Genomic DNA, 144179 nt, shown 5'->3' on the forward strand with positions numbered 1-144179 from the left:
TATTCTTTTAATATAAAGTGCAATCATCCTGCTAGCCTGTCAGAGGTTGATCTGACTTGGCAGAGTTTGGGAATGTCAGGGAACTCAAGCTACTTTGGGCTGCTCCCTCATTCACAAGGGGTCAGCACAGCAGTTGGCTCAGCATGTTTCATTTGGCAGGATTTTATGCTGCCAAATGAAACCCCACAGCGAATACGGGCAAAAATAAAAAAAACAAAAAAAACCTGTATTCAATAATTACATTCAGAGAGATGGAAATGAGACAGAAAGGGAGCCTGCTTGAGTCTTAGATCCTTCCTGAGTTGATTTGCATTATCTTTAAGGTATGTAGGGTCAAGTTTTCAAACTCTGTTTCCTTCTGACCTTCGATTTGGATAAGAAAGGACTATCTAGCCGGTAGTACAGAAGGGCAAGGAACTGACATTCAGAGTGAGTTTCTTGTTTACACCATGATTCAAAGATTTCTACAGCCAAATAGGGTTGTTAAAAAAAATCAATACTCAGTCATTTTTAGCATTGATTAGTGTCTATCAGACACTCATTTACAGCATTATCGATACCAACACTGCTGGCTATACTTCCTCCAGCAGAAGCACAACTTCCCTGGCCACACTACTCTCTAGCAGCTGAAAGTAACATTCACAACACTAAACAACACTTTATGAGAAATTTTGTAAAGTTCCTCTTTCAGCATCACTGAAGTATTTGTTTTCATTAAGGTGAGGCTGGCTGGCACACATGTTACTGTTAGCCATTTAACTGTTAGCAGATCTCCAATAACCACATTAGCCACCTGTTAAGTTGTCAGTAAGGTGGCGGCTAGTGATGTAGGAGTAAAACAGCCGGTAACAGCCCTGCCTTTTGGTACCATTATTAAATTAGGAAAGCATGTTTCTGCTAATTAAACATTTTTTGACAACCCAAGAGTCAAAATGTCAGTTTGGTATTTAGACATGTCAATTTAAAAATTACAAATTATTTCCAAATTCCAAGTTGTGTATCTTAAGAATTAGACTAAAAGCCATTACACACTGTGTGTCGTCGAAAAGCAACACAAAATTCAGAAATGTCCAGATCAGATCTTTCTGTCTAATGTAAACATAAACCAAATGCAACTCAAAAAAAAAAAACCCCACTGTGATAGAAATGAAGTCAACATCAGACCACGATGAGCTCATCCTGATTTATTTAAACAGGAAAAGCAAGAAACTGAGAATCTGGGTCCAATTCACAGGAGAAGGCCATTACTCATAAGTAGGTGCAAATTTGGAGTTACTTAGTCAGGAAGTTAAAATATTGAGATAAGACTCAGTTAAACCCGGTTTGCTTTTTTAAACTGCGTATACAAGCTTCCATAATAGGTGTTATTTTACCATGATAACACAATTATTACCCTATTTGACTTGCAATGACAGTTACACAGCATTACCTGTTTATTTTCTTAAAATCGTAAAATATCTTAACATATTTGTCACATATATAAAGGTGAACAAAATACAGGATTGTGTTTATTATCTAATAAACACAATCCTGTATTTTGTTCACCATATAAGGCAACATATGAAAACTGCAGTCATTGTTTGTGTTATTCTAGATTTTATAGAAGACTAGAACAATGCAGCCAATGTGTGGCATCACACATGGTATTGAGTATTTTCTTGGGTTATGCTATCAAGTTTGAAATGCTACTATAATGACAACCCTAGAGCCAAATATAATGTCACACAGCCCCCAGACGTCTTTTGGACATCTCTGTAGTTTAACTAACCCATGTGCGATCGGGTTAGATGGATAATTGATGCAGTTTTCACCTAAAGGAAGCATGTTTAACATAAAAAGAATCGGTCCCAACACAGAACCCTGTGGATGCCCATGATTAACTTTTGTTTAAGAGATGATTCTCTGCTAAACAATTGTATATAAATTGGAATCTATCAGCTAAATAAAAAGAATAGGAAACAAACAAAGCTGCCCATGTCATCATTTGCACATGCCTCAGTTTCTATCTGTCTAGAAAAGCTCAAACACAGATCTTGGCGTTTTCAAACAGGGTCAGCGGCGCTCACAAGCTTGCTTACAGTCCTGTAAAAACCCTTTTCCTCATGAGTGTAGGGCCTTTTTAAAGCGAATGAACCAAACAAGTCAATTCACACCTAATCAGATAGAACCTACGCTACAAGTAGATTTGCATGATGAATTTTAAGCTTTCGTGACAATACCTTGTAATTGTGAAACTGTGCCCCCTCAGAAAAACTGACTAAGAAACCCGGGGGGGGACTTAGACAAACAGGCAATAAGAAGCAGTTTTTCACTATAGCCAGTGCAAACCTCTGTCGGCACGATCAACTGTCTTTACAAGCAGATTACATACACTTCAGTATACTTAATCCAGCAGTCACAATTCATTCAGGTTTTTATTTGTTTGATAGGTCTGCAACAGCGATTTCTGCCTTCACCCGTTGTAATACTATAAATCTAAACAACCTTCCAGGCTAATAACACATTTCTGCTGATCTTTAGAGACACACGTGGATCGGCTCTAGCTACAACCACAAAATTATTATTCTTTTTATTGGATCCCTGCTTGCATTGACTTTGGCTAACACGGATGCATCTGAGGGCTCAGTTCATAAACAGTTGTTCTACTCTTGGCGTTTGGTTAGCTCAAACCAAACAAGCTATCTTCTCGGGAAAAATGTGGTTATGTAAACACACACACACCATACCCTCCTCGCTATATTCATCTTGAGCTGAAAACCCCAAAACATTTCAGTTTTAATGAGAGTGTACAGACAGCAGTCTCATAGAGAAGAATGAGAATCCTTTGCAACAGCAGCCGCTGCCATTTTAGCTGTTAATTGACAAAAAGCCTTGTTGTATTCAAGAGAGAGGAACCGAATCACCTTCACGACAGCCCTCGTTCATTCACAGAAGATGAACCACACAGAATCACTGCAGCAATTTTCAGATCTGACTGTGAAAAGACAACAATTTGTTCCTCTCCTTGCAGAAAAAAAAGTTCCACTATTCAAATGTGCCATTTTAAGTTGTTACAGTTGAAACAGGTGAGTCATAAAGCTGAACTGAGCCAGGAGTCCTACTCTGCAGACTGCAGGAAGCCTGTGATATGGTGGTGGGCGGCTGTCACAAAATAACTTATTAATGGGTAGATTTGCCTCACTGCAGCAAAGTTTCTTCGAGTGGTGGTGTGTTTCTCAGAGACTTTTTGCAGCATATGCAGCTACTGACATATTGAACAATGAGTTGAAGATGCATTTTATCTCATTGTCATCTTCTTTTTTTTAATACACTGTTGCAATAGGATGGAAATTATACCAGGAGGCTTCTTAGACATAAACTTGCTTTCCTAATGCACTTCAAACAACTGGTTACCGGGCGAAATTATTCATTTTATTTATGCATTTATCTGAGAGCTATTTTGGTGCATGGGGTAAAAAAATAAAAAATAGCATGACCTTTTGCATTCAGTGATGTATCATTGCTGGGCTGGACCAACTCACACTCACCGTGACTGTGGAGCCAGGAATACAGACATGGGATAAAAATAACAACACCAGTGCACCCAGGCAACTGCTGCAGAGCGTTCTGCTGCGGATCACGTTAAAACACCCACAGCCTAAATAAATAATAATAAAATATATCATTAGAGTCGTTTTAACGGTTTGTGTTGCTCCACAGACTTCTGTGTGTGCCTGAGTGGGCTGTGAGAACATGTAGCATTATTGTTTCATGCTTATTAAAGGAAACTGAGCAAGAAGTAAAATTTCCCTCCATGCTTGCAGGTTTCTCGTCACCTAAATGGCTCGCAAAGATGAAGCTGCAGTGGAAAATGTGAGTTAAAAGCTGTGTGTAAAAGAGAGTGTGGAATCACAAAGGTCATGTAAGACATAGCACATTTGACACTGTAGAGAGAGATTTATACGTTTTGTATTATTTCTGTTAAACAAACACAAAGGCAGTAGTTTAACTTACCGTTCCTGTCAGGTTCGGTCTCATTAGGTCACATTAGCTGTTATTGTTCATTAACTGCATTTAGTGAGGAATTTAACTCAAAAATCAACAAAAAATATTTATGGTAAGAATATTTTTTTCATCTTCTTTTTAATAATGCAGTTTATTGCCAATGTATATGAATTTGTTTAAAAAAGGAGAGCTATTACTTAAATCTCTTGGTTGCCTTCATTAGCTGGTGGACTGATTTCTATGCGACGGACATGGGTTGAATTTTATGCAAGGAATGTGACGCCTAGTGAACAATTCCAAGTGAGGTCCAACGAGCTCATGTTGAGGACGAGAAAATAAAAAACAATATGTATTTGGGTAGTTCTTCCCCCGTGATAAGTTTAGCATGCTAGGGTTAAACAAAAGTTCAGCTTTAGAAGGAAATGGGTGGCCAAAAACACAGGATGTTGATGTGATGATGGGGTGTGCGCATTGACAACAGGCTGGCAGAACTGGAAGATACAAACAGCCTTTATACAACAGGTGGGTGAGCAGGCGCTATCTCCTGAGGAAGCTGAGATGTTTAAAAATATGCAACAAAATGCTGGAGATTTTCTGTCAGGCAGGTGTGGAAAAGTTTTGAAATATTTTAATTTGTTATAGTTTTTTAAATTTAAATGTACACTTCCAGTACCGTGCAAAAGTCTGATTTCTTTGTGTTATATTAGGCAGTAGCTTCATTTTACAGCATGACAGTGAGCCCAAACACAGTGCCAGTAGAGTAAAAGCATACCTGGATAGAACATACAACGAAACACTATCAGTCGTGGATTGGCCAGCCCGCATCTCACCAGTACTGAAGCACTGTGGAGTCATTTTGACAGAAAACAGAACAAAAGGCAGACAAGATTCAGAGAAGAGCTTTGAATTAGCTTCAAGAAGCCTGGAGCACTTTTCCTGAAGACTACTTAAAGAAATGACAAGGAAGCTTAACTAAGAGGTTCAGGCTGTGTTGGAGAGTGAAGGAGGTCATACCAAATATGGACTTTCAAGCTCATTAGGATTATACAAACTCTGTTTTTGCCTTTTATAGTGCATTTCCATTGATGTTTGTACATTAAATTAAATAGCTAAACCTAGTTCTCATTTTCCTGGTGAAAATACAGTACTGTACATATACTGCTTAAGCCCTGTTCACATATACATCGATAATTTGGTAAATATTATTTGGTGACCAAAAATTATTCTTCTTAAAACTCCTTCGAGGGTGAAGATTATTAGAAACTTGATTTTGTGTGCACCTTTTTTGATTTATTATTATTTTGTTGTAGTGTGTGTCAGTATTATTTGTGGGCTTCTAATTGACCAACACTTCTATACAGTGTTGCTTTGGCATGTTCTTTACTGTGCTCAACATCATTTTTGAGTGTTTAATGTAATTAGCAATTAAACAAAAAAGGCAGAAAATCTGTTTAAAAAACACATGTATGCATTATTTAAGCTATATGGTGTAATGGTTAACATATTCGGCTAACTTGCAAAAATTCCCAATTTAAGACTGAGAGATATAAACTCTCCTGGTTTACTCCTAATGCTTGTCTTAAAGCCTGGACAAATGGGAGGACTGTGTCAGGAGGGGCTTCCTGTGTAAAATCAGATATGTGAATCCATCAGCTATGGTGACCCCTTGCTAATAAAGTACATTTGCTTTGTTGAATTGAATTTTTAACTCCTGTAACAAAGGAATTTCCGACTTTGATATAGCTAAGCCATCCAGCCTAAATATTATCTACTCAATTAGTGGTGAAACGCCTTCACGAAATGTAAAGAAGTCCAGTGCTTTCCAAGCTTCTTATTAGAGAGAACTACATTCTACATCAGCGAGGGTTTAATGGAGGGAGTGTTTAGTTTTCAGGATCAAATCCAACCTTGTTTTTCTTTAAGCTAATGTTAGCTAATGCTAGCCCACCTGTTAGCTTTCCTGCTGACGAACTGCCGGCTAGCTCAAATTTCTAAATACAGTTTTGAGTGGATAATGTTGGGTAATTAATCCAAAAGAATTGCTTTATGAACTATAATCTGAAACTTTAGTGTCTGAACTGAATATATATCGTGTCTGTAGTACGCATGTTATCGAGACTTTCTAGAGGGAACGCATCAATCCAAAAAAGAAAAGCGGTGTCACAAATTGTGATACGTAGACATTACCGCATTAAATGGTTTGTTATGCTTGAAAACCCACAAGCAATCACATAAAAACAGCAAACAATCAATTAAACCCTGAATATTGAACAGATGAAAACCTCCCAGCAGAGATGAATTGTTTATCAAACTTTTCCCTGTCAGCTCAGGAGAACTGTGGTGCTTTTTTAGGTTACTGTGGAGGAAATCATAAGTCACATATAACAAGGGCCAGTAAAACTCTTACTGGCCCCTTCGATGCTACAGCTACAGACTTAGAGTACATATCTGGAGAGACATGTACATATTTCAAACAGACATATGAACACTAACTGAAGGAAGGACACACCTGAAACCACTGATTCAAATCACATTTAACATTTTACTCACTCAAGTGCAGCAGCAGCATGCTTCCTGTTTTTACACAATGTTGTTTTAATTTTTGTACAGCAATGTCATTGTATTTGTGCTGCAGAAAAGGGGCCTTTAATGAAACCCTTTAATAGTTTTATAATAACAATATGAAATCAAAATCAGTCCTAAAAATAGATTTCTGCCCTGGAGTATTAGTATAGGACTATTTTCTTTATTATTTGTATTCGTCAGGAGATCAAGCACAAGAACTAACACTGAATACAAAATACAGATACATAAATATGTAAATATATAATATTTTTAGATGTTTTACATTATCGACACAAATAATTGAGACCCATCTGCAAAACAAATAAGAAAAATACTAAAAAAAATTTAAAAAATATATATATTTTTTAAATTTAAAATTTTAAGCATCTGTAACTGATAAAAAAATTGTACAGAGCATGCAATAACAAATAAAGCTTGCAGAAAACGAGTCACTATATATTTAAATTATACGTAGGAAAAGATTTTTCCAGATTTTCTATCTTTTTGAGGCTTGTGGAAAATATTTAATCAATTTTTTTATGGTTTAAATTACATAACAGGCTGAAACCCGATCTCCCACAGTTTCAAATCTGATTTAGGTTTCAGATGGAGATTCCCAGTCTAGGAATTAAACCCATATGAGGTAACAAAATCACTTGGTTTGTAACTGGGAACCCAAAGGCACCTGAATATCCACACTTTCACTGGTGTTTGTGGCTTTATATGTTAGTGGAGGAAGAAATCCCATAAAATAGGCCTTCTCGGTGAGTCATTTTGAACTGTATGCATTTCAGAGGCTGTTCGGCACCCGTGCAGACCACGGTTTATCCCTCTCCTTTGTTTACCGCCACGGACAGCGGTCCTGGTGCACGAAGTCCTCCCACCCCCCTGTTCACGTCCGTGCAGCTGGATCCGTGCACGGGGAAGCCCGGCCGGTAGTGGCGGAGGGGCACAACGTGACCTGACAACAAGGAACCTCCGGGAAAACCGTCAGTCCTGAGCTATGTGCAGAGGAGAGGCTGAGTGGGGGTCCGGCAGGGGGGTTGCAACAAGCGACGCGGAATGCGGCGCCTCACCTGCAGACGTTGAGGGAGCGAGCACAGGGAGGAAGAGGAGGAGGTGCGGCTCACTGAAGGGGCATCGACGAGGAGGCGTCGGGGCCTGCGCTAACGTGGCGGCCGTCGGGAGCCCCCCGCTGGCCTGGGAGGACACCCCTCGTAGCTGGGAGGCGGAGACGGGACCCCCGCTGACGTCAGTAGGCCTGTCTGTTTCCTGCAATAGAAAGTGAGAGAGAAGGTGAAGGGAGAAAAAACAGCGGATCCCCTTCTTACTCTAAAAGGTGTGCTGCGGCCCTGACACGAGCCAAACCCGCACCTGTGAGTATCACCGCGTCCCGCGCGCTCTCTTTGCTCCCCCGCGCGCGTTTGCGGCTGCTAAAGGTCGAGCTCGGCTGCTGCAGCCGGAGACAGTCCGACATGCTTTTATAGCTGTGTGTGTGTGTTGCCCGGTTTTAGCCCGTCGCTAACTTTGAGTGGGGGGAGAAGGAGGGGGAGGAGGAGCAGGAGGAAGGGGGGTCTGTTACTGAGAGAGGAGAGGTGTGAGTCTGTTTGTGCATTTATTTTATTATTTGTTTTTTGCGCAGTGTTGTTTTTGGACCCTGCAGCACAGAAAAAAAGAAAAAAAAACTTGCGCTTGCCGGGGTCGCCTCTCTGCGCAGTGCCCGCTGTTGCACTTGGAGGTAAGCCAAGCAGCTACACCTGCTGCTCCTCAGTGTGTTTGTGTGTCCGCTGTTGCCGTGACAAACGTGTGTATTTGTGTGTGTGGCTGAACTGGAATCTGACTGCATTTTGTTGGATAAAGGGAAGCGTCCCATTCGAGCGCTGTTGCAGCGACAAGCGAGGGGTTTTCCCTGGCTCCGCCCTCCCTCACAGGGCGTTCACGTGTTGCAACAGGCACAAAATACGCTATTCCCACGCATTGTTTTTGCTGACTTCATTGCGCACAGTTAAATGCCAGTAATGCCCTTTTTTCTTTTTAGCTCTGCTTCTAATGACTGCACTGCATGAACCCGGAGCACACATGCTCCTGCAGCCCGCTCTGCATCTAATGCTTAATATTTCTCAGTCTTGTGATTAACGCACTCAGAGCCAGTGGGGGCTCCTTTTGCATTTCGCCCCTCAGGTGTGAAATCATCACTCTTTGGTCACCTGAACGGGACGCAGCATTGTATGTTGTTCTCCCTCGCTCTCGTTCTCTCTCTCTCGTGTTAGTATCGGGGTGTTTCCTCGCATATCTGTGCGCGCACAAACACACAGGCAAGCAGTCAGGCTGGCTGGCAGACGGACTGACAGACAGACGAAACGTCTCTCTCCTCCTGCTCCCCTAGCTCGTCCGCGCCGTCGACCCCTGCGCTCAAACACCACCCGGCGAGGAGCCCCTCTTCATGCGTCTACTGAAGCCGAGCTTGCATGTGTTTTTGTGCGACCTGCTGCAGCGAGTGTGAGTACCGTGAGATGATGTCATTGCTCTAGCGCCACATGTACCAACTGTATGGAGACAAAATATCACCATCACCATCATCATCATCATCCAGTTGTAGTAAGTGTTATGTAACATTGGTGAGGAAGAGAGGAGGGGGGAAGAAACAAAAGACTTGATTCCTGAAGCACTGCTGCTCACTGCAACGTGCACGTCTCCTGCAGGGGTAAGGGGGGTGTTTTGGGGTGGAGATGATGCAAGGGCAAAGGAAGGCTAATGGTGCCATTAAATGAGAGGTTTTATTCATGATTTTTAGTGATTTCCTGTCTGCGCAGAGGGGGAGCGTTTGCTCTGCGGCTGCTTGTGCATGTCAGGTAGCACTGTGGGTTTGACATCTGGGTAACATTTAACTTGAACACCAACCTTTTTCTGTCAGCTGGAATTTGCATTGCAGCCATAATAAGCTTCTAATCTTCCATTTAGGGAAAGGTCATCGATTGATATCAGTGCGAAAACAATCGATGGAGGATGCAGACCTGCAAGACTGAACTTTGACAGAAAGATCTCTGACACTTCTTTGCCTGACGCTCAGAGGGGGGTTGTATAGTTTGCATGATTTGAGATCCACGCTGACGTTCGTTAAAGTGATGAGCAGTAACTCTATCATTTCTGTGTCAGCCTCGAGATCAGAGCGGCAGATAGCAGCCGCTGCAGGGTTATGTTGATATCGACAGAATGTCTTCACACCTCCTCCCCTCTGACGGCAGAGAGCAGGCCGAGCCTCACCGCGCAGCGCTGCACGTAGTTTCAAGGCGGCCCTGAAATGGGGGAAAAACTCCGACCCGGGCACCTGTTTGAGGAGCACGCTCAATCAGCCGCTCTGTCCTGGACTCCCAGACAGCTGCCAAGTGGGAGCAGGAGAGGCTGCACAGTGCCTCATTGATCTGTGGAGCTCATGTTTGGCCTCTGCAGACTTGATGTATTCACAGTATATGTGTGTGTTTGTTTATTCCCCTCTAGATGTGCCAAGACTGCTCAGGAGTCGACTCACCTCAAGGTTAACAGCCACTCCCCCCCCACCCCTCAAGATGCACCTGTGAACTGAGGCAGAAAGATGCCGCGCACCAAGCAGAACAACCCCAAGAATTTAAAAGGTGAGTTAGCGACCGTCCTGCTTCGAGGTTTCCTGAGATACTTTCGGCTATAAGACGCGTTGGTTTGGATGGAATTTTTAAGGGGACGTGCTCTGTTGACTCGCCACCTGGTTGTAGTTCTTCCTTCAAGATGTGTGATTCGATTGAAAATAGCGTCTTTATTTCCTGAAATGTCAGGCGTAGAAGAAGAAGAAGATGAAGAGAGGAGCAAGGCATGAGCTGAATAAGAGGAAGTACAGCCTTGCTGGTTGTTGCTGTGATAACATTATTTATGCTTATCTGAGAACTGAGTGTAGTGTTGGAATAGCTCTCCAGTGTTTGGGTTAAGTTGTGCTGTTTCTCCTTGAACTCCTCCAGGATTTTTTTTTTTTTTTTTCATGAGATGGTGAAGTAGTTTTGGTTCCTCCATTTGCTGTTATCGTCTTCATGCTGCGTACAGACGTCAGTGCGCTTTGTTGCTGTTTTTCGGGCTAATGCGGTCGCCTTGTGAGAGTATAATTTACAGTCTTTGTGCTCATTTGCAGCCTAAAATTTGAGATTTTCTGCAAAGTTGGCCTGCTGACAGCTCATGTACCGGAAAAGTAACCCTGATGCTGGTTTTGTGCTCTGTGTTTCTAGACAAACAAAATAACCTGTGTAATTTACCAGTGCACAAGTGGTACATATACCTGCACTCACAGCGTGCACAGGTCAGCAGTTTGCCTTTACACCGATCTCCTGATTTTCTTAGTAATGTTGCTCTGCAACCATCAGTGCAGCTGAACAATTGCGTTGCTTTGATCTCAACATTGCAACTTGGCATTGGACGCGAGGGGACGTTAAACCCTTTAGAGCTCTTCTGAAGACGAGGCTTTGGTGGATAAAAGGCTCAAAAGCAGAACTTCCTCCCGCGTGAGACTGGGCATTGTGTCCCGTGTGAAACCAAAAGCAAATATTAAATAATAAATAATGCCGTCAGTAAAATTCATCTTTAATTTTAATTTTGTGCATTTTTGTAAATCACATTAAAAGTAAAAAAGAAAAGGGACTAATCTAACAATAAATATAATAGAATTTTAAAATATTGTATGGTTATCTTTATGTTCCAGTGACATGATGATTGTGTTTCTGACTATCCCGGTTACCCTTCATATTACGGATCGAGTTTAAGGTAGATGATACACGACTTTTCAGTAGTGGCTGCTTTATTGGAGTGCCCTCCCTCTGGTCACTGCAGCGAGACAAACAGAGAGGCTTATTTTATCGCCGGTCGGTTATCGGTTCACCTGAGACATCCTGGTGCTCCCTGCCACCAAACGCTTCGTGTAAAACTTGTATCCCCATTTTCATTTTTTTTATTTTAAGTTGTGATGTGATGCATTTTTGCTTTCACATCTTTGTGTCCCGAGTTCATTAATGTAAACAGAGAATTGTGGCTTTTGTTTGCCTTTCAAAGCGCAGTATTAACATAAAGCAAGCAGTGTTTTGCTTTTAATCTCCCTCAGTGGCACTCATGTCCTCCAGGGCCTGCCACCTCACACAACGGTGTGTTACAGGCGGTTTTTGGCGCTTGTGAATGTGCAGATATTTACTTGAATACATACATTTAACAAAGTTGAAGATTAAAGGCCTGATGGAGGCATGCTTAAGTCAAAGCATCCTCCCGCGGAGCACCAATTGGCTTGAAGGATTCCTTGTTATGTCGAGAATTGACAGATTTGTGTGTCAACAGACGTTTGCAGTTCACAGATCGACAAATGTGCAGCGTTACATGCTGGGTGTGAAAATGTGCATCACTGCCATTCCCCAGCAGTCAATCCTCACAGATTTGTCCACGAGCAGCCAGCCAGAGTTCCTCTGTTTATCTTATAAACACTTCCTCTGTGTGTGTGTGTTTTGTCTTTTTGCTCCTCGTGAAGCCTCTTTGGACAAACCACATAAATAATTGAGCTTTACAACAGTTCATTACTTTGCCCGACAGAGGACGATAGAAATGGCGGTCGAACGATGCTCGAGTCTGTTTAAATGGTGTTGGTGCAGACGGCGGTGCTGCAGCTGCTGCAGTGTTTGTGGAATTTGAATTTCAGAGTTTCAGAGGATGATTAGCAGAAATTTGATGAGCGCAGCTGATCGTTGTTTCAGGGGTGTGTTTAGAAGATCTTGAACGGCCAGAATTGTTTTTTTTTTTAATTTTAAGGAGTAAAAATGTGCAAAGAATGAAATTCTTGTCTTCATAGTTGTGTTTTGGCTTCTTGAAGTTGTCCTTGAAGCAGAAAGTGACCTGAACCTGATGTTTTTTGCACACGTATGACTCAGATCTGTTCTATCATGACTATTTGAACACCACAAACCACACCGAATCTGATATTTTTCACTTCTGATTAGGGTCGCTTTCATATGTGCTTCTTATATTAGTTGTATACAGAACACGTGACCTTTCCATCGCTCACCTGAGTGTTTTGCCACGAGTCTTGTGGCGGAGATGCTGACATGTGTAGGTAAAAGTGACCTTTCACTTCATGAAATTTTGGTTTCAGTAAAGCCATTTGTGTCAGAGTGAAACCGCTCCCGGCTCCAGCTCCTCATCCACACGCAGCTCTATATGGGAGAAGCTCGTAAGTTTAAGTTGACTCTGTTTATCCTCTTTAATCTGAATCAGCTTACAAATGAAACCGTGAACGCTGGTTTTGCCTGTAATGCTCTATTATTGTGTCAGCTCAGGAATGTTTTTAAAAACAAAGGAGAGAAAACCAGACCGGAGCAGCAGTGTGAGGGTAGCCTGCACATTTATTCTGTTTGTCTGGGTGATGTCTCCCTCAAGCCATTTTCTGTGTTTGAACTTTTTTTTTCTTGCCTTGTTAAAGTTGATTTGTGGTTCTTTGTGTGAAAGATGAACTGATTGTGGAAATCTGAGCCGATACAGGTGCTTTTAAAGAAGCTGGCTCACAGCTGATGCTGATATTGATGTTTTTAATTGATTTGTGTCTGTGTGTTTTATCAGCTCTTCATTTTTCAGCATTTATCCAGTACAAATGCTGATGTTGGTTTTATCATTACTGCCCAGCTTTGTGGGCATATTTTTTATATTTTCTTTTAGGTTTTCTGATCATCTTGACTCTTTGTGGGTTTGTTTGATGTATTCAGCCCACTTTAGTTGATTCCCAAAGTTCAATTTGCTTTTTTTTTTTTTTTGTGTACAGCAAATGTATGAAATGTGAAGTTGTGTTGGCTGTGATATTACAGAGATAACATTTGGCAGTGGTGCAGCTTTTCATTGTTTGCTAGTAACCTAGGAGGAGTTTCCACAGATTTGGATTGTCCTTATAGCAGATAGTTGTTGGTGTTTTTGTGTATGTGTTGTAAGAAACACAAGTTTTCCTCTGCAAATATTTCAGTCTGAGCCCCAACTGCACAGTCTTGAGCTGCAGGTGGAGACAGGAGTCCCTGTTCTGCTCTGCAGCTTTGGTTAGCTCGGCGTAGCAGCGCTCTGAACCAGCCTCTCCACCTGCTGTAGGTTGTGGTCAGAGAGGCCTTCAAGCTCATAAGTTAATCACATACGGTGCTGGTCTGAGCCTGCCTAGGTGAAGTCTATGTGTAATTTCTGAATGAAAACTATAGCCCGAGACATTGTTTTATGGCAGTCTGCTCTAATAAACTGTACATTAGAAAAGGCTAAAAGGTTTTTACTTAAATGGAAATGTTAGTTGTTCGGTGGGTTTCTGTGGCTGCTCGGCTTATTGTTGTTCAGTAGGAGGAGAATTAACTGTTTTGACATTTTAATGTGGACGCAAGTGTAGAGACAACTGCACTGTGGGAGGATTTTTACATAAAAGTGTGTTCAAAATTTACGATTTGGCTCTTTATTTTTGGTCAGATGTTCTGTTGTGGTGGTAAAATCAAACCTTACAGTTTAAATGCAACTCTTTACTCAGTTTAAAGTAAAGGTCTCTCTGTGTTTCTCATCTTTTAAATGCAGTACAGTGTCAGCTAAGTGCTGACTTATTTCCATCCTCCATTCTTGTGACATTTCTGAACATCTTGTGGGGAGTACCCACTTCACTTCCTCATCGCTCGATGACTTGTTGGCGTCTCCTCGTGCCTTTTGACCCAGTTCATCACCTCTCCTCAGGGCTCTGCTCTCAAGGGGTTGTCTTTATCAGACAGGAAGTGCTAATTGCATGGCGTGCAATCACATGCTTAAACACTGCTGTGGAGAATTTCTTTTTCTGGAGACTCAAAGAAGCCTCTTCAGACTGCCCTGAAGCTGTCACATGATGATGCTCAACGCCTGCCTTTAACACAGAATTTCCTTTGCATATTAACACTGCAGTAATTCATCAAGCAAGGAGGTGCTGTTTAATTCTTTTCTCAGGTCCTCTCTGCCTTACAGGCTTGGCAGCATCTGCCTGGGATATAAAAAGAAGCACAGTAAAAAATTTTCCCTCCAGTCAACTAAAATCTGACTTGACAAACATTATACTGTTAGGAAACGAAGAACGAATGTTTTCAGAGTCTTGGTTACATTATTTCTGTTTTCTTAAAGTTAGTTTTTATTGTTTTAAGCCATATTTTACAGAAGTGTGAGCCCCGTGGTGAAGCTTTTAGTGGAAAAAGAAAAGCGAAGATGAGTTTTAAGCTTCATTAATTTATATACTTCAGAGAGGAGGAGTTTTTTGTTTTTGTTTTTTTAAGGCTAAGGCTCAGGTGGTACAACGTGCTTGCGACTAACCTCAGTTTAATGGTGGTTTTGTCCCCGCCTCTTCCACATGTCAAAACGTCCTTGTGCAAAACCCCAAACTGACTCCCAGGTCTGCTCTGTGTGTGAGAATAACTGAGAAATGTAAACTACTTTAAGCACCACAGAGGTAGAAGTGTTCTAAAAGTGGAAACCATTAATCATATCTGTTGCATTCATTTGCGTGTTATCTTAAGGTTAAAATCTAAAAAGACCAAAGCATGAGGATTTATTTGAAAAAGAAACAAGCACACCTGAGAACAGCATTCCTCCTCCAAGGCTGAAAATGTGCCCCCAGCTGTGCATGAATCCAGATTAGTTTGTGCCAATTTGTTGAAGTTATGATGGCAAATGTCCAATATAGCCTTTTCTCACAGTGGAGATGAGTCCACATCAAGATCCTGGTAGACTGGCCCAACTTAAAAGTGATTAACTTCAATCTCTGGTTAAATCCATCCATAACTTTTTGAGTAATCCAGCCAAGCAAGCAACCCACCCACACACACAACCTTCTTGGCGGAGGTAGTTATAGCCATGTATCAGTGATGTTTTTCTGTGAGTGAGACTTACCCGCCAGTCGAAAAAAGATGATGTTTTTTCATTTTAAATTGTCTGTCAACTCATCTTTTCAACCCACAAATGTCCAAATCTTCAAAGTCGCAGTTCCTCTAGTGGCCACTTGAGGCTTGCTACAAAAATGAGCTTTTTCCCACTGACTTCTGTTTTAAAATGTCAAATTTGTTCAGAGCAAACGTACAAAAAACAACCTGGTATTAACACGTAACGCCCTCTTAGAGTTTTTCATGCCCTCAACTCTCTGCTTATTGGAGTCACAGAGCTGGACTTTTTGACTGTGTTTGTGCCTTTTGTAGTGCTTTCAGTGAAAATATCTGACTAATAATACGGCTCGCTGTGTGGTACAGACATCCAAGAAGTCCGTGCTTTAGCGTTTGGCGATTGAAAGTTAAATATTTTATTGGTTTGTTACTTGGCGTGAATCAGCAGGTATCTATGTCTGTGCCGTGCCCATGCATAGATGTTCAAGCTAGCGAGCAATAACTCAGAGACAGTATGGGTGCAACTACCATGATGTCATCCGCTGGTTTCTGAATTTCTGTTATGACCCCTTTGAGTTGAAGGTTTCTGCTGTGGCCATCTTGATTATAAGAAACGGGACGTGACAATGAGGGGTGGGTCTGGGTTGGAAACTGCTTGCTCTTTGGCTGACAACTTGTGACTGACAAGTCGTCAGCCAATGAGCGAGTGGAAAATTTAACGGCTAATGCTCCTTAAAAAATAAAACTGAATAAAATGGGTTATTCAGTATGACCCCAAATCAGTGACTAAGCCTGCAAACTCAGCAGCAAAGTGTTTCCAGAGTTCAAGAAAGAGACATTTTATTTTTTTCAGAGGCCTTTTATAGGACCTGAAGTCTTTTTGCAACCACAGCTATTGCTGGTGCCTTTCAGACAGAATGCAGGTTTAAGGGATTTCCACATTGGCTTAATTTTTCCGAGCAGGAAGCAACAACCATCTAACTTAGTGGTCTACCCTCTTGTGTGACATGACCACATGACCGCTCAAAAAAAACCCCAGCATGCTAACTTTCGGTCCAGACACCAATGAGTGATGCCACAGTGGCTACGTCCTACTTTTATATGCAGTCTCTGGCTACCACAATCTATTTTAAACTTTAAACGACATAAAATGTCAGTTAATCATGATTTCTATTGGCTCATTGTTACTAGGATTTTTTTTGTTGTTGCTGTTGCCAGGAGTTCAACTCTGGTGTCAGACTGGACTTTCAGCATTAAACTGGATAAAGAATAACAACCAACTGATGTTCAAAGCAGGATCACTGATGCTTAATTTCTATAAAAGAAAGAAAGAGAAAAATCTTTCAACACTATAAGGAGAGGGTGTTCAGTTTAAGATGAATAAATACTTCCAGAAGCACTTGGAGGACCTGGAGTGACTGATAAACTGGTCTCTTGGTGTTTAACTGTGGGACTGAATAAGAAACGCGCAGATCCAAACAAACGGCCGAGAGGAAGGAACTGTGAGTTTGTTTTGTTTCTGTTGAATCTGTGGGCTGCTCTGGGAGAGCGTTCGCTGGCTGTATTTTTGTCTCAGTCATAACAAACCATCGCACACAGAGCATTTTTCCTCCTGTGAGACACAAAGAAGGAAAACCCTGGTCCCAGGTGAGCAGTGAATCATTTACCCTCATGGGAAGGCTTTAAGATTGATTAAAGAAGCTGAACTTCCAAACTAAATTAACTTTTTAATTTTCTTTACTGCCAGGGTTGCATCAGGCTCCCTTCAGTATATAGATCATGTGTTTGTGTGCACAGTCAGGAATGATCTCGTGACGCAGGTTGTGGGTAACAGTGCAGGAAGTTAGGAACTCCTGTCCTCCCTCCTCTGAGTCTTTGTTTACTTTTGTCAAACAGCTGCTCTCTTAGCTCTGCTGCAGTGGTTTCCCCTTCAGAGGAACACACACGCACACACAGAAATGCAAGCAGCAATACAAATAACAGTTGGTGTGCTTAGTTTTGTTAACGTAAACAGTACAAGTGCATCAACCTCAATTTATCCACTGTGAATTTATCCTCAACGATTAAAAGTGACTTGCATACTGGATTCATGCCCTAAAGCTAACAAACTAAATGGAAGTAATGCCCGTGCACTTCTGCTGGGAGCTTTACTCACTTTTTTGTATCATGTGCACAATTTTCACATTCAAATTGGTCTGTGGTTCGCAGCTTAAATAGATGTTTTCAAACTGTGATACTTTCTGTTACATATCAGCTGTCACAGTGGGAATACTCATATTAAACATGGCCAAAACTTCAGCTAATCAAGTCGTGTATAAGTAATCACTGTTAGTCATTAGCTCAGGCTTTAAATGACGCTAAAGACTCAAGTTTTCTTCTCTCTTGACTCCGTGTGATGTAGGTGAAAGCAGATGTCCCCAGTATGGTTAACTTGGGCAGCTCTGGGTGTGAGCACAGAAGCCCCATGTTTAGGCTTTTTTTTCTGTGGGGCAGCTAATCAGGAGACAGATCTAAAGAGAGAGCAGATAAAGCAGCTTGTTTCAGACAAATATTACCTCAGAGGCTCCAGCAAGGCCTGATGTAAGAAAAATAAGGATTACTTTGAACTTTGAGTCATGCAAAGCTAGTCCAAACGAGAAATGAGCATGTATCATCTTTAAGCTTGTGTTTACAGTTGAGCGATGGCTGGTGAGGAGAAATATTAAAATTCAGAATATCCTTTGAGCCAAAAGAGTTCACACGTCTATAATAAAGCATGTAATACTAAAATGTTTAACATCAACCTACACTGACTGGCCTATCAGAGCTTATAGGATTGAATAGGACAAGCTTGGTAGCATCCAGTGTAAGGTTTCTGGTGCTTCAGACAAAAACAAATAAAAACAACAAAAATGTCGTAACTGTAAGATACAGCTCGTCTCGCACTACGTTAAGGCGTCGGCCGCTTCACCCTTGGTGGTCTGTTTTGTTTAGTTTTTTTCCTTTTCCAGACCTGGTGAAGAATCACAGCCACAAATGTCCTTTTGATCCTCTACATTAGCAAGGAGGGAGGTCGACAACCTCAACAGCGTCACAGCGATGAGGAAAATCCTGCACCATCTTCATGATATTTTTGCACTCATGTAAACAGGCGGGGGCAGCGAGGCTTAAACGAGCAGATCTACGACTCCAACCTCAGACCTTCAGTTAAATCTGGACACTTTAGTTTAATTGTGCACCTATGAGCCTTCACTTTAATAATATTCAGATTTAGAAGCACAATAAAATTCTTAGTTGGTCATTAAGTTATTGCATTCGACATTCCATCGTATGTTTCAAGACAACTGCCTTTTATTTTTAAAAGTTATAACTTTTAAGCACAAACAACTTTATCAGTTAGATTCAGGTCATAAAATGATCAATGACATTTAAAATACTAATTAATTAAATGTGATAGAGGTTTTGTTTTATAAATTTATACAATACAGTTGCCTTCAAACCCTTTATAATGTTGTTTCACACTGTACAGAGTGGGAACCAGGAAATGTGAATAGACAGAAATAGTTTGTGAATTTTAGCAGTTCAATTACAAAGTTAGGTCTCTGACTAAAATGTGATCTATACATAGCATCCCTTTCTCTAAAAGACGTGCTATATGAAAGTGTAGCACAAAAAAACAAAAGTGTAGAGAAATAACAAAAAACATAATACAAAAATGTTTGTTTGCTTTGGCGTTTGTTGTCAGCACAGTGTACCTAAACTTGATATTTAAAGTTCAAGGAGGTGGGTGAGATATCCTGTGCTCTATACTGGGAACTAGGGTGACCGTCTACATGTGAAAGTACTGTTTTAAATGGTGGTAAAATAAACACCTTCACCTGAGCGACAGCTGTGAATGTCAGCTGTGTTGTGCGTCTAAAATAGGATGTTTGACCTAGTTGCAGTGGAAAGTGTGGCCTTGAATTCAACTTGATTGAGAATTATTATTATTATTATTTTTTTTAAATCTTTCTGACAGTGTGCACCGAGCTGCGTTCACTGTCTGTCTTTAAAGTATTTATGGGCCATTTTTAAAAAGTCTGAAAATATCTTAAATTCACAGTTACTAACAGAAACACCTCAGATTTTCTTACATTGCATTTGGAGTTATAAATGTTCTTAGTCACGTCACAATGCTGAAGGTCTTGCCCGGGTTGATTTTAGGCTCAGTGGGCTGATGCGCTTTCAGTTCACTGGTGGAAACCCTGAAGATGAGTTCAGCGACACATGGCTCAATAAAAATTCAAATCAAATTTTCAAATTTTTTTATTTGTCACACACACGCAACCATACACAGTATGACATGGGGGTGAAATGCTTGTAGCTGTACAATGCCTGACCATTAAATGACAGAAAAAAAGTTTTACAATATTTACAATTTACAGGTTACTACAAAATTTACAAATTAACTTAGGAATTTACAGTAAAGAATGTGCAAATAGCAGAAGAGATTATAAAGGTTATGAATTATAGGATTATAGGAAATGTGTGGTAATACTCTTTGTATTTAATTTGCACTGTGTGTGCATACTATGAAATATTTTCAATTTTAATTTTTTACTGAAATTCTCATGTTTCACTTTTTTTTTTTTTTTTTTTTTTTTTTTTTTTTCTCCCCAATTGCTGGTTTCAGTTCAAGTGGTTATAAATGTTTATGAAGTGCAGTATAGGAAGGGTTTGCTCTTTTCCCGATTTCTTGGGATATTTGTCACTCTTACACGTTTCGGATGTAGTCAGATTTAAATCACATTGAGATTATGAGGCTTATTTTTGTCTAACATATTTTTTTTTCAACCTTGGAAACAGTTGAGTGGGAGAAATTTGCAAAGAAAAAAAAAAGAAATCAAGAAGAGGCCAAAATGTGGGGTACCTAACTGTAAAAGGAAGCTGAAGTTTTCATTCTGCGATAGTCTTCTTAGACAAAAGCTGCTGTTTTGTCTGATGATCATTTGTGTTTCCGTGGGGATGCCCTCATAATCGTCTTTGTTGGGCACAAGTTTCTGTCGCATTCAAATAAATGACAGAAACAGGAAAAACCTTCTGAGAGTAACTTTCCATCGGTTTCACCCAGTCACCAGAAGTTTCCCAGTCTGTATTTGTAGCTGTACATCCTTTTTGTTTGTGGTATTTTTCAGCGTAGTCCACAAACGTCTGTGTGGTGGTTTGTGGTGTCTTCTAATTTCCCCTCTCGGGGGAAGCACATGTAGAACCAGACAGTGAGGTGTTGACCTGCAGGAGACCCTTTTTTATTTTTTTATTTTTTGCAACCATTTAATAAAAGGCAGACTTTAGAAGTGTGCTCATCTTACAGTGTTGGTGTTTGAAAACTAGAGCCAATCAAAACGTGTCTCAATATGAGGGAGAGGGGATTAAAAATGCTGTGTAGTCCCAAATAAAGAAGCACACCTGGTACCTGTAAGACCATCTTCCAGATGCTACCTTCCATGTGGTGTTTATTATCCGTCTGTGTGGTTTCTTGGGTTTTCACTCCCGTTCCTGGACAAGTCTGCCCCTGAAAATGCCCAGACTTCAGTGTTTATTGAACTGACTCTGCATTCCTCGTCTTATACAAAAAAAAAAAAGATCCTTACACCGAAGCCCTACAGGTCTGGTTTTAGCTTTAGCGGGCATCACACTGTGTGATTAATGGTAAACAACCGCAGTGAATGCGGGTACATTTAACAAGGTGGAAAATGTTTACCCTGTGAAGCTGATGCAGGGAAAGGGAGACAGTGTTTCCCATCCCTCGGTGTGCTGACACAGATATAAATAAAGCTTCTGCATCTTATTACTTTAACCTGTTGGCTGATTAATGTGTAATGTGTGAGGATGGGGACTTAATTTTGCATCTGCTTAAAGAGTAATAATCTTTACAAGCCAAATTCTGGATTTGATTTGTCTTTAAGCTTGTGTTGTTTTTTTGTTGTTGTTTTTTTTCTCTTTTCACTGCTGCAGTAATTTGCAACAAACTGCCATCAGTTTCCTGTTAATGATCAACCACTTCTCTGACCTCAGCACTGACTGTGGTTAAACATCCACGTCCAGAATCGGCTACAGCAGCTACTTCCCTTAATCACAGTGGGCACGCTAACCAACCCAAGGCCGACACTGAACACAGGAACAGAGTTGTTTGTTGCTTGAAAGCTGCAACAAAAGTCGAGCTTCTCTGGTCTCGCCGCCTTTGTTTTTTAGCAGAACTGACCTTCTTCTAACCCTCGGGAGTGTTTTGCGATGCCTCTTTGTCAGCTTTCTGCACTGGCCTTGTGCTTTGGGAAGGAAATGCATAGCAGGTCAAAGCCAATCTCCCTTAATCACAGAGTCACACTAAGGTCAGGGTTTCTTGAAGATTTTCAACTGAATGTAAATCATTAGGCTTATCTAGTAGTTTCATTTTGCATTTAGACTCAAATTAAAAATAAATCTGATGTAAAATCTTAAAAAATGGTGTCTTGTATACCAATAGGAGGAAAAATAAGTTGGTATTAAATTATATTTTAATGTGAAATTGTGATAAAGAGCTTCATTTGCAGCTCAGATCATTATAGTAAAATTTCTCTCACACTTTCATAGATTTGCTTCATTTTAAAGGTTTAAAAAAACACCCCTACAGACCACCTGCTCAGCACCACACAGCCTTAAGACACAATGAGCTGTTGAACAGAGTGAAGCTGGAGGCAATCTCTGCCAACCATTCCACTTCCTGCTAATCAAAAATACAGAAATTTGGTTGCACAACAGGGAGCGCTCCTAAAATCGTATTCCTTAAATACGAGAGAATGGAGGAGTTGCTAAAATAATTATATAAACCTGCTTCTAGAGAAACAAGATGTTATTTCAGTTTTCAAAAATAAATTGTCAGTATGTCCAAGTAATTCAGATTTTGTCCTTTAATTTTTTTCCAGCTACATTTTAACCATAAAATATTATTCTCATAATACATATGGCAGCAGTACTGAACCACCTACACAATACAGCTGCAGGAGCTGCTTGTCCATGACACGAAGCTCCTGGCATACAGTTTTCTGTCCTGATGTTAATAACAGAGGAGGTCTGGAGTTGCTGTGGTTCCAAACACTTTGCAATAACACCAGTAATTGATGGTGGAACATCTAGGAGAGAAGAAACTGAATTATTGCTCTTAACTCATTCTGTGAAGCACTTTGTGATACCTGTGGTTTTTTAAATGTGCTATATAAATAAAATTGTATTGTATTGTACTTGTTTGTAACAGAAAGCTCTTCTGTGAAAGAATGAGGTTCTAATTTTTGTAAAGGCAGTCTGCACGGCTGGTTGTTTGTCTGTGGCACCTGTTTGTAGACAATAACTAGACTTTAGAAGCGTAGTTAAACTACAACAGAAACTTTGATTTCATGCCTGAAATCAAATTGGCAGATCCCGTAGAGTAGCCTACGGTGCTGTGGTGGCCTTTCTACTCAAAATTAAAATGTGAATTATCCAATGTTGTAACAGCTTTTATCAAAAATATTTTCAAAAATGAGGTTGACTTCACTCTGCACGAATGAATGTTCCCTATGAAACTGGAAATCCAAAGAGTGGAAAATTCTAAACTTAGAAGTTCTTTAGTGAAGTGTTTAGATACTAAAAGGTCACACATTTGACCCAGGAGTGGGCAGAAACCCCAAACAGAGTTAAGAGAAGAACAAACACAACTGCAGAAGAATGACGATATTGGTGTGTGTTTGCTGGATGTGTATAATAATAATAAGGTGGGTTGTTGAATTTAGAGTGTTGGCCCTTCTTTATCTCGACTGATCGATGTTGGGCCTTAAAGCAAACTGTGATTACTCTGCTGTTGAATCCTGGGCTCTGAATATCACTGCAGCAATATCAGGAGAAAGATGCATGAAGGGTAGGTTAAATGTTTGGCATGTAGAGGGGTTTTTTTTTTTTTTTTTTTTTGGTCACTACGCTTGTCTACTGAGTGTAGGGGATTTGTGAGCATGCACTTGGGTGCTTCAGACTGCAGGAGAGGATACTGGGACAGAGCCATGATTTAGGGCAAATACAGCAATGAGTGTGCAGGTGACTCAATATGAACACAGACTGATGTCTTGTGGGAACGTTTGAAGTTGCTAGCCCGACTAGCTTCTGTTTTCTTTGCAGAAAACAGAATCTGGCTTCATCTTTGCAACCAATCAGGGCATTTATTGAGAAGTTCCTATCTAGAAAGCAAAACACAAACACTTAAAGTTTAAAAAGCATGTTTTTTCTTACTTCTACTACAAATGTGCTCACAATGAGCTTATCATAGCATAGATCATTCTCTTTTCTGACACATAATGACCAAAAATGTAAAAAATGAAGATGATATTTTATTTGGTAGGACTTGAAATGAGGGCTTGAACCCTAAAACTCATCAGAGAAGTGTTTACAGAGGTTAAGTGTGAGGGTTGTTTTTCCTTAGACTTCCTAGTGCCAGAAGTCGTTGTGCAACCACTGGTATCCCCTCCTTCCCCTCCCATTAAGAGTGTAGATTTTAAGCACTTCCGCATTGGCTTCACTTTTTAGACATGGAAGCTATTTCCATCTGTTATACTGTCTATGGTAGATATGCCTGGCATCACATGTCTGAAATGGTCGTCAGCATCAGAGCAAAACAAAAATTAAAAGTGTCCTATTTAGACTCTTGGCTGGCTGGGGTGGCAGGGGGTGAGTCAAGCGCCATCTTTGCTGTTATGAAACTCTCACGTTTTCATTCAGGGTTCGTGTCTCTCTTATGTCTTTAAATGGCACAGTGGCCTCTTCCAGCTGTGTGTCTCAGTGACACCTTAAGTTTCATAGTGTTCATACTAAGTGGTATTGTGGTGGTGGTGGTGGGAAACATTCTGATTGCACATTTGAGGGAAATACCAGATATATTAGAGGTTTTCTTTTCACTTCGCCTTATTTTCAGTTACTTAATAGAGCGGGTTTGCTCATTTCAGTTTAGGTTTATTAGTGTCAGGGTTATAGTTTTTTGTAAAAATACAAGGTGGGCAGAAGTTAAAAGTAGATGCTGCCAGATAAACATCACCGTGTGGTAAAGGGCACGACCTCCTGCCGCGTAAGGGTCGTGAACCTGGTGCAGTGCTGCAGGGAAAGGGTTAACATCCCGGCCTGAGAAAATGGATTTTTACGTGTTGTGTCACGCTTAGGCAGCCAAACCAGTGTTTCCGTACAGTCCCTTCAAATTACAGTGTGCGAGTGCAGCGAGCTTCACACAAAGGGAACTTCTCTCCCAGAGGCAGGAATAAACCGGGGTTTTAGCAACAGTAACTACAACAGACAGGCTGCGACTAGTTCAGGGATGCCTGTTTAACTCTGTGGCAACCTTGGAGAAGGTTTCACTTTGACACTGGCAGAGCTGGGCCGGGGAGGAATTTTTATGGCCATATATTGTGTGAAATTGAATATGGTGAGAAGAGGAAGGCAGCTGCTCCCTTTGCCATCCCGAAATGTGGGTTAATGTCTATTCCTTGTTTTTAACAAAGGAATAAAGGCTTATATTTTAGCCTCTCCTCACAGTGAGCGAGCTTTAATGGCAGACACACAGGCTCAGAGTTCAGATGCTGTGCAAAATGAATTTTGATGATGGAAAGTGATGACTATTGGAGACCAGAGACTTTTGCCCTTTCTTCATTTGCTATGAACTCTTAATGTGAGATGAATCTCGCAGATGGCACGGTGGTTTTAATCACCAGGGGCTAAGTGGAGGGCGGTTTCTCCCTCGGGGTAATTACTCTGTGGCAAACCTCCTCAACACCTGGTAACATCTGTTTTTTGAGGTAGCCAATTTGTCAGTTAAGTTGTTAGGACTTGTTTATGTAATTTGTTGTTTTATAATTAGTTTTGCATGTTTTTCAGGGGTTTATGTCAACACAGTAATTCAGAAGAAAAACAAATTTACAAGTTAGTCAGTAAATGAAGACATATTTTATTTAATAGATAGACTCAAATCACTATCTTCTAACCTGTTACGCCTTTATTGTCCTGGTCTGATCATGTTTAACACCCAAAAGGCTAATGTGATTTGGCATAAAAGCCTTTGCTGGGAAATTTAAGGATGCCCTCTTATGGTCTGCCTTATTTTCTGTCATAAATATGCTGCTGCAATGGTGTAAGCTCATATTTTACATGGCCAGAGTTTCAGATGAGGTCATCTAATGGAGAAATAATCCATGAGAGGCAAAAGCTCAGCTTCAGACAGTTGTTTCTACTTTAGCCTGTATGATTTCAGCAAGGGGGATATGGCCAAGGGGGTCATGAGGGGCAACCAATGAGAAGTATTTTGCCTTAAAGGAGGAGGAGCTTAAACAGAGGGGCTGTTTAAGCTCCAAGGCCCCGAATAGACAAATAAGGATCATTTTGCACTGTGAATCCTGAAAAGCTGCTCTTGTAGAGAAAATATGGAGCTTAATAGAACCACAATCATAGATTTATCGTCATTTATTTAAGTATTTTCATCATTGTTTTACTGGAAATGACTGACATTTGCACATTGTATTTTGTGTGGATTAAATGCTATAAATGAGAGCTGTGATTAATTATCACTTTTGATCTAACAGTTTCATGCCTGACTTCATATTAGATTAAATGTCTTTGTTTTTCAGACCGTGAAATATGGAGTTTTAATAAAATTTGTGCCCATAGTTTGATCTTTTGTGGATCAGTTATTAGTCATCTGTTATTTGAGGAAATAATCAGGATTTATCAGCTACCACGTAATTATTTTTCAATTTTTTCTGACATGTCACAGTGCCCAAAGTCACTTTTATGCCCTGTAGATCTCTTGTTATGAGCTGATATTCACCTCCTTGATAACACCTCCTTGTTAGAACAGCAGACATAATATGGAAGAAATCTGTGAATCGTAATAGAGCTGATTAATTATTTAATTTACAATCACAGCTAGTTAAGCCCAGTCAATCCTGTTTTCAATATCGATTTGCCTGCTGAATATTTTTTTCTATAAAATGTATGTAAAATGCCACAGGTGATGCAGTCTAAACTCAAAATTGTTCAGTTTTCAATCATATAAGTGTAAAGAAATGTGCAAATTTGATAAGAAGAGCTGGATGGTGGTGTAACTCCTCATTGTGAGCTTTAACTTGCAGGTCTGTTTCTGAAGGGTGCTGTTACAGTTTCGTGGTTGTGCTTTGGTATGCTGATTTTTTTTTTTTCTGCTTCTCAGTCCTACTTCAGCTTTTCTTCCTCCCACCTCAGCTAAACCCATTCGCCGTCTGCACACTCTCAGTTTGAATGTCTGTCAAACTCCTGCCTGTTTACCAAACGTTGGTGACTAATACTGTAGCTAACACTGCCCGCCTCCCTGTGCAGAAAAGGTCTCGCATGTGTGTTTCTTCATTTGTTAAGTCGTGCACCTTTTTCATCTGCGCTGCGAGTGTTACTCTGCGGAGGCACACGTGTATTCTTCTCCCATGAGACAAAATGATCAAAGCGTCATTTATTAGCTGCCTGTCAAAGTCTTTTCTTTTACCTGTTGCAGCTAAGATCCTCAGATCTGCCACCACCCACTTTGGCATTTACGTAGGGGCCCCCTGAGGACGGCTGACCTGTGTGTGTGTGTGTGTGTGTGTGCGTGTGTGTGTGCGTGTGTGTGTGCGTGTGTGTGCGTGTGTGTGTGCGTGTGTGTGTAATGGGCTCCATTTTGGGTGTGTATCAGGAACTTCTGTCCAATCAGTCAAATTATTTGGCTTAAACTTTTCAAAGTGAAGCATTAGTGAAGGGCTCAGTTAAATTGGAGCTAACGAATGCTGACCTTCTCGGACTTGCTTGGTGCATGAGTGCACCCCCCTCCCCCCCGCCCCCTACATGCACCCTCCCACCTCCACAGGTAAGCTCTTGCAGCCTGCTGAGCGACTTCCTGGAAACTTGGTTGAGCAGCATTGATGTTGGCAACCCAGAAAGGTGAGCGTTGGCGTCGGAGCGGGAATGATGAGGGGAAAAAACAGGGTGGGAGCCGGCGGGATTTGCCTCTGCTCACGTCAGCACAGGGGCCCAGAATAGTGGAAGAAATCCTCCCTGCGGTGGCGAAAAAGGACCGGTGCCGGGGCTGCGTGTCACATTATTTTGGAGATATGCTCATGACACAGAGAGGAGGCGGAGAGCTCCTATAGACTCTGAGGATGTATGTCATCTGCAGAGAAATGCCCCAACAAAACCTGCCTCTGTTAGACGGGGGCTGCTGCCTCCCAGGGGGTCCGTTTTTATGATGTGTGGGGAAAATGTGACGCAGGTCAGGCTGCTGGAGTTGAAGTAAAAAGAAAAAAAAATAATAATAAAAGCTTTGGAAAAACTGCTCAAATTAAAAAAAGAAGTCTGCCAGCCGGAAAACCCTTAAAAGGGTGGCTGTGTGGGGGCGCTCTTCAGTGTGTGCGTGTGTGCAGCTGTGTGTGTGTATGCAGAGCTGGCATTGCTTAATGGTTTGCACAAGCAAAGCCCAATGTAGGGGTTGCCAGGGAAACAGAGCAGCATGAGTCTCGCTCTGCAGGTGCTGTTCTTGTGTCCGACTGCTGGAACCTCCTACGAATGAGGAGGGGAGGGGAAGGGGTCAGGGAAAACTGCTAAAAAACACGTCAAATTGTAAAAAACAGGGTAAGTAAACAATATTAGGACTGTAACGTGTGACGAGAGCAGGATAAAACGAGAGTCTGAAGCGAAAATAACACCTCCTTATAGCTGTTTTCACACATAAACTTCAGACAGTTCTGGGAGAAACATTTGCCAAAGTTGTCCTTACTCAGATTTAGCACAGCAGGAAATAGTCAGATTCAGACATGTTTGCACTGGGAATGCAACATTTATGGTAAATTGAGTGGAAGGGAAGAAATTGGAGAGAATGATCAAAAAAAGTAAAAATGCAACACAATGTTTGAGGTTTAATATCATCGTTTAAATGCATTTTTCTATAATCAGAGCTGGTTTAATGTGGCACTTTGCAGCACATAACACCGCGCGCACACAATGTTGGATTATTTTGGAGACTGACTCACATTACAACTGTAAGCTTTTTTTTTTTTTTTTTTTTTTTTAACATAGACTGTAAATAAGGATGCACATTACCACTGTGATATCACCCACTGGTTTGTGAAGGCTCGCTACAAACATCCTCATTCCCAGAAATGTGATTGAACAGCCAATGCCCTGTCTATTCCAACACATCAATAAATATGACCTGAAACCAGTGACTGAGCCTCTAAAGTCATCACGAAAGTGTTTGCTGCGTGTGTAAACGTTAATTTGCTAAATACTAATAATACTACACTATTTATCTTAGTTTGTAGCTTGCTGGTTTTATAAAGAGGAGTGCTGCCCTGCGCCAACGCTGCAGTCGTAGCTAGAGGGAAATGACCCCATAACTTCTTGGAAAATATGAGTTCAGCAGACTAGTATTTCTGGTCTTAACCAGCAAAATTTGAATATTTATTTGGTTATTAAAAAAAATGTATAACAAAAATAATAACTAGCAATTGCTTACCTCACTTGCAACTGGCTCCAGGATAGCTTGCTAGCTCAGAAATTTAGACATTTAAATAGAAACTTCCATCCCCGAGCTTTTTTTTTTTTTTACGCTACTTAACATCTAAGGGATGACATTCGCTAGTCAGACATAATGAGGATCTCATGTGTCTCAATCTTAGCTCAGCTCAGCAAAAAAGGAGGTGGAGGAGAGATTCACCAGGAAGGAGGTATCCTTTGCAAGTTAATTTATCCCATCCCTCCTGTGTTTGAACCGTAATGGTTACATAAATCCAGCCTGTTGAAGGGCGTTACTCTGAGGACTGTGGCCATTTTGCAGAAACCAAAGTCAGCCATGTGTCGTCGAGGGAGGTTGGAGGGGAAAAGAAGAAACGGCTCTTATAGGAAAGAGTTTCCTGCCTGAGAGTGAAGTGGTGAGATTCTGCAGAGAAACGGGTAGAGTTCGTTTAGATGCACAACAATGGCTGATTCTGTGGGGAAAAGGCGCCGTTTCCCCTTCTGCCCTGACGGTGACAGGCACGCAGGTCCATTCAGATTCGTAGCTCAAAAACAAGCTCCTCACCTTGTCATCATTTTTCCAGGCAGGCTGCTATCAGATCATGCATTGATTCATGAGGCTGCTTGGAGAGCTGCTGACTCTCATTTGCCTTTTATATGTTTATGAACACTGCTAGACTGCTATTAGTATTAATGGAAGCAGTTTGCTGCAGCACTATAATACCTCACCGCGTAATTAATTCAATTCCAGTGTCTTTACATCCATCTGGGACATTCATTTTCCTCCCTGATTACACACATGCTGAATTTGCGCTCCATCGTTGTATTTAAGTTTGTCCTTGACTAGAAATGACAGGCCCTCTGCTGCTGTGCGAAGCAGATGTTGTGGTGGAGGAAGCGACAGGTGGGCAGATGGGTGAGAAGGCAGAGGTTGAGTGTGCGGTTTCCTTAAGGTCAGGCCGTGGGCTGTATTTATCAACACTGACACTTGCTGTTTCTCTGCTGCGTGGGTCGTCTGCCATCATCAGCATCGCTGCGGCACATCAGCCAATCAGAGCGCAGCTGTGGGCTTCTGCTTCTCGGGAGTCACATGCATCGGGCAGGGGAATGACTAACAAACAGGCCTCGTGGGAGCACAAGCCGTTGCTTTTCTTGCAGGCGACAAACTCTGAGGTGACCCCCCCCCCACACTCGCTTTACACAGCACGTTAAAACTTGTCACCTGACATGTCCGTACGCTTTCTGAAAAGCCTCCACGCGGCACGTCTCTGCTCTATTACAGATTATCCACCCCCTCGCCTCACTCGGCCTGCTTTCTGTCATCCAAGCCTGAACACTTTTGATCTGTGGAGAGTGAAGACGCCCATAAGAAGGCTGCATCACAACAAGCAATTCGAAATGATTAGAGAAAATTGCAGCAAGCTCTTTGTGACGTGCAGTGAAGGATTTTTCCACTGTTTGTTTGTTTGTTGATGCAGCACTGCAGAGACAATAGCGGCTTAATGGAACTGAAACTGGGTCTGCTTTTACTTAAAACCAATACATTTTGAGTAAATGGTCACAAAACAAAGAAACAAAAGCAAACATGATAATTTTACAAAATTAGAAACTTAAAAATGAGAAAATCAACATATTCAAGAAGCACTTGAATATGATGTGCTGACCAGTTTTGTAGGACCTTCTGAAAAATTCTTTTCTGTTGGTTAATTGCTTGATTTGTTACCTGTTGTATGGACATATGTCTATTTAAGAGCTCATTTTTGATTGTGTGACTTTTTGCCCAATGATGTCACGTTAGTTTTCTGCACATGGCTAATGTTATCAGTGCAAGCAGCCTGCTTTCCTTGCAGGTTAACGTTCAGCTGTGCAGGGTGAGATTTGCTGCTGGGGATGCACGGGATCCCCCCCCAACCCCCTCTGGTCTATATGTCCCTGCCTCTGCTAAATACATTTTCTTGCACGGTTGCGATAAAACTTTATTCCACACTCAGATTTTTATTGCTGCATCTTGAAACAATCTACAGCACAAATGTCAGCTTTGACTTTCAGCGCTCTTGATGCCATTACGGTGGAGATGACGGTGCGTAATGATCTGGATCGGTTCCGCTCCAACGTTTCAATAAGCCAGAAAGCATCAGTGTCTCAAAGTGAAGACTACGCAGACAAAATAAGAGCATGAAACGGATTCAGAGTGTCCGGAAACTCAAAACAAATTCTAGAGATACTGTGTGTCAATCACTTGCCTGATTTCTGACATCAGAATTCCCTACAAAGGCGAGTTGCAGCTGTTTTTTTTCTTTTTTTTCTTTTCTTTTTTTCTTTTTTTCTTCTCCAACTTGTTGAACTGTGTACCGTGCACACCGTGCACCGTACCGTACCACATAATGGAACACTTTGTCCAATAGTCAGAGGTGGAAGCATACACTGGATATCTTTCTGAGGACATTCATTGACAAGTCTGTGTCCTGAACCTTAACTTGGACAAAAGTTTAACTCTAAGCCTAAAACAAGTTAATGCTCACCCTGGTCTTTGAAGCAGGGTAGAAAAGGCTGACTAAAATGTCTTAACTTTTACAAAATCTCATCACTTTAAACGGCCAAATACACCCTTCACTGTTGCCCCCCGAACCGCTCCACATGCTAAACATGGCGTGACACATACTTAAATCACCATTTCAGCGGGTCGTGCATCTCTCAATAGTAGTGCACGATTGTGTTGGATTTAAACATTCCAACAATATCACTGCAGAAGCTCAAAGATTTCCAGATTACACAGATGCCTGAAAAGATGCAACTTTCTGGAGACATTTCTCTTCTTCCAGTTTTGACTTCTGCTCTTATTCCAGCGCCGATGTGTAGGATTTTAAGTAGTGACACCTATTGTTCAGGCAAATACTGCACTGAGTACCCATTCCCCTCAGTGAATAGTGACGTCATTGTTTGCATGCAATGAGACAACTGTAATGGGACCTTTCACTGAGGATGTGGTATATGTTCAGTGTCCTGTTCAAGGTAGTTGTAGAGGAAAGAGCAGAACAGGTTTCAACACTTCCACCAGGATGTCTGTGTTGACTTTATATCTTTTACTTGTACCTGAAGAGCATTAATAGACCTGTAGATCTGTTATGGAGGTCAAATGTCAGATAAGCTACCTACAAGTTAAGCAACTGTTTAAGAACTGTTTCACCAGATGTGTCAGCTTGGATGGAAAATTGTTTTCCAAAAGTGTTTTCCTCCTGTGGTCTCCATACAAAATTAAACAAATGTTATGTAATTCAGTTAATTATTAGCAATGGAATTCCACATCTGCTGCCACCCTTCATCAGATATTTGCATGTTGGTGTTGTTCATAAGGGTCAAAATAGCTACTGAACCTTTCTTCTGTAACAAATTTCAGGAGTTTTCTTTATTAATTTACATGATATAATAAATATATTATGAAGTTAGGTTTCCTGTTAGCCAAATTTAGGTTACTCGTGGTGGTTCGCATTAGCTAACTTCTACCAGAAGATCTACTGCAGTGATGTCATTGGTCCGTTGCTATGTTGATCTTGGGCTAGCACTGTTTTGATGATGCAGGAGGAACACCAACACAGTGATATCAGTGCAGTATCATGCAGGCAGTCAGTGTGGGGCAATGTCAAAGCGCAGGGCGTGCTGCGTTCACTGCAAACAAACTCAAACTGATCTTCAGAAAGCTAGCTGGACATGTTGCATTTCATTTAGTTTTGCCTTTGGTTTCCTGTGACAAGTGACATCACTCACTCACTCACTGTTTCGAGCCATTTTCAAGAAAGCTGCACTCCATAATGAGCACACTTTGCATGCAGCAGGAATACTCTCTCACACACACACACACACACACACACACACACACACACACACACACACACACACACACACACACACACACACACATTCAGTGAGTGTGACCCTTTTCAAAACAGTGACTTAATGATTGCCCGCCTTTGACATGTTTACCTGTTTTATGCTCTCCCAGAACAACCTCGGCACTAATTTATCAAAATAGTCGCCATTGCTCGACACTAGCAGGCATAGAAAAACTCCCTAACCCTGCTCCGGTTCACCACTGAGCCACACTGCAGGTCTAAAAGTTACTCATGAATCCTTGTGACTGTTACTTTAGAAACGCGCACAGGCCTCAGCAGACAGTCAGCAGAAAGCAGGATGCTGAATAATGGAGCTGAAAGCTGTACAACTCCAGACTGTGGGCGTTTTATACGAATCGCTGGACCCTTCGCATGTCAGCAAACAAGTTCCCTCCGTAGGGCCTCTTAAAAAAAAAAAAACAGGAGCCCTGCCTCATATCACGGAGCGCTGCTTGTTCATTCATAAACTCTGCTCTTTGTTTTGATTGTTTCCGTGCTGCTTGTGCAGGCCACTTGCCATCAGCAGGAAATATGTTGTTTCATCTGTGTGGTTTGTGTTTGTTCAACATCGACGGAGCCAGGAGGCGGAGGAGGCGTGGGAGGAAGTGAGTGCTGTGTGCCCTAAAGGGTCTGTCAGTATCAGGGGAGCAGGATAAGTGAAGGAGGAGGTCTGTCCTTGGGTGTCCGGACCCAGTGGACTGCAGCGGGTCGATGGTGAAAGATTGAAACCCCCTAAACAGTCACAAGGGTCAGCAAGGTCGGGTCGATATTTTAATGACATGCGTGCAGATATTTGACCGTTACTGTGTACGCATACACGCTTTCAGAGAGGGGGCGGAGCTTACCATGCATGATCGGTACAAGAGAAAGGGTGTGAGAACTTATCTGTAGGTATTTACACACACTGAGCAACTTTGAAAGGCCCAAACTTCAAACAGCTTGTAAAACTGTTTTTGTTTTCACCATTATCCTGTAGTTTGTTCTCCTTTCTTTTAGATTCATACATAGAATTGTTCTTAACAACACAGATGAACTAGCTGGCTTTTTAAAAGTAGCCCAGATTCAGAGCTACGGGGATTATGGCTTTGATTTTTTAGCTTGATACAAAGATTGTCAGTAAACTGCTGTTTATATACACATGCAGCCGTTATCGAGCAGTTCTAAAATATATTTGGACTCTGTTCCTCACCAACCTTTTGCTTTGTTTTTGTTGTGTGCCAACTCCTGAGTGAAATATTCGGCTGAATACTCAACATTTTAGTTGTTTAATGCTCCATTATGGTTACCAGGTAGTTGTGTCAGAAAGCCAGGAACTTACAGGAAATTACAACCTGACCGGACCTGCTGAGCTACCTGATGAGCCGCTCTCCTGGGCTTGGCTCATGGGTGGAGCCCTGGTAACCCTTTGCCGGACAATGTCACAGGGTCCAAAGATATTACAGCATTCAATGCCTTGAAATCATCAGTGCTGATAACACATGCTCTTCCTATTGTTTGAAAATTGTTTTGTGGACCTTTCTTTTTGCACGTAGACAGCAACATTTGAGGAAGAGAGTAGAGAGTTTGCACACCTTTGGGCAGTTGTGTGTAATGCACTCCATTTTTAATAGAGAAATTTAGTTTGCAGACATATCTTGTTAAAATCATCATTATTATTTTACTGCAGAAAATCATTTTAGGCCTAGTTCATTTCTGATGTTACTCATATGCTTTTAATATCATGCATGCACAAACCACGATGCAGACGTACACCACAAAGATGAAATATAAAAAGTTTAGATTTTAACATCATATTTTATTTACTTACTTTTTAAATGGTGGTTTACTGGTAAAATATCTGTCTATGTGGGAACAATAACTTTAGAGAAACTGTTCTGCAAAAAAAGGATCTGCTAGGAAAATAGTTATTTAATATAACTCTATTTCTATGAGTGTGTGTGTAACTGTCCAATGGAATTTACTACTTCCTCCACCCCCGCTTCACATAAGTACACTTTTGAATTTGTGACAATAATCAAGTGGAACGATGAACCATAACGGCAAAGTTTTAAGCAGTGAAAAGTGTGCCATGAAGCTGTGAACAACCACGCTTCTGTGGTTGTGGTTTGGAGAAGTCCTCAGCGAAGATCACCAAAGAAGACATCCTCCAGAAGCAGCAGTGACTGAGCATTTAGAATATCTTGAAGATTGTTGTGGTTATGCAACTGATAGGCTTGTAGTGACCAGTGGCCCATGAGCTTAACTGTGTGTACTGGGATCCCTTTGTATGAAGTGGAACTAGCTGCTCAGATATGGAAGAATGGCTGGAGAAAAGATCAGGAGAAATTCTGGACAATGAGAGAACTTGGTGATTCTGGTACCGACACGGCCGGACTCGGTGATGACAGAGAGTCTGAAGGTGAAGTGTGCTGGGCTTAAGGTAATGGGCTAATGGCTTGTAAGGGCTCCGGGGTGAGTACGTCTTAAACAGAACATGGATGGGGGGGTGCTGCCTAGTTGGTAAATGAGAACAAGCACCCTGTAGTGTGAGAAGGCATAGTCAGATATGTAGTCAGAATTGGTAGGGGAGTACTGGGGTGTGATCTACCTTCTAAGATAAATGATCTCCAATTAATACGTTATTATAACAATGTTAAAGTCTTAAACTAATTGCTGGCTGTAACTACTGCCAACTACTTTCTAACTCTGGGTGTCAATTTTAGCAAAAACTTCACACCATCTTCTATTTTCTGCCTCTGGTGTACTTTTGGTTTCAGGGATTATTGGTGTACATAACGAGGCACTGAAAAAGTGTTATGCAATAACAGATCAGTCTTGTCTCTGCTTGTTTTCCATGCCATTGTTATATTCTAGTCAGTGTGACACACAAACATGTATTAAAGTTAATTGTGTGTGGGTTTTAAAAAAGGTCTTTAGCTTATCGTGGTGAACCCTGCAGAAACTTGGGTCAAGCGGTCACGCTGAGCCTCTGAGCAATTGTCGTACGAGCTATCAGGTCATTTGACTGTAGCACCAGCTTATTTTTTTTTAAATCGAAAGCCGCTCAGGCGTGGAGCACCAGCAGCGGCGTTTCTGCAGCTTTGGACGAAGATGAATGCCACCCACAGGGGAGTGAAAGGGAGAAAGAAAAGGGGGCAAAGCAGCGGTTGATAATAGGGAAGGGAACGGCGTGGATGGCAGCGTGCCAGAGTTCAGTGTGTGAAAGTGCGAGGGAGAAAGATGTCTGGTTAGGAGAGCAATGGGGATAAATGTAAAAACGGTTAATAAGGAGGCTGTGAAAATATGTGTAGGAGGGTGAGGAGGAGGAGGAAGGGATTCTGCCTACTGGAAAAGCTTCTTCCTCTTGCGTAACACGGGCCATCTCTTCCTTTAGCTGCTGTTGCCATGGGGAGAGATGTTGGCAGTGGAGGGGAGATTTCGGAGCTCCCGATGCCTCTCGGGTTCAAGAGTCTCTCGGGAATTCTAAACCACGATGATCCCCGACTTCCCTCCTCCTCGTTAGGGCGCTCACTGAGGAAAAGCTGGAGGAAAAGCTTGATTGGTTGTATTTTTAGACCTTGCTTTCAGGATGATTTAAGCAAATCTGCTCCCACCCCCAAACCCCTTTTTAGCTGGTGCCATGTGAAACTCTGTGAGAGGGATGAGAAGTTGTGTGCGGTGCTGGAGGGCCTCGATGTGTGACTCAGGCTTTAGTTCAGGTGTGCCTCGTGAAATGAAATGCAGGTATTGTTTATTACTGTACCAAGGCTTTATTTTCCATGTGCACAGAATGACTAACTATGAGTCTCAGGCAGCGAGTACAGGTGTTCAGAGGAGAGAAGCTTATTCCCGGGGGTGAGTGATGAAAGAAAGCTTCTGTGGTGCTGAAATGATTAGTTAAAAAAATCCTTCCAAAACATTAACCCTCAATTTGGTTCATAGCTGCTTCTAATCTAACTTTTTGTAGAAGTTGCAGTACCATTGACTTCAATCACTGCATTTTCTACTGCTCCTCTAGATATCCTATGTGGGTTTTTTGTTAAACTTGACTGAAACGAGACATGAGACTTAATTTGTCCAGCGTGTTCTGGGTCTACCCAGCCTCCAGGAGGCTACTTAGTCAAATACCAAAAATATTATATGGCTTGTTTCTACTGTTAGCCACATCTAAGGTGGTTTGGTACGCTAAGCTAACATATCAACTGCCACATGAACTACAAAGCACCTGCCCCTTATCTAATCTGTTCTAATGATAGAGAGTGGAAATCTCGAGCAGTCTTTGTATGTAGAGACATGACAAGTGGGGTTAACTGCTAGCTAGTCTCTTTTAAAGTTTATAAAAAGATTTATATCCTTGTAATTGTAGAACACGAAACTTTGTGGAGTCTCCATGTGAATGGTCCTCTCTGTGTTATCCCTGCAATAAACTGGTGGCTCCAGTTTAGGCGGGTACCCCACCTCTCGCCCTGTGAGAGCTGGAGGCTCCAGTCCCTCCAGCGACCCTGGAGGAGGTAGGATGGATGGATGATCAAAAAAGTAACACTCAGAAAACACATTTTAATGGCAGAGGTTAAAGTCAGTCTATAGGAGTATTGCATATATGTTTTTAGTATTTGAAACTGACTACTTTGGATTTTTAGATGCCTTTGAAATGTGTGAAAAGTGGATGTGTTCTGTGGTTTCTGGCCATTGGCATTGGATCGGTCAGGTCTGGAGACGCAGTGGCTCGCTCCCAATCATGTTGGGACGTATTGGTTTTGGTGGCCAGTTTAATGACTCGGGCTCTTTAGAATATTCTTCAAGCTTTTTTTAGAGCAGTTTGCGCATTTTTCTTCCTTTGGGGACCGTTGCCAAGTCCACGGAGGGTGTGCTCTGTCGGAAACGATGTTTAGATGGGCATGCGTGTTTCAACGTAACAACCACAGAGATGCCAGGCATTGTAATGAAAGCTCAGTGTTGTTCACGTGTCTGCAATTTTGATGTTGTAACTGATCGATGCATTTCACAAAATTCTATCCCTCTGAAAAGACATCTCGCAATGTTTACATGGTGGCAGAGCTGCGCACGGTTCAGACTGAAAATAATAAATAATAATAAACTTTATTTATAAAGCACACTTAAAAACCAAGGGTATGCCAAGGTGCTTAACAAGTAAAATAGAGTATAGGAGGAGGATAATAGAAATAGGACCAAAGCAAGTACTAAATATGCAAGCAGATAACTGTCACTAATACATAGGAAAGCAACAGGTACAGAGCAAACAAGAATTTAAATGAGCATAAAAGTGCATGATATAAAATCATAAAAGAAATATTAACTAGAGGGAAAGGCAAGATTGAATAAGTGGGTTTTTAATCGTGATTTGAACAGTGCAATGGAATCAGATGCGCGGAGGTCGAGAGGAAGGGTATTCCACAGTACCGGGGCAGCCAGAGCAAACGCACGGTCACCCCGGGACTTCAGTCGAGATCTGGGTTGGGTCAGAAGTAGTTGAGTGGCAGATCTGAGTGTTCTAGCAGGAGTATGTGGTTTGAGAAGTTCACTAAGATAACTTGGCGCTAATTTATTAATAGTTTTGAAAGTAAGGAGTAATATTTTAAATTGAATACGGTACTTTATGGGCAGCCAATGCAGGCTAGCTAGGACAGGGGTAATATGGCAAAATTTCCTGGTACCAGTCAAAAGGCGGGCTGCTGCATTTTGGATCACACATCCCGCAGACATTTGTGTTTCAGCGTCTTCATTAGTCCCTACAGTCGTCTGCACAGATCAGATCAATGCACAGAGCAGATAGACGGGTATTTATAGCCTCTACGGGGGTGTGGGAGGTTGAATGCCCAATGTAGGTTAGCGGATAATCTGATGTGGACTGTGTGTGTATATGTGAGCCTAGGGGAATTAGGGACCTGTGGTGTTTATAGAGCTCCCATCCTGCTTTGTTTTTTTGTTTGTTTTGGGGGGGTTTTTCTTGCAGGAAGAGAGCACTGATACACAGCTCGGGGAAGTCAGTTCTCAGGCAGTGAGGGCTTTCCCAGATTTAGAGTAGGGATTAGAAAAAAAAAAGAAAGGAAGGAGAGCGAAGAGGGAGGAGAGGATAGGGGGGAGGAACACGAAGCCAGGCAGGGAGGAGAAAGAAGCGTGGTTGCTACACTGACAGTAGAGAAACCAGGCAGAAGTGAGAAGTGAAAGCACAGAGACACAGCTGTGCGTTAGTGTGTGAGGACAGACGGCAGCCAGACGCTCGGCTTTCCGCTCTGCAGTGCCGATTCAGTCTTGTGCTTTTCTTTTCTCTTCTTCTCTCTGGGAGACGGAGAGAGCACAGAGGAATGTCAGCGGGTTTTGGTTGGGAAAGTGTCTGCCGTCTGGGTCGGAAATGTCAGGTGTTTCCCCGTAAGCGTGTCTGACTCCAGGAGGGAAAACCAAGCGGGAGCAGCCAGCTGCTCTCTGAGAAAGTCTCGACTTTCTTTGGTACTCTTCTTCCCTCCTATCAGGTATTGTGCAGCCGCTGCAAGAGCTTGTCTTTGTGCTGATCAGTTTGTATTTTATTCCTCGCTGCAGGCTTTTGTTTCAGTGTGGGCTGCTTCATTGTCTGCTTGTTTCTGTCTGTACCTTCCTACTCATTTGCTCATCTAACCACAGGTTTTTGTAGAAGTTTGTAATTATTCCTTAGTTTGTCTCCGTCTCCCTTTTGTTCTAGCATTGTTTCATCCTGATGTGTTGGGAAAACGAGTTTAACATTTATTAAGATTCACCTGTTTTCTTGTGTTTTCAAAAATTCTGCCAGTAGCTCATAATCTGCTCATTATTTTCTTGACATAATGCCAGAAAATAGCAGAAGATATTCTCCATAACCTCCCCAGAGCTCAAGATTAGCTGTTGCCTTCACAAGTGCAACAAGTGCTGCATGGAAATGATGCATAAAAATGCTGAATTAAATCAGAAAGTCATCACATTTGAGGAGCTCAAATTTTCAAATGCTCTGAAGCGGCAAATAATTTCAGCTCTCTCTCTCTCTGTCTTTTTTTCCTTCGATGGTTAAATTAAAAGAAACTGAGTGTCTGATAGTTTCAAAACTTTATCAGCATTGACTGAAATATGATCTAAGTTACGACGACTTCGGTTAAGGGGTTTAACTCACTAAAATCCCCACCAGCAACCCAGCTCAGACACTCCAGCGCTTGTCTGGGGCAACGAGTTCGGCCTCGGTGGCCGGACAGCAGCAGCTGACGCACAACATGAGCTAGAGGAGAGCGTAAGCTTGTGAGCTGCAGTCGGAGATGAGCTTGGAGGCGTTACGCAACAGCTCGTCCAGAGATAGAGTGAAGCTGAACTTAGACACTTTTGGCTTCTTCTTCTTCTTCTTCTTCTTCTTCTTCCACACAGTATGACATCATCACAGAGCTCCTCTCCTTCCCCCGCTGAGCAGCTTCATGCAAGAATAGAAATACCTGTTATGCTACCAGAGTGTTTAAGAGTTACTTGGAGATCTGTTTATTTGCAAGGTTTCCCCCCTTTTGCCTTTTTCTGCAGTAATTTTATTACGTGCATCATCTCGTTAGCTCTCCCTGAAGCACACGGGTCAATACTCCGGTGCCGGACGGTTTCCTGTTTACCACACTCGCTCGCTATGTGTGTCCGCCAATATGGAAATAATCAAAATAAATGATGATTTACTTGACGCTGTGTCTTAAAGGTCCACTTAGTACATTAGGTTTGTTTCACCTGTGGTGTTTTGAAGCTACCATCTTGTTGCGTGATCTTTTTCTTCGGTGGTTTGATGGCAAAGACTGTTTTACAGCAGTGGATATTAGGGCTGAACGATTATGGAAAATAATCTAATTGCGATTTTTTTTGCCCCAATATTGCGATTGCGATGCGATATGCGATTATTTTTTAAGGTCTTTGTCTTCTGTATTATTAAACAAAGACAAGCAATACATCATATAGTATGGCCAATACTATATTACATTAATTTTAAACTGTTCTTTCCTGGAAGACAGACCTCTGTTATGATGACATGAGGTGATGCATGAATTGATGACTGACATTTTTATTTAACTTCTTCAATCACAACAGTATATTTGAACATACACAATAGTTTATTTTTTAGCTTACAAACATCTGAGCATAAAGTGCTGACAAGGAACCCTGGTGTAAACATTAAAATGAAAGTCAGTACAATGTGCAGATTGCAGAAATATACATTAAAAAAAAAATCAGTGGCTTTACCACACTCAGTTTTTCGACATCTGTGAACTACTAGACAGTCATTCAATTAAAAAATAATATTAAATAAATAAAACTAATAAATAAAAAATACACACATCTTACTGATCTCTGCAGTCAGTAACATTACACATAAAGTGCAAACATAATAGCAATTGTATAAACACACACACAAACACGCCTTTAAAATTTAAAGGCGTGAAATTGGACGGTCTAGCCTTCTGATTAGCGTCACCGCTGTCTCGGTGGAGTTTAATAAACTCGGCCGTCTGCTTCTTGCTATCTAAAATATAACCAGACACTGGTGTAAATTCTCGACTGTCTCATACTTCTGTTTAATAAGTTTTCTGTTTGACGTTTAGTCAGCTGTGTGAAAACCAAGGAGGAACCCACCCGGGGGATTAATAAAGTTTTATTTTATCTAATCTAATAACTTTAATCTCAGCCAAACCGATTTACTCACGAACAAACAAAACACTGAAAAAAGCCCAACAATAACATTTTTAGGTTGTCTAAGTGACTTATATATTACGTTTAACCCGAGCAGCGAAACTCCGCGGTGATCTGAAAATGATGTGCCGGGAGTTGTGCCGTTCTCGGCCGCATCAGTAACCCTCGAGCTCCCGGCTAGCTGTCAAGCTGGTGGGTAGCAGACGCCTCTGAAAACGTCGAAGCACTTTTGCAAATATGGGATATCTTGATAAACCGAGCAGATATTTGATGTTTACACAACTACTTTCTCGCCTGAAAATATGTTAAAAGTTTATTTTGTGACCCAGAAAGATTAGTATGAGTAATTTTAAAACTTAGTAGCGGCCGCCATTGCTGGAAACTGGAGTTTGGCTGGGCCGCGCTATGAATTCTGGGATATGGTAGTAATTTGGACAGCCTTCGGCGCGTCGCTGTGACGTAATCGGTCTACAAATGCGGCCTCAGGAGGATGCAGCCCATGAATTTGGACATGTCCAGAGTATAATCGCAGCCTTTGCGGTTAGAAAATTGCACTTGATCATGTCGCGATATTATCGCAAATGCGATATATCGTTCAGCCCTAGTGGATATAAACTGGCATAAACTTTTCTTGTGTATTTGATTTGATTTTTTTGCTTCACGCTCAATGGATGCTTGGAGAAATACAATGCTGATAGTTGGCTCACCTTTTGAAATTAATTGAATATTATCATCAATGTTGTCAATAAAACCTAATTATTGGTTGTATACCACACATATATGCAAAGAAATCATTCTTATTTAGCTACTATTATACAACAATATCATAAATAAACAGAAAGTAACCTAGGTCATGTAGACAACCTGGAAATACCAGGTAGGTCTTATGACCGAGATGTTATGACCTTTAATTTGAGTACACGCTCAAACCTCAAATCAAAACTACTGATCATTCTTTCGCTTGAGTCAAATGACTTCCTATTCATGTATAAAGTGAAAAGCAAAAAATACAAATAAAGAAATGAAAATGAACAAAAAGGAAGTGGATACACATCGGGGACTCCAAGCCCAAAACGTGAAAAAAAGCACTACTCTTTCTAGAAATAAAGAAAGAGTAGTGCCACTACAGGAGCTGCAGGATCAAACATAAACTCGTGCTCCCTGGTTGGACACAAAACAGGAGAAAAAAAGCTTAGAAATGTATGGCAGATAATTCCTGCTGAGCTCCCACTGCCTTTTTCTGTGGGGATTTAAACAACACGAGAGAACAGGAGCTAAGTTTACACATTTGCAACAAGTTACTTTCACAAACACACAATTTGAGTTCAGCCACATAAACCTAAACCCAATAACCACCAAGGAGGAGCTTTTCTAGTGAACAGATGCTGCAGAGCTGTGGCATTTGGGCAAATGTGAAAGACAGAGTAGGGGCAGCGCTCTTCTAGCAAGAGGCCAAAAGGTCAGTGTGCGAAGTCTGTTGGCTGAAATTTACTGGATTCAGGCTACTGGCTGCTGGAGTCTACTTACTGGGGATGTCTATGTGAGTATGGGAGTGATGACCACTGATAAAAGGCTGTTAAATGTCCATTAATGCTGGAAATAAGAGGTTTACTGATATTATTGGTCACAATAACTCTGAACTTTTCTGAAGATTAGCTGTTGGAGGTGTGTGTGTGTGTGTGTGTGTGTGTGTGTGTGTGTGTGTGTGTGTGTGTGTGTGTGTGTGTGTGTGTGTGTGTGTGTGTGTGTGTGTGTGTGTGTGTGTGTGTGTGTGTGTGATTGTCAGCTGTATGGCAGCTAACAGTCTGGTGAAATTAACCTTCTTGAGCAGCACCATCGCCTACACCAAGCAGAGTTGGTTTAGGCTGAAGCAAACTGCATCCTAACTCGGTTTTTACGGCACTATCTGGACTTTTTTTTTTTTTTTTTTTTTTTTGAAGACTTCTTTAGTGAGAAACTCGCTTGCTGCCAATCATATTTGGACTCAATCTCAATAAAGAAACTCTCCAGAAGCTTCTTTACTTTATGAATTAAACTTCTATTGCAAACCCAAATTGAGGTATAGCTGACTGGATTGGTTCATTAATCAATTCGACGACTGAACTGTGATTTCGAGCTGTTCTGGTAATTGCTGATGGTTCCTAAATGTGAGAATTTGCTGCTTTTTCTTACTTGCCTTACATCGGAGCAAAGTGGATGTGTTGTAGGTTGGAATTGTAGGTTCAGGAGTTTTTCTGCAGCTTTCTCACAAATATCATTCAATTTACTTGGATTGATTGTGAAAGAATTATTATATTTGAAGTCGATGGCAATAAAAGACAGAGGAGTGGGCAAGAAGCGGAGAAGATGATGCCGGTGGTGGTAGTGATACAAACAGGGAGGAGGATGGGAGGACAAGGTGGTAAATTTGAGGACTGAGAATGAGACGAGGAGGAGGAAGATAAAAAGACAGTGAGGGAACGCCATGTCTCTTTCGCTTGGATTATGTAACATTACCTCCTGCCTACTGCCAATGGCAGAGGAAACGCTCAGAAAACAGTGAAAGGGGCGGAGGTGGAGGTGGGCAGCGATATCAACATCAGAGAGGGAGAAGCAGCAGCAGTGGTGTCAGTCAGACAACTACAGCTTACCTAAAATAATGCTGGCGATCATTCAGTTAGCTGATTAACAGACATTGTCCTAGTTTAATGTGCCTTAATGTGGCATTTTTATCTCTGAAAATCTTTCAGACTTGTTTGACAAATCATTGAAAATATCTTATGGAGCCCTGTTTTTGCTTGTTTGTTTGTTTTTAAAACATATATATCAACATGTTGAGCAAAAACTACCAACTGATTGAAGATTTGATGATACCAAGATGATATCATCTCACACAGACGTTTTTGGGCCTTTCAGACCTTCATTTAGTTTCTGTGAAAAAATCACCAGCCACATTGTGAGGTACACTTGCTCAAATGCTTGTTAAAGCAAACATCTAATCGCATGGACGCGACCCAATGCATTTATGCACGTAGATGTGGTTGAGACAACCTGCTGAAGTTGAAACCAAGCATTATGTATGCAGGAGATATGTATTGTATTGTACATATACAATATATTGTACATATACAATATATTGTATATGTACAATATTCTTGGCACACCTTGGGCCCTCTGTCGGAGTATTGTTGTTGACCATGTCACACCCCTTGTCATGAAGCTCAAACTGGTTTCTTGAACATGACAATGAGCTCACTGTACTCAAATGTCCTCCACAGTCACCAGATCTTAATCCAGTACAGCACCTTTGGAGTGTGGTGCAATGGCAGATTGACATCATGTGCAGCCATCCAATCTGCCGCATCTGTGCGATGCTATTGTGTCAATATGGCCTCAAATCTCTGAGCATTGTTTCCAGCACCTTGCTGAATCGGTGCCGTGAGGAAATACGACAGTTCTGAAAGTACAGTGAACTCATTGTCATGTTCAAGAAAACTGGTTTGAGCCGACTCGATAAAGTGTCCGGCGAGTGTTTGTTCGTTAGTTTTTTTTAGATTTTTAAATGGTTAAATAGTTTTGATTTGATTTGTTTCGCTGGTTGACATACACAGGGCTGTTTGTTGTGGCCTCTGTTGAGACATGTCCCTCTGTGTTTACATTCAGCACCAACCCCGTATATGCAAGAACGTGTATGTGCTAAATGAGCTATAAAAGCAGATGGTTGTCTGGCGGCATCTGCAGATAGAGAAACCAGAGAGAGCCGCAGAGCAGCTGCAGGAAAGCCCTGTGGGAGTCTACAGCGCCGGCCACCGGTCTCTCCGAGCGAGCCGATGGCACTCTGTAAGGAACAAGCACACTTCTCGGTATGTAAAAAGACTGCAGCTGTGGTGTCGTCACTGAATATGTTTTCAAAAAGCTTTGGCTCGAGAAAGCCTTCGTAGTCTTTATCAAGTGGCTTCTTGTTAAATGGTTTTGTGCTGCTTTCTCTAGAAGTCGCGAGTCAGTCAAAGATCACAGAAACTTGCTGTGACATGTTGGTTTCATGTACGATTATGAAACGTGTGCCATAAACTGAGAGTAAGGCGTTTGAAATGGGTTATGGGAAAGCTCAGCTTCTTCAGCCTCTGGTTTTTCAAAATTATTTTCTTGCAGTGGATTTATTTTGAATAATGAAAATATCTCAAACCACCATGTTTATGCCAAAAATCTGAATGAACATATTTATGTATAAATGTTTGCTCCACATGGCTTTCCTGCATTTCTTTCAAATTTAAAACTATCAAAATATTAGAAAAAAGTCCTGAAAGGACCTCAGAAGAATTGATTTATTGTAAATATGCAGATATTTACATATGATATATGCAGCATTTTAGACTTGAAGATTTGTTGGTTTCAGGAGGATTAAGCAACATAATCCACCAAATAATTTGTGTACACAGCAGCAAATATAAAAAATTAGTTGGGCTACAACTAATATTTAACCTGACAGTTGTTATCACTTCATAAAATGTCAAAATAATAATAGTAACAAAGTGAAAGTTCCCACAGCTCTACACGATGTCTGTAAATCTCCAAACGCCAATAATGTAAAAGAGAAAACGACAAGCAAAGTAAATGTCTGGCATTTCCACTCAGCCTAAACAATCACAGATCGACTAATTGATTAAACCTTTCAGCCGCACACCGGGTTCAAACTGAAACAACAGCAGCCTTCATCCTACAGTCGAGAGGAGATTTGTTTAAATTAAATCATAATGGATTTTCATGCCATTAACATGCCCCGTGTTTCCACATCACAACAGCCCTCATTAACATCTCAGCTCCTCCCCTGAGGGCAGCAGTGGGAGGCAGCGGGTGGAGGAGGGTGTGATGGTTGAGAGACGAGGCTTGTTTTTCAGTATGCGCAGCAGGAAGGAGGGGGGGAGACAAAAAGAGGCGAATAGGTGAGAAGAAGCCTGGATTCAGAAGCCGAGCCTGAGCAGGATCCTGCTGCTGTTCTGTAACATGATCAATGACCTTGCATACTGTCAGATCCCGGTTTCCTGCACGCGCTCGCTGGCTTTTGTTGCTCTCTCTGCCTCTCACTGTACTCAGCCCCATAAGCTCCAGATCTAATTAAGACTTGTCTCTTTTCCTAGAAGGCTTGGCGGCTGTAATAGTCTCTCCTCCTGTAGCGAAGATGGCACTGTGATTAGATTCAGAGATACGAGAGCAACAGCTGCCAGCTGGATGAAACTTATTGGCCTGAATCGCGTTAGATTCCTCTGATTGGGACCGCGATTGCGTCAAAGCCTCTGAGTTATAAATGTGTGTTCAGAAGTTTTTCTACATTTCCTCAAAGATCAGCCTCAGCAGAGGGGTGGAAGATGTACTCAATCAGCCGAATCATGTTTTTGTAGTATTTTCAGCAAATATACTTAGTTTCAAAGCAGTCAAATTAATCGTTGCAAAGCCAAGAGGATCTATTATGGGCATTTCCACCCTCTGCATTTATAGTCTTGGATGCTACTAGAGCAGCTTTGCATGATGTGCAGTTCAGTTTTTCCTCATGCAGTCCCTTACTTTATCTACTGTATGAAAAATAACTATTTGTAAAACAGAAGGTTTGAATAGCAAGTGGGCGGGGCCAAAAGCCTCATTATTTTGGCTATATGAACGTCCTCCAGAGTCCTTGATCAGTCAGTTTCAGGAATGTTTTCAAATCTTTTACGAGGTTTGTTAGCACGTGTCTGTGTTGCTCATTTCTGTAACTTCCGGAAACCACTTAGGTCTCTAGTTTTAAATTTATTCCTTGACGTTTTTGGCATTTTTCCGAACACATTGTAACACAGCTTCATACACTATACACTAATACGGTCATCTCAGGCACACAGGACTGACTGTGAGCACAGAGGCCACACCCACCTGCAGTTCAAACCCCCTTGTTTACGAGGGGCAGCCAATCGTGAGAAAGTAGACTTGTTTCAGACAGTGGATGAACTGAGCAGTAGGTGTAATGGAGGTCGCTGTTTTGGATTTTACATTTTACTGTTTACTCTGAAATATCTGAAAATATGAATCATGAAAAAGAAAAGACAAATATCCGTTTAGTGGAAATAAAAACCACTAATCTGACATCTCAACCAAGATAAGTTCACTGGTATTGGTAGTATAATCTTAATGTTATCTATGTTTTTCTTTGAGAGCAAAACACAATATTTGGCTGCATAGTGTGGTGTGGTGAAATGAAAGTAGCATAAAATATAAGTATATACAGTGGATTTTGACCCTTTTGCCAAAAATCTGCTCGTTTCCGATGACAGTGTGTGAACGTGGTTTTTGTGCTCGGCTGAAAAGATTTCTGATCGCGATGGTATGCATTTAAAATTCGAAGATGAAGCCAAGAGAAGAAATTTTCAACGTGAACTCCCCAAACAGAAAAAGCCAGAGAGAAGAAAAGCCTCCCAGCTCTGTGACTGCCCTGCTCACGTGGTTTTTGATTGGTTTCAGTTTGGTATTTGGAGTATGAAGGGTCAGCGTGGGCGACTGCTTGTATGCAGCATGGATTGGAGACTTTTTGGCAGTTGAATTCGTGGCTGTATTGAGCTGAATGGCTGTGGTAACCCTGATTGTGCGAGTGTTTGTAGATATCTTAAAGCTAATGGACAGCCAGCACACACACACACAGGGACAGTATTAGAGGTTAGTAGCTGGATTACTTCATTCAGGCTGTGCTGCATTATCACCAGCTCGGCTGTCATTAACTCAGATGTTCCCACAGAGATGAGGCGCAGTGTCCTCCACTGCTCCACTCACACACAAAAACACACAGTGATCCCTCTTTAGGTCAGTTTTAAAGACAGAGGAGTTTGGGCGCTTGGCCGTCAAAAGTGAGTCACTGCTTATTTTTGCTTTTAACATGCCAACACCAACTTTTTATGCTGCAGCTTTGGCCGGCCTAATTACAGTGTGCCGTGTTGATCCTGGAGTTTTTGCCTGTGAACTATTTATCTTCTTTACCCCGGCAATGACACTGCAAAAAGTGCTTGGTCACGCTGCATGTTGTCCCTGGCCTGGATAAATATTTATCTGATTTTCTGAACTTCTTTTGCGGCCAAACTGTAAAACCCTGAGAATTCCCCATAATGACTAATACAAAAATAAAGCAGAGGGAGCTTCCTCTTTTTTCCCAACCAGACCACAGTACAGTGAGGTTAAATGTGCAGGCTGGCGTCACTTAGGGAGACACTTTTGTCATTTAACTGCCCGGCTCATCGCGTTTATGTAACGCAGGAGGCCAAGCACTTGTTGGAAGTCTGCCTGCTGTGAGCGGGGTGAATCCCCTCCTTTTAACTATTGACTCTGGTCACTTTAAAAGCTCGGAGTGAGCCCTCCCACAGCGACCTGCAGGCTGTTTCTCACTGCGACCTTGCAGCTTTATCTCACCCCCTCAGTGTCCGTCAAGTCAGCTTTGCTCCGCCTTTGGGGAGCTTCAACTGAGCAACACAATTTGTTGTTGACTTAAAAAATCCTCACAAGATTCTGCAGTTTTCACGGCCATTTCCAGAATCTTGTTTTTTGTTTTTCGCCCAAACTCAGCCTTGAATGTCTCTTTTTTTAAAATTTTGGAGTTGAAAAGAAAAACAAAATTGCCGCTGGGTGCCTCTGAGAGCGGCAGCGGTTTGCTGTTGTTTAAGGCAAAGTAGAGGAGGCTGTATTTATAGCTGGGACACTTCAGGCAAATGAAAGAAAATCGCATTTGACTCTGCTCTCCAAAGAGGGAAACTGACCATCAATCATTTCAAAATCACATTAGGAAAAAAAAGTCTAACCCATATCCCTTCAAAAACCATCACTTGACTTCAATAACTCATGATGGCAGAAGAAGGAAAGTTTCTCTGTGCTCATACGTGAACATACCAGCATGAATTTCAGAGGCCAGTCGACTATTTGAGCTGATTAGTTTAGATTTAGTTTCGTATTTACAAAATTGGTGTATCTGTCATAACATTTGAGAAGCTGAAACCAGAAGTTGCTTAAAAATGCACACATTGTTGATTCATTTCCTTTTAATTCGATTGTTTACTTTGGCTTATCCTGGAAACCTTGAAACAATATAAAGTCCTGTATCCAAAACACAAAAATATTGGCATATGTAATGTTAAAAACACACATTAGACAGCTTGTTTTTTTCTTTATGTCTGAAGAGAATAATGTATTAGGATCTTTGTTAAATATCATCAAATGCATACACACTAAGTATTTCCTGAATAACGTGTGCGTAAAAGCAGAAGCAGTCTCTGCACAAAAAATCAAAACCATGGTGTCCTCAGATGGGAAAAAAGCTCAATTTAAGACTCATGTAATACTGCTTCAAATGAAATTTAGGATTAAACACTTCAAAAGTTTCCCTCAGTGTGTTGATGTCGGTATGAAAATGAACAGTGGTGTGTGAATGATATGCTTTTTAATGTGAAAAGGAAAAAAAAAACACCTCAGACTAACGTGCAGCCTCATTGTCAAAAAGGAACTGAAAGACTAAGGCTGTGATGTTTAAAAAAACAAAAAAAGGGGGGGGGGGGATAAAAGCAAAGTCCTCTGGTAAACACCTCAGTCTTCTTTAGCCCGTGAGTGAGCTGTTAGGCAACCAGCAGTTGGCAGGACGCTTTAAATTCCTCCGAGACAAACAGAGAGAGGGAGGGAGGCCGAGAGAAGGATCCCCTGGAGGGTGCCAAAGCCGGTTTTAGTGACGTCAGCCGGCCTGCACTGTTGCTCTGTTTGGCCGGGCCCTCCCTTCCTCCTCCCCCCCTCTCCCTGGGCCTTACAGGAATTCCCCTCCTCGTCACATTATTCTGAGGAAACCGCAGGCAACGCCCCGTGCTGCTGCGCAGCCACAGCTGATAGGGCGGAAACGCAGGCTTGTGACTGCTTGTGTTGACACAGACTTAAGTATGCACTTGTTGTTCTCTGCAGAGTCTCCTTCTGTCTCCTGAACAAAAGGAGTTCACATCAGCAGCGTCCAGCAAAGAAGTGAGTTTTTGTCCCGTGAAAGAACCCACTCGTCACGCTCTCGGGGATTCTCGGCAGCGTTTCCTGTTTACCCTCTGAGGTCAGAGGTGTGAAGTTTAGCTTTTGTGGGGGGGGGGGTCGGCGAAGGCTTGTGGGACACCTTTTCCTCAAGTCTGAGTCGTCAAAGCGAACGGCATAGACAGGAAGCAGTCAGTGAGCTGTCACTCATTCACGGCGCCTCAGTAATCAGCCAAAGTTGGGCATCGGGGCAGTCGAGCCTGAGGGATCCAGAGTGTGTTTGAAAGTTGTTTTTATCTTTGGATGTTGCTGTGACGGGAAGCAGCGCTGCCATCTGGTTTGATGTGCCACACTCTGTGCAGGATTGCAGGAAACACAGCAACAGATTGATGTGTAAGTCTGTGATGAAGTTTCACTTTTTCTTAACTTTGAAATGTAAATATGTCATTTCTAATCTGCGCTTAACTGTTTTGCATTTATGCCGAATGAAACCAAGTATTTATCTGACACGTTTGCTATTATTTTGGCTTTTCTCCCCCTCCTCATCATTGTTTTGCCTTTAGTCAAAAAATAGTGAAAACCCTGCACCACAGATTCTGCAAACTGGAGGTGACGTCTTTTTAAAGTGGTTAAAAAATATTCTGTGGATTTCTTGTCATCTGTTAAGTAAATGTTGACCGCACACTGTGATGGCTATAACGTGCTTGCACCTTTGTGCATTTAGTTTGGTTATTCATAAGCCTCATTTAGCTTCCTGTTGCCGCTTGGAGGTATAGTTGGCGAATATGCTTATTTACTTTATTTCTGACAGGTGTGCGTGCGTAGTAAGCATATACACCTCGAACCGGCAGATGCTTGGCTTAGCATAAAGAGCGAAAACAGAAGGAAACGAAGTGAATCCGCATTATCGCACCACATTATCACACATTATCCACCGTAAAAACAAGCCATCGCAAAACAAAGAAAAACAGACTGCTGCTCATTCTTCCTCTGCAGGACCAGTAACGTCCTAGAGCCTCTGCTGGCTGCAAATACAATATAGCTTTAGTGAGGATAAGAGGCGGTTCAACCCCAGTACACTGGTAATGTTTGTGTTTGTAAGAATGGCTGAATTGTAGTTAAAAAGTGCTCAGTGAGAGTAGAAAAGCACTTTATAAGTACCAGTCCATTTATTATTTACTGCTGACTGTACCAGCATGATTTGGAGAGGACGATACTGGTCCTGTGTGGAACTAACAATTATTTCCAGCTTGTTTTTCCCACTATAATTAGAATTAACCTCATACTAAGATAACTACCTGCTCACTTCAGCTTCAGATTTACTGTCCAGATGTGTGAGAGGTATTCATTTTCTTACTGTCACAACATCATCAAAATATTCTTTCATTTTATTCCTCCTGTTGATGAAATGCTCCCCTGCTCTGAACATTTGCCTGCTAATATTTTGTCCAAAAGTAAATACATATATAATGCTCGGCATTAGTTATACTAAGTGAGTGTTTATGTCAAATATAAGTCCATAAACAGATGGGAAATCTGCAGTAATAATGACAAAGTAGCTCAAGAACAGCTGCCAAACTAACTAATATTCAGTTTTAATTCATTTCAAGACAAATTTAAGGAAGGATCATATTTGAAAAGCTTAAATTTGAGGTAGCGTGGTCTGCTCTGAGCAAAAAAAATCATAATGAGAATTGAATTAGGTGGGTTGATTGCATTAATCTGAATATTAAATGCCTTAAAGGTCTTTCAAAACCTCAAATTCTTATGGTCCCCCCTGCCTCCTACCTCCTCTCCTCCTCCTTGTTGCTTGTGTGACGCACCGAGCTCACCGTACGTGTGCAAAATTTATTTTCACGCTGAAGTGACTGAAATGTGCTTCCTGTCCCACACGGCCCATCGAGGTGTCGCTTGACGCCACATCGGCCGTCCGTCGCCAAGCTCAGTAAAGCGGAACCGCCGCAGCGTTGTTTCTTCTGTGTCACAGCCCCTCAGCAGCCAGGGGGAACTCGAGACGCTGACTGGATGCAGTTTGACATGCAGCTTGTTTTTACTTCCAGTTTCTTCTTTTTTTAGACTCCTCAAAGAAAGAAGTGGGTGTTTGTGTACAGTTGAGAGCTCGCTGCTAAATTTCAGTGACTGTTTCACGTCTTATGTGAAACTGTCGGGCTCAAACGGTGACATCAAATCCAAACTGAAAAGTTGCTCACAGTTCAGTTAAGGGTTTTTAAGGGTTTTTTTCCTCACAGAACAGGAAATGTGTGCTAGAGCTGAAACAATCAGGAATTGACTGATAACAGTTTGATTTGATTTTAGTGGTTTGAATGATTGAATAAGCATTTTAATATCTTTTCAAATGAATAGTTCAAACTTTACTTCCATATTTAAGAGTTTACATGGTGTCGAACCTGAGAAGAGTTGTGTTGTTAGTTGGGGTTTGAGTGCTCTTATTGTGGTAGATCACCGTAGCTGCAGGGGGAAGCTGTTCCAGCTGAGAGAGCTCGGTCGGCGGCGAGAGCCAGACGGGAACTGGGAATACTAAAAGCTTCTGGTCGATGGATCGATGGATAAATAACCCGGGGCGAGCCCGTGCATGTGTTTTTATGTGACGAATAATATTTTAATACTAATTTAATGCTGATTAACCAAATCTCTGATGGTCCTAACGCTTTCTACGGCTGATTAAATATTTCTTGATTTCAGCTTCTCACATGTTAAATGTTTCCCTCGGTGTATTAAATCACTGTAAGCACGGTGTAAAGTATTAAGCTCTGGATGGCTCTAATGGAAATTTCTCACTAGTTTCCGATGCTTTCAACCCAACAATTAAGTGACGGATTTAAAACCCAAATGAATCTTTAATAGAAACAAAATGAAATAATTAGTCGCAGTCGTGTGTAAAGTAGTTGTTTCATTGAAATTAAATAGTGGTGTTATATTGAGAGTATGTTATATATAAACAGATTCAGCATATGAACAACAAAGTGGAATTTGAAGGCATAAGACGTGATTTTTGGTACTGGAAGTCTTCTGAATAGGACCGACCAATCAGCTTTGACTGAATGCAGGTGAATAATTTCTACAAACAGACATTGGCTGAAATAATGTCTTTAATCATTGGGCTTATTCTGATGTTGATTTATCTTTTTCAATTTTATCTGCTTTCATGGTTGGACTGCAAACGGTAACAGGAAGTCTTGACCAGAAACTTCAGCTGTTACACCCAAACCTGATTCCACTTTTACTTTAGTGCTAGTACGTCTACGGCTCTGCTGGTTTTTTTTGTTTGTTTTAAAACTCTGTAAGTTGAATATATTTTGTTTTTTGGTCTGGTTTTGTTTTAGTTCTGACACCTGGTTAAATTTGTGTTTCAATGCAATTTTGACTTCGCATTTTGGTTCAAGGGTTAAGGAACAACTTTTCAAGCTTTGACCAACAGTGAAACAAATCTGCAGAGATCCAGAGAAATCACAACTCTGCACGACTCAAATTTTTTTTTTAAGATTATTTTTGAGCTTTTTATCTTTTTTGACAGTTTGGCAGCAAAGAGGGAGCGAGTGCATGGTAAGAAATGCAGCAAAGGGCTGCAGGCCGGATTCGACCCCTGGCTGCTGCCCCACAGCCATAAGTCATACAGGCATCTGCTCAACCAGTGAGCTAAACTGGTGCCTGTATCTGTCAATTCTTTCTATTCGTTTTAAGGAAAACCATAAACCGTAGAAACTACCTTGATTTTTTTTTTCTAAAGTAAAGATTAGAGGAAATTATTGGAATAAATTAGAAACAAATAATAAATCTGGGATATTAACTGCAGCAGCATCTTAATTTTCTTGGGTAGCTTGTTAATAATTTTTCTACAAAACGAACTTGACACCTTCCGTGATTTGCAGCTGCGGGATGGAACGCATCATTTATCGTGTCTTGGCTTTGCGTTTGGAAGTCTGGTTCTCTCTCGTCTATTTTGGTGCATACAGCTTTTTGGGGGAGAAGGTTTTTAATGCGTGCGTGGACCGAAAAAGATAGAAGAGGATAATATTCACGTTCACGTTCATCTCCGCCCGCACCATTAAAAACCCCTACACATGAACACAAACACGCACTCTTCTACCCACCCGGTAGGTTTCTCGTTATATCAATTTTTCACAAGGGTGCCCACGCGGTCCCAATAATCAGTGGCCTCCAGTCTGCTGCTTCTTCCACCTACAGTTTCCTGCGGAGGCAGCAGTACTGTACCGATAGCGCACCAAACCTCTGTCTTTGTCTGTGTGCAGGAGGGAGGGTGTGATCTATTTTTCATTTGTTGACTGGGTGTTTGCAGCTTCATCACTGTGAGGATGCAGTAGCTTTAGCTCTTATTAGCATTATTTTTAGAGGTAACTAAGACAAGTGCATCTCTGTCACTGCATTGTTCAGCTTGTGTGTGTGTTTGCTGCCCTGTGTATAAGATCCTCATCTCTCCTCTCTTGATGGTGATACATTATTAAAAGCTGCCCGCCTGAAGCTCCAGTTGATGCCGGGGTTTTTAAAATATTTTTTTTAACTCTTACCTGCCCTGCTGCTGTCACTTCCACTCAACACGCTGCTCATAAACAACACGGTAAACAGCTCTACTCCTGCCTCCCTTCATCCACATCCCTTCCACCTTGTCGCCCCCGCTTCGTGGGATGTTTAGCAGACAGCAGCTGATCTCCAGGCTGCGGGGGGGGCAGGATAGGATGAGGATCAGCAACCCTGAACCACTTTTCCAAAAAACTGATGGCGCACTGCGTAAAATGTAAACATGAAGAGAAAATAATGATTTTAAAATATTTATTTTTAGGTTAAAAAAACGTATTTGTTCAGATATAAATGGGGTTTGCAGAAGTAAAAACTGGGAAGGAGTCTCTGCTTTGACTCTTGAGGGCAAACAGTCCCAGCAATTAAAACATAGCATTTCTCTAAGTAATATGCAAATAACAGCCACGTATCTGTGGTACGCAATATAACTGAAGGAGTCAGAAAATCAGAAGGAATCTCTGTAAGGGACAAGTCTGTGCAAGCACTGGGACGGCTTTACGTTTGTAACCTGATTCTGCGGCTCACTCAAAAACCAGTAACACAGTCTGTTTCTGGATCTTTTCCTTGTTATTCGTTTTATTTGCATAGTAAACTTTTACTTTGCATGTGTGGATGCAGCAGCACAGTTGACCTCCCTGTGCCCCGGTGCAGCCACCGTTAATGCTAAAGGGTTCTCTGCTATTCAGATGAGGTTTGGTTTGGGTTTTTTTTTCCATAAAATGACTTACTTATTACAGCAAGACATTTTACATACATCACAGCATCTGTATTAAGAGTTTATGTCCAGCCCGTAGCCCAGACCCACTGAAAACATTTATTAGGGAAAAAAAAATAGATCAAAGGAGGCAGTGAGATATTAAATAGTCAACATTTTGCATCTAGATGACTAAAAGCATTTACCTTTATGAACTACATTCATCTCGTCAACTTCTAAATGCGTACAGAGACTGCTTTTAAAGAAAACAATCGAGTCCAGTCTTTACAATTTTGTAAAATTCGTTTGTTATGAAATATTTCTACTTCATCATAAAAATAGGCTTATTTTATGTTAGTGTTCACCTGAGGCAGATCATTTTTAAAATGTATATACATAAATAAAATTATATACATTTACATAATATATATGTAAATTTATAATACATTTATAACACATGCATTCAGTACATTACTTTCTTTTAAATTTCCTAATTTAAAAAAAAGCTATATATCTCGTAGCCTTGCACTCAACGATCCTAGTGGTCTATCACACTTGGGGCTTGCTACCCAATCTCAGGTGGGAGTGATGATATCTCCCCCCTGACCTGTCGTCCTGGCTCCCCCTTGCCATAGCATGTGTGTGCAGTAGGCTCGCATGGGGGGGGTCTAGCCTTAGGACCCTTACTGGATACAGATGCCCCAGGCGGGAATCAATTTTGTGACGCTCTAGAGGCGTGTAGTCTTACCACTATGCTATCTATCTATCTATATATATATATAGTCCAATGATTAAAGACTGAAATTTGCTTAAATTTTTGGAAACCTCAAATATTTAACTGGTGTATCAATATTAACGTGCCAATAACCATAATTAAAATAATCAGTCCTAAAAAGAATGAAACGTGTTGCACACGCAGTATCACGCTATGCAGTTGAAAGGTTTATTTTCAAAGACCTGACTTAACGGCAACAGAGGAAACTGAACCTTCTTCAAGTATAAACTAAGAATCCGTCCAGAAATTTGATCTCAGAAATCAAGCAGAAAAACACTTTAAAGAAATTTTAACCCGCATTAGATTTTAGATTCGATTTTTGTCCCGAGTCTTTATGCTCTCTCCCTCTTCATCGGTGTTAGGTGTTCCCATCATTCTCTCTGTGTCTGTGCTTTTGTGTTGATTAGATTTGATAAAGTGAGAGGGAGCTAATGCGAGGAAGGGAGCGGGAGTGGCAGTCGCCTCGCGCTGAGCTGACTGGTGATGATGATTGACTGCAGGGTAATGGGACACTCAGTGCGATTGGGGATTCCTCTGCGCTTCCTCATCTTTTGTTCGGTCACTCAGGAAGCACAAGCTGTACTTCCTTCGAGTCGTTTCAGTCTCAGTTCTGCATTCAGATTGGCTCACCCTGCTCGAGACCGCCGGCAGGCTGTTTTCACGGGTGTGTCCGCGATGATAAAGAATGTGTCACGCACTGATGACAACCCTTATGGACACTTATTGCACCGGTCAGCTGCTGAGGACAGCAAAAACTCAGTTTCTCCTCTGGAGGAGACAAAGATGAGATCGACAGACTGCCTTTAAAGGTGACGGCGAGTTCTGCACAGCTCATGCATCTGCCAGCTGTTGTTATGAGTATTGTACGAGGGGATGCCCATGTTTAATAATAGCGTCATTGTCAAATGAAGCCATTCAGGGAGCGATCAGGATTCTGTAGAAGAGAAAATATTGTTGCCTGTACATCTGTCATTTAAACTATAATTACATAAAAGAACAAACCGGGCGTTTATCAGAGTTGAAATGGTTCCCTATTTGGCTGCAGACGGCTTTATTTCCTACAGCTGGTGCAACTGGCATGATTTCAGCCTTTCTGTCTATTAATCCTGCTCTAATCAGAGGGAACCAAATTAAAAGACTGTAAGGAGAAGCTACGTACAGCACAGCTGAAATACTAATTTCATTAATCTGCTAAGTACTTTGTTGATTAATCTTTTTTTGCAAGTAAAGTAATAGTAATTAAAAAAGATGTTTATGTTGCCAATTTTTCCTTAAAAACAGTTCAGGAACCCATATTGTTGGAATTGGTATCAAATGAGACACAACTGAGAGCAGATTTCTAAATATTTTATGAGGAAATAAAGTAAATTGTGGATTTTGTCTGTTATCTAATCAATCAAAGGACAGATAAGCTTTGATTTCTACCGTATATGCCTGTTTTATCTCTCACTTAATGCTGACAATCCTTTCTTAATAATTTTTGCCAATAAATTGATTTCTTGGCCCCCTGAGCCAAATGTGAAACTGCCAGATTTCTTTTAAAAGCTGCACAAGACAAACAAAAGCAGGAACATTATCTAAACAGCAAATGTCTTACCCACAGTTACCTGAATAGGTTCAATGCTTTAGTGCTGTTTCGAAGCAGGACTGCAATAAATTGTTTTTAATCTCAGTCAATCTACTGTTTCTTTTAAATTGTTATTAATTCATGAATTCATTTACCTTTTTTAATATTATTTAGTTAATGATCTGTAAACAAAGCAGAGAAAACCAGCTGGAGGAAGGGAATGTGGAGTACCATATATTCCTTAATAAATGACTTAATTATGCATAAATGATCAGTGTGCTTTATTTGCTAATTAGCGTATGGTTGCTCAACTAATTATCACCATCGATTGCCCATTTTTACGGAGTTGGAAAATGTCCTCGTCTGTGAGTGAGCGCATGCATCAGTTAGTGTGAGGGTGTCTTTGATGGGTGTTTGATGGTAGCGTGTGAGTGAGTGTTTGCACAGAGCCGGGTGGGTACAGCAGGCTGGTGGAGGTGCTCGAGTTACATAATCCCAAACTCCCTCCCGCGCAGTGACAGCGAAGAGGGGGGCAGCTGCCGAATCCCATCTTGTCATCTCCGCTCTCCTTCTCCTCTTCCTCTCCTCTTTCCCGTTTGATCCAGCAATAAGCGCCCGCTGTCCTCCTGCTTCCTGCTATCATCCACACATCAGCTTCAGGCACTTCAGTCCACCTATCTGGATCGAACTATCACGGACACGACACCAACCTTTTCCACAGAATTTGTTTTAATTTAGTACCTCAGACGTGATTAAAAAGACGGCTCAAACTATGGTCCAGCAGCAGTTTTCGGGCTTCTCGTTGGTGTGCTGGTGTAGTGTCGCGCATACTGATGACACCTCAAACCCCTCGCAGATGCTGTTTTTGTGAAAAACAATTATCCCCCTCCCCACACGCACACATCTTTGATGCTATAACAGGGGAAGCTGAAGCCAAACTGTTGGGGCCATCTGAAACACGTGAATTTTGTGCATATGGCTGCCATGAAACGCTGCCACAGTGCTGTCGATGGCCGCCATTTGGCTCGGCGAGGCCCAGCAGGGAAGGCTGTTGAGTAAAATATGAATTTTTACAAGCTGGCAGTGACGGGAGGAGGGTGTATGAGCCTGGTGGTTATTTGTTGGCCAACAGGCAGAGGGACTCTCAGCGGGGATCCAGTGCCAGGGAGATGCAGTTGTGATGCTGCTCGATGTAGGGTGAAATGTAATATTATTATTATCCATTAGGAGGGTGGGGATCTAGTTTGACATAGGTTGTTTTTTTTTAGAAGTTTAGATCATGTTTAGATCTGCAGCTCATCTGTTTGGATGGGCTTCCCCTCCTACCCAACACTCCTCCCCCCCCCCACCATAAGTGCAAGGTTGTAAACTCACATCAGGTGGGCGCTGGTATCGAAAGGTGTGAACGTTTTCTTTGCCGTTACGTCATCTTTGCCCTGGGGGTAACGGTAATCATATTTCCTAGTCATCGTAGACAGCACAGAGAGAGGAGTGGGCTGGAAGATGTCGAGCGGGGGGGGGGCATTAAAGATTCGTGGTTGTCATGACAGCAACCAGAGAGGAGACTGACTCCCTCGCCCACTAACCTCAGCCTAATTGACATGCACCCGCCCACTCGGGCCTCTCCCAGCCTGATCATATCCTGAGATATCACGTTTTATAGATCAAAGATCAGGAGTCGGCACCCTCGAGACTGAGGGCGAACTTCCATCTGCGTTTCGCTGCTGTCCTGTTGTTTCATTTGTAGGAGAACAGAACAACCTGTACATCTCTTTACAGTCATCGGCTGCACATCAGACTCCTTTGTGATTTAAGTAAGACAAAGTACCACTGCATGTTTAAGTTGCATATCGATCCATGGTCCACTAAATTATTAAAGCCTCTTGCTTACAGTACAGTCTACTTAAGCGCACCAAACTCCCAGGGCAGCAGCCAAATGTGCTTTGTAAGGGCGATGATCTTTTTTTTTGTGTTTAATGGTTAGAAGGAGCCAAAAGAATTGGAGTATGTACAGCACAGTGTTTTTAAAAAGCAGTTCAAGGATCCTACAAATAGTTTTTCTTCCCTTCTATGCTCTGTTTAAAACCACACTTGTAAGCAGTTGCCCTATAAGTGGCTCTGTCTGACTTTAATGTCCTCAAACTGTGTTGTTTTTTTGTTTTTCTCGCTTCCTTCAAATTTTGTGGTCATGTTACACAATGCAGCGCTCTGCTTTTCATCACCACTAACATTTTGTATGGATTCCTTTGTGCTGTTTTTGCTGAGGTTATGGTACAATTACACCAATTTTTTCTTTTAGATGGCACTGGGATGGTCGCAAAGCCCACATGTAGCCCTCACCCACACTACCTCAGCAACCCCAGCAGCCATAATGAGGCAAATATGAGCAACCCCATAATAATTCCCTGCTTGTTTAATAATTCGGGCGCTCTGAGTAGAATATTTTTCTCGTCCTTATTGAGGGTAGTGCTGCCTCGCCCCTTTCCATTCACCCACGCTGGGGTTTCCTGATCTTTTCCATGCTCCAGAGCTCGACTTCATGGGTGTCATTCAGCGCGAGGGGGTCGTGTTTGCAGCTTGTTATGTAAGAAGAAGAATATGCTCTATGATAGCTTACACTGCGCTCTCCTAACATACACAACCACTAATAAGATTTTTGGTGGGCAGTAATCACTTACGCCCTTGTTTGCCAGCGCGCTCTAATATGAGACATATGTATATCACGCTGTGTAGACTATGAAGCATATGCTCTCTGAAGTCTACCTCGGAACCTCCCGACCACTAAAATAAGCATTTATTATCTCAAATTGGTTTGCAGCAGCACAGATATTTACACAAGGAAGCCGTGAGGGTGAGCCGTGGTAGCCATGACTCTGAGGGAAGCTTCGGGATCCTCTCTGTTTGGAGAAATACCGTGCCGCCTTTGGATGCCAAGGGCGTTCACGTGGTCATTTATATGTAAACAAATGCGTACCTCTGTCTTTGCTCTCTTTCTATCTACCATTTTGTTAAAGATGTGCAGATAAACAAACGCTCTACCCTCTCCTCGTGTGCCTCGGTTGCTGTGTTTCTGCTGGCAGGGTGCCTTTGTTTTGCTCTACAGCAGCGCAGGGGTGGGGACGCATTATGTAATTCGCGGCGTGTGCCTGGGATATAGAGAGGGAGAGAGACTGAGAAGGGTGTGACTATAGTAACACAAACACACAGAGATGATGACAGAATCCCTGACCTCCTCTGTGGCCTGCTTGTGTCCTCCCCTCTGAGTATTCCCGGCATTGGACTGTAAATTTGGGAACCACAGAGGAACATCCTCTTTCACTCTCCATTAACATTTGTGCAAAATTACTCCCACCGGTCCTCAAGGACTCCGCTTGCACTCTAATGTCAGAAGCAGGGCATAGAAGTCTTTGTGGGTTTGTTTTTCCATCCAGTTTCCATGGATGGTTTGGGAAGGCACGGACATGCTACAGTAGTGGCCAGGCTCTGGTATTGTGTGTTGCATGCAGAATTTTACATTTTGCTTATAGAAGCCTGCAAAAAAAAAGTCAAATTACTGCAGTATCCAGGAAACAAAGCTGTCAAAACAGCTCAGAATATGTTTTGCATAATAGAAAGTGAGGAAAAGAAGAAAGAGCTGCTAATGGTCCATCAGATTTCCTGAAAGTAATGAGTTTGCACTTTCATTTTTCATATGAATTTTTTTATTGTTATGGTTTTAATGAATAAATATGTCTGCCTGTTGCTTGAACTTGGAGAAGAAGTCAGAGTTTTGAACATAAATTAGAAATAATGAGTGCTGGACACGTACTTTCATATTCTGTATCCTTCCTCACTCCCACAGCCAGTGGCAGTGACCCTGCAGGAGCAGGAAACCAGAGGATTTAACTCATCTCTTTGCCTCTATTCCACTGTGTATAACCCACTCACGCCACAACGAGCCAGTCTATATAATTAATATTGATTACAGTACTGCGTCACCTCCCACACATCCATATGGGTCATACAAAAACAGGTTCTTAACCTGCTGGATGTGGGTGATATGCTGTGACATATACAGTGGGGCAAAAAAGTATTTAGTCAGCCACCGATTGTGCAAGTTCCCCCACTTAAAATGATGACAGAGGTCAGTAATTTGCACCAGAGGTACACTTCAACTGTGAGAGACAGAATGTGAAAAAAAAATCCACGAATTCACATGGTAGGATTTGTAAAGAATTTATTCGTAAATCAGGGTGGAAAATAAGTATTTGGTCACCTCAAACAAGGAAAATCTCTGGCTCTCACAGACCTGTAACGTCCTCTGTAAGAAGCTTTTCTGTCCCCCACTCGTTACCTGTATGAATGGCACCTGTTTGAACTCATCATCTGTATAAAAGACACCTGTCCACAGCCTCAAACAGTCAGACTCCAAACTCCGCCATGGCCAAGACCAAAGAGCTTTCGAAGGACACCAGGAAAAGTATTGTAGACCTGCACCAGACTGGGAAGAGTGAATCTACAATAGGCAAGCAGCTTGGTGTGAAAAAATCAACTGTGGGAGCAATCATCAGAAAATGGAAGACATACAAGACCACTGATAATCTCCCTCGATCTGGGGCTCCACGCAAGATCTCATCCCGTGGGGTCAAAATGATCATGAGAACGGTGAGCAAAGATCCCAGAACCACACGGGGGGACCTGGTGAATGACCTGCAGAGAGCTGGGACCAAAGTAACAAAGGTCACCATCAGTAACACACTACAACGGCAGGGAATCAAATCCCGCAGTGCCAGACGTGTTCCGCTGCTGAAGCCAGTGCATGTCCAGGCCCGTCTGAAGTTTGCCAGAGAGCACATGGATGATACAGCAGAGGATTGGGAGAATGTCATGTGGTCAGATGAAGCCAAAGTAGAACTTTTTGGTATAAACTCAACTCGTCGTGTTTGGAGGAAGAAGAATACTGAGTTGCATCCCAAGAACACCATACCTACTGTGAAGCATGGGGGTGGAAACATCATGCTATGGGGCTGTTTCTCTGCCAAGGGGACAGGACGACTGATCCGTGTTAAGGACAGAATGAATGGGGCCATGTATCGTGAGATTTTGAGCCAAAACCTCCTTCCATCAGTGAGAACTTTGAAGATGAAACGAGGCTGGGTCTTCCAACATGACAATGATCCAAAACACACCGCCCGGGCAACAAAGGAATGGCTCCGTAAGAAGCATTTGAAAGTCCTGGAGTGGCCTAGCCAGTCTCCAGACCTCAACCTCATAGAAAATCTGTGGCGGGAGTTGAAAGTCCGTGTTGCTCGGCGACAGCCCCAAAACATCACTGCTCTCGAGAAGATCTGCATGGAGGAATGGGCCAAAATACCAGCTACTGTGTGTGCAAACCTGGTAAAGACCTATAGTAAACGTTTGACCTCTGTTATTGCCAACAAAGGTTATGTTACAAAGTATTGAGTTGTATTTTTGTTATTGACCAAATACTTATTTTCCACCCTGATTTATGAATAAATTCTTTACAAATCCTACCATGTGGATTCATGGATTTTTTTTTCTTCACATTCTGTCTCTCACAGTTGAAGTGTACCTCTGGTGCAAATTACTGACCTCTGTCATCATTTTAGGTGGGGGAACTTGCACAATCGGTGGCTGACTAAATACTTTTTTGCCCCACTGTAGAAGAGCTGAATTGAATACTCTTGTGCCCCCCGAGGGGCGTAAACTGCAGTTAAATATGCAAATTGATCTGTGGGTTAGAGCGCACACTGTGATAATGACAACGAACCCACCTTATAGACTTGTTTGCAAACTTAATCTGTGTATCAAACACCCTCGTACTGCTCTTTTCTGTAAGTGGGTGTGCCTGCGTGATTGTGTTTTTGTGTGCGCCCCCCTTCATATGATTACAGTAGTTTCCATAATGGAATAGTGCACTCTCTCTGCTATGGAAGAATGTCTGTTTTTCATTTGAAAGACCTTCATCCTGCTGCAGCCGTGTGGGAAGCATCCCCAGAATCATTAGTTCATTCTGCACTGCCTCGACTGTCGAGCGCGCTGCTCTGTGCTGAAAATGGTTTCTGTTCTTGTGTTGCAGATAAAATCGAGGAGGCACAGAAAGAGCTTAAAGACCCCAAAGGCTCACAGAAAGGTAAGAGATCTCTTATCAAAACTTGCAATTTCCAGAGAACTGCGAGGAAAGCTCTCTCTTTCATTTTTAATGTAGAATATCTTCTCTTTCACCACCTCAGGGTTTAAAGTGAATTAAATAAGTAATTTAACCTAAAATAAAGCACAAGCAAAAAGCGCAAAATAAATGCAAAATCACTGATGTGGAAAGGAAAGATTATTACATCGGTCACATCAGTGAGGCACGGCAAGCACATTTCACCCAGAGGAAACCCAAAGTGCTTCAGGGTACGCGGGCAAAAACACTGAAAAAAATTATAATAAAAAAGTAAAAACAACAGTGATTTACTGTTATTAATATGAATAAATCCTGCATTTAAACAGGCAGACTCATTAAGGTTTTTATGGTAATAAAGTGCTTGAACTCGTGTTTATTGTAAGAGGTACAGCTAATGTTAGAAAGGCTTGCAAACCTGATATAAGTACTGTATTTAAAGGTAAAAAGAGAGCAGAGGTAACTGCCCTTATAAACATCATGTGTGGGGTTTTTTTTATTTTTATTTTAGTGAAGACTGATGCATTTATCATGTCTTCTGAGCATGAAAGCAGATATTAGTGGCAGATGTTTATGTGGTTGCACAAAAATGTCCCATTTAAATTTTAAGGTTTTCTTTAAAAGCAATTAGATATTTAACTACCAAGTACTGTAGAGCTGTTGATGCTTCCAGGTTGGTGTGAACTTGTAATTTCTACCTGGTCTCCAGTGAAATGTGTGATTTATACTTCTGCAGTGAATCTATGTAGAGCCTACGACATAGCCTTTCACAGGTGTGTGACGCTGTTGCCAAATTCAGCCCCTAAACCACGATGGGCTGCCAGCAATCTGGTGGATGGAGTTTATTTATTTTTTTGTTCACGATCCATTCATAATCATGTGATAATGCTGCAGTTAAATTGAAATAAAAAAAAAAAAAAAATTATTATTATCCGTCTCTTCTAAAGATGAACCCGGCAATTAAATTGGAGAATTGCGTCATCTACTAATCAGAAGATCAGGGTTTGATCCACAGCTCCTGTAGCCCTCTGTGTTGATTTTCTTTGGGCAAGATGGTGTTAGAGCGTGTACGTAAAGGGTAAAAAGGGCTCAACGGCAAAGAAGAGTGCGCTGTGTGCGCTTAAGAGGACTTTAAGTGCTCAGTAAGAGTAGAAAAGTGCTATATAAGGACCAGTGTATTTACCATAAAATGTTTCCTTTGTTTTGATCTGTGTGCATAAATTCTCAGTAATCTTTCCATTGTGCCCCGACTGAACACACGAACAGTTTCTTTGATAAGTGGACTGTTGTGTAACTACATTGAAATAGAAAAGCCAGTTTGACTAAGCTGTGCCTGAGAATCAGCCTGCTGTGCATTTTCCTTTTAATGACACTCAACCTTTGATTGAATCATCCACTGTAAATGGGATTGGGTGGTGATTCTAAACAGGGTATAAATATCTCAGTCCACCTCTTAAAGTACAGCAGGTAGTTTTATCACTGCCAGTAAGTCAACGGGTAATCTCTTTGGCAACCTGCCTTATGAAGAAGTATGTCAATTGCCCTTGGTCTAGATAACTAAAGGATCGCCTTTATTTTACATTAAATATATTATTTTAATGCAGTTACAGGAACATAAGAGTGTTTAGAAATGAGGAGAAGGTTAACAAAAAGGGCTTCTTTTATCTCAGTGACTGTTAATGATGGAAAACTTGTGGTGAAGTCACGTCCCTTTTTTGAGAACTGGTTTGTGTAGTTTGGATGAATAAATATTGCCTTTCCCATGTCTTTTAGCTACAGTTTGTACAAAGATTGTTTTTAAGCATCAATTAGAAAAGGTTATTTTAAAAAACAGGGTTTGTTCAGAAGACCTTGTTATATTGATTGCATGGCAGTTTTAAAGCCTCTCTAGTTGCATGGAGAATGGATTTACTTATGTAAAGGGAAGCCCTTGAAAGAACCCTGAAGTCATCTTGGGAAATACCTACACAGGCCAGGAAACTGACAGGCTGTGACACTGCTACTCTTGTGCAACATGCCCATGAAAACACTTGCCTCAGTCATTATTATGGGACACCATTGCATGGGTGTGCCCTTTTTAAAACAGTGCACCTATTATTATAAGAATGCAGCTCAGTAAGCACGCAGATGTACTTTGTTATACGCTAGTTATTTGCACCATTTTCTGATCAGCCGAGCCTTCATAGGTCAACATTTCTTATCAACAAGGGCAAGAAGTGACTGTTACTTGCATAATAAAGCGTGGGTCTCTGTGGTATTAGTCACACAGCTAACGAGTGCGAGGGCGAAGTATCTTCACTGTAGTATACGTCTATCATTATCTAAATAAAACAAATTATCGATAAGCTGATGGAAAACAAAGTAGGCTGCAGAGAAAGCTTTTACAACTGGAATGTTGAAGCTCTCAAAAAGCTGTTTAAGACATATTTTTATATATAACAACCACAAATGTTATGTATTCGTTTTACAGTTGGATTAAAATGATAACACATGTACATGTAAATGTGCAGTATGATCCAGAATAGTGTCACTATTTGTCACTGGAGATAACACAGCTTATATAGTACAGAATTAATAGTAAAAGTAGTTAATTTATTTAAATAGTGGGAAATAAAGCAAAAACAGAACAGTCAGTAATTTTAATAGACTGCAGTCTACTTGTTTTATTGTTTCCAGTTGGAAGATGGTGCTGGTATTGAGATTAAAGTGTGTTTCAAACATTCTTCATGCGCTATAAAGGGGTAAAACAGAAGCACTGTAGTGTGTGAGCTGTTGATCTTTTTCTTTTCCTGTGTGCATTTTTGTTTTAGTTTCATGGAACAAGAAGAGTTAGTTATACGAAAAATATGATTTTCAAAATGGCATTAGAGTTATTTCCTGTGTCCAATAGAGATTACATTTAAACTCATTTTATAAGCCAAGGTTGTCAGCAGTAGAAGTTAATTTTTTCAATAATGTCATTTGTGCTAACTCTTTGTGGTAGCACTGGAAGAGAGGAGATGAAGGAAATGGTTATTATACCACCTTAATTATTGTCTCTGTCTCCACAGGGCTATCTGACAGCAGTCGAAGAAATGCGGACAGCATAAAGGGTCTTAAGAGGAAGAAGGTTGTTGCAGAGAATCAGCTAAAGAAAATTCCAAAATCTCCAGTGAAGAAGCCCCTGCAGTCAAAAACATCTGCTGAATCTGCTCTCCGAGGATCTTCGTCCAAGGAAACTCCGCATTCTTGCTCCTCCTCCTCCAACAGTCCTTCCCACAATCTTTCAACATCGCCCAGTGGAGAAAGTGACCAAAAGTATGCTCAACCAGTTGCAGCGTCCCCTGACAAGGGGTCATTTTCTGCTGAGGCTGAAAGGCTGAAGCAGGAAAAATCATCTTCTAGGCCACCATCGCTTGAGCTCACAGCTGGTGAGGAGGACACTCTGATTACTGCTAAAGGAACTCTAAAGCCTAAAGAAAGCAAAAGCCAAGACTCCAGCTTTGACGGAGATCCTTACGCCAACAGCGCTCCACTTGATGTTCTACTTAAGGCCATGGAGCCTGATTTTAGCACACTGGCTGAGAGGAAAGCCTCGATGCAGGTCACAGCCATCGGTAAAGCCAGTGGTGAAATCACAGCAATGCCAGGTGTCAATGTTGGTCTCCAGACCCAACCTTCCCATATGCAGACCTATTATATTGACAAACAGGGCAATGTCATTGGCATTGCAGCGCCAATACAGGGAAATCTACAAACAGGTCCACAGGGTACCGCTCCCCTTGCTACACCGCATTTTATGCCCGTTGCTTCCAATCCAGAAAATCCTAGCTTGCACATAAACTTTAATGCAGGACCATCTACTATAACTCATGCTCCTGTTCCCTCTGGCTCAAGTGCTTTGCCACAAAGCCAACCACCAGTTGTGCACACATGCCAGTCCCTCTCAGCCAGTGTTCCCAGCAGTATTCAGGTCCCAGTTACACCAGGCAGCAACCAAGTTCAGATGACCACTGTTATGACCTTTGGTGCTGAACAGGTTTCCAAAGACCAAAAGCCTAAAAAACCAGGAAAGTACGTTTGTGAATACTGCAACCGGGCATGTGCAAAACCCAGTGTGCTGCTCAAACACATCAGGTCTCACACAGGAGAAAGGCCATATCCCTGTGTTACTTGTGGCTTCTCATTCAAAACCAAGAGCAACTTGTACAAACACAAGAAATCACATGCTCATGCCATAAAACTGGGTCTCATTGCACGCTCCGAATCAGGAGGTGGATCGCTATCTCAAGAGTCTGACAAAACCACAGGAACACATTCAGAGGCAGAGGAGAGTGGAGACAGCGATGAGGAAGGTAGCACTGCCGACTTAGACCCCGACTCGTCACAAAGCAGCGTGGCTGCTTTGTCTGAAAACAGTTTACTGAGTGCAGGTGGAACACAAGCCAACCATGGGGAAGTGGACTTATCCGGTGTTTCTGACTCAGTCAAATCATCCCCAGCTCAGAGAGCTCACGAGCCTAAAGTAACAGCTGCACTCCCAAAAGTTGTTGTGTACCCAGTTAATGTCTCCCCTCTGAGGGCGGATAGTCCGAGAGTTACAGGAGCAGCACCTGAGCAAGCTGCTGCACAACGACAACGAGACTTCCAGACTGCCAGTCTGAGATCAAATATCACAGTCTTGTCATCTCTGAAAGGGGTGGATGGTGCAAATCCCTTACTAGAAACCGTCAGTGAAGATGAAGACCAACACTGCAAGTCTCCACTGTTAAGTGGGCACGCTCAGCTTCAGCGGCAACAAGCAACAGACTTTTCTCAGCAGCAACAGCCTAAGTGTCTACTTAGTCCACGTAGTTTGGGAAGCACTGATTCAGGTTACTTCTCACGTTCTGAAAGTGCTGATCAGGCCATGAGTCCACCCAGTCCATTTGTAAAGATAACTCCACCAGTAGATGTTGATATTGCCAAGAACACTCTTCCTAATGTCCCTCCTGTGGTTGCCTCAGTCATGCATGTAGCACATGAGCAGAGACCAAGGGCGATAGACGGACAAATGCGTCCACGATTAGAAGCCAGTGCACGCTCTTTAGAAGAACGAATTACAAAGTTGATATCTGATAATGAGATAGTAGTTGACAACAAGCAGCTGGACAGTGTAAAGCCAAGGAGGACCTCTCTTTCAAGGAGAGGTAGCATAGACTCCCCGAAGTCATACATATTTAAAGACTCTTTTCAGTTTGATCTTAAACCAATGGGAAGAAGGTCAAGTTCCAGCTCAGACATCCCCAAATCTCCATTCACTCCCACAGATAAATCAAAGCCAGTATTTCTTCTTTCTGTACCCCCCCAATACCCACCGATGGATTGTTTGCCAATAACAAGGAGCAACTCTATGCCTACTACACCAGGACACACTGCTCTTCCCCTTAATGTTGCTGCTGTCCCCCATCCTTTGCGCAGCAGCCAGTCATGTGATGACAAAATTAGTGCACTAAATGACGATGTATTTTCATCAGCTCCATCAACCCCAAATCCTGCAATGCATTCTCGTACCTTGGTCAGACAAATAGCAGTAGAGGACTTTTCCCACAATGAGAGACATGGTCTCCCCTCTGTTCGCTCCATGGATGAGGGCTATATCGGACAAAGCAATTCTGCAGAGCACATGCAAAGAAGCAGGTCTTTTGAACACAGTCAGGAAAGAAACAGAAAACCTCAGCAGACTAAAGGCACGATGTATGAGTGTGAAACGTGTCGTAACCGGTACAGAAAGTTAGAGAACTTTGAAACTCACAAGAAATTCTACTGCTCTGAACTTCATGGTCCAAAAAACAAACCAATGGCTGCCAAAGAAACTGACCAAGATGTTTTTCATGTTAATTTACAGCAGCCCATAGCAGGAGCAACCACAACTGGGCCAGGGGTACTTGATCAACAGACATCATTCAGGAAGAGGAGGAAAATGAAAAGTGTTGGTGATGAGGATGATCAGTCTCCAACTGATACTAGTGCACCTTGCTCTGTTAGTTTTGAGCTACCAGCAGTTCTGGCAAACAGGAATTTTCCTCACCATGCTGTAATAGTAGATATACAACCCAAAATCAACCAGCCAAAGCTACCTCAGATACAGCTTGTAGCAAGAGGCATTAATTCTCCAGATTCCAGACTTTCGCCAATACGAGAGACCCAGATCAGTACCCCTGCTAAAGGAGACTTGCAAAGGCAAGGCAGCGGCACTTCAGTCATCAGACACACCAACTCTCTCAGCAGACCCAATTCCTTTGAGACAGAGTCTATTGACAGGATCTCTCCTGTTGATAGCATGGAGAAGGATCCCCTGAACAAACCCAAATCAGATGTGGCATCTGGTGTCTTAACTGATGGTTACCATGAAACCATATCAAAACCTAAGAGCACAGATTATGGAAAACAAAGAAAGGAGCAGTGCACTGATAGGACAGTGGCACCAGTTGGTGAACACTCTACTCCTATCCATCAGTCTCGCCTTGTTCGTCAAAATAACATTCAAGTTCCTGAGATTTTAGTCACAGTGGAACCGGACAGAGAACATGAAACACAGACTGCTGAACCAGCAGATAAACCTGCAGATCAGTTCAGCTGGCCTCAGAGAAGTGAGAGTTTGTCAAAGCTCCCAGCAGAGAAACTTCCCCCTAAGAAGAAGAGAATTCGTCTGGCTCAAATGGATCATTCATCGGGCGAATCCAGTTTTGAATCGAGCCTCTCACGAAGCCTCAGCAGGGACAGCAGTCTTTCTCGTGGCTCCAGCATCTCAGCCTCTTTTGACAGAGATGAGCCATCTAGATCGGAGAGTCCTTCTCGAGGAGAGTGCGTTGGTAAAATTCCAGAGACTCAGTGTTTGCCAACAGCTTTCAACACCCTTGGTGTGCCTGGAATGATGAGGCGTGCCGCATCTGAACAGATCACATGTACTCAACCCTCTGTGGAGATTTCATGTGACTACCGCAGCAAATCCTTTGACTCTGGCAATGTATCTCCAAGTAGATCTCTGTCACCTGCTGGACAGCCAAAAAGTGGACAACTCTCCCAACTTTCCCAGGTGCCACTAATTGAAAGGAGACGGGGGCCATTAGTTCGGCAGATGTCTTTAAAAATTGGACCTGAAAGTCAGCAACCTGTTAGGAAAGCTGCCGCTCCTTTAGATAAACCTCTCATTGGAAATGTTAGCTCTTTCACTCAGAACAGACCCCAGCAGATTCACATTACTAGCAGGCGCGCAGTGCCTCAGCCCTTTGTCCTGCACACAGAAGAACCACCACTGCAAAAGAATGAGCAAATGGTGCAGAGCATTAATTTGGGTAGCCCAACTCAGCAGCCTCAAGTCCATGGCCTTCCACATCCTTGGCACCAAACATCAAGGGTTCAAATTTGCCAAAAGATACAACAACCACTAAACCAGATCTTGGTTTGTCGAGAGAACATCCAAAACAAACCAGCTGACACAGAAGAAAAAAAACATTTTGTGCCCAAATACCAACTACAGTGTCCAGCTCTGAGAACAGGCCAAACCTTTTCCTTCTCTGGCACACAGGGAGCTCAGATAGCCCTGCCAGTTTTAACAATACCAATTGCCAATCCGATTTTGAGCATTTCAAAATCATCTGATGTAATCCAAAATTTGTATGTAGCTCAACCCAGTCAACAGGCTGCAGACAGTAAAACACAGACGGTTGTTTTGTCGGGTGAACAGCGAAGAGAATCATTTGATCAAACCCAAGGAAGTGCTGTACCACTGCCACAGATCTTGATAACTCACGAGCAGATCCACCCTGCTCACTCTGTGCCCAATAAAAATAGTCTGTCGTCGACTCCCAGTGTGGAAAGTGATTTTCGTGTTGTAACAACTGCAAAGAAAGATAGGACTCAAGCTCAGACAGGAGGCCCTCATAACCGCACTGTAGAACAAACTCCTCTTGGGTCTTTACATTGCACGCAGAAACTGGCATCAGTAACACTATGCCCGCAGCAGGAACCCACTGCATCAAGCAAACGAATGTTGTCACCTGCAAACAGCTTGGACATCTACATGGAAAAGCACCAAAAACGAGCTAAAGATGAGCATGGTGTGGCCTGCCTCACCGATGGACGATCAGTCAATTATCTTAATTCCAAGATGTCGGAGGTGACCCGACAACGGAAGCTGACACTCGTTAGGCAGGTGTGCACAACTGAACCAGTGGACAGTCCCATTGAGACGGAGGCCCCACCTCTGCCCCAGGTTAAGTCAGATGGGGAGAAGGACTCAGAGGCTACTGATGATGTTAAACCTATGTCACCTGATGGTGCTGGGATAGAAAAAGATACAATAACTGTTATTCATGAAGAGACAGGCCCTATCCTGAATACTACACTTGGTAGCCAGGGAACCTCCATGCCAGCCAACAACAATCTGAAGCCTCAAGAAAAAGCTGAGGAACAGAGGTGGACTCCAGCCAAATCCCCAATTAGGCCCTCCAGTTTCCACGGTGGTCAAGTGAAATTGACCACATCTGTGTCTGTGGTTAACACAAAAGACAGCCACCGCCTGTCTTTCCCCAGCCTGAAGACCACCACCACTTTCACATGGTGTTTTTTGATGAAAAGGAAACCTCTCCATGTTCAACAGACCGACCTGAAGACTTCAGCATACGCTACCTGGACAGCCAAACCCAACAACCCTAACCCACTGGGGTTGCCTACCAAGGTGGTCATGTCTTTGTTTGACTCCAAGCAGAGCTCCAAGAAAATACACTACACATCAGCCATAAAAACAAGTGGGAAATCGGACATCTTGTCTTACTCAGGCAAGCTGAAGGATGTCATGCCCAGGGTAAGACTAACTTTCTGCAAAGTCTGAAATATCATAATGTTGTAATGATGACTTGTTTCTTGAGTCACATCCAAAAATATCATCTTTTTCCTGCAGTTGCCAGTAACCCAAAAGTCTGTATCAGTTGAAACCAAAAGTAAAGTGCAGCCAGAGACTCAAGCCAGCAACGATTCAGACAAGGACTTGGTCACTACAACAGAACCGAGGCGAATCAAAATATTTGATGGCGGGTATGAAACGGAACAATCTGATTATATTCAAAATGTTAGCAACATTATGTTAGATTTTGTGCTCATGGTTACATTTCAAACCCACAGGTACAAATCTAACGAGGAGTATGTTTATGTACGTGGCCGTGGGCGAGGTAAATACATCTGTGAGGAATGTGGGATTCGCTGCAAGAAGCCGAGCATGCTGCGCAAACACATCCGTACTCACTCTGATGTCCGGCCGTACCATTGTGTCCACTGCAATTTCTCCTTTAAGACGAAAGGTGAGTGTTAAAGCCATGTGATTATAGTTCGTACAATGCAGCTGTATAAGTCCCTTTTAAATGCAGTACATGCATGTATGATTTTTCATTTGCCTTGTCTTTTGATAATTAGTGCAGCCTCGTATAAACAGGAACAAATGTAGTTCTGTTAATGTCTTTAAAAGTTATAGCTCTTTCTCACGCCTGATTTTGCAATATCAAACTCTGTATCTGTAACACACAGGAACTGAAAGAATTTACTCTTTCCTTTTACAAGCTGTGAAATTAAAAATGTTATTCCACCATTTCTTAAACCAAGACAGTATGATTCACCATTCTTTATCGAACTTGCCTACCCACGCGACACTGCAGAACAGTACTTGGTGTCAGCAACCCACGTTCATTTAAAAATGTCTTTATCAGTTACTCACCCTTTACATAGAGCTTTCCCAAAGACCGCATACTCTTACATAAACTCCTTCTGTGCTATTGTTCAAGCTCTACCCACCCGTAAGACCTCATTGCCTCCCTTTTTGTTATAGGCAATCTGACCAAGCACATGAAATCCAAGGCCCACAGTAAGAAGTGCATGGAGATGGGGGTGCCTGACGGTCTAATTGACGATCAGGATGCTGAGGACTCTGGTACGGTGCTTTGCTCCTCGGGGTTTTCCTTGAGGGAATTGCACAAAAGCCATAACTTCTATAAGATGAACAGTTTGTCTGTAAAATATGAGTTTTGTATTACTACAGTTGCATATATAATATTGACTTAATTCAGATTTACTTATACAGTCAGCTTTGATTTCTAACAGCAGGATTGCCCTTCTTTTAATAGTTTAATGGCATGAAATATAAAACATGGAGTGTCCCTGCTTGTGCTCTGTTGCTATGTCGATCAATGGCTTTGCCACGGTCTAATTAGAAATTCTAAATGCAGCTTCTTCCTCTTAACTCAAAGCGCATGTGGGCGACATGCACAGCGTTTAGAAAGAGGAAATTGCTGCATCTAATTTTAGAAAAAAAGAGAGGGAGAGAGAGGCTGCCTGAAAACATTCTGTGGTCCAAGTCTCTAACAGCTTATTTGTTTTTCCTCCTCTGCCTGTGATGGAGCTCAGGGGCGTATGGTGGTGTAGGGTGTGAAACACTGCAGCAGCAGTACAAAACATCCACGAGTAGCGGGATTTTCAGTGCTGTTTTTTCTCACTTTAAGAAAGAAATCTTGGATGATAATCAAAGTTATTTAGTGAATGAGTTTTTTTTCTAGCTGTGATGACGTGTAAGTACAGCAGATTTCAGAGACAAGAATTCAATTTTTCTTCTCACGTATTTCCTCGGCAGGAGACCGCAGTCAGGTGAGCAGTGCTGACCGCCAAGATTCAGATGGAGATGACTCCGATGGTCCTGATGATGAGGAGAATGATGACAACGAGGAGGAAGAGGAGGACAGCCAGGCAGAGTCGGGACTCTCTACCAATCCTTCTGTGTCTGCAAGCCCGCAGCACATCTCTTCCAAAGAGGCTGACGTCCCTCCTAGCGCACTCCTAGCCCAGATGTCGATCAGCTCCATCTCCCTCCCTCTGTCCCAGCCTCCAGTTCCCGAATCCCACACAACATACTCCGAATCTGTCCCCATGATGAGCCCCGTGTTCCTGAGCAAGCATTCGGGGTCCTGCTGCAGTCAAATGGCTTTCCTTCACTCTCCTCCACCTGTTGCCACCACATCAGAGTCCTACACCTCAGACACAGAGTCGGTGCACATGATGAGCCCAGTGTCACCCTGCAGGCAGATGTCCATCGACTACCCAGACTTTGATGTGCCCCCTAGTCCCCCAGTGCAAGGCAAGGGCTCCAAAATAGGCCAGGTGAGACCCTTATTTTCTCACTGTGTCCCCCCCCCCATCCCTCCCTGTCTGCTTCCCTTCTTTCCTATCCATACCCTTACTTTGACTCCTGCATGCAAGGCACTTCCACAAAACTCCTCTGAATTCTCTGAGCAAAGGTGAATAATCCTATAGGTCTACTGGACTCATCCAGATATCTTCTAAACTTGGGTTTTGCCAAAATAATGTCAAGAAGTGACGATATTTTTTTTCCTTTCACAGGACACCTCTGCGTCTCCTGCTGTGGCAACCAGTGAGTCAAGTATACCAGTGGACCGGGGCACACAGACTTCCTCCTTTGGTTCTCAAGTTCCTTCACACTTCCCCCTACAGGGTGTATCACAAACACCGAGAGCAGAGACCCAGACTCACCTGTTCAGTCACCTGCCCCTGCACTCTCAGCAGCCATCTCGCTCCTCTTACAGTATGGTTCCAGTTGGGGGGATCCAGCTGGTCCCTGCTGGCCTGGCGGCTTATTCTACCTTTGTGCCAATCCAGGCGGGCCCCGTCCAGCTCACCATCCCAGCTTTGAGCGTCATTCATCGAAACACGAGCCCGTTGCCAGCTCCCAACACTCCACCCCAAACGGAGAGCTTGCCAACTCAGCCACTTGTGGTCCAGGAACCAATCAGCAGTGTTGTACCCTGCTTCCCTCTAGGGCAGGTTACTGGCCTGCAGGCTCAAACGATCCAGCCAGTGGGTCTGGAAACACTTAACCTCATGGGACTGACCAATACAGGCCTGGCATCCACACAGCTGCTGCCCCAGCAAGGCCTCACCCTCAATGCTGCCCTCGGAGTGCAGGTTTTAGCTGCCAACCCCACCTCCCAAAGCGGCACTGGGCCGCAGACACACGTCCCAGGCCTGCAAATAGTAAATATTGCCCTGCCTGCCATCATTCCTTCACTCAGCCCTCTGTCCACCCTCAGTCCCCTCCCCGGGTCCTCTGAGAGGCAGGGAAGCCCTGAAGCTTTGGGAACACAGCCACCTCATGGTGAACACAGGCTTGGTTCACCACCCACCCCTTTTAAGGTCAGCTCCTCTCCAGAACTGACCTCAGGCAGCAGGGCTAGCCCCGGAGGTAACAGTGGAGCAGAGCTCACACAGACTGTGGCGAGGGATGAACGAGAAAAATCCCTCCAGCAGAATCCATCACCAGCTCCTGAGAGTCAAGCAAGAAGCCGCAAACAGCCTGCAGCTGAAGGAGCTGGTGATCCTGCACCTCTACGACCGCCACCAGTGACCAGCTGGCAGAAGGTAGTTGAAGACTATAATGAGGCCTCCAGTGACGATGAAGACCGACTGGTCATTGCCACCTGAAACCCTCAAGTGGAAACACTTCTTCTCCTTTTGTAATTCTTGTCACTTTGTAAGACTGAAAACACTTTTCAGGGGTTTGTTTCTCAGCAAATCACCTTTCAAAGCACAGATGCTGACATTCATATTGTACGTGCGATGATGATGATGATGATGATGACCAATCATTTAATTTTTTTTCCAAATTGTCAGCTCCAGACAGTTTTTTTTCTTTTTTTTTTGTACATGTTGTATAGACAATTGTGCCTTTATGGAGTTTCTTGTTTAGGAATCTGTACATAATTCCTTATAAATTCAGTCAATGCTTGTGTTTAATTCAAAAAAATAAAAAAGAACCATAATACTGGATGATATCAATTTTATTCTGGAGGATTCGTCATTCGTAAATTTATGGAATTATAAATGTTGTACTTGTATATGTACATTTCTATGGATTATCGGGCAATGTTTCTGTGTACAGATGTTGTGTTCAACTATTTATTATAATCCATCTAGTGCCCATTATGACCCATAAGTCCATAGGTATGTGCATTATGGTAGCTTTACATTGCTGTATCAATATTCTTAACTGTATCAGTAAAAAAAATTGTTTATAAACCTTTAAACTGTCTTATACTTGATTGATTAAACACTTACTGCATTAAAAAGGAGGCTATTCGTCCCTCTGATCACCTGCAAACCTCACTCATTTCCAACAGTAAACATCAGTTTACAGGCTGTGCTTTTATATACTGGAAATTGATGGAAATGAGCCAGAAAAACACACTCCTGTCATTAAATGTAGACTTTAGTTTGCTTCTTTAATAAAAGCTACTTTCATCACAGCAGGTAGCTCCACATGTTTGATTTGGCAGATTTATTTATTTATTTAACACCTGATCCCACCCCAGAGGAATTTGGAGCCTTCACGTGTTAGGCAAATGTGTAAACCACTACACTATGGATGTATAGTTAATGAAGCCACATCAGAAATGCTCCAGTTAGTGAAAAATGGATCTTAACGTACACTTTACACTTCATGTTACCCTCATCTTACGGGTGACTCAGTTACATGAATTATTATTGGTCTTCTCAGACTTGTAGCCATTACTAGAGCAAGATTGTCATTAGACAATTTTTGTGTCAGACTTGTGAATCGGTTACAGGTGACAGGTGGAGTGTTTCAGTCTAACAATAAATAAATCAATTACATTTCCTGGAAATACTTTAAAGCTTATGTTTTAAAACAGAACTGGATTTGCAATGATAAGCTTGGTTTTTAGGGTTTTTTGACTTTATTTTAAAACTCGGAAAGTTTTGCAGACCAAACAGGAAAAGATCTGAAAGATGAATTAATGAGCGGCAAACTGTTTGTTACAACTGCAAATAAAATAACCCACTTGCCCAAAGGGATTTCATTACGAAATGAACACATTAAATGCGTGTCATTAATATCTGGTGCCCCAAAGCAATTACATCAAACTGCCATGTGAAGCACACATATTAATCTTAATAGTTTAAACCATGAAAATATGCTCTGCAGAGCCAAAAATGGAGCTTCTTAAATTACAAGTAGGTGGTTATGTTTGTTTTCAGTGTTCAGACTTTAGTTTCTTACCTCTCAGAAAGATGATGTTGCACACGTTTGCTTCAGCACTGTTCTGTGTTCTAACCTTTGCATAGACCTGAGCAGAATGAAAATCAGCATGCTCACTGGGCTGTGTTAAATGATGAAAAAATACTGCAACAATCTTGAACCATAGTTCAATCTTTTTTTTCTTTCTTTTTTTTTTTTTTAAATGTATCACTTACTACCACTCTTTAATGATAAACATTCCCTAAATATTGCAATTTGTTGATTTTAACGAGTAGAATTCGATCTAAACTTCGAATTGATTTATTTTATACAAATAAAAAAGTGACAATATGGAGAGCTCAAACATGGCAATCTGGCCTCAGTGAGGAAAACTTCCCTGTCGTCTTAAGAGGTTTTCAGTGATAACCTTGTTCTTCACCATTCAGAAAGGTGACTCATCCATCCACACTGAAGACTAATCCTCCCACCCCTCCTCCCTCAGGGCTGGCTGCTGTGGGTGAAGCTATAGCAAAGCAAACAGAGACCCCTAGAGGTCAAGATCTGCAACACTGATGAAGCGAAGAGCCAAAACAGAAGAAAACCTGGGCTGTTTCTAAAGGCTTAAGCACACCATGCATGATTTAAACTTGAGTGCCAAAATTTTTAATCCAAACCTTACAAATCTGCTCGTGGTGCAGCTCCCCTGCTTTGTTTCTTTCCTGGACAAACTTGTTTTCCCAGCCAGTGGAAACTCTCGAGGCCAGTTTCTGAGTAGGGGCATCAGAGCACGACAGGATACTTTACCTAAGACTTTTCCACTATGGGCATGCACACACATGCAAACAAGACCAATTTTCCACTGCTGCCCACAGCAAAGTGTGTCTGAAAATGAAGTACCCCTCGGTTTCCACGGTTTATTACAACTGGTGATGGAGGGAAACCATCAGATTAAGTAGTCTGCTCCAACTTGTGATCGCAAGGGGTGACGCAAGACAACAGACAATCACAAAATACCCTACACGCTACAAACATGTCATATGTGGAATTCGACTACAATTAATCTGTAAATAGGACACTCCATTTGGGCCATACTTATCAGCTGAGATGTTTAATCTCCGGCAAAAATCATGACCAAAGGGACCCCAGAAAAAGCTGTTTGCTTCGGTTATGTAATGTATTGTTTCAGGCAAACAATGCTGTGAAGAACAGAGAGAATGACTCACATTAAACTCACTTCTTTTTTCCAGCTCATGAACAAGCAGACCAACATTTTGATCTGCAGCCGTGCAGATTATACAGAGAGTGGACGACACGAGTCCCAATACGAACACATGCTGGCTTCTTAAGAAAATGCTGGAATATCTTATTAGAAGCTGTGATTAAGTGGATGCAGCGGACAATACTTTGTACTGTTTCACAGTCTTAGATATTGATATGTGTATTAAAGTAGGAAATGAAGGAAGAAACAAATTGCATTGTGCTGTAGAGGTCTAATCGGGTTCATACTCCATTTAAGCTTGCTTTGAGTTTATTTTCCCGTCATGAAACAATACGTGAGAAAGTTTTTCCACTAAAAATGATCATGCTGCTCTCTGTTTTTCACAGGTTTAGTCAGTGAGTGGGTGTATTCATGGTTAGAGTTTTACAATGAGTGTATATATTCACTCATTGTAAGGTCATTTTAAAAAAGGTACACTTACATTTTTAGACTAATTTTTACACTAATAAAAATAAAGTCAAATTTTTTGGGTCTTTTCTTGCGCTTTGATTTTGGGTTTTTTCCCCCCAATGTGTAGATCACAGGTCAGATTTAAGACACTACAATTCTAAAGAAAAGTTGAGATCATTATCTAAGTTAAGGGGAGGTGCAGTAAAAAGAGTGCTGGAGACTAAACCAACTGCTTTAAAGCCTTTGTGCCAGTATGGATGGCACTGCTTTTTTCAAATTGTGTCTTTAAGCTGTTATGCTGCTGTAGTTTGAAAGAATTATTTCACTTGACTGCAGACACAATACGGTGCATTCGTTATCAATAGAATGTAAAATTATTATGCCTGTTATACTTTTACTTGACAGCGTTTTTGCCAGCTGTTATTTTTAAAGCTCCAAAACCATATAGTTTCTCTCCATCACCTGAATCTCTGATCCTGCTGAAGGCACATACCTTACATACCTACACGTACCTTTCATGATGGTTTCTAATTAGTCTCTACCTCCCTTTGGGTCATGGGTACTCTGCAGGTACCTGTTGTCTGCTTCACACAAGAAAATGAACCACTCCTTTTCCCCTTCACAAAGTTTGCCTCCTAGTCACCATCAGTTGCGACCGTTGTTGCCTACAAATAAGATAAAGCTAAAGAAAATTAATTCATCCTCTCATTAAAAAAGGGCATAAGGCACTTTTAAATTCCACTCATCACTTTTTGTGCAGATAATGCACAAAATGGTATATTTAGTACTAAATACCAAGTCACGTGTATGGGAACCAAGGCCTTACTTATTGTTGTTTATCAAAACTTCCATTATGTATTTAATTGTTGAGAATATTAAGCCTGGCTGTTAACATGTTTTTATTATAATCCTGGGGACATTTTTTAATTTTTCAGAAAAGGCTAAGGCATCTTTATTGAGGTTTATTTTTTTTATGCAGGAAAAACTGAGTAATTTTCAGAAAGAACTCATGCTGATACACTTTAAGTGAAGCATCAACATTTTTTGTAGTTCTGTGTGCTTCAGCTATATTTCTGCTAAATAGCCCCAAGTCCCCTCTGACGCTGATGTATTAAACGTCTACAGTGAATTTGAATTTGCAAAAGCAGAAATGCTGTCACTAGACTGCCACCTGCTGTCTAATCAGAGCACCACTAGATGAGTACGGCTCAGGTCGCATTTACTCGTCTGGAGTCTCCCCCCACACTCCCCACACCCCCAAACTTGGAACCAAAGCATCTCAAACTCCTCAACTTGGCCTGCACGGCCCCTTATCAGGGACCGACTGCTAACAAACATTATTGTCTGGGTACAAGCCAAAGGACAAAACTGTACAGCGCTGCAGGGGGAGGAGGGGAGGTGGGAAGCACTTGTACTATAAAGTCAAAGGGCTGCACATGTGGGCCCACACTGACAACAGAGACTGTAGACCGACTCTTCTGCGCTCCTGCGCGAATCTCCGAGGACTCTCGCTGAAACGCTCTGAGGGATACACGCTCGTTTTCTCACCTCTGAGGGATTATTCATTTTCTTCAGCACTACTTTACTGCAAACTATGGATATATACGTTTGGATTTCCGTGTTATCAGTGATGTACTCCTGGATTTCCTCCACAGGTAACTTTTGCGAGATTTTTTCCAACCACTTATAAACTTAATTTTACGTAAATGTATATAAACACCGAGCAAACCACTCACCATGCTGAGTGAAAGCAAATCAAATCAAAAACATCCCCAGCCTGCAGTTATGCAGATTAGTCTCAACTTCTCTTTAGTTTAATAGCTTGTAGATTGTGTTTTGATAACGACGCTGTAATTACAGTCCTGTCGGCCCCCGCCGGAGACGCGCTCACTGCCTCCACCGTCAAAGAGGGGCGCCATGTGCGGACCAAACGCTGTTCCTGCGCATCGTTCCAGGACAAGGAGTGCGTCTATTTCTGCCACCTGGACATCATATGGGTCAACACACCTGAGTAAGTATTTTTAAGTGTGGTTAGTGGTCTCCAGCAGCGTGTAAACATGTGTAAAGAGAAAGTAAATCGCTTAGATTGATGTTTGACGAAGTTTTGCGATAAATTATGCGTTTTTACTCTCTTTAAGCAATCTCCGATTATTTGTATTTTTGCACGTGAAAGCGAAACAACAAAATTGAATCGCATTCAACAGTCTTCTGATATGTTTTTAAGCATGTTTAGTTTTCAGTTTTTGACTCTTTTAGTTTTATGATTCTAACTGTGTCTCTGTCGCATCCAGGCGCGTGGTCTCGTACGGACTCGGCAACGCTCCGCGGACGCGGCGCGCGCTCGCGGACTCCAGCGCACCCAGGAGCGTACCTCGCTGCCAGTGTGTCCGGGAAAACGACAACACCTGCCTGAACTTCTGCCGGCCTGAAAACCGCCTCAGGTGCGCTTCACACAGCCAAAGCATATTTACTGACAGTAACACCAAAAGACGCTCCCAGTCTGTCGTTCTGCATTGTCTCCATCACATGTGGCGACAGGTTTTGTGTAGAAAATGAATAACTGAAATGTGATCTTGTTCTCATCGCGTGTTTCTGCTCCCGCTCTCAGGTATGAGACAACGGCCGACGTGGTGATTCGCTCCCCCGGGGGCGACGACGGTGCTGGGGCGCAGCGCAAACACAAGCTGGCAGCAGACACGGACAGGATTAAGAGGTAAAACAACACGCTTGCACTAAAGAGGGATAAACACCGCAGTATTTGCAAAATAAAGTGGCAATTACAACCAGGCACATTAAAAGGATTTTTTTTAAAATAGGGAGGGACTGGAAGGACAAAGAACAAGAAGAAAGAAATCAAAATATTTGATTTGAAATCTATAGAGGGCATTGTTCTCATGCTCCCATGTGGCCCTGTGCAATAACACAGGACAAAGTGGCACAGTGGAAACAAGCATTTGATCTCTTTACTTAAGAAAAAGTCACAATCTTACTTAACATTCTCAAGGTTTTAGCATCAAAATATACTCAAAGTAAAGTACTTCCTACACAGAATCATATATATGATACTGTGGGTAATAATTCTTGTTTGTTACTTTCATCCTGCAGCTGGTGATGATTTTAAATAATTTAAATACTTCTGGGTATATTAATTTATAATAACAGCAACATTTCTTAGTTGATTCATATTTAAAAATCACCATTAGTTAAATTAAAGCTTTGAAAAAAATGACTAAATAGAGTAAATAGTACTATATTTGTATTAAAATGTAGTGGAGTAGAAGTAAAAAGCTGTAGATACATAATTAAAAGTGCTTTAACACTCTTGTCCAATTCTAGTCCAATAGCACTTTTGATGCTGGTGGGGCAGCAGGGGGCCGTGCACCACCCCATGGCCACCCTCTATACTCGCCCCTGTACAACCTCACAGCAACACGAGGCCCCTTTGTAGCGTGAAATATGTCAGCTCTTGTGAGCGTAACACCCGTGAGCCTGCAGGATAAAAACAGCCAGCACATGTTCAGAAGCAGAAATTTAGAGATTAACCCCCAAGCGAGGAATTCCTTGAAACTTATGATGACTGAGCTGCGTTATAAATTCCATAAAACTCCTAGGATCGTGTGGAATTCACCTCGAGTAAGCTCTGCCACTTTACGTCGCTTAACTGTGGGAGCCGTGTGGGTAAAGGAGCCGCGTTCATGTGCTGTCATGTCTCAAAGTTTGCGGCGCCACATGTCTGTACTTTCTCACTTATTAATAACTGGAATCATAAAACTCCAAACATCCATCTTCTCGAACCACTCAGGAGTAACAACTTTGTTTTGAATGTGTTTGACTGACTGCTCCAATTCACACACCTGCTTTTTTCATAATCTGCAAAGTCACCGGTTTGCATGTCTAATGGCTTTATGCCTTTATCTACAGGTTGAAGAACAACAGTGATAAACGGGCACCGCCTCCAGCGCTCAGGGCTGCGCTGAAAACCCGCCTGTTCCTGGAGAAGTGGAGGGTGAGACAGCACCACAGGGCGAGAGCATGGGAGGGCGAGAGCGTGGCCTCCTAAAGAAGACTGCTTTCCTCTGCACTGTCATACAGAGGCAGGAAGGGGCTTTAAACCTTCTCTAAAGCCAGCGGGGACTTCTGTGCAGCAGCGCCCCTCAGGAAGGAAGCGGGTAGCCCGCATAAGGCCGGCTATAACCGACTCCATGTCGGTTTCACGAGTGCAGCAGAGCAGAGAGCACAGACAGCTCGACCGGGCTGCACTTCTTCAGACGCCAGAATGACGTTAGAGACATTACAAGGAGTTCGGGTGAAAGGAGACAAGCTGAAAAAGAGAACTTGGCCACAATCTGCAAAAATCAAGGACACTCATTGATCTTTTCAGATGTCACGGTCAGAGACTCACGGTTATTGACTTTACAAACAAACAAACAAACAAAGCAAAAAAAAAACAGACACCAAATAACATTTCATGAACCTGATATTACAGAGAGGAATGTACTCAAATCTTTCTAACAGAATAAAAAAAAAATCTCTGCTGTATATTCTGAAAATGCCATAGTTTCTTTTTCCTAGCACACAACTGCAATAACAGATCATCTGTCAGTAAAAGGGATTATGTGCCTTGTATCATGGCTTTGCTCGAGACATGTTTTCACTGACTGAAACTGTATTTACCTAACAGGGTGTCTCCTGTGTGTCAGCTGCTGGGAGCCTTTTTTTTGTATTCCAGATGTTATCACTGATTTCTTGCCATTCACTCATCATAATTTATGTTTTCAGTAACTTTGTTGCTTACATGTGCTGCTCTCTATTTATTTATCATTTTTACACATTGTAATTAGATGGCCATATTGGTCGATCCTTTGTTTGTTTGGTTTGTCATTTCTGCGAAATGATTGGTCGCCAACGTGCCGAATTCTGGGCAAACTTTAATAAATTTGATACGTTTATTTAAAAGCGACGGATCGGCTCCTTCATTTTTTGTCACGTCAAAGGTTCATTTTCCGCTGAAGAAAGAATGAATGTGGGATTAAAGTTTCTGAACTGGGACGAAAGCTGCATGTGTTCAGTATGCAGGGTTTTAAGTTGGTAAATAAAAAAAGGGAAAGTCAGAAAGCAAAGTGTGAGCAACAAGATAAAGACAGACAAACTGAGAGGTAAGAAAGTGCAGGCAAAGAGCAGTCAAACGCAGCTAAACATGGCCTTTCATCTCGGCAACAAACCTGTGTGTACAGTGCAATTTCTAAACGAGCTGAAAGTGGACGTCGGGTTTCTTCCAGCAGCTCGCACATCCAGCACGCGGTTTATGTTCAACCCTGTAAGATGTGTCTTTTATGTATCCACCTCAAAGTTTCCACATTTTACCACCAAGTGACTCAGCAAAGTACAGCGCGTGTCACTCTTATGTAGTTCTCATTCCAACCTGCCACGACCTCCCGGCTCACCTTTAATGATCATTACACATACAGGTCATTACGTACGCTTGCTGTCTCCTCGTCGACCTTTACCACTCCTCCTCCTCCAGGGGCAGCTGTTCTCCTCTCAGGAGCTTCCGTGCATATCTTTTAATTTAATCTTGGCTCGCGAGTCAACTTCGTTTTATTTCAGTAAATCATTCATCCAGCTATTATCACTGCTGCAAAAAGAAACCCTAGAGCCATGGAAATGTCAGCTTTGAAGGAATTAAGAGAAATTAGTGTATGAACTTCTGGGCTAGTACTGATACTGACATGAGACTGATATTTGACATTTTAAAGTTTCAGAGTTCTTCAGCTCTTCGTTACAGTATTTTTAAACATTTAGCATGACCAAAATTGACTTGACACAAATAATAAGTATCGGCCACTGAGAGTGGGGATGCAGATATTCAGCAATGTGCTGGTGCATCGTTTAAAATTAAAATCGGTCTCAAATGCTTAGAAGACAGATGTGGACTGTGGACTGTAACCTTCATCATCAGCTGGGATTCTCCCACAGACAAGCAGGTTGGAAGAGCACAAGCCAACTGCAGCTGCATGGTTCAACTAAGTGTTTAAATAGAGGTCATAAAGAAAGCTGACTGAAAACCAAAGTGTTGAAAATATGTTACTCTAGGATCCATCCATTTTCTTAAGTGCTTATCCAATTTAGCATTGGATGGGCACTGGGCTCTCTCCCAGCTGTCATAGGGTAAAAAGAAGGGTACACCCCTGCGCAGGTTGCTAGTCTATAGCAGGGCTAACACAGGAATGAACCCAACATCCATGTCTTCAGACTGTGGCAGGAAAAATTCAACTGAAAAAGACCTGTTACCACAGATTTTTAAGCCCAGCTCCTGTATAATTTGGAATACTTTAGCTGTTTATCCCCATTTCCTTTCATCAAAAATGGGTTCATGACAGCCACCTTTACCCCTCAGTGAACATCTGAAGGGCCGGACACATCGCTCAGGTCCTCTGCCTGGTCTTTTCGCGATTTGCATGATTTGATCTTTATTTGATGTAAATAGTTTTTTTTAGGTCTGTCCTGTTTTCGATCTCTACTAATCCAGTTTCCTCAAATTTTTTAAAGACACACTACACACCATGCAGATATATGCATATAAGTGTTTGAAATCACGTTTTTGGTACAAAACAACAGGTTGCTAGTAAACAAAGCACTTAAAGATACAGTTTAAAATTGGTTCTTTCTTTGTTGTCTGTTACGTTTAGACACAACGCTGCTTCACCCCTTGACTTAGGTCTGCAGACTCCTTGGAAGGAAAGTATAAAGAAATGATGGCGAGCTCAAGACTTTTGAACAGCATTGTATAAAGTCATTCGGGCTAAAAACATCCAGGAAAATTAATGCTAATTGACAAAAAGCAACATTTCAGCCCATCTTTACTCACTTTCACGACATGTCAAAGTGACATGATGATAAAATGTAGCTTCATTAACATCCTAAACTTATAGTTTAAAAAAACGTACCTGATTTTTTTCCACATTTTGTCGATTACCTCTGGAATGACCCTGTAACCTGACGCCACATATGCATATGCATGCATTAAACTCAGTAACGAAGCAAAGTGGTGTAACGAAGCAAAACTTTGCTTCGTTACACCATAAGCTTCACAGTAATACTGGACAGGACTCACAAAAACAGCTAAAGCTACAGTTATATCATACATTAAAGATCTCCAAGCACTTATTCTTGCAAAGCAGAGATTAAAACGGCGTGAATCTGCTGGATTAATCTGTCAGACACGTCCCTGCTCTTTAATGAACGTGATACAAGTTGTTCTTGGTTCGGCTCAAACACTGGCATGCCCAGATTGTTCCGCCATCACTCATCGGAGAGCTGCTTGAACTAGCAGCTAAAAAACAATCCAATGCAAATTGGGTGAAAAGTCTTATCTATCCAGCCCATTTAGCAAACAAATCCGCGGTGGTTTCTGTGCCTCGGGCGTGCTGTAAGAAACACTGCTGTGTCCTCCCGCGCTCTGAGTCCAATCATAACAATGCTGAAGTCACATTTTCCACACAGACCTACTGTTTGTTTGCAAAACAATTTGGAGGCATGTCTGCTGCAGGAGACAGTCAGGACCAAAGATTCAGACAATAATGAGAAAGTTTAGATGACACGCAAAAAAGCTGGACTTAATCCCAGGTGCAGTGGTCAGCGCAGCCAAACAAAAATCCTGTTAATGGAAGCAGAAGCATGGATATGTCTCTGTGAAATGGGAGTCTAGAATTTATTCACTCATTTACAAACATAGCGGTAAAATTTGGGTATTTTCTTGGATACTTTCTTTCTGAAAGGGAGATCTGAGACGATAGATACACCAAAAGACCCAAATTGTTATGACAATTGCTGCCAATTTTCCCTACAATATTTTTTTTTTTATTGTAACGTATTCGGTAGAGCTGCTCTGAGGGGCCCAGTGGTGTATGTTCATTCACTCTGTACTAATGTGCAGACAAAATAGGCTTACATCTCTGACGCTACAGGCCCTGGTTAGCAGGAAGCAACAATATATGCAAAAAAACAACAAATGAAAGAGCACAGCAGCACAGCTTAGGTTTAAAAAGCTCAATTTGAACAAACCACAAGACTTCTGGAACAATGTTTTAGACAGACGAGACAAAAGCCAAGATCTTTGGCCATAATGCAGTGCAGCATCACAGTTGGAGAAAACCAAACACAGCAAATCAGCAAGCACAACATAAATTAAGCACGGTGGTGGAGGTGTGATGATTTGGGCTCATTTTGCAGCCACGAAGAACTCGTCTGTATACCAAAGCACTCTCAAGTCCCAGCAACAAATCTACAACAAAATGTTTGAAAAAGAAGGTGTTGCAATCGCCCTGCCAAAGTCCAGACATCGCCTCGACTGAAATACTGTGGGAGGACCTGACGAGAGCTGTGGATATGTGATTACCTGAAACAAAGATAACAATGTAAAGAAGACTGGGCCAAAATTCCTCCACAATAATGTGACAAACTGATAAAGTCATAAAGAAAACAATTTGTTCAAGTCATTGCTGCTAAAAGTGGTTCCACTAGCTACTGAATCCTGGGGTGTACTTAGTTTTTCACACACCGCATTCTTGCTTAGCTTTGGGTAAATAAATACTGACACACTGTCATATTTCCTGTATTGTTGTTCATCTGAGGCAGTATTTACCTAATCTTAAGACCTGCTAAGGACTAGATCATTTTTACCTACCTTTGAGCTAAAAATTAATTTTGAAAGACAGACGTGGCCAAACCAGCAGCTGTACAAACTCTCAGCATATTAAAAATGGAACAAATACAATGAAACTCAGCATATATGCAGACAGCTACAACAAAAAACACACGCTGTAACAACCGCAGGCCTCTTTTACCACAGTCTTTAAATTCAACAATAAGCGTGTTTAACTTTAGATTAAGTTAAGATCTCATGCGGTGAGGTGAGCAATATCTGAATGCTTCTTCCACAGGTGAAAATGAACAATAACAGCAATCCATTAAGGCATTCTTCTACATGCTCAGTCAGGTTAACGAATGTAATCCATGACATAAAGGTGATGCACAACATCAGTGTTGGGTGGTGGCAGAAGGATTTGGATTTTGTAGTTGTGTAAAAGTGGCTACATCATAGCTCAGAAGGAAATTAACTGGAATTAAAATGTATTTAATCGTCTTTAAGTATTGGTATGTATGTGGCCGTCGTTAAAACATAAACTTAAATTCTTATTACATTAATGCTGCGGTTGGTAAAAATGGAGTAAGGTAAAGTAGTAAAGTAGTAAGCTCACCGTATGTTTTGATGGTAAGATAACGCTATGGAAAAATCAAGTGCTAAAGTATTGACAATATAAATATTAACAGACTTCTGCTGAAAAAAATGTTATATCACTTTGGCTCTTTTACAACAGTGACTGTACAGTTTGTTGTCAGATTACTTTTATCAGCGTGATTGTTGCATGTTTACTTTTATGACTCTGTTCTTATCTCCTCAGCCTTTAAATGCCCTCGATTTTACACCATGAGTCAGGTGTAGCTTTATTAAGTTTTCAGGTCTGCAGGATAATTGCTAAAAGGAGATGCCTCACTGTACCTGCACACTGATCAGGTTAACAGCATGCCAACGGACAGGGGGGTCTGAACACAATGGCACTGAGTCTGTGCTACGCAGCTCTGTGCAGAGAACTCCCCTGAGACATTAGCTTTTGGCATAACTCATTAGTCTATTCAATAGAGCGAGCACAACATAATAGCCCATTACACGTGAAGGAATCTCCTCGACTCGACAGGAATTCTCGAGCGCGGGAGCCGAACAATAGGAACCTGTGCGAGGAACGTCTGGGCAGGGCATGGTGGCCTCTGCTTCTGACGTGTGCCCAACGCTTGGCTCTCCCTCCACACGCCCTGTTTTTCCAACCAACACTCCCAGGTGTGCGAAAGCATCACGAAACTCGGCTGCGGCCCCACCAGAGCGGATTAATTACCCTGGCTGCATGAGCCAAACTCAGTGTTTGGCTGAGAAGGTTATCAGGAGTGGGCTGCTGGATGATGGAGCAAATGAAACCAGTGTGGGAGGTTGAGGCTGAGGATTCAGGGTTGGGTTTGTAGTGGAAGATGTTGGCCTGTGAGGGTGAGACTGGAAACTGGCACGCTGAAGTGAGTCTCGATTTGTCATCACATCTTGGCGAGGAGGCCTGAAACACTTGGGCTGATTATTGGTATCTCTCAGCACTCCTGTAATCCCACTCTTAGTCCTGCCTGACCCTCCCTGCCTGGCAGGAGCACGACAAACACTGAGGAGCATTTTCAGAATATCCCTGAGACATTCTGAAAATGCTCTGCTGCTGACAAGTATGTTTGTGGGGATGAGATGAGTCTGCACTTATACCTCTGCGTTTCCATCACGGCTTTATTTAACCGTGCTGCGCCTGTCTCACAGTGTCACACACATTTGAGGAGGAATGCTCAGAACGCAAAGAATTATACACAAACTTTCAGAAACCAGCCTCGGTGTGAACTCCAGTGTATAAAATTAAATCAGTCAAAGTCAGCAGGCGGTGAAAAACAGATTCGCCATCAAAGTCTAAATATATACAGATGACATAACATGTACGCCCATCCGCCACAACATTAAAACCAGTCACAGCTGTTGGGGTAAAGCAGGAGAGCTGAGACAGCGATGAAGAGCCAGGTGAATATTTTTGTGATAAAACGATGAAGCAAACTAAAAACATTGCTGATCACAGGAGTTGTGGGAATCTTACCTATAGTAATACTACACATACTACTACTACAGAGTCCAGGTATAATCGGACACCAAACCCTCTCCCAACCCACTTTCACTGTGTTTGTCTCACTTGTTGTGGACCGAGTACGACACATCTAATATTTAATCTGTGCCAATGGGAGCTTTTGATGTCTCGGCCACGGGAAGCACCAGCACGACGCTGGAGATGCACTGTTTGCTTGCCAACACACAAGGCTTTATTGTATTATTGTACACAGTTTGACTGATCACTGTTGTACTGGACAGCTCCAGCACTCATTGTGACTGTTGGGGTTTCGTTTCTTTACTCTGCAGTAGAAAAGGCTTTAAAGTGACTGTTGCTATATTAAAAATAATGTAATTCAACTGAATTAATAACAAAACCATTAAAGAGTGACTTCACACATGAGCTACACTCATGTGAAGAGGGAGGGTGTAACAGCTGGACTGAATCAAGGCCAAATGTAATAAACCCAGTTAGTTATTTAAAATCATTAAATAATTATCTAATCATTCAAATATTTTCTATTGGCGCAACCAAACCTGTAAAACTGATCGGTGCCAACGGAAAAAATATGATCGATCAATAAAATAGTTCTTTCACCCTTACAGGAAGTCTCCCTGTGAGTAATGACAACGACCTTTAACCCATTAGATAAAGTGAATAACATTAATCATCTTCTTATAATTCAGTGTTCTGCTAAATGGCTTTGAGCCTGAAGCTAAACTTGACAGATTTTTTTAAATAGATGTTTTCATTTGAATGTGCTTTTAAATGTTTGTTTTTTAGTTCATTTTTGCCTGTTTCGGTTTAGTTTCAGTATGAAGCTTTATTGTTATGGATTATAGATGGATGTGTTTGTCAGAAGGGTGAATTTTTAAATCTCTGTTGGGTTTTTTGCCATTTTTATAAAATACTGTTTAACGTTGTCTTCACTTTTCTACTCTGTCCACAACAGTTTCAGTTAACTAAAATGTTTTTCATAAGCAGTTTCAGTTTCAGGGAAACAACACAAAACCTGCTCAGGAACGGCTCGAGCAAAACAAAGAAAACTTCTCAGTGCCCAATCTGAGCCCCACCCGTTGACCAACGGGCCCAAACGATACGGCGCAAAACACTACAAAACATCCTCAGCAGAGCAGTTTCCACGCAGAGGTGCTTCTAATGCTGCATCTGATTGTATGCATGAAGCGACCAAAGTTAAAAACATCATGAAACTTCATGCATACAAAGTTAAAAACATAATAAAATATTTATTTATGTGGGAGTTGAAGTAACTGTTTGCATTTTTCTGTTTGCGTGGCTAACAGCTGTTAGTCTGAGAGCATTCCTGATCCAGTAATTCACCCACCCAACATTCATCATCCTGGCTGACAAGACTCCGCCTGAGGGCGAGCTACTGTAGAAGAATGGCTTAACGTCAATTAAAGCTTAAATACAGAAACATTTTCAGTTATTTTTAGTTTAGCAGCACCATCGCTTTAGGCATGGCAGTGTCAGTCGCTAAGACCACCACTTTCATGACTCAGGCATGTCGACAACAACAAGACAGATTGGCATGAATGTTTTTACTTCACTACCCAATAGGACAAATTCCAGTGACTGCTGTGTTCCTCTCGAGTTTTCCGAGTCAAGGTTTTTACCTTTATCTTCTCAATGAAATGTTGGTGCATTCATGGTATCCAGAAGATACATCCCACCGATCTCTTGGGTTTACATCAGCACCACCAGATAACAGACTCTGTTTAGAACTCTTAAAGATGTTGAAGAAGCAAGCTCCTTTAAGCAAGTACTTTGGTGTTCCTCCACTTCCAAAGAAATGTCAGAAGGAGTCCGAACCACAAAAGAAGCGCGCATTCTCGGGAAAGTGGTTGCAGGAGGTGAGCTGGCATTTGTTTGAAGCCAGCGTTAAGAGTTCTAAACAAATGTCTGTCCTCCTCCAGGAAATCTTATGTACGCAAACGCGCGTTGCAACTTCTTATCTGGTCCGCGTCTTTTATTTTGACAGCGCATGCGCACCTGCGGACCACTTATGTGCACCCCTGGCTATGATAACACGAAACCATGGGAAGTCTATGGGAGAGTTTGACCGTGATGGAAGCTTTTAAAACCTTTATTTTGGGGAAAAGTCATTACACTGTTATTATCATACTTGAGTGGTGAGTCTAAAACAAGCACTTTTATGTCCGTGTGACATCTGAAATTAAAGTTAATCTGGATAATGCGTCTAAATAACTGCCCAAACAAGTTTCTGAAGGTGTTTTCAAGAGCCTTTGCTTCTAGAAGGGCTTGGATTGAATATCGAGTTTATCACTGGACTAATGACACTCTCCTCAGCCTTACTTGCACTTTACTTTCTGCCAAATGTTAGCATGCTATACTAATAGACAGTGTTAAGGATGGACTGATGTCGGATTCCTTTAGTCATCATCAGTCTGAGGTGTGTTTAAAAACACAGAATGTAACATATTCGCCAACAGAGGCTGGTCAGTGCTCTACGTATGGCTTGATTGGCTACTCATAAATACACAACAGTGGCATCTCAATAGTTTTACAGTGTTACTAATGTTTATGTGTACTGCCGTGATCAGAGATAGTTATGTGGGGGGTTTATGGCTGTTCCAACCTTCAAAGAGAGTTGCAGTTGAAAATTCTCACTGGGAACTCAGTAATTTCAGCTCCACCACACCATAACATTATCCACTGGCTAGTGAGGTCCTGTTAAAAAGCTTCAGGATGAGCATGTTTGTCACTGGGATCTGGGTGTTTTGAATCAAGATGTGAAGAGGGAGTAATACTGCATGCTCATTGGCTAACTCGCTAATTGACAAGTCGATAGCCACTGAGCATGCCCTAGCAAATCTACCTTTTTTGACTCGAATAAAGATAATTTATAAGATTAATTTCATTTCTTTTTCAGTACTGCTGAATAAGTAGTGTTGGAGTCCATTTTACCCCTACTGGTTTAAAACTATGCACATTTCTACACTGCTTTCACTTGTCACACAGCTGGAGCATCTATTGCATAAATTAAGTATTTTTCCTGCAAAACATCAGCAGCTCTTAGTCAAACAAGCTGATGTAAAAATATCCTTTTCATTCATTGCATTTAGAATTAAACTGATTCAGGTTTATCTTATACTACAAAAAAAAAAAAAAAAGTGCCGCTGACTGACTCGAGAATTTTAACCCATATTCCTCTCACTGCTATAAATGCCAGCAGAAAAGTGCTGACACACTGGCCCCTGGATAAACCTCACATTATCAGCAAAAAACACTCCCCTGAGCTGACTCTGCAAACAGACAGATTAAGATTTGATTTCAGTTACGAGGGATAACCTGAAAGAGAAACGCATGAAGAAACGAGGACATTCACTTACAGTATCAGTCCTGGTAACATGTTATTAATAGCATCTGCTGTTTGTTTTGCTCTCTTTTGTCGGCGTGTTTGCTTACATTGCTAGGCAGGTGGAGATGAAACTCTTATTGTGCCTCGTGAAGGACGCACAAGGTAAACGTTGATAGATGGGAACGGTGTGTACAAAGCAGCGAAGACTAGGCTTTTGTGTGTAAACCACCTTGAGAGAGACATTTCATCAACAATTAATGCCATTACCTCTGTTTTCATTTGTTAATACATTTAAAGTATCAAAGCCTTCAACATACTTCAGAATAAAAGCCTTTAAAACACAAACTGCCTTTTTTCATGTAAAAAGATTTTCATTTGGATTTACTGCATGAACACTTTACTAACACATTATGACAGCAATCAAACATTACCGTAAATTCTGCAAAGCTCCGTGCAGAAAATACCTGCAGAATAAAACACATCCGGGGCTAAAACTTGAGCAGAAATGCAATCGAAACAAGTAGCTTCTAGTTGTGAGTATGTGCTATAAATAGCTTTTTTTCAGCCATTATTAACGCCCTGGGACTGGTGTTTGAACTTGGCTTTGGCTATACATTTAAAGTCTACATCGAGCATGGCCTCTGCATAAAACCTTTCCAGTACTTCAAAATGCCAGTAACTTGGTTTGATGTTTAAATGCCTTAAAAGCACAACAGCAGGTGAAAGCGAAACTGAAAGGACAACTTTAGAAATACTTTAGAAGCTGCACATCATGTTTTGTTATTTGGACTATTCTCTGGACAATAATACAGGTTATATCGGGAACCTTAAGGAGTGTAGGGGGGCTGGGGGTCGAGGTGCTGCACGAGCCATATGTGTGAATGTAATGATCGAGTGATCAAATTGTTAATTGCATAAAAATGACACAAAATGAAGTCAGTGTGTGAAGAAGTAATTCCTTTGAACCAAAAGCTCACGATTCAGACTGCTATTAAAGTTGTTTCAAGTAGTGTTTTTCTGACTCTTTGCCCCAAGTGAGGATATCCCACAGTGTGTAAACACAGAAGCTCCACCCACCCGCTGATCAAACCCTCTGTTTGTGAGAAGCAGCCAGTCAGAAAACAGCTGGTTTTAAACAAGTGTTAAAGGTAGAAGAATTAATACTGCTTGTTTCAGAAGGTGGAGCTACTAAGGGTTTGCACCAGGGGCCAGTTTAAAGATTATTTTGACCTGTGCATCATGCAAAGCTACTCTAGTAGGGTCCAGCAATATATATGGAGTTGGAAATAAGGATGGTCCCATTTAAAAGCACTGCAAAGCTAAAGCTTGGCGACAGTGAACTGAGGGTGGCATCTTGAAACCACAACTTTTTGTTTTCACACTCTGAATGCAACAGATCAGACACAATGTGTTAATTAGTGAGCTTCAGAGATGCTGGTAGGCGAGTGCTGTTACCACTGGACAGGAGCAGACTAGATGTTTCCCTCCGTTTACATTCTCCAGCCCAAGAAAAAGTCAGCGTTTCCTGGCTTCAGCATGCATTTCTAGTAGGAGTTCTAAAATAATAATAATACATCCTAATTTTAGCTTCACGTGTAAAGCATAGACACAACATTGATAATTATCTTTTCATCTCAGCTTAGGTAAATAAGTAAACGGCTCAAAATATTCTGCTTTCGCCCCCACCTTTTTTTAACTTTAAACAGAGCCAGACCACCTTTTTTCCTTTTGTTTACAGTCTCCATGCAAAACGTGGACCAACGAGTCCTGACCATAAACACTCCAAGCCCACTCATTTGAGGTGAGTGACCTGAGCGAGGGCTGAGCGCCTCGCTGCCATCCAGCTGCCAGCGTCGGCTAACCTGCGCTGGGACGAGAGCACCAAGAGTCTGGGTTGCTGTTTTGGCAGGATGGGTGCCAAGTAATAAACATCTGGGTTGGACTCATTGTGTCCGGTCTTTTTATATACTCCATCATCATCCTCCTTAGCTTAGCTTTTCATTGTATAAGTGATGCCAAGATGATTGTTCATGTTGGAACTTGTCAACAAAAAAGTTTGTGGCTGAATCTGACAGAAATCTCAGCCATAACAATAACACATGCTGCTGCCCATTATCTTTCAACTCTGCACTTGAATTAGTAATATCTAGGCATGCAGATTTACAACCTCATAAATTATGATGAATATCTGTGCAATGCATTGGCTCCTAAAATTATTTTAAAAAGCAAGCAATCACAATCTAATCGTGTGCCAGGGAGTGACAGGTAATTTCAAGCCAATCAGATTAGATAACAAGCTCGTGATTTCGCTTTTGTTATTCCATCCGAAGTTTGCTGCAATGTTTGAAGTGGAATTAATAAAACAAATCAGCAGATTGCTGCGCCCTTCATCAGAAACCTGTCTCTCTGATGCGTTGGATCGATACAGTTCAGCTGAAGTTCAGAGATTTAATCCCATCGTGAGGCGGCAAATAAGGGACTTACAACAATACGGGAAGAGCCCCAGAATGCGCTTTCTAAATACGGGATCTTGCAGGAATGAGGAGACTACTGACATGTGTGCACTGGTACAACATGGATGCAACCCAGGACGTAAACATCCAAGTTCTTTGAAGTGAACAGGCCAACAGGTCGGTGCAAAGTGCATTCACAAGTGTCGGTCGAGGCAGCCAGCGGTGATGAGGGAACTGCTGTCTTTCACCGTTTTGAATCTGATTGCGCTCAGTGCAATCAGCAAGATATCGTCAATCCTACGATGAGCAAAACATATGATATGAGAATTCATCCACTTAAATGTAAGTATTGTCACAAAAAGATCTCTCCCCATGAAGCGTTCTGCTCCTGATAAAATACAACAGGAACCGCGAGCTAATTTAGAAGAGGATGTTTGACGATACATAGTAAAAGTTTATCATGTCAACCTTTTTTTAGGTAAAACAGTCGAAACATCAACACTTACATGTCCCGAAAAATAACTGGCAGATACTAATCACATCAATTTGCAGGCAAAAAAAATATTTTGTAGCATATTAAATTGGATTTGTGTTGACTGTATTTTGTATTCACTTTCACAAAACCTTCCCACAAAACAGTTCAGTTCAGATATTTAATTCAAAATGTTTGATTTTCTCTATTCTTTAATATAAGTCCATTTTCTTCAGGTTCGTGGAAGGCTGTGGCTTATCACAGCTGGAAGATGGTGCAGGGTGGGGTAGTCAGGATATCAGTTTATCGCAGAGCTAGCACAGAGAGGCAGACAACCTTTCGCACTCACATTCACGCCTACGGTCAATTTACAATCTCCAGTTCATCTCACACCATGCCTGTCTTTGTACTGTGGGAAGGAGCTGGAGTATACAGAGAAAACCTACGCAGAAACGAGAACATGCAAACTCAACATAGAGCGGGCTCAGCGAGCTCTTCTTGCTGTGAGGTGACTGTGCTGCTTTGTTGCTCTGGGGCGGCAACTTCCCAACTTGTGTAAATCTACAGTTCTCCTTAGATCTTCACTGAGTTCCTGGGACTTTTCCTTTGGTCAATCCAATGAGTCCCAGGAACTCAAATCCTCTTTTTGCTGCCATGATCACTAATGAGAAGTTAACAGTCGAGTGAAAGGATGTTGTGGAACCTTCAAATCCACTTATTAAACGATTCAAGTCAGTACGTATATATAGATATTTAACCTCCTAGGACCTGCCGTCCACATATGTGGACATCACATTTGGGCCGTCTAGACCAAAATGCTTAATTTTTCTCCACAAAGACCTGATATCCACTTACGAGGACATTGTACTGACACTGTTCTATCAAAATTTGAAATGAATGTCCTTATATGTGGATCTCATTTTTCTCAAAAACAAAAATTAGGTAAAAAAAAACCAAATAATCTGGTAATTCTTTGTTTTTACATTCTTTAGGTCCCAATCAACCCAAATAGCAAAGAAAAATTAAAAATGCATGCCATGAAAGAGCTCTTAGGAGGATAAATATAAATCAAGAAACAGTAAAGCTCAGAATTACCATGACATTCATGCCCCTGATGAGTGCATGCAAAAGTCTGACCACAACTGTAGCTGGCTAACTTAAGTTGCTGAGCCTTGCTCACTGGTAAAATCATTTATTTAACTGGTATGTACACAATCTCCCCTCTGCAATCCAAAATGAATTACTGATCTTAAAGGCTGCACATAATGTAATTATGGATGCTTAGTTAATATTAAAGGAAATTATCTGCTGGGCTCTGGTGTTCTAAACAACATCAAGATTACTGTAACCTTTAACCATCCTTTTGGCTCGGTTATGAAAGTGTGTCCTGTCTTTTTTTTCTCTCCACTACATTCCAGACATATTTTCTCTAAGACTTTGTCCCATTTCCCAAACGGCCGTCAGTCTGCAGCGAGGCCCTGCATGTCCCCACTCAACGCTGAATACCACAATCACAGCGCTGCAGCTGCACTAGAGTCTGAAGTCTGAAGATCCAGAAGTCCCGTGACGTGAAAAGGTGCGACATGAAGTGAGGCCAAAGTAGATAGTCGAGCAAACACAGGAAAGCAAAATGTATGAAAACCAATTTCAAGCTGCAAACACTTTGGTGATGTGAAATAAGAGAATTGCTGCAGACCGTGTGTAATTCAAAGCTTACTGAAAGCTGACAGAGTTCTTTAAAGGGCATGTTTTAGATTTGCAGAGATAGATTTTAATAGGTGAAAAGCCCTGGACAAACAAAGGGCTCATTTTGTGCTATAGTGCAAAAGCCTGCACCTTTTACAGCTTCAGGTCTGAAGTGCTGAGCTGGTTTTCTGTTACTCAACTATGAATAGGCTAAATTTCTATAAACATCCATTATAGTCAGATAATTTGACAATGTGACTGTCTGTCTGCAGTGGTCCATGTTTCCAAAGTGTTGCCATAATCCAGCAGATTGCCTAAAAAAAACCCTGCTTTTTAGGGCATTTACTCGTTTCTATGTCTGAGCATGTGCCTGTTAGGGTGAAAACTGCCCAATAAAGACGACTCACAGCTACTGACTTACAGACACACTCACAGCTGAAAGTGAACAACACAAAAACTGAAAGTGTTTACGCACTCGCTATCACTCTATCACCCCGGCTCTCAGTTAAAGTCAAGCTGTCTTATGTGGAGCTCTGATAATGTCGCTTTGCCCTGTAGCTGAATAACACATCCTCTCCTTCTCTGCTTTTGGTGTTATCTTTCTGAAACTAAACACGATTGTGTGCACCTGCAGCACTTTGAGAGAGCCGTTCCCAAACAAAACGAAAACTGTCAACAACCTCAGATGGCATCTTCAGAAACCTCTAACCCAAACAACATGGAAGATTACAGCCGTCCAAAGAAATGCTGCCTGCATCCTTAAAAAAAGGTGTCATTTAGATTGACAGTAGAAAGGATTATTGAATAACGTGCTTACAATGAAAAGCGGATGTGCTAAGCAACTTCATTCTCAGGCTGGACGATTAACTACATATTCATTTCTATAACAAATTTATGAAATCAAGCTGACTGGGACAAATCAGAAGCTCTTGTTTTGCCCTGCGCTATAAAGCACACGTTCTTCCCCCCAAATCTACTCATAATTTAGTTAATTTACTCAAAATGACAACAATAATCAGTATGTACAAGTAAGATGCAAGATTTCTGTAGATGAATGACCAAGAACAAGGCAGCAGGGATCCACAGGAAATCAGAAAACTAGCACAAAATTAGCCCAGTCAGGTTGTTTACAAGTTATTTAGCACCAGGTTCTCCACAAATATGAGTGTGCGATCGAAGAGGGGCGACCGCCGTCGGGCCGTCCCCCAGCCCAGTCACGAATGCCTCTCTTCACCGTCGGGCCGGCTATCCGAGACCGACTGAAGATCCACAGCACTACAGTATCACTGCATCTTGGCAGGATTCTGAAGCAGATGGTAGCTTTGCACCATTGGCTCCTCAGCCAAGCATCTACACCAAATGTCTGAACCTTCTCTCGTACTGAGCAGGATTTACTATTGCAACAATACATCATAAGTAGGGTTAAACTAACCTGTCTCACGATGGTCTAAACCCAGCTCACGTTCCCTATTAGTGGGTGAATTCTGCTTCACAATTTTGTGAGCCAACATCAAAGGATCAAAAAGCGGCGTCGCTATGAACACTTGGCCGCCACAAGCCAGTTATCCCTGTGGTAACTTTTCTGACACCTCCTGCTTAAAACCCAAAAGGTATGAGAATCGGGAGGCCCCGCTTTCACGGTCTGTATTCATACTGAAAATCAAGATCAAGTGAGCTTTTGCCCGTCTGCTCCAAGTGAAGTTTCTGTCCTCCCTGAGCTCGCCTTAGGATACCTGCGTTACAGTTTGACAGGTGTAACACCCAAGTCAACTCCCCACCTGCCACTGTCCACGGAGCGGATCATGCCCGGCACCAGAAGTGAGAGCCTGCTCGGGGCTCGCCTCCCCGCCGCACCGGGTAAGTGGAAAAAACAGAGTAGATTTGGATTAGGGATGTAGTATTTAAAAAGAGCTAGAACATTATTTTGTTGTGATTAAAAACAAATATTTAAACCATTTATTTATGTAAAAGTCATGATCCTATGTAGGTTTAGGCTTTAAGATTATTTACGTAGCTAAAGTCATGATTGGATCCTATGATTGATGAAGTAAGATGTTTATATAACCTTAATGTTGCACCTGGAGATAATTTTATTGCTTACTGCTGGGTCATTTTATCTAGAACAACAGATAACAAACGTTTCAAAACAACTAAGTATTGGTGCACAAAGTACAGTGTTTGCATCCAAGATGCAGCGGAGCAGAAGCAGTCAGCATAAAAGAAATACTTAAAATACAAAAAATAAAAAAGTACAAGGTCTTTAGACCTGTACTGATATACTAAGTACTGCAGTAACTATACTAGATCTGGACAAACCCCTGCCTGCAGCTGCGAAGTGAAGGACGTGTTGGTTGTTCTTGGAGCGGTGTCTTCTATCTACTGTACATATTTCACATACAAGGACCAGCACTACACGCAGATTCATGGGTTCCCAGTTCTCAGTGGCTTATTTGTATATGGAGGAAGTGGAAAAGAGGGCTATGATATCCTATCCTGGAACAACACCGATCCATTGGCATGTGAATGACAGAAGGAAGTGAAAGCCAAATCTCAGGCCGTACCACAATTCACTGATCTCATTAACTTGATGGGCAAACAGATCAGATTCACCAGGAAGGATAAGAAATATTACAGTCTAGTGTTCTTCGACTGTGAGATTTCACAGTAATGGGGGACATTTGAAAGCTTACGTGCACCGCACACCAATCCATACACATCAGTATTCATGGTTTAATTCTCATCATCCACTGCAGCACAAACTGGGTGTCATCAGGATGGAGAGCCAACACCATCCCCACAGACACAGCGGCCAGGGAAGCAGAAGAACATCAAGGCCATGAGTAAATGTGGTTATCCCACCTAGCTGTTTGTATCTTTGGCTCTCAAGGCCCAAAACACACTAAACTAAAAACTGGTCCAATAATTGGGTCCCCTGGTATAAACGGAGTAATATAGTACATACGTTTTTAAGTTTTAGTATGTTTGCTGTGAATTATACATCGAGGAAAGCATACAACTTCTAAGTAGATGCCACAGCACAGAAGAGCTGCCTCATCAGTCCAGGACACCAGAGTCACCTACACCTACATGCCAGTGGCCACTCGTTCAGTGATGGGAATGTACACATACTGTACAGGGAGGAACACTGGTTTTGAGTGAGGAGTCAAGAAGGCTATTTATGTGAAATGGGAACAATCATCATTGGCCAACTCTCTGTGAATGGTACTCATCATTACTGAGCCACAGTCGCCACAATTTGCATATTAAAAAAAAACAAAACCTGAGCTTATGGTTCATAGATACACCACCGTGCTGGGTTCAGTCATTATGCAAAATAAGGTTTATGGGGCCGGGGATACCTGGATGAGTTCTGAAACGTTTCTCCCACTGAATCCATATGAATAGAATTAATATTGGTTGACTGTTATTTTCAGCTCTTAGTCTTTCTCTTGAATGTTAGGGAAGGAATCTTTTCAATTTAACATTTGTCTTAAAAAATAACCATGTTTAATACTTGATTGCATTTATAAACCAGTCCTACTCTCCAAGCTTCTTCAGCTTTTTAATATCTTAGTCTGATAAAGCTGTTCGCGGCCACAGGAGATCTTATTATAATAATTTTTTTTGTTTTACACAATCATGAAAATGAGTTCATTTTAAACAAAAAAGGTTAGTTACATACTAATGGAACGGTGGGCTTAGGCTGATTTTCAATCTTCTTCTTTAATCATTTCTTTTTCGACCTCATGTTTCCTAATTAGTGTGACTGCTGGAGGGTCAGGTCTCTCAAATCTCACCCTCTTAAAGCACCAATCTTTGATGTGCTAAGCCCAGCTTCATGTCAGGGACCCTTGTGTCCTACCTGATCCCCACAGGGGTCCTGGATGGACTGCCTCCTTTATGATGGCTGTCTGGCTCGCCATTCAGGTCCTGATGACCTTTCCTGCATTGACACTGCCTCAGGACAGAGAGGGAGGTTCAGGGAAACAAAGGGTGAACAGCTTCCACTAGAATAATCTTTACACATTGAGGAGAAAGCGAGTTTGAGGCACTTAAACTAACATTAAATTACACATTACATAAAAATGCCTTTGTTGCAACCATCTTTAAAAACAGGAACACCTTGGTATGCTTGTACACAGATCAAGTCAGGATCAGTATAATGAATGTAGATTGATATTTCCACCTTAGATAATTAATACTGGTTGATATGACTTTTATGGGAGTTTTATGGGAGTGCCACGTTGATACAAGGGAAGGAAAAGGCAGCAAAGCCCAGAACAGTGACAAGAGTTACGACACTCAATAAGTCCCAGCATGGCACGAGGAGGGTTGCAAAGTAGCTTGCAGATGCACAGCAACTCTGGGTAGGCTAAAGATGAAAAAATAAAAACAGCTAGGCTTATTTTTTCCAGTCTTTGCAAGCAGTTTGTTAGTGGCTCCATATATGTTGATATGTGGTATATATGTTTCCATAAAGTGCTGTGTAGGTCATTCCCTCATTCTTTATGAGTTTGTGATGATTTTTTAAAAAGACTCCAGGCTTTCTGAAGGTCTTCCAAGGTTTTCGTTGGTTATCAGCTGGTATAGGTAGTACGTCCTCTGACAAGACTGCACATTCACAAAAATTCACAATTCACAAAACACTAGAAATTATGTGATAACTGCAGATAACATCTGATGGTCTCTAACAGACATCAGATGTTGACAGCTGAAATAACAGTTTTATAGTATATATCCTCTCAACACTCCGCATACACGGCTTTATAGTTTTACACTCCATCGGTACCATATTTCTGTTTACATCTTTATTAGGGCCACTAAAGTTACATAGTTAAGTCAGTGAGTCAAAGAAGGAGGCTGAGGGTGGAGCTAGTTGATATACAGGTGCTATCAAAGTGGATCAAACCATGTGACTGACAGCATTGGGGGGGGGGGGGGGGGGGGGGAGAGAGAGATTGTTTTTTCTCCACCAAGTTTACTTTTTGTTCTTTTTCTTTCTGTCTTATTTGGGCACTTTTTGTATTACAGCTCAATTTGACCCTTTTGTATTTTTTTAAATGTTATTTTTGATATTTTAACATAAAATACAAAAAATGTTTCCTGAACCAGAAACGTGTCCCTGTGTGTCATTTCACTTCTTGCAGATGGAACAGCATCAAATCAAAGTAACTGCTGGTCCTGTAACCTTCAGATGTAATATTATCTGTGACTTTGATATGAAACCAACCATTGATTAGTGCTAATTATAAAATCAGTTTATTAAAACAAACAAACAAACAAACAAAGGGCAGAATACATTGTATGAAACCCAATATCAGGAATATATGCAAAATAATCAAAAATATATTGAGACCACCGACTCAACTTCTACGTCACTGAGCTAATAGGGCATAGCTCCAAAATTATTTGCAAAGGAAATGAGCTGATGACATTTTAGCCTTTATTTCCATAATAAACGTCAACTTTTTGAACTGGGGCATGGCAGAAAAAAGAACTGCTGCTCTGAACTTAAAGCAGTTGTTCTGGACACTTGTGGCTGAGCTGGAGCAAAAAAATTATAAATCTAACTTTGAAATCAATTATAAATTTGACAGAGAGCCAGTGAAGAGAAATTAGTGCCGTTTCAGTCATCAGTGGTTGGAACGGAGACCAGACTGATGGACATCCGGCTACAGTGCGTCGCTGAGAGCGAGAGTGTGGAGTTAAAGTTCACTGCTCATGTTTAAGCTTTGGTCTGGTGTAAAGTGAAGATGTACACAGCTCTTGTTTGGGTGCTGTACTAAAAGTAAAATATTTAAAATGCACACCGTCTTGTAGCGATTGTCTGACGTTGCACACTGTACCATAATAAGCCTCCTTCGGATTAAACCGAAACACAAATCACTCTGCGAACAATGAGCAGCATGTTCCAAAATATTTGTCTCTACGAGTGCATATAGTACATGCAGTACATAGAGACTGTCTACATCAAGTGAGCTCTGAAAGAAAAACTGCAAACCAATTACAGTATTAAAAAAAAAAAAAACAGTCTCTGCTTAGCATCTGAAAGCTAAAATATTCAAAGAAACTAACTCTGCAAACTACCAGCTGGTCCAGTAATACTCAGCACGTGCAACAGCATTTGACTCTTGACATGAAACTGACTATAGATTACAACATTAGAGCTACTTATCTCTGTTCGAGGTTAATGTTTTTTGGTGTGGAATAAAGCAAAGATGCAGACGGCTCTTGTTTGGGTGCTGTACTAAAGTTAAATATTGACAAAAAAAAAAAGAAAAAAGAAATAACGCTTTGCTTAAAAAGTCTGACATCACACACTGTACCAAAATACATTTCACTTTGACCTAATAACTCACTACTTCTCTCTTTGTGACACTGGGCAGCATGTTCCATAATATTTGAGTTGTTTCTGTGAATATAGTACACACAGTGCTCCATAGACTGTCTGCATCATGAGATGGCACAGCAAGTACATTATGCAGCTATGAAAGAGCTCAGTCTAAATAAGAAATGGGATTTCTTAGAGATGTGACAGCAGCCCCGTGAGGCTGAGGTTCATTTTAATCCATATTACAAAGACAGGTTGAGTAAATTATCAATGGTGCTTTCAGCAGGATTTGAGGTTTTCCATTTTCCCCCAACAAAACATGCAGTAACAGAAGCCAACACACATTAGGAATGGTGGTTTATTCCCACAAAGACAAGGACTCTTTTATTTTTAAATGATTAAATGTTTTTGTTTATCTTTTTTAACCTTTTGGTTCCCTTTAAAATTCTAGCTTTGGAAGCTTATCAGTAGATTTTTAAAGCACTTTGTGGCTCTTCAGTGATAATCAAAATAAATATTTTGGTTGGGTTTTCTCTTGTTTGTTTGCTCTCCTGTTGTTTTATTTGAAGAAAGAAAAAAAATCAATACCAAAGGTGTTCTGCCAGTTAAATACAGACGCATCATTTAAACAGTTTATCTAAAAATCCTTCCTCACGGTCATCAAATTCATTATGAACGGCCCTCTGTGGACCGTGATCCACTGTATCAGTTTATGAGGCCATCTAATCTCTGTGAAAGTATTTCATTGAGCACAATAACTAAGCGCTGATGTGTTTTCTGTGGCCAAACAGACACCGAGCTGTTTGTTTGGCTGTGTCGGACAGTTTATTTAGCGATAACAGCAAAGACAGCTGGCTCTGCTCTTTGTCTCGCTTTCAGTCGCTGTACTTGTGTGACAGAGATCAACAGCATTTACCTTTCAATATGACCACCATGAAACTGATACCAAAAACAACAGGCCAAAACAGAATAACCTGCTATTTTAGGCATAGAAGTCCTATGTATGTGCACAACTATTCCACTCGAAGTTTAAACAATGCTTCATTTACTAATCAATGCCTTACATAGTAGTCGGTAAACAAGGTTTTTTTTATTTTATTACCTTAGAACAGTAGGTAATGCTTGCTACGATTGGGGCTGCAGCACTGACCTGATGATGCCAAGTCAGGTTTACATTGCTGTGGATTCAGAAAATCAAACACAAGTATCAAAATAATTTAGGTTTTCCAGCATTTATGACAGTGAATACCGATCCGATAGAATAAGTCACTTTATTTGGCTAAAACCAGATTTGCAACATCTTCAGTTTCATACGCTGCCAGGCTAAAGATCCATTGTAAGGAGCATGTGCAGCTGTGACATAAGCACCGCCTCTCTCCTGTTATTAGCACACGATTTGGGTTTTGTCGTAAAAGTTTGGAAAAAAAAAAATCCATCAATCCGATCCTACAGATTGAAATACGCAGAAGAAGCGTCAAAGCATGCACATTCAGTCAGAGAGCTGATAACCACCATCATGATGGCCTCTATCTCTCACTAGGATTTGAGATTTCAATCAAGCCAGCTAACAAAGAATTAAGCCTGGATATGTTGAGCTTGCTCTGTAGTACAATCGTCTTGCCAGGTTTATCCTGACAGAAGACAGTGGTAAGTAATCTCAGTAGGACTTTTCTGGTTAAATAAAGTTTAAATAATTGGTCTAGACAGAAGATCCATGTGCCTTACCCTCCATCGAGGCGATTAAAGCACAATGCTCGCTCACATCCAATAAAAAATAAATTACCAAGCCGGTTTAACTGGTTATAAATTACACATCGACTGACGTGCATCGTATCACCTACTCCTTTTAGCTGACGTAGGGTCACCACCACTGCCTCTAGTTTTGTTGTAGTCTGCTTTAAGACGCCAGGTTCAGGCTTTACTCTCCTAGCCTTAGTTTCTCTCCTGAACACTTAGCTGGGTTGTGTAAATCCTCAGGACTTTATGGTGTCCCCCAAAACCCTGCCATCCACTTTCAGACCACACAGACTGCATCCAGCGGCAGTAAAAGAGTCAGGAACATAATGAGTAAAAGCCGCACAATCTCACGGCGGGTCAAGCAGCTCCTCAGTAGTTCCATAAATACAGGTGCGACCTTATTAAGACGCTTTCTCATAGTTTTCTTTTACAACCACTGCCTTCAATTTCCAAATGGGAAATAAACAGGATTAATGTAATGGAAGTAGTTAATATACCAAAGACTTTAATCAAATTTAAGGATGAAAACTGGCAGGAACAAGAACATGTCATCCTGCACTCATTCACATCATAATTATTATTCTGATGAAAAGAAAACAAAGTAACTGCACATTAACTCCACCCAGTTTATTGTCTAAGTTTTCTAACACAAGCCTTTGTACACATTACATGAGTTACATTATGCAAAAAGTTCCAAAAATAATTCAACAAACGCATTTAAAATTGGCTCCATTGGGGCTGCTGGCAGAAACTACATTCTTACAGTTGCACGGCTGCAGCTTTTCCCCCCTCTTGGCTCACCAGTTCTTTTATATAACACGTTATAGCCCAAAGGTGTGTTCAGCGTGAATGTGAAAGCACATTTCTGCTCACAAGCAGGAAAACATACTTTGGTTCTGGATTCCAGCTGGCATCAGCTTTTATTTAAAAAAAATAAAGGAGTGAAGCCAAAATGCACGCTAAACTTCGATGACTCCAACAAATCTTTGTTGGAAAAAGGTTTTTGGATTATGTTGAATTTAAGACACCACAAAATACATTTGACATTTAATGTCAAAGCCTAAAGTACAGCAGCATTCCCATCTGACATGTGACAAGTGATTTATGTGATGTGTTCACAATCGCTGCTGCCAGGTTGAAACTGAAAGCATTCGCACCGACGGTGAAACGCAGATATTTGAGTTCACGGTGGTCAGCTGTGCCTCATCTGATAGATGAAGAGCATCTGTGTGAACGTGTGAGTAAACCCAGTTTGTCATTTAAATAATCAAACTCCACAATGTCTCGCACTGTAATCCTTTCATGTGTTGAATTTAGGTCAGTAAACGTGGTGGCTCGTGCCATCGAGGGAAGAAAATTTACTAAAGTCAAACAAACTGTGACTGAATGGGGGTTTGGACTTTTAGCAGCAGCACTTGTTTAAAGTGGGCTATAAAGCCTATTTTCAGCTTCTTCTTTTTTTTTTTAATTTGGGACTCTAATAGAGTTTATCTTACATTAGGCTTTGTTGTAGCCTTTTAGTTAATCCTCTATCTGAATCAAGCCCCTTAAGCCCGTTTCCCTTTAATAAGCCAAGTTTTTCTGATTGTGAATCTCTCACACATAGTCAGTTGAACAGTATGGTTGGAGCTTATGTGCTCACAGTCTGAGCTGTGTGTCTGATGTGACCATATTAAGGATTATGACATACAGAGCCAAGAGTAAGCAAATCAAAAGTCTACTCCACTATTTATGGTGGCGCTCCAATTTCAGGACACTTGACTGGCACTGTGAGCAAGTTGACATTCAACGTCTTTAATAGAGGATATTTTGGGAAGTTAATGAACCAATCATCACCTGCCTACAGTTTCTAATCACATCACACACAGATATTTCCAACATGGATTTGCATGTGGCTTCACGGCTCAGAGCAATGGTGATGGAGTTCTTCCTCCATCTCAAAATAGGCCTCTGTGGGGGCACACCAAGGTTTTCCCATGACCCATGAGAGATGTAATCTCTCTAGGGTCTCCATCCTGTAGGACGTGCCCAAAACAATAATTGTGCTAAAATGCTGGCGACTTTTCTTTGCCCCTGGCCAAAGTCTCATTGGGGTGGCGAGAGTTTCTTATTTACAAGAAAAACCCTGACATCTATTCTGTTATTAAACCTGCTGACTAATTCAGCAGTCTGGATCCATCCATCCATCCTTTTACCCCTTTTCCAACTGGAATTTTGCAAACATGTCCAATATCCGTCTTACTGTCTGGATACTGAATATCTCTGGGCCCTACGCCACCAATAAAGCTCACAACAATGATCTTTTTAAAGGTGGAATGTGTATTATTAGAAAACAGCATGTAAAAACATGCGCTCGGCCCTTTAAGACAGAAAAAAACATTCAGGTTTGGCATTCCAAGATTAGAAAAGGGGAAAGCACTGTGCCGTCTGTCAGAGTGATAATGGCACCGTTGCATGTTTATCAATGCACCGGTCATATCTGTTTAGCTGAGCGCGTCCTGTTCATTCAGCGTTGCCATGCTCTTCAGACTGGTCTGGATCTTTTATCTACTTAGTAAAACACCTCATATCAATGTTCCTGCTGCTGTAATGCAGACATCCGCACAAGTCAGTGTAAATTTCCCCATCACGCTCACTGCACTGCGAACTGGCTGTGTTTTTGCGTGCTGCGAATGAGGGTGCAGGACAGATCGCTTTCTACACTCCCTTAGTCTGTTGACCTGTTATCTGCCTCAGGAAGTACAATGTGAGGACGGCAGCAGCATGACGAAACGGCAGCCTTTATAAGTGGAAGTGAAAAACATGAGATGATTTATCTTGGCAGCTTGTTTGTTTTTCTTAATAAGGCATTTAAGGGACACAGAGGAGGAAAAAAAATTAAATGTCCCTTTTGTAGGATTGAAGCATTTTTAATAAAAGAATCAAAAGCGACTGCTGGGAGGAATGCCGCAGGACACCAGCGTCTCGCCTCACGTGAGTGACTTGTGTTGTTTTTAGAGTGGTTGGAAAGGAAAGGTGAGTGATGGTGCGACAGTTTGGGATGCAGAAGCAGGCTGGTGCTAAAGTGGAGGAGATAATCCCCTCGGTGTCACCGTAACTCTTTGTATCTGTCAGCGTTTTGGCTGTTTGCCAAACAGACAGTTTAACATCAGTCTATATCAGCCCGATAACCAGACAAATTCCTTTTCGTTTATGCAAGTTCATTTAGCTTCTGATCTTTCTTCGTGCTATCCAGTCTCTTTTGTTGTGCTTTCTCCTAACCAAGTGGCTATGAGTGACGTAGCTAGTCTACTGCCATCAGTTTCAGCTGCAGTTTTTACTCTGTGCAGTCCTGTGAAAAATCAAGTACACCCTTATTTCTTTCATAAGAATTAAGAGGGTAGGAAGCAGCCAATCAAATACATCCCATTATAAGATAATCAGCAAGTGGGACCACCTTGGAAAAAAGAAAAAAAAGTTTGGCGCAAAAAGCTAAATTTATCTTGGCGTCTTGTCTGGTGCAACATTCTTTCCAAGTATGAACATTCCAGCAAATTTACCAAAAGATCTGATCGTGCAATGCTCAGAGAAACTGGAAAACAAAGAACAAAGGCTACATCTCAGACCTCAGTTAATATGTTGAAGTGAATGACAGTACCAAGTATGGCAAACTGAACGATAAACAAAACATTGCAGCGCAGCTTAGATTTGCAAAGTTGCATTTGAACAAATCACAAGACGGTGGTGGAGGAGTCAAGATTTGGGCTCCACATGACGTGGAAATCGTGCAGTCACTGAGTTGACCATGAATTCTTTTCTTATAACAAAGTCTTACAGAGTCAAACTTGAGGCCATCTGCGTGATAGATGACATTTGGCTAAAACTGGGTCATGCAACAGGACAATAATCTCAAGCACATCAGCAAATCTACAGCAGAATGGCATAGAAAGAAAGAAATCAAGGCGTTGCAAAGTCCAGCCCTCAACCCGACTGATATGCTGCTGTGGGACCTTAACAGAGTTGTGCATAAACTTCAATGAACTGGAGCAACATTGTAAAGAAGAGTGGGCCAAAATTCTTCCACTGTGACGTAAGAGACTGATAAAGTCATCCAGAAAATGATTACTTAAAGTTATTGCTGCTAAAGGTGGTGCTACAAGCTGCTGAATCACGGGATGTACTTAGCTTTTATAAGACTGCTGAGAGCTGTGTGAAATGTTTCACTTTCACCTAGTACTTAGAAGTGGATATTATGTGATTCTGTAGTGCTGAAATAACAGAATTATCACCGCCACCAACTCTCTGGCTTAATGGAGGTCTACTGTTAAGCTGCCAGCTTTACTTTTGCTTTGGTTTATTCTTATCTTGCAGCATTGCTCTGCAGCACAAAGCCACTTGGAGACGTAAACAGTAAACTGCTCAGTACCAAACAGGAGGCAGCACAGTTTTAAATGACCTGGTGTACCAATATTGGCCTTTAGGCTGCAACGGGAAACCAGAGTGCCTGGCAAAGGGAGGCACGTTTAAAAATAATGCAACATAAACACACTTTGGGTATATTTAATTGTAATATTTACTCTTCTTTTAGCTCTGAGAAGTAGCCAGCCCTTTAGCTCAACATGCTCCATTGTGATCGTCAATCAGTCTCCAGCTTTGTGCCTTAGCCATTTGTGCAGGTAGCTTAATGAGCAGCTGTCTGCCACTGGAAGAAAAAGCAGTGAAATTCCTGGGCCATAAAACAAAAACAAAGAGATGTAAGGAGTTAAATGCTCTGCAGAACCAAGAGGACCTAAATAGTCAAAAGCTAATTCCATCAAGGTTCATTTCACATTATGCATAGTAAATGATTTATCATTTACATATAAAATATTGGTTAGAGAAGCCTTACAAGGATTTTTTTTACACATTACACATTAACCCGTGTCATGTTTGCAACACGTGTGCCCCGCTGATGTGTTCTTATAGTGGCAGTCATTGCAATAAAGTAACTAAGTGTATCAGGCTTTACTTTGCATAGACCACACCCATGAGTGGGATACATTTTTTACTTATGACATCTATGAAGAAGAGGATACTAAAGTCAGATTAGAAAACCTTGTTGGGAAAACAATTCTTCTCATTTCTGTTATTTACAAGCTGGAAAGAGTTGGATTTCCTACACACAGGAAGCAAGCTGAGCCCATTTCTCAGACTCAAACCATTGTGCTGGATGATTGTTGGTCACTGAACCTGAAATGAGTAAGCTGTCCTGAAAAGCCAGAGGAAGACAAGAGTCAGGGACAAAAGGCTGAAAGAAACAGAGGAATGAGGAGAAGACGACAAAAAAAAAAGAGACGTGCAGAAAGGTTAAAGTGCAAAGCCCCAGCATGGGGTGAAGCAGAGCTGCAGCAGGCTGTTACATTACCAAACGTTTCCTCTTAACATCGCACAACATCTGCACCTAACAATGATCGAACTTACACTGAGTGCGCTGTTCCTGTGTGGTGTCACACTCCCTAATTTGCCGGATTACTTTCTACCCGGATGCGGTAGATCATGGACTCGAATCCAATTATCATTTCAACACATTTTACTCTGCTGATGTTATCAGCAGAGTTACTTCCTTACCGTAAACCAGGATGAGGGACCGCCTCCTCTGATGAATGCCAAAAATACCTGGAAACCACCAGTCACTGCCACTGTCTGCCTCTCGGATGGTGAGAAGATAGCGACAATGAATACCGTCAGTATCAGATGAAGCTGTTACTCCGAATTATGCCTCAATCCAAACATGTCTGCAGAAAGCAAAACTTAAAATAGACAGAAGCAACAAACTGTCATTTCTGTGACACAGTCATCGCAGCAAACTGCACCTCTTATGATGTGATCAGAGTTATTACAGTGTTATATTTTCTAATTATGTTTTAATTTTTATTTGCTTTGATTTTTTTTACTTTTTATATTAGTTTCGTTTCAAGTTTGCTAAATTCAGTTTAGTTTTTATTGCTTGAAGATATTTTTAGCTTTAGCTATTATTAGTTTCAGCATTTTGTTCTGCAGACGCACGTTAAGAGTCAACTTTAGGGAAAATCACAGTAGATATCTTTTGAAAGCAGCTGACTCACATAAACATGCCCATGAACGCCTCATCAGCTATATTCCAATACCAGACTGACAACTACCACATTTTTAACCTATTAAAATTTCCCTCTATATAAGTTGTATTTTAGTTAAGTAATTAACTTTTCTTAAAACTCTAGTTTGAATATTTATTTTAATTAATTAAAATGTTTTTTCCCCACATGTACTTTTTATTTTGTAGTTTAGACCCAGACTCAGATCCAGCTTTATTGTCATTCAACCATTGACATGATATGAAAGGCCTCAGTATTGCAGCGTGCTACCAAACAACAGGTAAAACAGCAGAAATAACTGTAATCAATACAAAAATAAATATAAAAACTAAGTACTAGAATATAAATAACGGACCTTAATAAATGTACAGTTACCCATAATCATCTTAAATCTAACATTTACCATATTTACTATATATATTTCTGAAATTTGGAACTAATCCAGTCATTGCACATATCTGTATTCACCGAGCACCATCTCTTCCAGCTCATTTAATTCGGTGAATAGAAGCTGATGCATCCCTCTATTCAAAGTAGTTCACCTGTAGATAGTGAAAAGATCTCTGTTGGCACTGTTCACATGTTTATTAGTTACCAGAATCCTGTATGGAAGTTCTACAGAAGTCCTGATTTAATTTGCCCTTTTCATGTGGGAAAACTGTGATGAAACATCATATTCCTTCTGCATATTAGTCTCTTTTGTAAAAGAGATTAGGTTTTGCATGTACGTGAGAGTATACTACTCTACATTTTCCTTGCACTACTAATGCTGCCTGCATCTTTCCAGAGTTTACAGAAGTAGATTGTCTACCAGCTAAATCACATTAAACGCTTTCTTTTTCTCTTTTTTTAATGTTTTTTTAATGTTTTTTTGCACTGAAATTAATCATAAGAAATTGAGCAATGTCTAGTAACCAGATAAATAAGTGCAAAGATGTGTGGTAGTGCCAACCCCTCTACAGAAGCCAAAGCCTCACCACACGGTGAGTTAAAGTATGAAAACAGCCAATCAAAACTAAACTTATTGAAGATCACAAACATGACTCAAACCAGAAAGAGAACCTCAGTGATCAGATGATTGTCTATGAGCACTTGGAGACAGTGGGGAGAAAGAACTCCTTCTTAACAGATGGAGACTTGGTTAATTGGACTCTATGTTAATTCAGTCCTGACTCAAATAAGCTAAACTGACTCTCAGTGATAACAGACAGAACCTTTAAACTGGACGTCGCCACCTGCAGCAGCGGTGCACCTGTTGCCAGCCAGAGAGCTTTGCTTTATACTGAAAAGTTTTCTGGCACAAGAAAAACGGTCTGAAAAGCTCGGCCAGCTTTGATGATGTTTTCCCTGACAGCTTCTCTCTTTTACTCTCACTCTAGCCACATAACACAAATATGTTGTGAAGCCTTTATTGGACGTAACCGCAACAAAATGTGTTGATGTCAGCACGATGAATGTGAGAGGCTGAGCTCACTTTGAGAGCACAAAAAGGAGAAACAAGTATAAATGACAGCAGTATGTCGAAAAGAAACTCACATTTAAATTAAGTTTAGTCCTGTTTTGTACTGAAAACAGTACTGAAGCCAAAGTTCTGTATCATCTCAGAACTGGGGGAAATTGAATCAGTGCATGCCGAGGAGGGAGATCGGGCTGAACCAGGTTCAGGAAGGGGCTGGTATGACTGGTTAGTGGGCAAAGTAAAAGAAAAGGCATGAAAGAGGAGTGTAGAGAGATCATAGACAACAAGCAACAGAGATATGATTGTTTAGTCAGAGTTGGATAAAAACCTGCATTTTAAAAAAACAGATCCTTGTCTGATTCTTCATGGGTTCACGTTATAATAATACACAAACAGGAAGACATACAGGCTTAAAAGATATTTTCGCCCAGCCAGCGTCATTAAGTCTGTGTGGTGTTATTGTTGGAGGACAGAAAACATCAGCACGTCCCTGTTCACACCTGCTAACAGAGTTTCTAGCTCAAAATGACTCAATTTTTTAATTTCTATGCAGGCAGATCCACAAAAACAGCGTTATCCACATTCTTGATCTGATGCTGGTGTCAGCGGCAGCTCCCCCTCCTCCGCCTTCCTCATTGCTCTCACTTGGGTAACACGTTTTGAGAAAGCCTGGTTAAGCATGAAATATTTTGGCAAAGCGCTGGTGGCACCACCTGTTTGTAACTCTAATTCCTGACCCGTCCCTCTGTGGTCCCCGGCAACAACAGCCCGGATCGGGCTCTGTGATCCCCCCAGGGTCACAGAGTTCAGGTCCCTGGTGGGCTGATTAAAGCCCTCAAAGATGCAGCGGAAACAACAGCTACACAAACACATGCTATAAACTTTATAGTTTTTCCCTCCCTGGCTACACTATGAAATATTTTCTCGTGTTGCTATGGCTAAACAGAAAAGCTGATGGCATGCAGCGCGTCTGAGGTCACCCAGTCATCTTAAATAAGAGGAAACAGCCCTCTCCTGTCACGCTAATCCCAAAGCCATGAGCCTGCAGCACCCTGCGCTGCCTGACAGTTACACACCTCAAAACAGTCCTTACTGCTCCATTACCTCGCTGCCACGGGTGTCGATAGACAGCTTCTTACTGGTTAATCCTGAGGCTCTGAGTGGGTTTGGCGTGATGAGGGAGAAAAAGAGTGGAGGACAGAGTGGGGGAGGTTCAGGGTGAAAGATGTTTGAGGCACCAGTGATGCCCACGGGGAGAAAGGATGACACCTCTAATCTCGTAACATGTTTTACCCGTGTACATGACTCCTACAATAATAATTACGCAATAATATCCTTAATTTGTTAATCACATTGAAGAACAGATGCACAATCTGTGATCCAGGAAGGACTTTCGTGACATTTTATCACTATCCCGCAGCACCAAATGCACATTAATCCACAGCTGAAAATAGTCCTGCTTAAGTAACAGTGCCCAGCTGTTTCAAGAGAATCGTGAACCGATAATAATTCTATGTTTATGATTAAATAATAATACAAATTAAAAACTTTTATTGGTGAGAATGTGGACACATTTTAGTCATAGCTGAAAAGCATTATGGATAGCAAGGATAATATCTAATCAGACTGATAAGAAGAGCTGCTAATGTCTGTGACCCTTTGTTTTAGTCTTCAGAAGGAACCAATGAGCTTCAGGCTGAGTGAGACTAATTTGAAGTCTTTTTGTGAGATTTGCTGAGAAAATAAACAAACAAAAAATATATAAGTAACCTGGGTGCTAGTATAGCTCAACAGGATAGGCAAGCAACACATTTTGTGCAAAGGTAATGCTTCACTACGCGTCATCCCCCACACTCTTCCTGTCTTCTCTCTGCTGTCCTATCCCACAATAATATCAACAGCTGTTCAGCTTCTGGTCCAAAATTAAGTCTTCAGTAAGAGCTTCCAAAGGATGGATACGCCTTGAGCCAACTAGAAAGAATGGTTCAGGACAGAAATCTCTGGAGATCTAGCTTTAGCGGCCCATACCCTGGAAGGGGTGACGGGCAGTGGTAGTAGTAGTAGTATTAGTCGTATTAGGAAACTCTAACATTTAACTGTAGGATTCCCCAACAAACATACGACTCGCTATGAGTGAGCACTTTTGTGACAGTGGGAAGAAAAACTCCCTTCTAACAGGAAGAAACCTCCAGCAGAACCAGGGTCAGGGAGGGGCGGGACCATCTGCCGTGAGCAGTTGGGGGTGAGGGGATAAAGACAGGACAAAGACCATGTCCACACCAATATGTTTTCGTTTGAAAACGCATCCTTTTCTCTGCGTTTTGGCCTTTCGTCCACACTGAGACGGCGTTTTCGGTCAAGGGAAACAGAGCTTTTTGAAAACGCTCTCCAAATTGGATAAATTTGAAAATGCAGTTTTTGCGTCGCAGTGTGGACTACGAAAACGAAGACACATTTTAGTCATATGATGCAGTCATGTGACCAATTCAACTAAGACGGCGGACAGCATTTTACAGCAGTTGTTTTGTTTGCTCTCAATATCGACAGCCGTATTAAAGATTAATATCAGTTTGTAGATCCTCCAGATAGTTCCAGATGAAACTCGGTGCTTTTCCTCGACATTTTGTTTCAAAGAGCCGGAAAGTAAATAAACAGCAGATGGAAATGACGCAGGTCGAATCGTCTTACGTTTTACGCAAGTACAGAAACATAAGCGCTTTCAGTGTGGATGAAAACGATTGAAAACGTGTGTGGAAGCAGAGCGCCGTTTTCAAATTTATCCGGATTAGTGTAGACGTAGCCAAAGATATGTTCGGGGTGAACATGGGTAATTACACTGCTTTTTTTTTTTTTTTAAATTACACAGTTTCGTTTCTTATGGTAACAGCTGATTACTGAAAGTTTTAAGAATAAGATATTCCTGAACGTGAGAAACGCTTTGTTATCAGATGATCAAAATTATGATTAAGCTCTCTCGCATAAAAAGCCACCTATTCATTTGATACCCAGTCTCGGTGACAGGAAATCCCCAAACAAGTCCAAGCCAAACACAGACTTTTGATCAGAGCAGAAATAAAGAACTAAAGTCAACCTTTGCAAAGTCTACCTCCCATTTCTCAGCCGGGAAATGTTGACAGAACAAGAGGAAGAGAAAAGGGAGGAGGAGAGAGATGGCATTGAACTACAGGAACTTTGACTGAAATGCCCGACAATGCCTGGCCTACTGACTGGAACTTAAGCAGTCGCACAAGCAGACCGGCTGTGAGGACGGAAAGGTCGATAAACAACTCATGACTCCACTTCATGCAGCTTGTGCGGTCTGTCCACTGCAGGTGGCACTTGGTGTCATTCATTCACCACCAAACTGTGTACAGCACCCCCTTCAGCAGCCTGCCACCTCTCTCAGCATCATCCCGACGCACCCAGGGTTTGTTTGTTCACTGGTGTGTTGCAGACCTTCCCACAGGTCTGGAAAATCTCCACGAACTGCAGAGTTCAGGTCGAGTGAAATCAGCTTAAAAACTTGAATGGAGTCGCTTGATGACTCTCGTACGCTTCAGGAAGATTTTTCACATAGCGGCTCAACATAATGAGCAATCTGTTTTCCATATTTTAAAGAATCCACTTCACTTCAAATGGCATCTGGGGCTGCTGAACATAACACAGTGCTGAACAAGTCAGCCTGATTACAACTGTGCTTTTTCAGACATGCTAGGAGAGCACAGGTACGGCAGATGGGGACTGAAATTACCAAGAAGTCGAGACTTGCGTGATATCAGGGCACCATAGTCTCCTTAGGGAAGCTTACATGTACAGTTAGCATGTTTGAAGGCACCTGCTAAAGATTTTAGCAAACAAAATTCCTCACATTCATGTCCTGTGTGCTCAGCAGTGACCCCTCAGTTCAGACACCAGCATTCCCAAGGTGCTGGGAGAAGGAATGATAATTTCTTTCCAGCTTCACTAATGCAACGAGCCACAGCTTTCGTCCTGCACACATTCCTCTCACACATGGAGCAGATTAACGAAGGCATGACAGCTGATCTGAGCGCTGTGAACATCTCCGGCTGCAAGCGGCAGAGTCTGTGATGGAAAGACATTCAATCAACCAAATAATTGCACACAACTGACGTTGATCAGCACCACGGAGAGACAAATGATCTGGTAGATGGTACAGTTACTTCAGAACAGACAGAGCGTGAGTCTGAACACGACACAGCTGGCTGCAACTTTATTGTGTGGTGTTTGTTCTCGCTGTGACCACAAGTTTTCCCTCAAAAAGAACAAAGAATGGAAAGTGAAAATGTCAGATTTCTTTTAGGTTCAGCTGACAACAAGAACTAAGATTTTTTTTAGTAAATTGCTCCTCAGAAACAAACTACTAAAAGAAAAGATAAATCACACAAGTCAACAATTCTAAAAGTCACTAAAAGTTCTGAAAGTTTAGTCTATTCACTGCCTACATATTACAGTATATAAAATCCACCGTTTATGTAAAAATGATTGGCTCAGACAGAAGCAGTGCTTATACCTGATTTACATTCTTGTCATTGAAGCCACCCCCCAATTAAAATGACTGTGGCTAGCATTAGCGGCTACAGTGTACTTGCAAGTTAACGTCCACACAAATGTGCAAATGTGGCTTTCCACTACTGAAACCCAGGTTAATCATGTATGGTGCACTTTTAGCAACCTTTTAGGTTCAACAGTTACCTGCTGTTACACATTATTATATAACTACTAGCTAGCGTTTCAGATGCTAAATAGCAAGAGCGGCATTTAAACACATGGCCTAGAATTCCTGTACTTCTTTGTTGAGAGCAGGCAGCAAATGCGATAGAGGCAACAAGAGATAGAGGCAATAAGAGATAGAGGCAACATGTCAAACAGCAAAACAAAACAGGATTACAGGATTACCGGCTGAGAAAGTTGCATAGTGATGTAGGTTGCAGAAATGCTCATTCCTTATATTAAACCTGGATCGGTTTGAAAACAACAACAACAACATTGCGTGTGAGCACAGGCCCTAATGGACAGAACTAACATCACCTAAAGTTGTTATCATACATCACTTCACAACCCACTCCTTGCGCTGATTTCAACGAGATATTTTCAAGCACGAACATTTTACATAAGATAGCTTCAAACATAGACAACATGAGGAAAAAGGCAAACTGAAATGAGTTCAATGCTTATTTTTAGAATTTCTTCCACCAATAAGGGACCTGTCACAAAGGTCAGAGCATTTTAATGTAGCGCCTGTAGGCATCAGAATATAGAGCTGGTCATAAATAATATTCAGAACTATGAGAAATAAATTCATATCAGTTTGTTTTATCAGTGGATGCGTTTCTGAAACAGTGACGTCTGTGTGGACTATTTTCTGTAAAGATTGCGTGAATTCACCTGATCTACAAACAGAAACAATAATTCCACTGATATCATTGAGATTACATTAATATTAAATCATGCATTTAAGCAGTCTCACTGAGATCACGTGACAGCTGTATATAGAAACATATGGAAGATATACTGTATCCTACCAAAGACATGCCACCAAACATCAGGTTCATCATTTTTGCCGTAATAATAAGTCCATGTATTTTCTACCACTACGGAGAGAAAAAAATCAAGGGACACAATTTTTCCTGCTTAAAGGAACTTCATGAGGCTTTAGCCACATGCAATGGAAAGTTCCCCGTTGCAATGCCATAAAAAAATAAATATTTTTGAGAGTACTGTCAATTTAGGCTGCAGTAACCAAAGAATAAAGCTCTATTGCTTTACACATCCACAGAACTAACCAGAAGATGCATCCATTTCTTTTAAATAAAGTCCCATTGTCTTTAGCGTATGCATGAACCAGTCATTCTTGCTTCTGTGGCTAGTCATCCCCCAAAGGGTGATTCTTAGCCAAAAAACCCACTGCCATACATTTTGTGACTATACAGATTCGCCTTCAGGAGAGAGCGTAATTATGGTCTTCAGCAGAGTAACATTAGGGAGTGCTTGTGAGGTGTTTGTAGCCTTGATGTTGCTAGGCTAGCAGGTGTGTTTATAGTAGTAATAAGCACTAAAAGTGTTTGGCTTGCTCCGGTTAATTTGCAGGAGTAACACGTTGTGCTTCCACAAAGGAAATAAATTCATGACAAGTGAAAACAAGTTTTGAGCTTCTCACAACATCTTGGCAGCAGAAATGAACCGGGGAGAAAATCCAAATTAATCAAATCAAACAGCCGCGAACTGCAGCTGTCACAGATGATGAGCTCAAAGTCGGTTTAAGTCAGAGGAATGAGAGGAGCTCCTGCAGATGGCTGGTGGCTAAAAAACACTGAGAAAGTGACCTGCGGGTGTTCATCAAGCAGTCATTTCAGTAAGTAGTTAAATTCTGATTAACCGTCAAAGAGAACAACATCAAATTTACACCCAAGAGTCACCACAGCACCCGAGACTTTCAGACAGATAACCCAGATTCATATCTATCACAATTTAATAACTCTGTGGTTTAGCAGTGATGAGTGTGGTGAAAGAAAGTTGATGAACTTGATTGGCATGACATCAGAGTGTCTTATTTTGTTTGTTTAAAAGGAGACCTGTTATGCAGCAGATTTGCAATCACTGATTCATAGTTCAAGATAAACCGTATCTTAGTGCGCCTCCGCAGAGCCCCACAAATCATTCAGCGGTGGGACACGGAGCAGCTTGGAGCGTTTTTATTGTTAACAACAAAAAACTGGTATGTGAGACCTTCTGAATGTTCGCTAAAAACTACTATTTTAAGACAAATGTTTTCTGATTGGCTGCCCCTCACAAAAAGGCTGTTTGTAGAACAGGTAGTGTAGCATCTTTGTTTACATCCATGTGGCAGGGATGTCACATCTCATTTTACATCGAGGGCCACATACAGTAACACACTGATCTTAACTGGGCTGGACGAGTGAAACTTCACTTTCTGTCAGCATAAGCACATTTAATAACACATTTAATCCTCGAGATATCTCCACGCAAGATAAAGAAGTGCAATTTCAACATCGCATCTCAGTTTTTCTGCATCATAAATGTTTAAATTACAGAAAAAGGCCTGGTAGCTCACTGCCCAGACTGTCCTACGTTTATAAAAATAACGTTTTTGTTGATTGATGAAAACTTTCTTCTAACCAAAATGTCCTTAGTAGACAGTGAAAAACAGTAACTTGTCATTTAACTGTTTATCTATTACTTAACCACTTTGGTGAAGGTCTTTATCAGCAGGAAAAGCTATAAAACCTACAGTTAAGTTAAAAAAATGCATGCCCTCCTTCATATTTAGTTATCCTGTGGGCCGGATTGGAGTCTGCCAGGCCGATTCTGGCCCGTGGACTTTATGTTTAAAAAAGTCACAAAAAGTGGCTGCATTTCCTGATAATGGATTGCTACTTATACAGTGCTTTTCTACTTCCTGAGTCACAGCCACCCAAAAATAAAGGAAAAGTGCTTCTGTGTTGATGTTTGAACCTGTTCTGAAACCTGTGGAGGTAAGTCACTGTCCTTTAGGGCACTATGTTTACATAAATATGTCTATATAGACATTTTAACTAATTATAGACAATTACAGCACATTATTCAAGCCTCTGAACTCCAATTGTTTAAATTCGATTTTTGAAAATTAGCCTGGTAATGCTGTCACTGTGTCTAAAATGCTGTTTTTTACAGACTTTGTCGTAAACTTCACAAAATATTATGATTTTAGGAAATGTTGCTGAGCATTTGGTTCACCTATTTGTTTAGGGTTGGCGTATCTGTGTGTAGCTGCAGGAGGTCTCTGCTCAGCGTCGCGGCGAGAACAGAGAGGCCCCACCTGGAAGTACTTCACTGGGGTCAAAGGTCAATACTATTGAACCTGAGTGACAACATCTATGAGTAAACAGAAAACACTGAGTGAAATGAGAGAAAGGTTCACAGGAACAAAGGAAAATGTCTTCTCGTGTCACATGAGACTGTCACTGTTTCTAAAATGCTGTTTTTACACACTTTGTCGTAAACTTCACAAAATATTATGATTTTAGGAAAAGTTGCTTTAATTAAGTTTTCCTGAAAAAAGGGAAGAAATGCATATTTTTATTTAATTTGATCTTTTAAAGGTCAACTGTTCATATCTGAAAGGGGAATGGGCACAGCTCTAATTACAAAAATAAACTGGTTTATCAAAAGTAGTCAAATATAACAATTTTCCATTACTTGATTAAAGCAAAAATAAAAGATTTGCTTCTTTGATGGTCTTAAATGTGACACATATAAAGTGACCGTAGCACTGCATCACTAAAGCGGAAACCGTTCAGTGAGCTGCATTTTTCAGACACAGCTGTGAGACGTCTTTTAGAGCGGTGGCCCGCAGGTTGTGGAATGCTCTCCCTCCATCATTACGTTAGATTTGTGCTGAACGTTTGACTGTGCTGGGTTTTTTTTTTTTTAATGTATATCTGTTTTTATATTACTGTGAAGCACTTTGTGGTTTTTATCCTGTGAAGACTGCTATGTATATATTTTTGCAGGCAGTGAGTAAAGATGGCAGACACTGCCAACACTGATTGGCTGTTTGTGCAAAGTCCGTGTCTTTAACTGTCGTTTCCAGTGTTGCGTCACAAATGTCTTTTATATTTCCCACTATGTTCACTCATAGACACTCAGCAGTATTTACTTCCTCTTAGCGTAAGCATCACATTTCCTATATGAATATCCTCCTTAAATTGCGTGAACCAGTTGCCATTCACTCCCCTAACACCGGTTTTGAGTTATATAAATTCGGGAACTGCATATCCCATAGTAATAGCTTCCTAGGCTAACACTGGGATCATTTAACTTTCCCATTTAAAGAATGTCACACACAAAGGCCGATTGATGCATCTTTCTTTGTGTGTGTTAACTTGTAACAATCGAGAAATCAATTATAAGCCAAACGTCTTTTTTCGTCTTTGTAGCTTTTCCCTTTGTGTTACCGAATTGTTTCACACAATGATGGGAAGCATTAAAGGCTTTAATATCAGGAGGGGCATCTCTCCTGACATTGTTTATCATGTGCGCACGGAGCAGAAAACTGACAGCTACAGGAAGGCCTCCGCCAGCAGAGAAGAATAGGTGTCATTTTGTTTAGCAGCTCTGCTGGAGGATGCCCCTAACCCAATATTAGAAAGTCCCCGATTAACCCACAACAATGCCAGCTATGCCAAACTAATATGAAGCCTGATGAAGCTCAGGAAAGCCCCGTCGGGCTGGAAACAACAATATCAACAACAGCGCTTGTTCCCGCAGACCGAGTCCTTCGTTCTCATTGTCTGCTGGTGGTGATAAGACACATTTCAAGAAGCCGCACTCCGCTGTGTTTTTATTCTCTCCAAAGAAAGACAACGCGACAGATAAAACAGCTTTTTACTGTGCACGAAGGAGGTCATGAGACTTTTTCAACTAGTTGGGGAAAAAAAACCTTGAAAACACGAGCACGAGGAGCACTTTGACCCACAAAGAACAAGAGTCCATATTCGACCAAGGTCACCGAATCATCTCGGAGAGTATTTAGTCTATTCAGCGATGGCTCCTCATAACATCCACAGGGGGTTCAAGTCTTCGTGTCTCTGCTTATCGAAGCATGCCAGACATTCCCTGCGCTGTGTGTGAACGTACGCTTGGATGTGTTTGTGTGTGCATGCTCTGACCTGAGCACAGACATGAACATAACATGTGAATTCACCTCCTCAAAATTCCAAACACTTGTAGCTACCACGAGCCAAAACAAGGGGATGGTTTCCTGTTTTGTTCTCGGCCCTTTTGAAAGGAGAGACTCCCACCTTTCCACCGCTCACCCAAAAAAAAAAAAAAAAAAAAATATCCTCCCTCGAACACACAAAGCACATGCACACACTTCACTCCTTGGTCTCATAAGCAAAGGATGGAAAGTCTGGAAAGGAAAGCTGAAAAGCTTTCAAAGTCTCCAACAGTAAGTAGTTTTCCATTTCAGATGGTGCTCATGTGGAGCGATTTCATTTGCAGCTTTTGTGTCTTATCTCGCTCACAAAAAAAAGCTACGTAACCATCTGTGAACTACCTGTTCCACAAATACGCAGCACAGCTTCCTGTTGTTCACTCCAAGATCAAGTGCTACTACCCACAATGAGTGTGTTTACATGAACATGAATGCGCTGTTTCTGAGGCTTATCCAATTTTTGATCATATTCAGGATATTACACCTCCATGGGGCACAGAAAATGCCTGTGTACACACTAAACATTAGTCTCCGTGTTACTGATTAGTGCATTTTGTTTGTGCGTGCAGCCATAACTATACAAACACAAACTGTGAATTTTAGAATGGGGAATGTGACATTCCTGGAAAAGTCACTGGCTTCAGCCCTGGCTAGTTCTTTAAACAGGAGAAAAAAAAAACCTAACTGGTGGACTGGACGATACTAAATGTTCTCCAAACCAGTTATTACTGCACTCAAGAGCCCTCTGAAACCATTAATCACATCCTTTGTGATCAAGTCATATTTTAATTCCTGCTAAAATGTGCAGGACTTTGAGCTATATGCGTGTTGGATACACACGATGTCAGGTTAATTTGCAGAGTATTAATAATGTTAGCAGTGCAGGTAAACGTCCACACCCCTGTGCAGAATGTGATTACCCATTGCTCCAGTACAGCTTACTCTGACCGCGCCTTCATGCGCTCACTTTCTTCAGAACCAGTCTGATTCATGTGGTATCAGTAATACTTTCACCTTCCATGTTACAACTTCCTGATAGATAAAAAGGGAAGGAAAGAGAGAGAGGGCGCAAGGGGCGCTGAGGGTGTGGCTTCATAGACCGAACCATTTGAGTCTAAGAGGTATTTTTTGTTGTGGCAGATGGATGATCTCCCTGAGCCTTCTTCCTTTCAAAATGGAGTTTTTCCTCTCCACTGTTGCCAAGTGCTTGCCGATCGCATCATTGGGGTTTTCTCTGTATTATTGTAGGGTCTTTATCTTATAACATAAAGCACCTTGAGGTGACTGTTATTGGGATTTTCCCCTTCATAAATAAAACAACTGAAATAACTGATTCTGTGTATTAGTAACCAGGAAACTGGTCTTCTACTGTTTTTTAATTACACATATTCTAGCTGGGATCTGGTCTTCTATCTATGTGGCGTGAGACTACAGTGAATCTGGATTGGTCCAGACAAACAGTGTAAAAGATGGATGCAGCCATTGTGACATCACCCATTGGACTTTCATTCTAAAGTCTCTGTGTTAACATTTCTGTGAGAATGTGGAGTTAGCAGGCAATCAAGCAGCAACCATTAGCAGCGCGACTGCAATCCTCAGAAACACTTACCTGCTAAATAATGCTAACAGGCTAATAAAATATTACAATTTCACACAGCAAAACTAAAACACAGACATCTTGGGCTGTTATTAGTAAGATAACTTCGACTTAAAATGCTTCAAAAGGCACCAAGAGCACAAACCTGCCAGAAAGATCTAATTAGCAGAGTTGAGGCCTAGAACTCTGCTGATCAGCTTCGGATTCAGGACAGCCCCAACTCTAGTAACCTGGCGGATCAGTTATAAAAAAGTACTCTGGGAGGGAATGTAAGAAATTTGGCTTTTGGATCGAACCTCAAGTGGACATTAGAGAAACTTCTATTTTAAGGTTGTTTTCAAGCTTTTCGTGTGAAAGCATCACTTCTAAATCTGCAGAGTACTTCAACCTGTAAGAAGAACCTGCCTTTTAAATTATGTTCACTATTTACTCCACATGAACACTTCCAAAAGAAATATAATGTTTTGTCATTTGATAGTCATTTGATATTCAACATAAAATGCTAAGTAGGACAAAAATGACAATAAGAAATCTTGCATAAAGGCAGTTCAGATACCCGTATCATTTGCAGGTATAATCAATGGCAGGCTCGATTAACTGACTCTGCTGACTAATTTTAGATCTTCCCATGTGAGAGGGGTTAGATATGTCAAGTTCAGGATGAGGCAGGGCTGGGACTTTGCTCCCCTGGATGACAAACAATATCCTCTGACTGAAGAGTGGATGACCGCATCCACATAAAGAAAAATCACCTCTGTCTAGGAGACAGATGACAGTGAGTGCACTAATTGTTGGCTGGCTGAAAACATGTCTGCAGAAAGTTTAACTTTTGTTTTTTTCCCTAAACATAACCTTCATGAAGTTGGGATTTATGCAGGACTAGACTACATTAGCTTTAACCTTAGACTGTATATAAAAGATGGACAACACAATGTCACCCACTTGTTTATGAACTCCCAAAGTGAGGCTTATATTTACCGAAGAAACAAACACAAAAACATCCCGGTGAAATAATCTAAAACACAATTTTAGTTCGGTTAGCCCTGTGGTAACGGTTCAGACACCTTAAAACCGTCTTAAAACCCAAAAAAATCAGAAGAACCTTGAGGCCCCACTTTTACAGTCAAGATCATGTAAACATTTGCACTACTGCTCCACGTGAGGCTTCTGTCCTCTTTGACTTCACCTTAGGACACCTGGATTACAGTATGACAGGCGTGTCACTTTCCCAGACTGAGTTACCCAGGGGTGCTGCTTACAGCTCACCTCCTCAGATAAGGGATAAGCTCCAGACCTCCTCCTACGTGACCCTGATTTGAATAAAGATCGGTGGATGCTTTACTAAGATTTTTTGGCTCTGTGAAACAGGTGGATGCTGTTTGATCTTGGATCCGTTTCAGGTCCATCAGTGTATCGACACGCCCGGCTAACCAAGCTTGTTAGTGTCGTCTTTTAAAAAAAAAAAAAAAGTTTTTGACTTTATTAACTGGAGTCACCAAACTGGATCCTCTACACCATGTTTGTGCTTTTTGGAGATATCTTAAATAAACCCCATTCCATTATTTTATCACCTTGTTTTGTACCATGAATTGAGAGGTTACTTTTTAAACACAATACTAAAATGCGAGTTTAATTTGGGAATCCAGCAGCACTGTCATTATAGACAAAGCTCTGCCTGGCAAGCACTACAAAGGAGGTGGGACTTAGCCAGTTAGATTAGTTACAGAGGATTCAAGTGAGTACACTTCAGTGCAGTAAATGCACAGAACCATAAAGGCACTATGGATGTGCTGAGAGTGCAATTTGCTGTAAAAACTTTGAACATAATCATCTTACTTTAGTAACCAACACACCTTTACTGCAGTTTTAAGATGCCCTCATTCCAGTTTTACATAATACTTTACATAAAGTTTTAATTATTGATTAACTCGGATGTGCTGCTGACAGCTGTCAACACCGCAGGAAATTCCTACTTTGTTTCACATCATAAAATGGAAAAGCTAGAGGAGGTTTATCTACCCCAGTAAAAGTAAGACTGAGGATCTGAGAGTTACATCTTTAGAGGATTCCTTGCTGTAAATAAACAGAAGAGAAGGGGGTTAAAGGGAGGGGGTGAGTTGTGCAGGGAGGGAGGGAGAAAGGGAGGCTCTTTTATTGCCACAGTTGATTGTTCTCAGAGTCAAAACAACGCACGCTCAAGCTACTGTGGACTGGCATTGTAATAACAAACAGTCTTTATTTTCTGCCATTGAGGTTTATACAATCTGAATTTTCTTGCAGAGGAAAAAGAGCCCGGCCGCAGCCAAAGTGGGTGCAAGTATCTGCCTGCAGGCCGGGGGATCGCAATAACAGGAACACGCACAGCGACTCCTGCAGCGCTGCAGATAAGAGCCATGCTGAATGAGGACCTCGGGCCACATGAAAAGTTCCAGTAATGAATAATGCTGATAATATTCAGCTATTTCAGACAACATAGTACCTGGAATCTAAGGGACAAAGCCAAAATGGAAATGACACACTCATCGCCAAGGTCCCGCGTGCATCAGACAATGTCACAGCTCACGATGACGTGAAGTCGACGAGATGCATTTGTCTCCCTAATTGTTAGTTATTTTCTTCTATTTATGTCTTTTACATTGTGCTGGCGTAATGGAACACATAAATGACAGCAACTTCTGGAATGCAGCTCTCTTTAACTGCTTTTCACGCCCCTCCGCCTTCTCAAACCATAACACTCAACAGGAAGTGGTTATGAATGTAAAGGTGGAATAATTGTATACAACACACTGCTTTGCTGTACAGTTTTGGACAAGAATCCAGGACCACTTCCAGTTAATGTCAAACATCTTCGCTGTCGGTCTCTGTGAATGAAAATATTATGAAACTACTAACCAGTATTTGAAAAACAAATAGGCTTATCAGCTTTTATCATCAGCAAACAGAAGAGGCCTGAGGAAAAGAGCTTCCACTGTGTTATGCAATTCAAATAAAGAGGCATTCGTGGTGCTAAAATGAGGTCAGGAGTTCCCTTTATTTTACATCTTGTTTACCATTTAATACAAGTTTGCATGCCCTGGGTGTGCTCCTCCCGACAAACTGCAGGAGTGAATGTAGACGCTCCACTCTGTGATTATGAAAAGCAAAATGAATCTGTTCCTTCGAAGGGTATACTTGTCATAAACAAACCCGTAGTTTGCGCAGAGTTGCGTTTCGAGGCCTCGTAATCATCACAACTTAGATTAATCACTTTAAATATAGATACAGGCTATTGCGTACAACTTTTCTCATGGTGGAGGTGCACAAAAATAACATCACAGAAAAGGAGGATATAAAAGGCGTATCTGTCAATTGCTGAACTTGGAGGGTAAACAGTAATTAGAACAGAAATTCAGTTCAATCTGAGATTTGTGACTAAAACTGTGGAGGGACACGCTAAAAAAACCCCGTCTGCAATAAATTACATTTATACGCTGCTAAACTGTTTTTCCAAATACATTTAAATGGAAACATAATTACTGCCTGGAACACCAGGAATTCAGTTTAGGTATCATTATGTTCCTGAACTGTGTGTGGTTTTGTGTACGCAACAAACCTTTGGCTCAATTAATACAGAATAAACTTTTGTGAGACAGTTACATGTAGTTACACACTTTCGCTTGATCACAAAGACTGTATATAAACATGGACACAAAGATCTCAATTGCCTGATCTCGAGCCCCTGGTGGCTTGTTACGGTATAAGCTCCACCCCCTACCACCTTAGCAGAGTTCAATTTACACAGCCAACTCGCATACAGGTAAACATTCAATGTGTAAAGGGCAAATGAGTCGTATGAAAACTTTATTTAAATTATTTTGCCTTTCTAACGAAGCCCTGGCCTCATCTGGTTACAATGGAAACCCCCAGATACTACATCAGAGTAGAAGTTGGGTTCCCAGATTGGTTGATGAAATAAACGACACTAAAAAAAGAAAAACATAAAGTGCATTTAAAAAAAATAAAAAAAAATAAAAAATAAATCACCAAATATGGTCATTATAATAAACACTTCATATGAATGGGTATTGAAACAAGCTAATGATCTTCTATTTAGTGTTATATCTGTCCTTAGTTCTGTCAAATCATAACTATGTTTTAAAAAATTAATGTATAAAACAATTCCAAATATATGTATTTTTCTAAATATGCCGAAGACAAATGCAAAGACTGAATACATATGAAAATCTATGGCTGAATTAATACAATTTGAATGTGGATTCCTTAGTGAGAACAGCAAAGTGATGTCTCCCAAATTTTTCTATGCATTTGTGAAGCTTTGCCAAAAATGTCCAGTTTTGCTCTGTATTGCATTCCTGGATCCAGATTCAAATCCCGATTGCTTTCAAAACTTAGTCATATGCTAAACCTGCCATTAAGTAAAATTTCATGCAAATTTGTCCATAAAACTTTGAATAATCCTGCTAACAAACACATAAACAAAGAAAAACAATAACCCTCTATGCCATCTTCCAGTATTTGTTAAAAATAGGGCTACTGGGACCAGGAACCAGTCATGAAAATCAGAAATGACAACCACACCAGAGAACATGAAACTGTGTTAAAAATTCAGCAAGTGTCACTCCAGGTCCCCATTTAGCCACCACTTTGTGTCTTTTAAGTGCTAATCAAAGAAACCATGTATAACAACTAGTACTTTCGTGGCTACGTGACTCTTACAGTTTCAGACTACAACAACTAATAAATCAACAAACAAAGAGCACATTAAAAAACTTAAAAAAAAATAAATAAATCACTGACATGCTTGAGGATTTAGAATGAATTAGGTGCCATTTCCCCAGCTACAATTCAAAGGTAAAATACCCAGCAAACACGGTGAATAACTGTTTGCTCGTTGTCCCTTCAAAATGTTTAGTTTTGGTTCAAAAATAGCTCCAAAACCAAAGTTGTGCTAATGTTGAAGACATAACTTTCCTGAACAGCACCTAGATGGCCTTCTTGGGCTTTCTAGCAAGTACAGTAACCATTTTACCTTTATTGATGAGAACAAACCATAAACATTCTCGGTTGTAAAAAAAAGAATTTAAAAAAATGAAAAAGAAACTGCTGCACAAATGAAAGTCAAGCTGTTGATGTCTACCTTTACTGACATATCAGAACAGATACAAATTCATACCGCATAACACATTTATGTTTAAAATACACTCTCCCAGTAATAGTGGTTTGTGCACTTGAAGTGAACATTGTCTATTCTATTGATTTATTTAATGTCTTTAAACTTGCTTTTTTCACTGCAAAAAAATGTGAACAATATTTCTTCTTTTTATGAGACAGGCTGACTGAATTACTATTGTCCTTAGAAACAATGTCAGCATCTCCATCGGCGGTGCTGTTTCTGTTCTCATACTGTGACCAGTTTTGACAGGAGTTATAACATAAAGGGACGGGTTCAGTTGCTCAATGTAATTTTAACAAAGAATCTCAGATTAACTTCCCGTTTCAGGCTAGTAGCTATCATTATGTGTTGTGTAATAAAAGGACACAAACGTATGAAAGCAGTCATTTTGACCGTCTGCCATTAAACTCTAAAGAAGCACCTTTTTAATACTGCCAGTCAGCCATTAAGCTGCTGAGAACTCAATCTCTCTGAACTATGGATGCCCTGAGGACACTGGCATGTGAGCCAGAATCACATTCTTGCCACTCCTTACGAAGTATTCCCAACCAATCAAAACAATTAATGTGCAAAGAGGAAGTCGAGACGAAAGACTGCTTCAAATCGATGGCCTTCGAAGAATTTTTGTTGAAAAAAGATAAAGACAGGTCCCCAAAGCAGAAGCGAGAAACGCGAGTGAAACATTGTCCCTTCAAACACTTCAAAACAAATTTGCCACCACTGTCCTGCACCCTACCTCTGCTAATGTTTGCTGGTTATTCAGGTTAAACAGGAACAATCACACATTCATCCTCACTGGGGACAAGGAACAGTGCTAGGTAATTCTGATAGGCGTAAAGGTTGTGTTGTGCTCGGCGTTTGCTGCTTTCTGACTTTGATCTATTAAGTGCTACTGTATTTCTAATTAGTTGTGAGAAAAAATGTTGCTATGGGCGAAAATGTTTCTACAACAAACCACTCCCTGTAAGTGCTGCAGTTGAGTCACTTAAGCTTCAGTGCATGTTCTTCCAAGTCTTCAGTGTTTTGAACTAATGTAGCCCAACTCCTTTATGCCAAGTATACAATTCACAGCCCACAAGATCAGATTTATCATAAATGCTTTGGCAGTTCTTCCATATGTAATTGCAATACCACAAAACAGGTAACAGTGGACACCCTTACACCTGTCCCACTATGTTTCTCACTACGTTCGGTAGAAAACATTTAGGAAAGACTCTGAAAGAGTAAAAAAAAAGATTTCATATCTCTGTGTTTAAAAGGAGAGAAATATGAAGGAGAAAAGCTAAAACATAACCCATAATCATCAAAATGCATCTGCACATTAGTAAAATCCATAGGCTTCTTTAGATGTCTTAGCACACATGGTTAAGCTTGTGACCCATGACGTTTTTGCCAAAAGGCTGCAGGAGCCTGGGTTCAAATTGGCACTGGACCATTTCCTGAACGTCATTCCTCTTGATACTTGTTTTACAGTTCCACATTTGTGGCTGCGTAGGTATTTGTTAGGGGTGCAACAATACTCGTATCGATATTGAGCCGTTCGTTACAGTGCTTTCAGTTCGGTACGCATGTGTATCGAACAATAAAATTTTTTACATTTATTTTATTAACTTTTCTTCTGACGATGCTGTCTGTGTTGAGCGCTCAGTGGATCTGCGTTCGACTTATCCGCCTAGGCTGCACTGTCGAGTGCAGATCCACTGAGCACAGCGCAAGCTAGCGAGACAGACGCTAAGCTCATTGCAACATGGCAACTGCCTCAACGCTACCCGAAATTGAACCTACCCCCACCCTCATTCAGATCTGGCGTTTGGAACTATTTTGGTCTTCATGTGAAGTATGACTCTGATGGTAAGCACGTCATTTCAACGAGATTAACGCTGACAGCACTAGTGGGAACACAACGAATATGACTGCACATTTACGCCGACATCATCCTAGTGCAAAGACAAGTGGAAGCAGACAAAAACAACAAGCGCCATGCTACAAACTTTACCCGAGTCATTTAGACAACCGTTAGCACATGATTCTCCTTATGGGGACCTGATATGTTTAATATGCTGCTGAGAATATAGCCCAGAAGAAGTGTATAGTATAGCTTTTATTTTGGAAAGAGCCATTTCTCTGTAATAAACTCTTTTTCCAAAGATGAGTGATTTCTCGATCAGATAGATTTCTTTTTTTATTACTTTGTTGTTTCAGCAACATTAAATTTAAAAACTGTACTTTTGAGTTAAAATATAAATGTATAATTTTAATAAATGACAAATTAAAAAGGCATGAACATTTTTTTGTATCGAAAAAATATCGAACCGTGACACCAAAGTATCAAACCGAACTGTGAATTTTGTGTATCGTTGCACCCCTAGTATTTGTGTACATTAAACCTAAGCAAACTAGGTGAAGATCTGCAAAGCTGTCCATACATACGACCACTGCAAAAAACACATTCAACCCATCACCTACCTACTTCCCTGTCTGTTCTCTACTATCCTGTCAAATAAAATATTAAGCTGATCAAAAATGTCAATTCAATTATTAAAAGAAAGTTTTAAGAGTAATCTTAAAAGCAGAGAGATTATCTCTATCCAAACTGGGAGTTGGTCCCACAGACAAGGGGTTTGAAAGCTGAAGGCTCTGTCTCCCCTCCTACTTCTACATACAAAGTACAAGTAAGCCAGTAGTCTGAAGGTGGAGCGCACTCATTGGACGACATGGTACTAGGAGGTCTTTAAGATGGAGGCTGATTATTCAAGACCTTGTATGTGAGAAGAATTTTCAATTTTAAACTGGATTTAACAGGGAGCCAATACGGGAGAAATATGCTCTCTCGCTGCAGCATTTTGGATCAACTCAAGGCTTTTCACTGACTTTTTAGGACATCCTGATAATAATGAATTAGAATAGCCCAGACTAGAAGTCATAAATGTATGAACTCATATTTCATCATCACTCTGAGACAGGATGCTTCTAATTTTTTAGATATTGCGCAAATGGAAGAAAGCAGTCCCACATATTTGTTTAATACACGCATTGAAGAAAAAACATGACTTTAAGATTCCTCACTGTGTTACTGGAGGCCAGGGTAATGCTATCCGGAGTAAGCATCTGGTTAGACTAAGGAATTTAGGAGCAGGAAATTAGAGGTCATCATATGTGTTTAAGACACGACTGCAGTCAAACTGATTTATGGATAAAGCTGGGTATCATCTGCATAGTAATGAAGATGTATGCTATGCCTATTAATAATTCTGCCTGAGGGAAGCATGTATAATGTAAAGAGAAGTGGTCCCAGCACAGAACCCTGTGGAACTCCATAATGAACTTTAGTGTGTCATTATGGCAAATTGGAGTCTAGATAAAATTAAAACCACTGCATGGCAGTGTCTTTATTGCCTATGGCATGCTCTAATCTTGATAATAAAATATTGTGGTCGACAGCATTGGGCACCGCATATAGGTCTAGCAGGACAAACATAAGAATGAGTCCAAATTATTAAGTCAATTCAATTGTATGTATATATGAACAAATCACAACACAGCTGATTCAAGTAGCAATAATACAGAGAAAAGAGAAATATGGTGTAAAAATTTTCATCTTTGCTTCTGTTGTTTTTTGCTTTAATCACTTACCAGAAAGTTAAGAAAAGTTTAACTCAAGACCCACCCTCTCAGTGATGCAAACAGTTATTTTACTGTTATCCAGTTATTAAACTTCACAGACATTTATTAAGGTAAATGTAAGGTAAAAAAAATAATTTAAAAAAATCCAAATCCTTTGTTCTTTCTTTTGATACATATTAATTGGAGGTCTTAATAAATTAGTGAATAGGATTTAAAGAAAAAAAAAAAAAAAAGGGGTTTGACTTTGTCTGGTCATTTCAAATTAACATAATTTCAAGATGATTATTTTGCACAAAAGCATCACACACACGCGCACACACCTTTTGTTTCTTTCATTTCAGCAGCTTTCCAAAACTATGTGTGGAATTTACAGTCATGAATCAGAATGACACGAAAAAAATCTCACCATTCAGTAATCCCCTGTGTGTCACAGACGAGGTTGTTGTTGGTGTCATGTTTCTTTGTTTTGGTTTGTTTGGACCGTTTCTGTGACACTGGTGGCGTCTGACCAAACCGAAACACTCGACGCCTTGGGAGTGAGAATGGGCTGAATGTATACGATACAATGCAAACAATAACGGCAACACAAGTTGTGAATAGAAAGTTTCACTGTCCATTCTGTGTACAGATTCAGTTGTAAACTTTACGTGTTTTCTCCTTTCATTTGAAAAGCTCTGTGGCACTGTTTGCATAATGGCTTTTGGTCTTTTGTGAATTAACATGAAAGCCGATTTGTGAGCTTACGGAGCTCTGAGTGCCACGACTGCTGAGAAAAGAGAAAAGTATTACACGTGACTCGTTTTTTGGGGTTTCTTTTTTAACAAATAACATTATATTAGTTAATATTGTTAAGTTAATTACCCTCTGGACAAAGTAATTAATTTCACTACTCGTTACATTACTTTTGTATTACCCTGGAACATGCGTCACATAATTACTAGGTAATAGGGGTGCAACGATACTCGTATCGATATTGAACCGTTCGATACAGTGCTTTCGGTTCGGTACGCATTTGTATCGAACAATACAATTTTTTAAATTTATTTTATCAACTTTTCTTCTGACGATGCTGTCTGTGTTGAGCGCTCAGTGGATCTGCGTTCGACTTATCCACCTAGGCTGCACTGTCGAGTGCAGATCCACTGAGTGCAGCGCAAGCTAGCAAGACAGAAGCTAAGCTCGTTGCAACATGGCAACTGCCTCAACGCTACCCGAAATTGAACCTCCCCACCTTCATTCAGATCTGGCATTTGGAACTATTTTAGTTTTCATGTGAAGTATGACCCTGATGGTAAGCGCGTCATGGACAAAAGTAAAACAGTATGTCGGATGTGCCACGCAATGCTCAATTGGTGGGAACTAGTGCGTCAGCGCAGTTAGCTTGTTAACGTGTTGGCCGTCCAGCCCCATGCACGGGGCGATCCGCGGTAGCTCGTTAACGGAGATTTGCCGCGTTATGGCGTTAATGTCATTTTAACGAGATTAACGCTGGCACTAGTGGGAACACAACGAATATGACTGCACATTTACGCCGACATCATCCTAGTGCAAAGACAAGTGGAAGCAGACAAAAACAACAAGCACGCATGCTACAAACTTTACCCGAGTCATTTAGACAGCCGTTAGCACATGATTCTCCTTATGGGGACCTGATGTTTAATATGCTGCTGAGAATATAGCCCAGAAGAAGCGTATAGTATAGCTTTTATTTTGGAAAGAGACATTTCTCTGTAATAAACTCTCTTTTTCCAAAGATGAGTGATTTCTAAATCAGATATTTATTTATTTTTATTATTTTGTTGTTTCAGCAACATTAAATTTAAAAACTGTACTTTTGAGTTAAAATATATATTTATACTTTTAATAAATGATAAATTAAAAAGGCATGAACATTTTTTTTGTATCGAAAAAATATCGAACCGTGACACCAAAGTATCGAACCAAACCGAGCCGTGAATTTTGTGTATCGTTGCACCCCTACTAGGTAACAATACAAAAACTAGGCAATCTGATTTAATGACATAAATTCTTCTAATGAGGATGAAGATCCTTCTTTTAACGTATTAACACAAATTGGACGGCAAATTTCACAACCAGAGCAAAGAGTTTACGGAGATTCTGCTGTAGAGACAGGAACAGGCTACCATCCTGCTTATTGATGCTGTTCTTACTCATCAAAGATCAGACTGTGATTGCTTATCTGGGCTCAACATACAATCACTTAATAGGCCACTAACATTACTCTGGGTTCTTTGCTAGCTCTTGGTGTAAATGCTTGCAAACAGCCAGTGCCCTGTTAGTGGTATAATGCAGTAATTGAAGTAAATTGCAGATGACTCTATGACTTTCTGCCTTCTTGCACATGAGCTGAAGGCGCAGGGGGAAAAAAAAAACAACGTTTTTATTACTTTTTCCTTTGTTTGATGCAGATATTGGCAGAACATTTGCAATGCAAGTAATGACAACTGTAACTGCAATGTGATTACTGAATTTATTACAGTAATGACTTACTTACTGCATTACAGAAAAATGTAATTCGTTAAAGAAAAATGTAATGTGATGACAGCAACAGGTTATGCCTAAGGCGTAACGTGTTACACCCAGCGCTGCCCATTGCTTACTGGCAAAAGTAACTTGTTTGCCTTTAATACCCAGTGCATCCATGTGTCTTATACTGGGATTCTCCTCCCTACTGATGCCCAACATTCAGTTATATTCTGCTTTGTGACATCAAAATACCAGAACTATGCAGCGCTCAGCTCGTAATGTTAGAGGTGAGGACTCGGTGCAGAGCTACAGGACACAGTCAAAACTCTGGCACTTTTCAAAATCTCTAACTGTAATTGATGTCCTTAGTGGCAACTACTGTCTAAAATCAACACGATGTGAAGAAAAGACGTGCTTTTTTTGCTAACCTATAAATTATTTGCAGGATTAGGTTAAATACTCTTCTCGCAATGTTTTGTCTCTGAAAAGGAAAGAAAAAATAGAAAAACAATAAAGTAAGAAACACCAGTTGTAAAATTAACAACAAGCTTCTTCAGTGGATCCTAATAATAGAGCATAAACTTTTTTTTTTTTTTTTAAGGACCCCAATAGACCAAGTGTTTTATCTGCACTTACTATCACCATCCCATATGTTGTTGTCCAGTATCTCCAGTTTGGTACCAAAGAAAAGTGCTAGCTAAGAATTCTGGCATCAACTTGGTGTGAAGTATCAGTTCTTGGAATTTCATTGTGACTGGAACAGACACTAAAATGGACTTCAGGGTCGGCTTATTCTATCAACACTTTTCCAAAGTCAAGAATTAACATTGAGGTTTAATTTGATCTTAGTTCAAGACAATTTAAAGACAACCCATCGTTATTGCTCTCTGAAGAGAAGTGCAGTGCAGTTCCATACATGACAGTTAAACTACATTGCTCTCTACACACACCCACACTCTTATTTAATACCTCTGAGGGCTCTGATTAGGCAAACGTATTGCATGTACACAAACACACAGGCACATGCACACACTTCACTCTAATAATACCATAGCGTGCCGGCTGTGCTTCTGCTTCCCTACTCTCTCACCGTGACATCACAGGGTTAACATATTCGTGTGTTACCGAGCGGCTCGTCTAAAGTCAGACTGACAGCCGGTGACATTAAGCAGCATTCTTTACGTGCTGCCCTGCTGGGGAAAGCAGTTAGAAGATCATAACATATTTGAGTGAAGTGTGATGAGCATGCAGAGCTGAGGGGGAGAGGCTTAGAGAGGATTTCACTGATCGCGTTAGAGCCAATAAATGGTGTTGCTCAGTTCAGCTCAGAGTGGAGCATATTAAACAGGAAAATCACTGTGACATCGAAAACATTCAGACATTTAATCTGTTTCAACAGGTCTAATGTCGAGACACAAAAACTGCAAATAGGCCGGTATGTTCCAGCTGTTTGCCTCAAGTGCTTTAAAGCCATTTAAAGGTAATGATTCTTCTAATGTAACTAAAGTAGCCTTTCACTTATAAGTCCAAAAGGCTTCTTTAAAATCTCTTAAGATATCAAGTGTGATGAAAAGTATTTACTGAGGTGATTCACACGCACACAGCCGCACCAAATCCTCAAGTCTTTGATCAGCCAGAAGAAGGCCTCTAAAGGCAATGATGTCCCAGAGCACAATTGTGTCAATGGCTCCATGATCTGAAACAAGAAAGTGGGCAAAAAACAAACAAACAAACAAACAAAAACCTGTTTTTTTCTGGTACAGACCATCCAAGTAGTTTATTCTCCCATTTTAGTAATTGAAAATCTTTTATTACAGCTTGCTGATAACTTGGCTCTCACTTCTGGCATCAGAACAACTAACATGTGGGAGCCAAAGCGCTAACACAGAGGCAACAACTGCAGAGTGAGTTGGTGATGCCACTGAGGCAACTTCTATCTGTTAAACTGTCTGTGATACATCTACATTAATTCCAGCGCATTATTATTTGGCGTTATTATAAATTTTACTTTATATTTTTTGCACACACCGTTTCAGTAAAATGCATTTAGAACTACTACATACAAAGAGCAGAAAACTTACAATTAAAACAGACTATGAAGTGAAGACATAAGTCTGCAGTCTTTCTAATGGCCAGCAGGGGGCGACTGTGTGGCTTGTGGTTGTTTATAGAGCAAACACTCACTGTTTACTCTCCTGCTTGCAGAAACACGGGAAAAAGTGCTGCACAAACCAGATATGAAGAATTTTCCACCTTTTAAGTAAAAGTTGTATCCAATTGCTGGAACATAATTCTCTTAATACTCTCAAGACAGTCGATGTTTACAGTTTGTGTTGCACTTTTCAAAACTCATAGGCCGCATCCTCCTGAGGACCCAGTCTTCGCGGTCTACGTGGGCGGGATCCTCCGAAAACGGGGTAGGCCGGAAGTGAGAGGCTGTGAAATTGGACAGTCTAGTCTTCAGTTTTGCATCAACAGCTGTCTCGGTGGAGTTTAATAACCTCAGCTGTCTGCTCCCTGCTATGTAAAATATAACAGGACACTACCGTAAATTCTCGACCAACTCACACTTCTGTTTAATCCGTTTAACGTTTAATTAGCTGTAATCTAACCAAACCGATTTACTCAGAACAAATAAAACACAGAAAAAAGCCAAACAATAACATTTTTAAGTTAAGTGACTTATATATCATGTTTAACCTGAGTAGCGAAAGACCGCAAGGGGTTTGAAAACAATGCAAGTCCGCTGTTCTCGCCCCAGTTAGCTATCGAGCTGTTGGGTAACAGACGTCTCCGAAAACGTCGGAGCACTTTTACAAATATGTGCCGTCTTGATAAACCGAGCAGATATTTGAAGTTTACACAGCTACATTCTCGCCTGAAAAAATCTTAAAAGTTTATTTTGTGACCCAGAAAGAGTAATAAGAGTAATATTAACACTTAGTAGCTGCCGCCATTTTTGGAAACTGGAATTGGCTGGGCCGCGTTATGAATTTTGGAACATGTTGTGCCGCGAAGGATACACCCGACCCATCCTTCAAATTCAGGGAAAAGAAGGAATCATTTGTCGGCTGCATTTGGAGGAGTGTACGAATTTGGACAGTCTTCTTCGTGTCGCTGTGACGTAACTGGCCTACAAATGCAGCCTCAGGAGGATGTGGCCTAACCTGCAGTCAACTGAGACTGAAGAAGTCGCCTGGATGACTGACGAAACGTTTCTCCCACAAAACGCTACGTTGAACAGAATCAACTTTTGGAGATTTACTTACCTGGATGATTGAGAATGCATCAAGATGCGGCCTATGAATTTGGAGACCCCCAGGATGTGGTTTACAACATAGCTACACTGTTAATAACAGTTGGCAGCATGGGTGTGCACTGTTCTTCTCTTGGTTTCTCAGTCACATCCATCCAACACTTATGACATCATCAATAAAAACAAAGAAACAAGGTGGCGTCTTGGCGAAAATGAAGAATAAACAGACAAAGGAGTTACATTAGACATGTAATGTACAGCACTGAAGTCATGGTGGGTGAAGTTATGACATATATGTAAATAATATTTATAGAAAGCACATAGTGTTGATAATAAACAGCATGATTAACAGAAAAATGATAGCTTTCTTATCCTATAGTCTGAAAAACATACATTATCACAGTGAAAAAAAATTGGAAGATACTTCATCACCATCTAAGATAAGAGATTATAACCGATGATTGTCTACCTCCATAACTGCAAATGAAACGAGCTGAAAATTTGACACCGATGCATCATGATGACGGGCTGAAAAAGGACGTTTACACAATCATCTGCTAGCACAAACCCCAAAAACGTCACATGGAACAAACGTAAAACGTATTCACATTCCTAATACCGCGTTACAATTATGTTTTTGTATGTTTTGCCATTGGTCGTGTAGGGGTTCGTCAGATAACAACCCAATCTCAAGAATATCCGCGGATAACTATGCCCTGGCTGAGACAAAAGCATCCGGTATGCCATCTGATACGCCTCGCCCAAACGGTGTGAAAATTCCTCCGCGTGAAAAGATATGGGGTGAACCATAAGAGAAGAAAAATGTATACAGTCACGAATACCCTCATTGCCATTTTAAGCTCTAATTAATGCATTTTAAAATGTAATAAACGGTTCTGTCGGCAACATCATGACAAAATTTTATTATTAACCACATAATTCAAGAAAAATTAGGGGAACAAAAAAATAAATTCTGAGGTTTTCCCATCTTTGTCCAAAACAGGGGTGGCGTGCAGCCTGCAGTCATACGGGTCAACCCTGCCAGAGCAGAGTTGAGGTGGTATCACATTCCTGACACATGATGTCATGGACGCCACTACTGTCTGCTATCTTTGTCCATCCATACCAAACGACTGCTCATCCCTATCAAATCAGGGTATGAGGGTTTGTAACATCCCTGCTCTGTTTTCACAGGCAAACATCATCTAATCGCTGAAGGAAAAATAAATCTTACATAAAGAAATCAAAGACGGCAAAGTGAAGAAACACTTTGACCTGCTAAACATCTCTTTAAAATGGGTCCGTTGCCAGCCTTGTTTCCTCCGGCTTGTAAACTCTTGGAAAGACACAGCAGTGCAGGAAGCAGAATTGAATGCATCCCTCCAGGGTTAGCATGATCCCAGGAGAGCCTGCTCGCTTTGCTCCTTTCTCTGTTTGACTAAGCAGGATGAAAGTTTGGCTGGAGCTGCCATGCTGGAAGCTGACAAATGAACATTGTGCTGGCAAGCGAGAGAGTAGTTATGAAAGAGAGCAACTCTGATGCAGTGTTCACCCACAAACGAAACAGTAAACAGAGTGAAGCGAGTGCACGGTCTAGGAAAGTGAGCACTGATTTGCTGATTAAAGCCGTTTGGGTCTTTCCACGAGTGAAAGACCCAATTCATCCAGACCTACTTTAGTGTTTTTACTCACACAACCACACACATGCAAAGCCACCTTTACCTAACTTTATCCTAAGTACTTTATATATTGGCAAAATTGAAAGGGGCACTTCATTCACTCACAAATAATTCATCATCTGCACCCAAACACACTCTAATGAACAAAAATCGAATGATCTTATGATAGGCAGAATTGATTTAAAACAAATAAACACAGTTTTACCTCAGTTACTATCAACTATTCTGTCTGCACAATCCTTTAAAATACAGCCAGTGTCTAATACTAGTCATGTTACTCTCAGTAATAGGGAAACTAATTCAAATGAACAAATATGTACAATTAGAATCAAACTAAGGAAAGCATTAAAGGTCATGATCCAGTGGATTTGTGCTTGTATTTTTAGGCTTTTACACTGTGCATATATGTTATTTAGCTAATGTTTACCACAACTCTGCCATCTTTGATTGCTTTTGCATTTTTTGTGCATTTTTGCACATGCACGTTAAAATTCTCCACCCAGTAACTACATACGAAAATGATCTTTTTGCTACACCTGGCACAATACATCTATTGTCCAATGTTCCTGCTGAAGAAACTAAATATGCAGCCATAGCCCGCTGTACCACAATGAACTCAGACTACAAATGCACTACTGTAGTATCAAATCTTGTACTTTGCCTGTTGTCAGCAATTAAACATAATATAACAGAGAAAAATTGAAATCTGTCTTGTGGTTTTTTTCAGAAGCAACTGTTCAAACCTAGACTGAAGAAGCTTTTCTCCTGGCACCTCTAACAAACAAGCCGCACTTGTTCAGTCTTTTTCTAATTTTACTCTCATGAACATTTAACATGCTAGCTGAGGCCTGTAGAGTCTGAGATGTAGCGCTTGGGTTTTTTAAAATTCTGCTAAGAATCGCACTGTCTGACCTTGGGATGAACTCTCTGGGATTTCCACTCAGACTGAGAATTGCCTTGAATGTTTTCTACCTAATAATCTTTCTCACAATAGAATGATAGACTTTAAATTGGTTGACTTTATAACCCTTCCCAGACTGCTACGCAACAACCGTTGCTTCTCTAAGATCATTACTGATGTCTTTCCTCCTTAACGCTCTGTTAACACCTGAATGCTTCCTAGCAAACTGCCAAAATGTCTGTTTTTACTAAGGTGTTCATACTTGCTGACGATCAATTAATCAAGTGCATTTGACTAGCAGCAACTGGCTGCTACTTACACTCTTAATTCCTATGGAAGCAGTAAGAATTTGCTTTTCAAGCGACAGCAAGAAGTCCTGTGAAAACTTTCTTTTACAAACGAATGAATATATTTACACTGAGTATACATCGCTGTAACTCAGATATGTTGGAGAAGATGGGTACAAAATAATGCACAAAAACAACATTTGTATTTGATAGAAGGGTGCAGACATAAAAGCATAAAGTCTTAATGACTCATATAAAGTCTTTCTCAGTTTTAACATCACAAGGAATGAATGAAGAGAAGCAACAAGCCAGTCCAGAAATTAAATGATATGCAGTCAGACTCTCGAATAAAGTTATTCTAATAGCAGTAAAGCTTGAAAAGTGGATGTTAGAGGTTTGAAAAAAAAATATCTGCCAGATCTTTGATCCATAATCATCCGAGCGTTACGTGTTTGGGTGCCTATTAAGCATGACTACACTGTTTTCCAGTGGCCATGGCAACAAAGGAGCCTGATTGAGCTGCATGAGCAGGAAGTGCTGCAAGGACAACAGGATGTGCCCTGGCTCCGCCGCCGGGGGTCGAAGAATTCAAGGAAGTTATTGTACTTTGTGGAATGAGCTCAGGAATGCAAGATGTCTGCCATTTCTTTTTTTTTCCATTTTTTATTTTGAGCTCTGAGTCGTATCACATGTTGAAGGCGACAGGCTTTGAAGATAATGCGACCCCGTTGGATGCATGTGTGGCACGGTGCTGGCACACGGATGTTTGCGGTCACCCACCTCCACATTCCCCGACGACGGCCTGAAGGATTCACAGACAGGAACAAAACCCTCCCTCAGCAGTTATTCGGCTGGGGTACGCAGGCGTCCAGTCAAGCAACCGAGGTGGATGGAAAACTTGTCACCTGAAAAAACAGATCGAAATATGCACATTGTAACCTCACTGGAAGGCAGCTTACAACAAAAACAGTGATAAAATTCAGTGCGGTGTCACCGTCTGATAGATGCAGAGTTTCAGAGAAGATAAAGAGCAGGAACACTGACCAGATCGCTTCAATGTCCCATTTAAGTTTGGCTTTCATTAGCTGGAGCTAAAAATTCTTTCCACGGAGGAAAACAATGTACTGTATACAGTGCATTGACTGT

The 144179-nt window shown here is 41.3% G+C and overlaps 2 protein-coding genes across 5 annotated transcripts; both read left to right on the forward strand.

The window, feature by feature from the left end:
• Positions 1-7816: 7816 nt before the first annotated feature.
• hivep1 (HIVEP zinc finger 1) lies at positions 7817-77388 on the forward strand. Of its 4 annotated transcripts, XM_080863641.1 has the most exons (10): positions 7834-7925; positions 8192-8287; positions 10048-10181; positions 64170-64223; positions 67307-73083; positions 73180-73313; positions 73401-73576; positions 74098-74199; positions 74896-75419; positions 75660-77388. In XM_080863641.1, the coding sequence occupies exons 3-10, from the start codon at positions 10142-10144 to the stop codon at positions 76755-76757; spliced, it is 7905 nt and encodes a 2634-aa protein (XP_080719767.1). In that variant the 5' UTR covers positions 7834-7925; positions 8192-8287; positions 10048-10141; the 3' UTR covers positions 76758-77388. The 4 variants fall into 4 exon arrangements, with proteins under 4 accessions (XP_080719766.1, XP_080719767.1, XP_080719768.1 ...); XM_080863640.1 differs by lacking the exon at positions 8192-8287 and having other exon boundaries at positions 7817-7925; XM_080863642.1 differs by lacking the exons at positions 7834-7925; positions 8192-8287 and adding an exon at positions 8577-9048.
• A 3901-nt stretch (positions 77389-81289) lies between these two features.
• edn1 (endothelin 1) lies at positions 81290-84938 on the forward strand. The gene is made up of 5 exons (XM_080863508.1): positions 81290-81633; positions 81839-81989; positions 82270-82419; positions 82587-82691; positions 83900-84938. The coding sequence occupies exons 1-5, from the start codon at positions 81573-81575 to the stop codon at positions 84036-84038; spliced, it is 606 nt and encodes a 201-aa protein (XP_080719634.1). The 5' UTR covers positions 81290-81572; the 3' UTR covers positions 84039-84938.
• Positions 84939-144179: the final 59241 nt, after the last annotated feature.

This window comes from Rhamphochromis sp. 'chilingali', assembly GCF_963969265.1.
Source record: "Rhamphochromis sp. 'chilingali' genome assembly, chromosome: 17".
In the NCBI taxonomy this organism is placed as follows: domain Eukaryota; kingdom Metazoa; phylum Chordata; class Actinopteri; order Cichliformes; family Cichlidae; genus Rhamphochromis; species Rhamphochromis sp. 'chilingali'.

What these genes read in the sequence shown, in the direction of transcription:
- edn1 (XM_080863508.1), top strand. Translation starts at nt 81,573, where the DNA reads ATGGATATATACGTTTGGATTTCCGTGTTATCAGTGATGTACTCCTGG. An exon ending in CTCCTGGATTTCCTCCACAG is followed by an intron (nt 81,634 to 81,838) that starts GTAACTTTTGCG and finishes CTGTAATTACAG; the next exon opens with TCCTGTCGGCCCCCGCCGGA. An exon ending in GACACGGACAGGATTAAGAG is followed by an intron (nt 82,692 to 83,899) that starts GTAAAACAACAC and finishes CTTTATCTACAG; the next exon opens with GTTGAAGAACAACAGTGATA.
- hivep1 (XM_080863640.1), top strand. Translation starts at nt 10,142, where the DNA reads ATGCCGCGCACCAAGCAGAACAACCCCAAGAATTTAAAAG. An exon ending in CAACCCCAAGAATTTAAAAG is followed by an intron (nt 10,182 to 64,169) that starts GTGAGTTAGCGA and finishes CTTGTGTTGCAG; the next exon opens with ATAAAATCGAGGAGGCACAG. An exon ending in ATCAAAATATTTGATGGCGG is followed by an intron (nt 73,314 to 73,400) that starts GTATGAAACGGA and finishes TCAAACCCACAG; the next exon opens with GTACAAATCTAACGAGGAGT.